At 45.4% G+C, this 144179-nt stretch overlaps 1 protein-coding gene, 2 non-coding genes and 1 pseudogene across 5 annotated transcripts; 2 read left to right on the top strand and 2 right to left on the bottom strand.

Annotated features, from left to right (window-relative positions):
* The first annotated feature begins 2021 nt into the window (after window positions 1–2021).
* Window positions 2022–6315, top strand: LOC109024657 (nucleophosmin-like; annotated as a pseudogene).
* Window positions 6316–26142: 19827 nt separating this feature from the next.
* Window positions 26143–77601, bottom strand: ZNF157 (zinc finger protein 157). 3 transcript variants are annotated; one of them, XM_055375651.1, is made up of 5 exons: window positions 77095–77601; window positions 73098–73284; window positions 33522–33648; window positions 33149–33244; window positions 26143–31543 (listed from the first exon to the last, which is right to left on the bottom strand). In XM_055375651.1, the coding sequence occupies exons 2-5, from the start codon at window positions 73167–73169 to the stop codon at window positions 30321–30323; spliced, it is 1518 nt and encodes a 505-aa protein (XP_055231626.1). In that variant the 5' UTR covers window positions 73170–73284; window positions 77095–77601; the 3' UTR covers window positions 26143–30320. The 3 variants fall into 3 exon arrangements, with proteins under 3 accessions (XP_055231626.1, XP_004064118.3, XP_055231628.1); XM_004064070.4 differs by having other exon boundaries at window positions 77272–77601; XM_055375653.1 differs by lacking the exons at window positions 73098–73284; window positions 77095–77601 and having other exon boundaries at window positions 33149–33330; window positions 33522–33602.
* LOC115932555 (small nucleolar RNA SNORA11) lies at window positions 55165–55293 on the bottom strand. The gene has a single exon (XR_004068820.2). It is a non-coding gene; the product is annotated as a small nucleolar RNA SNORA11 (small nucleolar RNA).
* Window positions 77602–91890: 14289 nt separating the features above from the next.
* LOC115932466 (U6 spliceosomal RNA) lies at window positions 91891–91996 on the top strand. Its single transcript, XR_004068746.1, has one exon. It is a non-coding gene; the product is annotated as a U6 spliceosomal RNA (small nuclear RNA).
* The last annotated feature ends 52183 nt before the right edge of the window (window positions 91997–144179 follow it).

Raw genomic sequence — 144179 nt, 5'->3', positions numbered from 1 at the left:
CTCAAACTCACACATTTATCCCCTTAGTGGAAGCCATACTGGTTTGAGGTGTATAATCACAACTTCTAAGCAATCATTGGATAAAAATAAGCTATGCAGACCCACAGGTGACCCCAAGGAAGCCAGGCATAAAAACGGAAAGAATTATTTAAAAACTAAACAGCCAGGTGTGGCGGCTCACACCTGTAATCCCAGCACTTTGGGAGGCTGAGGCAGGAGGATCACCTGAGGTCAGGAGTTCAAGACCAGCCTGGCCAACATGGTAAAACCCCATTTCTACTAAAAATATAAAATTAGCCAGGTGTGGTAGCGCATGCCTGTAATTCTAGCTACTTGGGAGGCTGAGGCAGGAGAATCGCTTGAACCTGGGAGGTGGAGGTTGCAGTGAGCTGAAATCGCACCACTGCACTCCAGCCTGGGCAACAAGAGTGAAACTCCGTCTCAAAAAAAAAAAAAACTAAGCAGAGACATCAGTAACTGCACACTGAGGGATGAAAAACTCTACAGAATTAGTCCCCACGAGTCCCTAAACAAACAAACAACAGCAACAATAATAACTGTGGAGGGTGGGGTCATAATCCAGAATTACTAAAATATATATTATCTACAGTGTCAACTTTTTAACAATTATGAGACATGCAAAACAAACAAACTGCACACACAGAGAATTCTGGTCCATACACAGGGGAAAAAAAAATACCAGTCCACTAGAAACCGTCTCTGAGGATGTCCACATGTTGCATTTAACAGTTAAAGACTTGGTGTCTTTATATATTAAATAGCCACGTGTGGTGGTACATGCCTGTGGTCCCAGCTAATCAGGAGGCTGAAGCAAAAGGATCGCTTGAGCCCAGGAATTGGAGACTGCAGTAAGCCATGATAGTGTCACTGCACTCTAGCCTGTGCTACAGAGCAAGACACTGTCTCAAAAATAAAAAATAAAAAAATAAAATATCTAGTTCACCAAAAAAAAAAAGAGAGAGAGAAAGAACAAAAAAGATATGAGAGCTAAGGAAAACAAATCTCAAAATGGCAGATGTAAATCTATCCATATCAATAATTATATTCGAAATAAATGGACTAAATTCCCCAATCAAAAGGCAGAGACTGTCATATTAGGATGAAGACAGGATCCAACCATATGCTACCTGTAAAAGCCACACTTTAGATTCAAAGTTACAAATACGCTGAAAGTAAAATGATGGAAAAATATCTAACATGCAAAGAGTAACATAAATGAGCTGGAGTGGCTATACTGATTTCTGGCAAAATAGAAATTTAGTTGGAAAATGTTACTAAACACAAAAGGGTCATTTTATAATGATACTATGGTCAATTCATCAGAAAAATATTTTTTTAATTTTATATAAATTTATAAAATTGTATATCAATGTATATTTTATTAAAAATATATATTTAATAATATATATTTATAAAACTATATATATATATCTAACAAAGGAGCCTCGAAACACACAGAGCAAAAAACTGACAGAAACAAAGGGAAAAATAGACAATTCAGAAATAGCAGTTGGAGAATTCAATAACCCATTCTCAGGAATTAATAGAACAACTAGAAATAAAATCATCGAGGATATGGAAGACTTGAACAACACTCTAAACCTGATGTGACCTAATTGACACCAATAGAACACTGCACTCAACGACAGCAGAATACACATTATTTTCAAATACATATGGAACACACTCCAGGATAGATCTATGCTAGACCATAAAACATGTTTCAAAACATTTTAAAGGGCTTAAATTCTACAAAATATGTTTTCTGACTATAACAACTAGAAATCCACAAGAGAAGGAAATTGGACAAACCCACAAATATTTAGAAATTAACACATTTTGTTTTGTTTTGTTTTGTTTTTTGTTTTTGAGACAGAGTGTCGCTCCATCGGCCAGGCTGGAGTGCAGTGGCATGATCCCAGCTCACTGCAACCTCCGCCACCTGGGCTCAAGCAATTCTCCTGCCCAGCCTCCTGAGTAACCGGGATTACAGGCGCCTGCCACCACACCTGGCTTATTTTTGTATTTTTATTAGAGACGAGGTTTCACCATGTTGGCCAGGCTGGTCTCGAACTCCAGATCTCAGGTGATCCACCCACCTCGGCCTCCCAAGTAGCTGGGATTACAGGCAGCCACCGGGCCCGGCCAGAAATTAACACATTTCTAAATAAGCCATGAATGGGAAATTAGAAAGTAATGCATGAAAATGAAAACACAACATACCACAATTTATGGGATGCGACTAAAGCAGTGCTTAAAGGGAAATGTATAGCTTTAAATGCCTATATTAGAAAAGGAGAGGGTGGCACGGTAGCTCGTGCCTGTAATCCCAGGACTTTGGGAGGTCAAGGCGGGCAGATTGCTCAGGAGTTCGAGATGAGCCTGGCAAGAATGGCAAAACCCCGTCTCTATAAAAATTAGCCAGGTGTGGTGGCACGTGCCTCTAGTCCCAGCTACTTGGGATGCTGAAGCGGGAGGATCGCTAGAGCCCGGGAGGCAGAAGTTGCAGTGAGCTGAGATTGTGCCACTGCACTCCAGCCTGGGTGACAGAGCGAGACTCCATCTCAAAAAGAAAGAAAAGAAAAACGGAGAAAGATTTCAAACCAATAATCTAAGCTCCCACCTTAAAAATGTAGAAATGTAGCAATCTACACTTAAAGCAAGCAGAGGTAAGGAAATGATAAAGATTTGGATGGAAATCATTGCAATGGATAAATTTAAAAAACAATAAAGAAAATTCGTGAAACCAAAAGTTGATTCTTTGAAAAGATCAACACAATTGACAAATATTTAGATGGACCAAGAAGAGAGAAGACACATCACCAAAATTAGGAGGCAAGACCACTGACCCTACAGAAAGGAAAAGGATGACAAGATACTTCTATAAAAACTTTATGCTAATAAATTAGACAACTTGGACAAAATGGACAAATTTGTAAAAGTGCACCAATTATCAAAACTGACTCAAGAAGTCATAGAAAATATGAATAGAGCCAGGCACGGTGGCTCATGCCTGTAATCCCAGCACTTTGGGAGGCTGAGGTGGGCAGATCACAAGGTCAGGAGATTGAAACCATCCTGGCCAACATGGTGAAACCCCGTCTCTACTAAAAATTAGCTGGGCGTGGTGGCGGGCGCCTATAATCCCCACTACTCGGGAGGCTGAGGCAGGAGAATCGCTTGAACCTGGGAGGCAGAGGTTGCAGTGAGCCGATATGTCGCCACTGCACACCAGCCTAGCAACAGAGCGAGACTCCATCTCAGAAAATAAAAAAAAAAGACAGAAAGAAAGAAAATATGAAAAGAGTTGTAATAAGTAAGTTAAAATCTGTTCACACAAGAAAAACCCAAAGCCAGATAGTTTAACTGATTAATTTTATTAAACATTTACAGGAGAAATAATACCAACATTCTACAAAATCTTTCAGAAGATAGAGGAGGCGTGAACACTCTCCAACCCTATGAAGCCAGTATTGAGACCTGAGACCTCTGAGATGTAAGCCAAACAAACACATCACGAGAAAACTATATAGCAAATTAAATTTAGCAACCTATCGAGAATTATACATCATGACCAAGTGGGGTTTACTCCAGTGATTCAAGGCTGTTTGAATTTTTTTTTTTTTTTTGAGACAGGATCTCCTTCTGTCGCTCAGGCTGGAGTGCAGTGGGGTGATCACTAGGCTTACTGCAGCCTCAACCTCCTGGGTTCAAGTAATCCACCTCAGCCTCCCAAGTAGCTGGGACCACAGGCGCATGCAACCACACTCAGCTGATTTTCGTATTTTTTGTAGAGACAGGGTTTCACCATGTTGTCCAGGCTGGTCTGAATTCCTGAGCTCAAGCAATCCACCTGCTTCAGCCTCCCAAAGTGCTGGAATTACAGGTGTGTGCACCCGGCCAACCTTCAAAATTGAATCAAAGTAGCTTGCACCAATGTGATTCTGTGTGACTGTTCTCTGGAACAGTAGTCGTTTAGCTCCATCCACCTTCCCTCCTATCTAAGTGCATGCCACCACCCCATGGAAGATTCAGTGGACATGGATATGAGCCCCCTGAGCTCCCAGAAGTATCTTTTTGGTTGCAAACTAAAGGCAGACAAAGATTGATCACTTTAAAGTGGATAATGATGAAAATGAGCACCAGTTATCTTTCAGAAAGGACAGTTTAGGGGCGGGTGCAAAGGGTGAATTGCATGTTGCTGAAGCAGAGGCAATGGATATGAAAGCAGTCCAATTAAAAGTAACACTGGTTGGCCAGGCACAATGGCTCACGCCTGTAATCCCAGCACTTTGGAAGGCCGAGGCAGATGGATCCCCTGAGGTGAGGCGTTCAAGACCAGCCTGGCCAACATGGTGAAACCCATCTCTACTAATAATACAAAAATTAGCCAGGCGTAGTGGCGGGTGACTGTAATCCCAGCTACTCAGGAGGCTGAGGCGGGAGAATTGCTTGAACCTGGGAGTCAGAGGTTGTAGTGAGCCAAGGTCACGCCACTGCAGTGAGCCAAGGTCGCACCACTGCACTCCAGTCTGGGCGGCAGAGCAAGACTGTCTCTAAAAAAAAATAAAAAATAAAAATTTAAAAAAAAGTAACACTGGCAACTTTGCAAATGTTTGTACAGCCAAAAGCTTCTCTTGTGGGCTTGGAAATAACACTGGCTATTGTCTTACAATTGAAGTGTGGTTTAGGGCCTATGCATATTAGTAGCACTTAGAAGCTGTGGAGGAGTCAGATGAAGAGGAGGATGCCAAATCCCTAAGTCTATCTGGAAAGCAATCTGCCCCTGGAAGCAGCAGCAAGTATCCACATAAACTAAAACTTGCTACTGATGAAGATGAATATGATGAGGAAGATGAAGATGAATATGATGAGGAAGATGATGAAGATGGTGAACGTAATGAGGAAACTGAAGAAAAAGCCCCAATGGAGAAATCTATATGAGGCACTCCAGCCAAAAATACACAAAAATCAAACGAGATGAAAATGACTCACTACCATCAACACCAAGATCAGAAGTCAAGAATCCTTTCAAAAACAGGAAAAAACCTCCTAAAACATTGAAAGGACCTAGTTCTATAGAAGACATTAAAGCAAAATGTGGCCAGGTGTGGTGGCTCACACCTGTAATCCCAGCACTCGGGGAAGCCAAGATGGGAGGATCGCTTGAGCCCAGGAGTTCAAGGCTGCATTGAGCTATGATCACACCACTGCACTCCAGCCTGGGTGACAGAGTGAGACCTTGTCTCAAAAAAAAAAAAAATGCAGACTGGGAGAAAACACTGGCAAATCATGTATCTGATAAAGGACTTGTATCCAGAATCTATAAAGAACACAACTCAGGCTGGGCACCGGGGCTCACGCTGTAATCCCAGCACTTTGGGAGGCCAAGGCAGGAGAATCACTTGAACCCAGGAGATGGAGACCAGCCTGGGCAACATTAGGGAGACCTCATCTCTAATTAAAAGAATTCAAAAAGAAGAAAAACAACCCAGTTTAAAAATGGGCAAAAGAGGTTGGGTGTAGGTGTCAGTGTCCCCATGCTGAAGCCAAAGGGATTGCATAGGGTAGGGAAGTGCCAGGTTGCCCCCGCACCCCTCACGGCCACTCTGTCCCAGGCAGATGCTCCTGCTGGCCCCTGCCTGCCTCACCACCCGCTCAGCTCCAAGCAGGCATGTCTCCGGCCGGGTCAGTTTCCTGCCTGCTAGGGTTCTGCTGAGCGACCCTGGTCTGTCCTACTCCTCTCTGAGCTGAGACTCCTCCTTGGTCACTAGAAGATGAGAATGGTGTGGCATACCTTATACCAGAAGAATAAGAAAATAAAGTGTTTAGTGTGTAGTAGAGAAGAACCAGAAACATCCTGAATGCATAACTTGGGTATTGGTTGAGAAACTGGGGCACATCCATACGGCAGGGGCGCACGGTGACACTAATGAAGAAACATTGCCGGGAGGAAAAACCAAATTGCAGAATAGTATGCGCAGCAAGACCTCATTTATGTAAAAACACACAGCAAACACAGTTTTTGATGTTTGTTTCTATAAATGCACAGTGAAAGGTCTGGAAGGTCATGTCAGACTGTTAATGGGAAGAGTATGCAAGTGCACTGAGGAAGGAAGTGCTTCTCTTTATATGGTTTTATACTGTTTTATTTATTTATTTATTTATTTATTTATTTATTTATTTATTTATTTTGAGACAGAGTCTCGCTCTGTCACCCAGGTTGGAGTGCAGTGGTGTGATCTCGGCTTACTGCAACCTCCGCCTCCTGGGTTCAAATGATTCTCCTGCCTCAGCCTCCCAAGTAGCTGGGATTACAGGCATGCACGATAAGGCCCAGCTAATTTTGGTATTTTTAGTAGAGACGGGGTTTCACCATGTTGGCCAGGCTGGTCTCGAACTCCTGACCTCAGATGATCCATCTGCCTCAGCCTCCCAAAGTGCCAGAATTACAGACGTGAGCCACCGCACTTGGCCAATTTCTATACTATTTAAATCCCCCTTTTTGTTACAATGGTTTGTATTTTATTGTTGAAACAAAAAAAAAAGAAAATTCCAAAATGTTTTTAAATGGACAAAAATATTGAAAAGACATTTCACCAAAGACAATATACAAATAAACACATGATACTTTGGGAGGCTGACGCAGGAGGATTGCTCAAGCCCAGGAGTTCGAGACCAGCCTGGGCAACAAAGTGAGACCCTGGCTCTACACAAACTAATTTAAAAATTAGCTGGGCTCGATGGCACAAGCCTGTAGTCCCAGCTACTTGGGAGGCTGAGGCAAAAGGATCCCTTGAGCCCAGGAGATCGAGGCTGCAGTGAGCTGTGATGGAGCCACTGCACTCCAGCCTGGGTGACAGAGTGAGACCTCATTTCAAAACAACAACAACAACCTATAACACATGAAGAGATGCATAGCATCATAAGTCATTAGGGAAATGCCAATTAAAACCACAATGAGATACCACTTGATATACACTAAAGTAGCTTTAATTAAAAAGTCAGTTATAAGAAATGTTGGCAAGGATGTGGAGAATAAGAAACCTTCATACATTTCTGCTGTGAATGTAAAATGTAATAGCCACTTTGGAAAAGTTTGGCAGCTTCTTAGAAAATTGATCAAAAATTTGACCAGGCCCAGTGGCTCACACCTGTAATCCCAGCACTTTGGGAGGCCAAGGTGGGTGGATCACCTGAGGTCAGGAGTTCAACACCAGCCTGACCAACATGCTGAAACCCCATCTCTACTAAAAAATACAAAAATTAGCTGAGTGTGGTGGCAGGTGCCTGTAATCCCAGCTACTTGGGAGGCTGAGGCATGAGAATTGCTTGAGCCCAGGAGGCAGAGGTTGCAGTGAGCCAAGATCATGCCACTGCACTCCAGCCTGGGTGACAGAGCGAGACTCTGTCTCAAAAGGCAAAGAAAGTTGATCAAAAATTTACCATATATACTACCCAGCAGTGCTACTTCAAGGTATCTATCCAAAAGAAATGTGACAAATGTTCACACAAACACTTGCACTTGAATCTTCGGAACAGCATTATTCAAACTAGCTAAAAGGAGACAATCCAAAAGCCTGTCAACTGGCAAATGGATAAACAAAACATGGTACATTTACCAAGAAAAAGGAATAAAATGTTGAGAAATACAACAGGGATGAACCTCAAAAACATACTAAGCAACTAAAAATACAAAAATTAGCCAGGCATGGTAGCATGTGCCTGTAATCCCAGCGACTCAGGAGGCTGAGGCAGGAGAATTGCTTCAACCTGGGAGGTGGAGGTTGCAGTGAGCCGAGATCGTGCCACTGCACTCCAGCCTGGGTGACAGAGCAAGACTGTCTAAGAAAAAAAAATCTATAGAGATCTGTAGACTACTGGTTGTCTGAAGGTGGGAATTACAATTAATGGATATTAACTGTAAATTAGCACAAGGTGCCAGGCACAGTAGTTAACGCCCAAAATCTCAGCGTTTTGGGAGGCTGAGGTGGGAGGATTACTGGAGCCCAGGTCTTCAAGACCAGACTGGGCAACAAAGCAAGACCCTGTCTCTATAAAAAAAAAATGTTTTTTAATTAGCTGGGCATGGTGATACATACATGGCTGCTGTCCTGGCTACTCGGGAGGCTGAGGTGGGAGGACTGCTGGAGCCCAGGAGGTTGAGGCTGCGGTGAATCGTGATTGTGCCACTGCACTCCAGCCTGGGTGAGAGACCGAGACCCTGTCTCAAAAACACACACACACACACACATACACACACACACACAAGGGATCTTACTATATAAATGTTTTAGAACTTGAATGTAGTGACAGTTGCACAAGTAGGTAAATTTAATAAAGTCAGAGCTGTGTTGGTTGTTGTAGGTCCTTTACATTTCCATATGAATTGTAAAATAAGTTTATCCAATTCTGCAAAGAAAAAAAAAAAGGCTGTTGTGATTTTTATTGGGATTGGTTTGAATCCATAGATCAATTGGAGAGATTTGAAATCTTTTTTTGTTTTTGAGACAGGGTCTCGCTCTGTCGCCCAGGCTGGAGTGCAGTGACTTGATCTCAGCTCACTGCAGCTTCAACCTCCCCGGGCTCAGAGGATCTTCCCACCACAGCCTCCTGAGTAGCTGGGATTGTAGGCGCGAACCACCATGCCCTACTTTCGTATTTTTTGTAGAGATGGGGTTTCGCCATGTTGCCCAGGTTGGTCTCAAACTCCTGGGTTCAAGTGATTCACCCACCTCAGCCTTCCAAAACGCTAGGATTACAGGCCACCGCACCTGACCAGAATTGAAATCTTAACAATATTGAGTTTTCTTTTTTATTTTTTTATTTTTTTGAGATGGAGTTTCACTCTTGTTGCCCAGCCTGGAGTGCAATGGTGCAATCTCAGCTCACTGCAACCTCCGCCTCCTGGGATGGAGCAATTCTCATGCCTCGGCCTCCCGAGTAGCTGGGATTACAGGCGCACATGACCACATCCAGCTAATTTTTTTTTTATTTTTAGTAGAGATGGGGTTTCACTATGTTGGCCAGGCTGGTTTCGAACTCCTGACCTCAGGTGATCCACCTGCCTCGGCCTCCCAAAGTGCTGGGATTACAGGCGTGAGCCACTGCACCTGGCCAATATTGAGTTTTCTGACTCATAAATCAGGATACCTCTCCATGTCTTTCTTTTCTGTTTCTGGTTTTTTTTTTGTGTGTGTGTTTGTTTGTTTGTTTGTTTGTTTGTTTGTTTTTGAGACAGTTTCACTCTGTCATTCAGGCTGGAGTACAGTGGCATGATCATAGCTCACTGCAGCCTCCCACTCCTGGGCTCAAGCAATTCTCCTGCCTCAGCCTTGAGAGTAGCTGGGACTACAGGCATGTGCCACTACACCTGGCTAATTTTTTAAAAATTATTTTTTGTGGAGATGGGCATCTCACTATATTGCCCAGGCTGGTCTCAAAATCCTGGCCTCAAGCAATCCTCCCACCTCAGCCTTCCAAAGCACTGGGCTTACAGGTGAGAGCCACTATGCCCAGCCGCCTCTCCATTTCTTTAATTTCTCTCAGTAATATTTTGTATTTTTCAGTGTACACATCTTTCACATATTTTGACAAATTATCCCCTAAATATTTCATATTTTTTATGCTGTTTTACTTGATATTGTTCTATTTCCACTTTATTGTGTGGTATTCATTTTTAAGTTCAATTTCTTATTGTTAATTGCTAGTCTATGGACAATAAATGGATGTTTGTAGTTTATCTTGTGCAAAAGTTAGAGGGAATAATCACCATACAAGACTGTATCCACCTCTGACACCAATTGCAAACTCAAAGGTCTCCAAGACCTTCAGATTCAACAATTCACTAGAGGCTAGGCTGGTGGCTCATGCCTGTAATCCCAGCACTTTGGGAGGCCGAGGCTGGTGAATCACCTGAGGTCAGGAGTTCGAGACCAGCCTGGCCAACATGGTGAAACTCCATGTCTACTAAAAATACAAAAATTAGCTGGCGTGGTGGCAGGTGCCTCTAATCCCAGCTACTCGGGAGGTTGGGGCATGAGAATTGCTTGAGCCCGGGAGGCAGAGGTGCGATGAGCTGAGATTGTGCCACTGCACTCCCGCCTGAGCGACAGAGGGGAGACTCTCTCTCTAAAAAAAAAAAAAAAAAACGATTCACTAGAAGGACTCACAGAACTCACTGAAAGCCATTATACCCATGGTTTCACTTTATTACAGTGAAAAGATACAGATTGAAATCAGCCAAGGGGTGAAATACACAGGGCAGAGTCCAGGAAGGTAATAAATGCAGAGCCTCCGGTTGTCCTCTTCCGTGGAATCAGAACAGCAATACTGTCCCAGCATTGTTGTGTGACAATAGCATAGAGTGTTACCAATCAGGGAAACTCACTCAAGCCTTGGTGTCCAGGGCTCCATCATGTAGGAAAAATTGACTGTCCACGTGGTTGATTTCAGTTTCCAGCCCTCGGGAGGTCAAGCCCCTACCCTAAATCACATAGCTATTATCTGGCTGGGCTAAATCCCCTACCCTAAATCACATTGCTTCAATCCGACTGGCCCAAGACCCCCAAGCAAACAAAGAGACAGACTCCTATCAAACACAACAGTCCAAGGGCTTAGAGATTACCAACTGGAATCTGATGGCAAAGGCCAGACCTCTCTTCAGATAAAGTTAAATTCCTTAATACATAGGTGACCCCTGGCCTTTGGCCAAGACTCATTCACAGCAAAATGATCGTATTTGTCTGGGCATCTACTTTTGGTATAGCATTTATGTGACATATAATAATAGTAAAAAACTAATTCATCCTATCAAACCGTTATATACATCTTCATATTTTTGTACTAATTTTATTTTTTGTTTGTTTTTTGGGTTTTTTTTTAAATTTCTTTCTTTCTTTTTTTTTTTTTTTGAGACAGTGTCTCTGTCACCCAGGCTGGTGTGCAGTGGTGTAGCCACGGCTCACTGCAACCTCCGTCTCCCGGGCTCAAGTGATCCTCCCATTTCAGCCTCCAGAGTAGCTGGGACTATAGGTGCATGCTACCACACCCAGCTAATTCTTTGTATTTTTAGTAGAGACAGGGTTGTGCCATGTTGCCCAGGCTGGCCTCAAATTCTTGGATTCAAGCAATCTGCCCGCCTCAGCCTTCCAAAGTACTGGGATTACAGGCGTGAGCCACCAAGCCCGGCTTTTTGAACTAATTTGATTATTCTTCCTCTTTGATCTCCCTCTATTTGTATCTTATGTAAACTTGTACAAAACTATTTAGCAGGCTGGGCGTGGTGGCTCACGCCTGTAATCTCAGCACCTTGGGAGGCCGAGGCGGGCAGATTACCCGAGATCAGGAGTTTGAGACCAGTCTGGTCAACATGGTGAAGTTCTACTAAAACACAAAATTAGCCGGGCATGATGGCATGTGCCTGTAATCCCAGCTACTTGGGAGCCTGAGGTTTGAGAATCGCTTGAACCCAGGAGGTGGAGGTTGCAGTGAGCCAAGATCATGCCGTTGCACTCCAGGCTGAGCGACAGAGCGAGACTCCGTCTTAAAAAACAAACAAACAAACAAACAAACAAAAAACTGTTTAGCATAGAAATTAACTGATGGTTAGCCAAAACCAGTTTTTCCACAAGGCAGTCATTTTCTATTAGTATTATATCTTGAAAAGGCTTTAACTCAATTTACCAATATGTTTGACCATCAATATAGATATTATAATCTTAGCAACAATGCCAGTGTTACATTATATCATGCTATGGTAGTAAATGTAACCTGCAGAGTAAGAGTCAAAAGATACTGGCACATTACTGGAGTTCCCTTAACAATTGGTCCAGTTCATCTCCCAGAGCAATGCCATTGAGGTTTACAGGCATCCACCTTGTTAGGTTCTAAATGTTGAGGTTAGTTTTCGCAACATACGGTTTCATTGTGGTTTCATTCTTTTTTCTTTCTTTCTTTTCTTTTCTTTTCTTTTCTTTTCTTTTCTTTTTTTTTTTTTTTTTTTTTTTGAGACGGAGTCTCGCTCTGTCACCCAGGCTGGAGTGCAGTGGCTCAATCTCAGCTCACTGCAAGCTCCGCCCCCCGGATTCCCACCATTCTCCTGCCTCAGCCTCCCAAGTAGCTGGGACTACAGGCGCCTGCCACCACGCCCGGCTATTTTTTGTATTTTTAGTAGAGACAGGGTTTCACCGTGTTAGTCAGGATGGTCTTGATCTCCTGACCTCGTGATCCACCCACCTCAGCCTCCCAAAGTGCTGGGATTACAGGCGTGAGCCACTGCGCCCGTCCTTTTTTTTTTGAGATGGAGTTTTGCTCTGTTGCCCAGGCTGGAGTGCAGTGGACTCAATCTCAGCTCACTGCAGCCTCGACCTCCTGGGCTCAAGCAATCCTCCCACCTCAGCCTCCTGAGTAACTGGGACTACAGGCATGCACCACCATGCTTGGCTAATTTTCGTAATTTTTGTAAGCGATGGGGTTTTGACAGGTTTCCCAGACTGGTCTTGAACTCCTGACCTCAAGCGATCCTCCTGCCTCAGCCTCCCAAAGTGCTGGGAGTACAGGCTTGAGCCACTGCGCCTGGCCACTTCATTCTTTCAGATATCCGGTATAATTGAGCCAATAAATAAAGTCACCTCTTGTTCTCAGCCTCTTTCAGGGCATCAGTGTGATGACTTTTCCTTATTGCACAACACATTTCTTCATTCTTTTACTCTCAGGTACCATTCCTCTTTCTCCCCATTTATGGTTGAATTTGACCCAACGTTTCCACCTTTGGAAGGGACATTAGGTTCAGCCTCTGTGCTAGTCTAGATTATCAGCAGCAATACCAGTCTAGCAAATGCTTCTGCCTCGGTCTACCCCCATCCATGTAGGGTATAGTTACATAGGTGTGGAACCAGCAGGCTACCTCAATCACTAGGTAACACAGCTGCATGCATTCACTGTTGACCCTAATTTGCCAGATGAGGTGAAGGCGCAGTCTATCATGCTAGGCCCTGTGTTAGGCTGTTCTTGCATTGCTATAAAGAAATACATGAGACTGGGTAATTTATAAAGAAGGGAGGTTTAATTGGCTCACAATTCTGCGGGCTTTTGTTTTGTTTTGACACAAGGTCTCACTCTGTCACCCAGGCTGGAGGGCAGTGGTGAAATCTCGGCTCACTGCAATCTCCAATCCCCGGGTTCAAGCGATCCTCCCACCTCAGCTTCTCAAATACCTGGGACCCAGACGCACACCACCACACCTGGCTATTTTTTTGTATTTTTAATACAGATGGGATCTCACCATGTTGTCCAGGTTGGTTGCGAACTCCTGAGTTCAGGGAATCTGCCCAACCTTGGCTTCCCAAAGTACTGGGATTACAGATGTGAGCCACCGCGCCCGGTCTAGTTCCACAGGCTTTACAGGAAGCATGGTGCTGATGTCTGCTCAGCTTCTGGGGAGGCCTCAGGAAGCTTCCAATCATGGCAGAAGGCAAAGCGGGAGCAGGCGTCTCATCTGGTGGGAGCAGGAGAGCAAGAGACAGCATGGCAGGGGGAGGTGCCACACACTTACCAACCAGATCTCAGGGGAACTCACTCACTATGGTGAGGACAGCACCAAGCCACAAGGAATCCATCTCCATGGTCCAAACACCCCCCACTAGGCCCCACCTCCAATACTGGCAATTACATTTCAACATGAGATTTGAGGCCTGGTGTGGTGGCTCATGCCTGTAACCCCAGCACTTTGGGAGGCCGAGGCAGGTGGATCACTTAAGCCCAAGAGTTCCAGACCAGCCTGGCCAACATAGCGAAACCCCATCTCTACTGAAAAAACAAAACAAAACAAAACAAAAAACAGATTTGGGCAGGGACAAATATTCAAACTATATCAAGCCCTTAGGAATTCTGACATAAACATGTAAAAGTACAGTTAAAGTTTCTTGCTTAGGGCTCATCCCTGCTTCTGGAAGCTACAGTTGCAGTTCTGGTCCTGAGACTACTGCGTCAGGTAGGGAAAAACAGAAAGATGAGGTGGTGTGGGAGGAAACTGTGTATTGTACCAGCATCCACTCTGACTTCCTCTTCCCCAGATCCTTCTATAAAGTGAGTGAATCCATCTGGTGGAGACCCTCCCTTGGCCCTCCTCATTTTGATGGTGAGCACCCAATTGTGAAGGCGTGTACATTAGCCCTTCATGCCTTTATTGCCCCCAGTTTTTTTGTTTGTTTGTGTTTTTCTTTTTTGTTGTTATTGTTGTGTTGTTTTGTTTTGTTTTGTTTTTGAGACGGAGTTTGGCTCTGTCACCCAGGCTGGAGTGCAACAGCGTGCTATTGGCTTACCGCAAACTCTGCCTCCCGGGTTCAAGCGATTCTCCTTTCTCAGCCTCCCAAGTAGCTGGGGGTAAAGGCATGTGCCACCATGATCGGCTAATTTTTGTATTTTTAGTAGAGACGGGGTTTCACCCTGTTCGCCAGGCTGGTCTTCAGCTCCTGACCTCAAGCAATCCACCTGCCTTGGCCTCCCAAAGTGCTGGGATTACAGGCGTGAGCCATCACACCCAGCCGAGGGTTGTTGATACAGACTGAATTGTGCCCTCCCAAATTAATATGTTGAAGCCCTAACCCTCAATGTGACTGAAAGAGATAGGGTCTTTAAGGAGATAATTAGGGTTAAATTAGGTTAAAAGGGTGGAGCCCTAATCCAATGGGACTGATGTCCTTATAAGACGAAGATTGTGGCAAGCATTCAGTTAATTAAACATATATGTACACACGTATATATACACACATATATACATATATACATATATACACACATGTATACATATATACATATATACATATACATATATACATATATACATATACATATATACATATATATACACATATATATTATTTTTTTAAAAGATAGAAGAGGAAGGGCAGGCGCAGTGTCTCACACCTGTAATCCCAACACTTTGGGAGACCAAGGTGGGTGGATCACTTGAGGTCAGGAGTTCGAGACCAGCCTGACAAACATGGTGAAACCCCGTCTCTACTAAAAATACAAAATTAGCACCAGGCACAGTGGCTCACGCCTGTAATCCCAGCACTTTGGGAGGCCAAGGCGGGTGGATCACGAGGTCAGGAGTTCAAGACCGGCCTGGCCAAGATGGTGAAACCCTGTCTAACAAAAATTAGCTGGGCATGGTGGCAGGTGCCTGTAATCCCAGCTACTCGGGAGGCTGAGGCAGAGAATTGCTTGAACCCGGGAGGCAGAGGTTGCAGTGAGCTGAGGTCATGCCGCTGCACTCCAGCCTGGGCAACAGAGCAAGACTCCATCTCAAAAATAATAATAATAATAATAATACAGAATTAGCTGGATGTGGTGGCACATACCTGTAATCTCAGCTACTTGGGAGACTGAGGCAGGAGAATCGCTTGAACCCGGGGGGTGGAGGTTCCAGTGAGCCGAGATTGTGCCGTTGCACTCCAGCCTGGGCAACAAGAGCGAAACTCCATCTCAAAAAAAAAAGAAGAGGAAGAGACCACCCCCAAGAGTCTGTGTGTTAGGCCTTTCTTGCTTTGCTATAAGGAAACACCTGAGACTGGGTAATTTATAAAGAAAAGAAGTTTAAGCTGGGCATGGTGGCTCATGCCTGTAATCCCAGCACTTTGGAAGGCCAAGGCTGGCAGATTGCTTGAGCTCAGGAGTTCGAGACCAGCCTGGGCAACATGGCAAAACCCTGTCTCTACAAAAAAACACAAACATTAGCCAGGTCATGCTGGTGCATGCCTGTAATCCCAGCTACTTGAGAGGCTGAGGCAGGAGGATTCCTTGAGCCCAAGAGATTGAGGCTGGAGTAAGCTGTGTCCATACCACAGCACTCCAGCCTGGGTTACAGAGCAAGACCCCATGTAAAAAAAAAAAAAGGAAAGAAGTTTAATTGGCTCACAGTTCTGCAAGCTGTAGAGGAAGCATGGTGCTGGCATCTGCTCAGCTTCTGGGGAGGCCTCAGGAAACTTACAATCATGCCAGAAGGTGAAGGGGGAGCAGGTGCAACACAGAGCCAGAGCAGGAGCCAGGTAGGGGGGAAATGCCACACTTTTATTTTTATTTTACTTTATTCTTTTTGAGATGGAGTCTCGCTCCATTGCCCAAGCTGGAGTGCAGTGGTATGATCTTGGCTCACTGCAACCTCCACCTCCCGGGTTCAAGCGATTCTCCCTGTCTCAGCCTCCTAAGTATCTGGGATTACAGGCACCTGCCACCACGCCTGGCTAATTTTTGTATATTTAGTAGAGATGGGGTTTTGCCATGTTGGCCAGGCTGGTCTCCAACTCCTGACCCCAGGTGATCCACCTGCCTCAGCCTCCCAAAGTGCAGGGATTACAGGCGTGAGCCACTGCGCTCAGCCTAGAATCTTCTTATGTTTGTTTTAGAAACATCAATCCAGGATTTTTAGTTATACTTAGTGGGAGGAATGGGGAAAAACGCATCTACCTCATTTTCCCAGAAGTAGAAGTCTTATAAAGTTGATTTGGGTCTTTTACAAACATTTCCCATGTCTCTACTAACTTTGTGAGCATATGCAATAGGTACAATAACTTTTAATATCCTTGTCTGCTAATTTTAACATTTGTGTCAGCTCTGGGTCAGTTTATTGATTGATAGATTATTCTCAATTGTGTCCTGTTTTCTACTAGGAGGCTGAGGCGGGAGGATCACTTGAGTTCGGGAGGTCAAGGCTGCAGTGAGCTGTGATTACGCCACTGCACTCCAGCCTAGGTAGCAGACTGAGACTGCATCTCAAAGGAAGGGAAGGGGGAAGGGGGACGGGGGAAGGGGGAAGGCGGACGGGGGAAGGGGGAAGGCGGAAGGGGGAAGAGGGAAGGGGGAAGGGAGAAAGAACGAAAGAAAGAAAGAAACAAACAAACAAAGAAAGAAACAAAGAAATTACAAATAAGAAATATGCCAGTGGGCGTTTATTAACAAGAGTTTTCAGTGGAAGTCATCTATGGGCGATATGTCAATGTGTTTATTTCTAAATGGGGAGATTTGTTAGGAGGGGTCATGAATGGGACATTTTGATAGATGTTTTTGAATGGGGTGATTTTTTTTTCCACAACAGGTTCATGAATGAAAGATTTGCCAATGGGTAGATATCTCTGAAAGGGGAGATTTGCCAGTCAGGGGGTCATCAATGGGGATATGTCGGTGGGATATTCATGAAAAGGAAAGGCTCAGAAGCGGCCACAGTAGGCAGAATTCTAAGAATGTGCCCCCATATCCTTCACCCCTGTATAAACTCCTTGATTGTAGGTAGAATCTGTGAATATGATGAGATCTCACTTGTAGTTATATTACATTATATAAAAAAGGGATCTTGCAGATATAACTAAGGTTGCTCATCAGTTGACCTTAAAATAGGGAGATTATTCAGATGAGCCTAATCTAAGCACATTAGCCCATCATAAAAGCAGAATTTTCTCCTGCTGGTGGCAGAAGAGGAAATCAGAGAGATTGGAAACATGAGAAGCATTTGACACGTCCTAGCTGGCTTCGAAGATGAAGAGGCCCACACGGTGAGAAATTCAGTCACCCTCTAGGAGCAGAAAACAGCCACTGGCTGACAGCCAGCGAGGAACTGGGGGCATCAGTCCTACATACTGCAAGGAGCTGAAGTCTGCCAATAACCTGAACAAGGTTAAAAGTGGGTCCTTTCTGAGAACCTCCAGATAAGAGTCCAGCGTAGCAAATACTTTGACCTTGGCCTTGTGAGACCATTAGGGAGAGAACCCAATACAACCTGCCAGGACTTCTGACCTACAGAACTGTGAGATAATAAATGGGTATTGTTTTAAGCTGCTAAGTTTGTGGTAATTTGTTATACATCAATAGAAAACTAATACAGCTGGTCAGGCAAGGTGGCTTATGCCTGTAACCCTAGCACTTTGGGAGGCCAAGGAGGGCGGATCACTTGAGGCCAGGAGTTTGAGACCAGCCTGGTCAACATGGCAAAACCCCATATCTACTAAAAATACAAAAATTAGCCAGGTGTGGTGGCGCACCTGTAATCCCAGCTACTGGGGAGGCTGAGACATGAGAATCGCTTGAACCTGGGAGGCAGAGGTGGCAGTGAGCTGAGATTGTGCCACCGCACTCCAGCCTGGGTGACAGAATGAGACTCTATCTCAAAAAAAAAAAAAAAAAAGAAGGAAGGAAAGAAAGAGAAAGAAGAAAGAAAGAGAGAAAGAAACAAAGGAAGAAAAGAAAAGAAAGAAAAAGAAAGGATAAGGAAAACTAATACAGTTAGTATTTGCCAGTTGGGTATTTGTAAAAGAGGACATATGTCACACTGAGGAGAGGGGGCTCTTTAAGAGAATTGTTTACCAAGGGCTTAGGGATTTGCAAGTTATCGTCTTGGCAATAGTTGGCAATAGTACAGATCTTTATTTATTTACTTTTTGTAGAGATGGGTATCTCCCTATTGCCCAGGCTGGTTTCCAACTCCTCACCTCAAGCAATCTTCCCACCTTGGCCTCCCAAAGTGGTGCCATTAGACTGTGCCCAGCCCAGTAGAGATTTTTAAACCTGGAGATTTATCAAGTGAGGACTGCATACTGAGGAACTGTTATGGGTTGAATTGTGTCTCCCCAAAAGATGCATTGAAGTCCTAACCCCCAATACTTTAGAATGTGAAAACAGGCACATTATCATCGGGAGAAACTGTGCTCAGAAGTCTTTGAAATGTCGCTACTTGTCAGTGGGGAGATGTTCATACTAAAAATTAGCGTACAAGCATCATAATAAGAATGAAAACATTACAGGCCGGGCCTGGTGGCTCACGCCTGTACTCCCAGAATTTTGGGAGGCCAAAGCGGGCAGATCACTTGAGGCCAGGAGTCCGACACCAACCTGGACAACATGGCAAAACCCCATCTCCACTAAAAATACAAAAATTAGGCCAGGCGTGGTGGCTCATGCCTGTAATCCCAACACTTTGGGAGGCTGAAGTGGGCGGATCACCTGAGGTCAGGAGTTCGAGACCAGCCTGACCAACATGGAGAAACCCCGTCTCTACTAAAAATACAAAATCAGCCAGGCGTGGTGGTGCATGCCTGTAATCCCAGCTACTTGGGAGGCTGAGGCAGGAGAATCACTTGAACCCAGGAGGCTGAGGTTGCAGTGAGCCGAGATTGCACCATTGCACTCCAGCCTAGGCAACAACAGCGAAACTCTGTCTCAAAAAATTAAAAAAAAAAAAAATACAATAATTAGCCCGGCATGGTGGCATATGCCTGTAATCCCAGCTACTCAGGAGGTGAAGGTTGCAGTGAGCCAAGATCGCGCTACTGCACTCCAGCCTGGACGACAGAGCCAGACTCTGTCTCAAAAAAAAAAAAAAAAAAGAAAACATTACAAATGAACATATTATATTTGTGACATCTTTGGGAGAGATTCTCAAAATCATTGAGTTAAAATTGTCAGTGTGAATAAAATTATTGCTACAAATATCATAAGTTGCCATTACTAAAATTTATCACTACTAAGTTATAAATTAAATTATATTTGCCATTACTACTACTAATATAACTAATACTTACAGAGAGCTGGATATGTGCCTAGCATTATTCTAAGCACTGTACATTTATGACTTCATTGTCCCTCAGATTTAGGCATTATTTTTATCCCCATTTTACAGATGCAGAAACTGAGGCATAGAGAGGTAAATATGATTTCCCCAGGGACACATAGCTAAGACAAGGCAGAAACAGAAATGTTTTTCCCTAAAGTTTTATGCAGGCACTAATTAAATTTTTTCTTTTCTTTTTTTTTTTTTGAGACGGAGTCTCGCTCTGTCGCCAGGCTGGAGTACAGTGGCGCGATCTCGGCTCACTGCAACCTCCGCCTCCCGGGTTCAAGCGATTCTCCTGCCTCAGCCTCTTGAGTACCTGGGATTACAGGCATATGCCACCATGCCTGGCTAATTATTGTATTTTTTTTATTTTTTTGAGATGGAGTTTCAGCCGGCTAATTATGTACTTTTAGTAGAGACGGGGTTGCACCATGTTACCCAGGATGGTCTCGATCTCTTGACCTCGTGATCCGCCCACCTTGGCCTCCCAAAGTGCTGGGATTACAGGCATGAGCCACCACGCCCTAAATTTTTTTCTTAATGAGGTGGGGTGTGGTGGCTCACACCTGTAATCCCAGCACTTTGGGAGGCCGAGGCAGATGGATCAACTGAGGTCAGGAGTTGGAGACCAGCCTAGTCAACATGGCGAAACCCCGTCTCTACTAAAAAAATACAAAAATTAGCAAGGAGTGGTGGCGTGTGCCTGTAATCCCAGCTACTAGGGAGGCTGAGACAGAATCACTTGAACCCAGGAGGCAGAGGTTGCAGTGGGCCGAGATCGTGCCACTGCACTCCAGCCTGAGCGACAGAGCAAGACTTCATCCCAAAAATTAAAAATAAAAGTAAACAAATAAATAAATAAATTTTCTTAGAGATAATATTACAAAGACTCAACTTTAAAAAATACTGACCTAGTTCAAATCTTTATTTTTATAATTTCCTATTTTTTAAACTTTATTGAGATGTAATTCACACACATACAATACAATTCATCCATTTAACATCACAATTAAATTAGCTTTAGTACATTCAGAGTTGTGCAACCATCACAATAGAATTTTAGAATATTTTCATCACCCCCCAAGAGAAACCCAGTACCTGTGAGCAGTCACTCCATTTCTACCACCTACCCCCACCCGAGTCCTAGACAACCACTAATCTACTTTTTGTTTCCCCAGTTTTGCCTATTCTGGACATTTCATATAAATGGAATTATACAATATGTGGTCTTTCCCAACAGGCTTCTTCATTTAACATGTTTTCAAAATTCATCCACATTGGCAGAATGTATCAGCACCTCGTTTCTTTTTATTACTGATTAATATTTCATTTTATGAACATACCACATTTTGTGTATCATTTCATCAGCTGATGGACATTTGGGTTGTTTCCACTTTTTGGCAAGTAGGAATAGCACTGCTGTGAACATCTGTGTTCAGGTTTTTGTGTGGACATATGTTGGCATTTCTCCCACATAGATACCTAAGGATGGAATTGCTGGATCACATGGTACATTTATTTTTAACATTTTCAGAAATTGTCAAGCTGTTTTACAAAACAGCTGCACTATTTTACATCCTACCAGCAATGTAGAATGTTCCAATTTGTCCACATCCTCTCCAACACTTGTTGTTATCTGTCTTTTGGATTCTAGCCACCCTATGGGTGTGTAGTGTTATTGTGGTTTTGATTTCCATTTACCTGATGGCTAATTACGTTGAGCAGTTTTTTGTGGGCTTATTGGGCATTTGTATATCATCCGTGGAGAAATGTCTATTCGAGTCCTTTGTCCATTTTTATTTATAGTTATTTATTTATTTATTTGAGATGGAGTCTCACTCTGTCAGCCAGGCTGGAGTGCAGTGGCACGATCTCAGCTCACTGCAATCTCTGTCTCCTGGGTTCAATCGATTCTCCTGCCTCAGTCTCCCGAGTAGCTGGGATTACAGGTCCATGCCACCACGCCTGTCTAATTTTTGTATTTTTAATAGAGACGGGGTTTCACCATGTTGGCCAGTCTGGTCTCGAACTCCTGACCTCAAGTGATCCACCCACCTTGGCCTCCCAAAGTGCTGGGATTACAGGCATGAGCCACTCCGCCCAGCCTTTGCCCATTTTTTAGTTGGGTTATTTATGGTTTTTTTTTTTTTTTTTAAGCAAAGTTTAAGTGTTCTTTATGTGTGCTTTTTGTCCCATACCTAAGAAACCATTAAGGCACAGGATTTGAATGCATATCTGGCTCCAGCATTCATGTTCTTAGCCATTACACTACACTGCCTGTCTAGAAACTAAAGGCTGTTAGTAATATTGCACATTAAGTTATTATAAGGGTTTCATGTTGTGAACTAAAAAACACCCATGGGGCAGACACCCTATATTCATCCTCCAACATCAGCATGGACTTCTGAAGGATTCTGGGCTGGAACTGTGATGCCATGTATTAGGGAGAAGGAATGAGGCTCGGGCAAGAGCAGGACTGGTCCCCATGCTGCACACCACACACCACTGTGATCTCCATGTGCTTCCTCTCGGCCATCACGGTCTCTCCCAAACAGAGATTCACACACAGACACCCCTAATGCTGGGAGGTGTTCACTTTAATGAATTTTCTAGCAGGGTGATGGAAGCAAATCTAGTGACTCTTGGGCTATAGATATCCTGCCAAGAGGCCACACCAGGGCTCTGAAGCAGGCAGCATCTCTGCAGGGACTGTTTCCCCAGGGCAGCCACAGCTAAATAGGTCTACCTGGAAGGAAGGTGCTCCCCCTGCAGCCTGCCATTCCCATTTGCTGTTTAATGCCCCCCAGCTGCATCCAGGGTATGCAACAGTCCTTGGGATGGAGAAACAGTAGGAGACCAGAAAAGAGGCAAGAGGAAGCCTGAACATACCCAGGATTGAGGTAGCAAGAGGGAGGGTAAGGTAGCCTATTCCAGGCATTGGGGAGTCACTAGAAGCAGCTCGAACAGTCTAGTTCCAGACAATAGCCAAGGGCTGAGCGAACATGCCAGGACACTAGAAAACAGCCACGGGGACTGAGAAAGAGTCTTGCAGTGACATGAACAGCCAGAGTACAGTCCTTGTAGTTGGGACAGGCAAAGACTCTACAATAGTCAAACAGAAGAGGAAATTGTCACCACATGTCATGCAACAGTGAGAACTACCTTGGAAACAGCCAGAGAAATAAACAAACAGCCAGAGGCTTAAAGGAAAAGTGTCTGGCCTTGAGGAACAGCAGGATTGTTGAACATCTGGAGACCACAAACAGTCCTTGCATTTGGAAGACAGAGGAAAAGGGGATAAGACTCCACAGCCAAAAAGACCAAGGGACAATCCCTGATGCTCAATAAAGTCAGAAAAATAAGAAAACAGCCTGAAGGCCTGGGGAACTGCCAGAGTTGAAGGAAACATTGCTGAGATTGAAGGAAACATTGCTGAGATTGAAAGAACAGTCAACAAACCAGTGTACGGAGATCAGGGAACAATAACTGCATCTCATAGAGGGTCATCAGAAACTGTACAGTGTCATCACAGAGATCAAAGCCACTATATTGATGACCAATGAGGATTCAACAGACACAGTGTTGGGTGCTATGATAGCATCAGCAGACATGGCTGTGGGAACTCATGAAGGTTAAAGACACTGTACCGGTAGCTAATATAGGATCATCTGAAACCATGTTGTACTTTCATGAAGGGTAGGCTCTAATGAACCCCAGGCATTATGCCAGGGCTCATGAGGTCAGGACACTGTACTAAGGGACAATGACACATCAGTGTGGCAGGGATGGGGCTAATACCGCAATGGAGACAAAACCACTTCAGTGGTGGCTAATCAGCAGAGTGACTAAGGGCTAATGTGGGGAGAGCAGACAGGCTGATTTTTTATGGAGATTGAAGACACTGTACTTGTGACCAAGATTAGCAGACACATAGCTGGGCATGATGGCGGGTGCCTGTAATCCCAGCTACTGGGGAGGCTGAGGCAGGAAAACTGCTTGAATCCAGGAGGTGGAGATTGGAGTGAGCCGAGATTGCACCATTGCCCTCTAGCCTGGGCAACAAGACTGAAATTCCATCTGAAAAAAAAGATTAGCAGACACAGTGGTGACACTAATATAGGGTTGGCAGATACTGTGATTGAGAAACATGAGGCAGACTCCATAGTGGTGTCTAGTAGTCGGCAGACACAGTGTTGAGGCTCATATAATCAGATTAGCAGACATAGTGATGGGCTCCAATGCAGGACAGCGTGTGCTGTGATGGGGCATCATTGCATTCAAAGACATTCTATGTATGGTTGATGGAGGATCACCAGGCAGTGATGGCAGTCAATACAGGGTCAGCAAACACTGTGATTGGGTCTTATGAGAGCCAAAACCACTGTATTCATGGCCAGTGGGTGACCAGAAAGCCAAAGCTAATGTGGAATCGGCAGACACTGTACTGGGAGTTCATGGAGGTTAAAGTCTCTGTTCTTATGACTAAGTGGGGATCAGTAGAGTGATAGTTGCTAAAGTTGGGTCAGCAAAGACATTGCTGGGGCCTCATGGGTGCTGAGGAAACTGTACCGTTGGCTAATGGAGGAGCAACAAACAGTGATAAGGGCTAATCTGGGGTCAGCAGACTCCACCAAGGCCTCAATGGGCCAATGACACCATACTAGTGGCTAATGGGGGGATTCAGCAGACACAATGATTGAACTATGGTAAGGACAAAAATATGGTGATGGGTCCAAAAGCAGGGCATCTGTGCTGGTGGCAAGTAAATCAGAAGACATTCTCTGTGCTGGTGGAAAGTAAATCAGAAGACATTCATGTATGGTCAGCAGATATACTCATGGGCTGTAATACATGGGCAGTTGACACACCATTAGGGGCTATTTTTGGGGAAGCAGACACCACTGGGTCCTCAAGCTTAAAAATCTTGCAACCTGGTAAGGGGGGATCAAAAGACAGTGACATGGTCATGTGAGTTCTGGAGACATTGTGCTGAGGCCCAAGAGGACCAAAGTCATCATATTGGTAGCTAATTGGGGAACAGCCATTGGGTGCCATTGTGCTGTGCTGAGCCCACTGTGCTGTGCGCTCATGTGGCAAAGACACTGTACCCACAGCTAATAAAAAATCAGCAGACAGGCCCAGCACGGTGGTTCACACTTGTAATCCCAACACTTTGAGTGGCTGAGGCAGGAGGATCTCAAGTCCAGGAATTTGAGACCAGCCTGGGCAACATAGCAAGATCCTGTCTCTACAAAGAAATTTAAAAATTAGCCAGGCCTGGTGGCGCATGCCTGTAGTCCCAGCTACTTGGGAGGCTGTAGCCAATGGGGAATTAGCAAACAAAATGGTGAAGCTAACATGGAGTCAACAGACACTACATTAGGTCAACAGGAAGACAAAACACAGGGCTGTGAGCTAATGGGAGTCAGCTGTCACCATGCTAAGTCTAAAGGAGGGAAGTAAGACATGATACTGACTTAATGGAAGATCATCAGACACTAAGCTGGAGTTGAAGGTGGGTGATAAGATATGATGTGAGCTAATGGGTGATCACACATCGTGCTCTGGCTTAAAGGGGTGGTAAGAACTGCTGTGAATTAATGGAGGGGTTAGTAGACACTGGACTGCTGACCGATGGGGGTAAAAACTACTATGATGGTGGCTACTGGAGGATTGGCAGAGACTATCCTTAGGCTCTTGGGAGTCAAATCTACAGTACAGTGTTGGCAAGTGAGGGAGCACCACGGATGGTGACGTTAGCTAATGAAAGTCAGTATACCCCAGACTGGCGCCTCAGAACATGTCATTTTCATGGAGCAAGACAATTTCTAAAGCCTTAGGAGGACCAAGTTGCCCACTGCCAAGAGTCTTTTATTTGCTCTAGCGATCAGTATTCCTGTTTTCCTCCCAGGCAGCCCAGACATGACTCCTGAAATGGGAACAGGGGATGTTTTACTGCTTTGTTTTCACATTTCAATTGAGATATAATTTATATACAATAAAACAAATAAACCTTAAGTTTACCCACTTGATGACTATTGTATTCACACTCCAGTGAAGACTTGGAGTATTTCCATCGCCCCAGTAAGTTCCCTCCTACCCCTTACAAGTCAATTTTCACCCCAGAGGCAACAACTATTCTGTGTCACTATAAATTATCTTATTTATGTTTGGCATATTCCATAATAAAAATTTAAAAACATCAGCTGGGCGCGGTGGCTCACACCTGTGATCCTGGCACTTTGGGAGGCCGACGCGGGTGGATCATCTGAGGTCAGGAGTTCGAGACCAGCCTGACCAACATGGTGAAACTCTGTCTCTACTTAAAAGACAAAACATTAGCTGGGTGTGGCGGCACATGCCTGTAATCCCAGCTACTCAGGAGGCTGAGACAGGAGAATCACCTGAACCTGAGAGGCAGAGGTTGCAGTGAGCAGAGATCATGCCATTGCACTCCAACCAGGGCAACAAGAGCAAAACTCCATCTCAAAAAGAAAAAAAAAGGGGGGGGGGTGGTGAGCTACAGATCGGAAGTATTGATGAAATGGCATCTTGATATACTTAATACTTAGTAGAGTGAGGGCATACTGCACAGAAAACACAAAGTGTATTTCATATATATTCAAATATATGCTGTATTGTGGGGTATCTGATGAGTAATTCAAATACCTTGGATCACAATAATCATTAAAGGACACTCAGGAAAAAAGTAAAAAAGTACTTAATTTTTAAATTTTTTTTTGAGATGGAGTCTTGCTGTGTCGCCCAGGTTGGAGTGCAGTGGCACCATCCCAGCTCACTGCAACCTCCGCCTCCCGGGTTCGAGTGATCCTCCTGCCTCAGCCTCCCGAGTAGCTGGGATTACAGGCATGCACCACCAAACCCAGCTAATTTTTACTAGAGACGGGGTTTTACCATGGTGGCCAGGCTGGTCTCAAACTCCTGATCTCAAGTGATCCACCCGCCTTGGCCTCCCAAAGTGCTGGGATTACAGGTGTGAGCCACTGTGCCCAGTCAAGTACTTAATTTTTTATCAGTTTACTGTGACATAGTGCTACCAAATATTTAAGGTAAACGATTCACTTTTACTTGTAAAAAAAAGGTGTGGAGTCCCGATGAGATAAATAAGCAAGAAGGTGGGGAAGAACCATTGTTCTGAGAGACAACTAATCACAAACAACCTGCTGGCACAACAACCTGTTCCCAAATACCTTGTTCTGTGCAAAGCCCCAGCAGCACAAACTCATTCCTCACACAGTCCCTCCAGCACAACCCTATACAACTTCCCTCCAGCTCTTGCCTCTTTGCAGACAGCCCCTTTCTCTGCTGTGCTGCCCATTGCCTCCTTGCAACTTACTTTCCCTCTAATAGACTTGGTTTCTTTAATTCATGACTGTCTTGGTAAATTCTTTTACCACCCGCGATGCCGGCCCCAGCCAGTGACAAAAGGTACAATGAAAAACATTTTTAGACAAAACTGAGAGGCTCACCAGCAACAGACTCTTACTAAAGGATACTCTATGGAGTATTTTTCAGGCAAAGAAGAAAATGATCCTGGATGAAACGCAGAAAGTAATGAAGTGCAATCAAGGTGGTAAATATTTGGGTAAAATGAAATTAAAACTGCCCACATCAAACAAAAATGTTGTGTGGGGAGATGTGTCTGTGTATGAGAGAGAGACACAAATATTATATGTAAGTATATATATAAACCCCACATCATTATATTTTGAAATATATATATGTATACCTGTATAAATGCAGAAGTGCTATTAAAAAATTAACTTTCATAGACAATTTCTTGGAGAAAACCACAAAATACTATTGAAGGATAGGAAAGATGAGTTAAAAAATAAAGACAGGCCAGGTGCAGTGGCTCACTCCTGCAATCCCAACACTTTGGGAAGCCGAGGCAGGCGGATCACTTGAGGTCAGGAGTTCGAGACCAGCCTGGCCAACATAGGAAAACCCTGTCTCTATTAAAAATACAAAAATTAGGTGGTCGTGGTTGTGTGCACCTATAGTCCCAGCTACTCGGAAGGCTGAGGTACGAGAATCACTTGAACCAGGAGGGAGAGGTTGCAGTGAGCCAAGATTGCACAACTGCACTCCAGCATGGGTGATGGAGTGAGACTCTGTCTCAAATAAATAAATAGGCCAGGCGCAGTAGCTCACGCCTGTAATCCCAGCACTTTGGGAGGCTGAGGTGGGCAGATCACCTGAGGTCAGGAGTTTGAGACCAGCCTGGCCAACATGGTGAAACCCCGTCTCTACTAAAAGTACAAAAATTAGCTGGGTGTGGTCATGCGTGTCTGTAATCCCAGCTACTCGGGAGGCTGAGGCATGAGAATTGCTCCATCCCGGGAGGCGGAGGTTGCAGTGAGCCGAGATCATGCCATTGCACTCCAGCCTGGGCAACAAGAGTGAAACTCCATCTCAAAAAATAAAAATAAAAAAGAAAAGAAAAGAGAGAGAGAGAGAAAGAAAAAGAGAGAAAGAAAAGAAAAGAAAAGTACAAAAGAAAGAAAGACAAACCACATTCATGGAAGCCAAGGCTCAAAGCCATTTCAGACCTTACAGATTGGCAATAATTTAAAGGACTGATAATAAGTGCTGCTGAATGGCAAAATGAAAACTTTCTCAAACTGCTCATGGGAGTATAAATTAATACAATTTGGAAGGGAAATGTCAATACTTAATAAAGTTAAAAAACCTTCTGTATCAATCAGAGCCCAACTAGGAGACAAAAACCACACTAGTTATTTTAACAGAGAGAACTTATAAATAATTTTAACTAGTTATGAGGTTGTAAACCAAATAACTGAAGAGACAGAGAACATTCAAGTTATCAGGGAGGTAGCAACTGAAGAAAACAGCTGGGCTGGCATAACAAAGGGAAGAAGTTGACAATTTTTTGGGAGACAGGGTCTTGCTCTGTTGCCCAGGCTGGAGTGCAGTGGCACAATCATGGCTTACTGCAGCTTCAACCTCCAGTCTCAGACTCCCAAGTACCTGGGACCACAGGTGTGGTCCCATGCCTAGCTGATTTTTGAATTTTTTTTGTAGAGGTAGAGTTTCACCATATTTCCCAGGCTGGTCTTGACTCCTGGGCTCCAGGAATCCACCCACCTTGGCCTCCCAAAGTGTTGGGATTACAGGCATGATCCACTGCACCCAACCATAAATTGAAATTACTGAAACTTAGAAGGGGGAGGAGGGGTCCCATGTGACTAGAATTCACATCTCTAAGGAGGTGACACCAGCCAGCTGATGCTTGTGTCTCAGAGGGGATGGGCTACCATCTGTGAGTGCTGGAAAGCTGCAAACTAGATTAAACTGCTGCTATGACAAGGAACTGCTGGTGTCTGAGTGAAGAAGCAATGCTGAGCAGACACTCCAATGACCAGGAAGCTAATAGGAATAGAAAAAAAAGGAGCAAGTCCCTTCTTCCCTCTCCAGCCCCAAAGTTTATATCTAGTATCTCTTATTGGCAAGGCCCAACAGGGAGCAGTTGACAAAGCCAAAATGTGGTTTGTAAAGTCACAAAGCACAGTCAAGAAGGGTGGGTTTGGAGCTCGGACACAATAGCTTAATAACCAGCACATTGCCTAAATCCTATGACCCATCAGTTCCACTTCTAGATTTAGACACTAAACTCGAAAAAGATACAAATGTCTTTTACTAGGGGAATGGAGAGATAAATGACTAGCCAGACCTATACTTATCAACAAGGACAGATCTTGGAAAGGTAACATTACATGAAAAAAGCAAGCTGCAGAACTTTAAATACAGTGTGAGCCCATTTATGTAAAATTATATAAAGACAATATAGTAGTATGTATTGCACACTTCATGCTATAACAAAAAAATCTCACAGGAGATTGAAATTCTAAATGTTGAAAGGAAAACCTTTAGAGGAAAGTATAGGTGAATATTATCACCTTGAAACTGATAATATTAAAATACAAAACTTTAGCCGGGCACGGTGGCTCACACCTGTAATCCCAACACTTTTGGAGGCCGAGGCGGGTGGATCACCTGAGGTCAGGAGTTAGAGACCAGCCTGGCCAACATGGTGAAACCCCGTCTTTACTAAAAATACAAAAATTAGCCAGGCATGGTGGTGCACACCTGTAATCCCAGCTGCTTGGGAGACTGAGGCAGGAGAATCGCTTGAACCCGGGAGGCAAAGGTTGAAATGAGCTGAGGTCATGCCATTGCACTCCAGCCCGGGCCACAGAGTGAGACTCCATCTCAAAAAAATAAAAAATAAATAAATAAAATATAAAACTTCAGCAGAAGAAAACAGATGACAAAATTTAAAAAACCAACGACAGTCTGGGAGAAGATATTTGCAACACATATGACTGAAAAAAAAAGGATTTTTATATTCTCATATGTTAAAAAACAACAACATTTAAACCAAAAAGCAAGAGATGAACAGCCCATTTGAAAACAATGAGCAGAGGACATGAACAGTCAATGCACAGAAGAAAAAACCCAAATAGCCAATCAACAGATAAGATGTTCACACACCACTAATTAGGGAAATCCGAATAAAAACAATGAGCTATCCCCTAAGGGGATCAGGACATATTTTGATACAAATGTAGGTGCCAAATTTTCACAGGCACACTGTGTGCCCTGGTGATCATATGCCCCAAGGAGCTTGATCCAATGGTGAGGGAAGTCTTCAGGGAGAGGCTTTCTTCATTGTACAATGCCAGGACCAGCCTACGTGAGTTCTCTGATGTTCTGTGAGGTGTGCTTTCCGGCAGAAAGCTTTCCCACATTCTTGACACTCAAAGGGTCTCTCTCCTGTGTGAATTCGCTGATGTTCAATGAGGCGTACTTTCACATAGAAGGCATTTCCACATTCACTACATTCATAAGGTTTCTCTCCTGTGTGAGTTCTCCGGTGTTGACAAAGGGATTTCTTCATACTGAAGATTTTCCCACATTCACTACATTCGTAGGGTTTCTCTCCTGAATGCATCCTCTGATGTTCAATTAGGCGTGCTTTCACATAGAAAGCATTACCACACTCATTACATTCGTAAGGTTTCTCTCCTGTGTGAATTCTCTGATGGATCCCAAGAGATGAGTGCACCCTGAAAGATTTCCCACATTCATTACACTGATAGGGCTTTTCACCTGTGTGAGTTCTTTGATGATTATTGAGAGTCATCTTCATTCGGAAGAATTTCCCACATTCACCACACTCATAGGGTTTCTCACCTGTGTGAATTCTTTGATGCTGATTTAGGGATTTCTTTGCACGGAAGTTTTTCCCACACTCCCCACATTCATAAGGTTTCTCCCCTGTGTGAGTTCTGTGGTGTTGGGTAAGGGATATCTTTACACGAAATGTTTTCCCACATTCACTACATTCATAGGGTTTCTCCCCTGTGTGAGTTCTCTGATGAATCGTGAGGGTTGCCTTCTCAGAAAAGGTTTTCCCACATTCAGTACATTCATAGGGTCTCTCTCCAGTGTGTGTTCTTGTATGTAGGATGAGTTGTGACTTCCTGCCAAAAGATTTCCCACATTCATTACATTCAAAGGGCCTCTCCCCTGTGTGAGTTTTCTGATGAGCAATGAGGTATGATCTTGCACTGAAGGTTTTTGCACATTCACTGCATTCATAGGGTCTCTCTCCTGTGTGTATTCTCAGATGTTCAACAAGGTTTGATTTCCTACAGTAAGCTTTCCCACATTCATGACATTCAAAGTTTTTATCTCCTCTGGGTGTTCTTTTACGTCTAACAAAGCCTGTTTTCTCATGGAAGGCTTTCCTGCATCCATTATATTCAACATTTTGATCCAATGTTTGAATCTTCTGATGGTGAAGGTCATTATCATGCCTGAGGGCATTATCTCCAACAGAACCATTGCCACACAGCAGTGAGAGAGATCCTTTAAAAATAAATCACAGCATGTCACTCTTTTATGTAAAATCCCAAACTGGCTTCTCTTGTCACAGTATAAAATTAAACTCCTTAACACAACCTTTAAAACTCTATTCCAGCCAGGCACAGTGGCTCACGATTGTAATCCCAGCACTTTGGGAGGCCAAGGTGGGCGGATCACTTGAGGTCAGGAGTTTGAGATCAGCCTGCCCAACATGGCAAAACTCCATCTCTACTAAAAATACAAAAATTAGCTGGCCATAATGGTGCCCGCCTGTAATCCCAGCTACTCAGGAGGCTGAGGCAAGAGAATCACTTGAACCCAGGAGGTGGAGGTTACAGTGAGCTGAGATCGCACCACTGCACTCCAGTCTGGGCGACAGAGTGAGACTCCATCAAAAAACAAACAAACAAACAAAAAACCCTCTATTTCCTAAAAATCAGTACCTATCCTTCTTACCTTGCACTGATTTTCTTTTCACCATCAAACATATGATGTATTTGTTTGTTTCTGGTCACTTTCCCCCACTATATTGTAAGCTCCAAGAGAACAGAGATATTATTTTATTCACTACCAGTTTCCCACACCTAGAACATACCCAGCATATAACTGATACTCATTTAAAGTTTCATGGATGACTAAATGAATATATGAATGAATGCCTGATAACAGAAAGCATCCAAGGCAATGGAGGGAAGAAAGAATAAATGTTGCCAGGTGTGGTGGCTCATACCTCTGACCCTAGCACTTCAGGAGGCCATGGCAGGTGGATCACTTGAGCCCAGGAGTTCAAGACCAGCCTGGGCAACATAGTGAGATTCTGTCTCTACAAAAAAAAAAAATAATAATAATACAAAAATCAGCCAGGTATGGTGGTGCGCGCCTGTAGTCCCAGCTATTAGGGAGGTTGCCCTGGAAAGGTCGCTTAAAACCGGGCAGGTGAGGTTTTAAGTTGAGGTTGAGCCATGATTGCACCACTGCACTCGAGCCTGAGCAACAGAGAGACACTCTGTCTCAAAAAAATAAAAGAATAAATGTTTAAGATGAGGCAGAGATAAATAAGAGTGGTAAATAACTTAAAAATCAAGATAAAGGCTAGGTGTGGTGGCTCACACCTGTAATCCCAGCATTTTGAGAGGCCAAGGCAGGCGGATCACTTGAGGTCAGGAGTTTGTGACCAACCTGGCCAACATGGTGAAACCCTGTCTCTACTAAAAGTACAAAAATTAGCCAGGCGTGGTGGCACGCACCTGTAATCCCAGCTGCTCAGGATGCTGAGGCAGGAGAATCGCTTGAGCCCGGGAGGTGGAGGTTGTGGTGAGCTGAGATCGCACCACTGCACTCCAGCCTGGATGACAGAGTGAGACTCCATCAAAAAAAAAAAAAAAAAAAACAAGATAAAACAGGAGAAAGCACTGAAGTTTGAGTGTAATATTAAGATGTGTGACTTTGGTATCTGAAGCATGTAGACCTTCCGTCCTTATTTTCAAAGAGCTAGGAACTCTAAAAAGAGATTCCTAGAAAGTGTTGCACAAGCATACCCTTTGACCTGAATTCCTGGGCTCTTATTTCCCCTATTTTCCATATGTCCAGTTCTTGCCCAGTACTTACCTGAGTAACCATGGCCTGAGGATTCCTCTTCTAATATCCACAGCTCTTCTCCTCGCTCCAACTTGAAGATCATCTCTGGTTTGGCCACGCAGAGGCCTGTTAATGGGAAATGGCACAGGACGTGGGCCAAGTTGTCTGAGCTCTAGGGCCTCTGATGGAGGAGGAAGGTGCATCTTCATGAGCTGCACAAGGAAGGGGGCCCATTTAAACCTTTCATTGGGGAAGTAAGAACGCACACATTTTTTCTGGTGCCCTAAACTGATTACTCATCTGTGACTCTTAATATCATTAAACCCTCACAACGCTGCACATGTTACAGCAACCAAGAAAGGAAACACACGCTCTCAGGAGTTACACGGACAATCATCCTCACCCACAGATGCCAGGTTGCTGTAGGTCTCCAGCATCACATCCTTGTGCATGGTCCTCTGAGCAGGGTCCAGTCTGTGCCACTCCTGTCGGGTGAAATCCACAGCCACATCCTCGAATGACACGGACCCCTGTAATAACAATCTCCAATGATCAGAATGGGATGCATGAAAAAGATGTGCAGGAACTAATCTTCTCAATGGAGCCCTGTTGAAAGTTGACTAAATAGAGCTACACTGGATACCTGATTTTGTGTCTTGCTTGATATACTTTTGGGGTGGGGGGTACCCGGAACAGCTCTATTATTGTGTTAATTTATTAATGCATGAAGAAAAGATCACTGCACTCCTGAGTTAACACTATGTGCCTCAGTAAGCATATTTCTGGAAAACCAATGAAAAAACAAACACTATGTGCCTGGACGTGTGCAAGTTGCTGGGTTAAAAAATGAAGAAGGAGGCTGGGCGCGGTGGCTCACGCCTGTAATCCCAGCACTTTGGGAGGCCAAGCTGGGTGGATTGCCTGAGGTCAGAAGTTCAAGACCAGACTGGCCAACAGAGATGGGGTGAAACCCCATCTCTACTAAAAATACAAAAATTAGCTGGGTGTGGTGGTGCACATCTGTAGTCCCAGCTACTCAGGAGGCGGAGGCAGGAGAATCACTTGAACCCAGGAGGCGGAGGTTGCAGTGAGCCAAGATCACACCACTGCACTCCAGCTCGGGCAACAGAGCAAGACTCCGTCTCAAAAAAAAAAAAAAAGAAGCTGGCTGGGCATGGTGGCTCATGCCTATGATCGTAGCACTTTGGGAGGCCGAGGCAGGCGGATCACTTGAGGTCAGGAGTTCGAGACCAGCCTGGCCAACATGGTGAAACCCTATCTCTACTAAAAATACAAAAAAAAAAAAAAAATTAGCCGGGCATGGTGGCAGGTGCCTGCAATCCCAGCTACTTGGGAGCCTGAGGCAGGAGAATCACTTGAACCCGGGAGGTGGAGGTTGCAGTGAGCTGAGATTGCATCACTGCACTCCAGCCTGGGCGACAGAGAGACCCTGTCTCAAAACAAAGAAACAAAATATATTTATACTTATAAATGATACAGAAGTGCTGTTCTGTGGGAGAAAGGGAGACAGTATTGCTCCCAGGATAACTGCATGAACAGCTGGGATGAGGCAGGAGCCATGTATAGACATTAGCAAAACAGGAGAGACAATGAGTTCATGGAAGAAAAACTGAGATAGACTTTGGAGTGTTTATGGAACATACTGACGGAGATGTCCAGCTGGAGCTCAAGAGAGAAGGCTAGCAGAGGCCAAGGTTTGGGGGGTAAGATCATTCCAGTACTAGCTGAAACCACCAGAATAAATTGGATAGCTAAGAAGGAGCACAGTTTGAGAGAAGCACCAAGTACAGAGTTTGAGGGAACACCAATATGCTATGAAGGTTGCAGAGTAAATTCCTGATGTGGTTTGGATCTGTGTCTCCACCCAAATCTCATGTAGAACTGTAATCCCCAGTGTTGGAGGTGGGGCCTGGTGGGAGGGGATTGGATCATGGGGGTGGTTTCTCATGGTTTAACACCATCCTCCCTTCGTGCTGTCATCGCCATAGTGAGTTCTCATGAGATCTGGTTGTTTAAGAGTGTGTGGCACCTGTGCCCCAATTCCTCCTGCTCTGGCCATGTAAGATGTGCCTGCTGTCCGGGCGCGGTGGCTCATGCCTGTAATCCCAGCACTTTGGGAAGCTGAAGCAGGTGGACAGCTTGAGCCCAGGAATTTGAGCAGACTGGGCAACATGGTGAAATCCTGTCTCTACAAACAAACAAACAAAAATTAGCTGGGCATGGTGGTGCATGCCTATAATCCCAGCTACTTGAGGGGCTGAGGCAGGAGGATCACTTGAGCCCAGGAGGTCGAGACTGCAGTGAGCCAAGATCACACCACTGCACTCCAGCCTGTGTGACAGAGCGAGATCCTATCTTACACACACACACACACAAAGATATGCCTCCGGGCACGGTGGCTCACGCCTGTAATCCCAGCACTTTGGGAGACTGAGGTGGGTGGATCACCTGAGGTCAGGAGTTTGAGACCAGCCTGGCCAACATGGTGAAACCCCATTTCTACTAAAATACAAAAATTAGTGGGGCATGGTGGTGCACACCTGTAATCCCAGCTACTCAGGAGGCTGACGCAGGAGAATCAGGAATCACTTGAACCCAGGAGGCGGAGGTTGCAATGAGCCGAGATCGTGCCCTTGCACTCTAGCCTGGGTGACAAGAGTGAAACTCCGTCTAAAAAAAAAAAAAATTTCTTCCTTCTTCCTCTTTGCCTTCTGCCACGGATTGGAAGTTTCCTGAGGCCTCCCCAGAAGCCGTTATGCTTTTTGTACAGCCTGCAGAACCATGAGCCAATTAAATCTCTTTTCTTTATAAATTACCCAGTCTCAGGTATTTCTTTATAGCAATGCAAGAACAGACTAATACAATTATTAGATGGTAGAAATAGAACCAGGAAAGTGTGGGGTGTTGGAAGGTAGGAGGGGAGACAGTTTCAAGTAACAGTGCCATTTCCAGTTTAAAGCGATAGGTAAGAAATGAGCTGGGTATGGTGGTGCAGGCCTGTAATCCCAGCTACTTGGGAGGCTGAGGCAGGAGAATTGCTTGAACCCGGGAGGTGGAGGTTGCAGTGAGCCAAGCTCCATCTCAAAAAAAAAGAAAAAAAGAAAAGAAAACAAAGAGATATTACTATATACCTCCAACGACATTAAAATGAGAGTAAGAGAATGCCATGAACATTTTTATTCACATAAATTCACCAACTTAGATGAAATGGACCAATTCCATGAAATATACAAAACACCAAAACTTACCCAAAGAGAAACAGACAACTGAATGGAATATCAATTTAAAAAACTGAACTTGTGGTTTAAAACCTTCCAAAAAAGAAATTCCCAGGCCTTGATAGTTTCACTAGTAAATTCTACCAAATATTTAAGGAATACATCAATTCTATACAGTCTTTCCTCTTCCATTTTCTAGACAAGGACACTTCTCATTTTATGAGGCCATCATTATCCTGATTACAAAATCAGACAAAGACATGACAAGAAAAGAAAATTGCAGTCCAATATCCCTTATAAACATAGAAGTAAAAAGCCTCAACAAATATTAGCAAATCAAATCAAGCAACATATGTAAACACATAGCATGATCAGTTGGTGTTTATCCAGAGAACGTGAGGCTGGCTGAACATTTTTAAATCAATCAATATAATCCACCATATTAAGAAACTAAAACAGAAAAACCACACAATCATCAATTGATACAGAAAAGTCATTTGACAAAATTCAACATTCATTCCTGACAAAACCTCTCATCAAAGTAGGAATAGAAGGAAACTTCTTTAACCTGATAAAGATCATCTACCAAAAACCTACAGCTAACATCATATGTAATGAAAAAGACTGAATGCTTTCCCTAGAAGATCAGGAAAAAGGCAAGAGATGCCCACTTTTACGAATCCTATTCGAAATCAAAATCCTATTCAAAGTCCTACTTTAGTGAAATCAGGCAAGAAAAAGGAAATAAAAGGCATATAACTGGTTGGAAAGAATAAATAAAACTGTCTCTGTTCTCACACAATATGATTGTCTATGTAGAAAATCCTAAGGAATCTACAAAGAAGCTCTTAGCAAGACTGCAGGACACAAAGTCAACTCATCGAAGTCAATCATGTTTCGGCCAGGCATAGTGGCTCACGCCTGTAATCCCAGCACTTTGGGAGGCCCAGGCAGGCATATCAGCTGAGGTCAGGAGTTCAAGACCAGCCTAGCCAACATGGCGAAACCCTGTCTCTACTAAAACTTTTTAAAATTAGCCAGGTGTAGTGGTGCGTGCCTGTAATCCCAGCTACTCAGGAGGCTGAGGCAGGAGAATCGCTTCAACTGGGGAGGCCAAAGTTGCATTGAGCCAAGATCGTGCCACTGCACTCCAGTCTGGGTGACAGAGTGAGACTCTGTCTCAAAAAAAGAAAAAGAGAGAGAGAGAGAAAGAAATACAGTAAATATAATTTATACCACAGTGATTATAACATAAAATAAAATGAGAGAATTGAGACCAAGCTTAACAGTAATGCGAATAAATACGAATGGGCTTAATTCGCTTATTAAAGGAAAAAGGGAGCCAAATGTGGTGGCTCACACCTATAATCCTAGCACTTTGGGAGGCTGATGTGGGAGGATTGCTTGAGGCCAGGAGTTCAAGACCATCCTGGCCAACATAGGAAGATACCAACTCTATCTATTTAAAATAATAATAATAATTTTTTAATAAAACATTAAAGCAAAGCTATGAGGACACAAAGGCATAAGAATGATACAATGGACTTTGGGGACTGAGAAGAAAGGGTAGCGGGGTAGGGATAAAAGACTACACATTGGGTATACTGCTTGTGTGATGGGTGCACCAAAATCTTTGAAGTCACCACTACAGAACTTCTTCATGTAACCAGACACCAACCATTCCCCAAAACCTATTGAAATAAAAAAGAAACTGAAAAATAAAAATGAAAAAAACCTAAAAATATGTAAAAGCTATGTTTTCCATGTAAAAGCAAAGTACAAAAGACAAATGCATTTGATTACTATTACGTACGTCTGGCTGGGCTGTTCTATTGATGGGTCAGCAATATTTAGGTGAGTAATAAAATAAAAACATATACAATCGAAAAAATAAATAAAATAAAAAGGGTTTAATATTGCCTCATAAAGCAAAGCCCAGCACTATGCTGCATACAAGAGACATGATTAAAACACAGTCATGCAAAAGGCTAAAATTAAAGGGTTGGACAAAAATTTACCAAATGCCTAATAAACTTGCACATGTTCCTGATGTGGTTTGGCTCTGTGATCCCATGCAAATCTCATGTTGAATTATGATCTTCCGCGTTGGAGGAGGGGTCTGCTGGGAAGTGATTGGAACATGGGGGTGGATTTCCCCCTTGTTCATTTTCTTTTCAAGACAGAGTTTTGCTCTTGTTGCTGAGGCTGGAGTGCAATGGCGCAATCTTGGCTCACTGCAACCTCCACCTCTGAGGTTCAAGCGATTCTCCTGCCTCAGCCTCCTGAGTAGCTGGGATTACAGGCGCATGCCACCATGCCCAGCTAATTTTTTGTATTTTTAGTAGAAATGGGGTTTCACCATGTTGGCCAGGCTGGTCTTGAACTCCTGACCTCAGGTGATCTACCCGCCTCAGCTTCCCAAAGTGCTGGGATTACAGATGTGAGCCACCACGTCCGGCCTCCCCCTTCTTCTTGTGATAGTGATTGAGTTCTCACAAGATCTGGTTGTTTAGTGTGTGGCACTTCCCCCTTTGCTCTCTCTCTCCTGCTGCCATGTGAGACATGCCTTGCTTCCCCTTCACTTTCCACCATAATTGTAAGTTTCCTGAGTCCTCCCCAAAAGCAGAAGCCTGTCCAGCCTGTGGAACCATAAGTCAATTAAACCTCTATTCTTTATAAACTACCCAGGTCGTTCTTTATAGGAGTGTGAGAACAGACTAATACAGTACCCCAAACCTAAAATAAAAGTTAAAAAAAATTTAAAAAAATAAATAATAAATAAACAAAGTCAAGACAATAGAGAATAAGAATAATATCCAGGGCACTTGGTTAGGAATTAGAGAAAGCCATACCTGAAACCCAAGTCTAGATATCTAGACTGGCGTTATGGTTCACAACATCATATTCAGTCACTCATTTATATATAGGTAATGCAGGCTTTTTTCTATGCTTAAGTTCATTGATTCCTTTTTCATCTGCATTCTGCTGTCGAGTCCATTTCTGAGTTTCCATTTTGATTATTGTATTTTTAATTTCTAAAATTTCCATTTGGTTATTTTATGGCTGTTTGTTTGTTTCAGACAGATTCTCCCTCTGTCTGCCAGGTGCGGTGGCTCAAGCCTGTAATCCCAGCACTTTGGGAGGCCGAGGCAGGCAGATCACCTGAGGTCAGGGGTCTGAGACCAGCCTGGCCAACATGGTGAAATCCCATCTTTACTAAAAATACAAAAATTAGCAGGGCATGGTGGTGCGCGCCTGTAATCCCAGCTACAGGGAGGCCGAGGGGGCAGAATCGATTGAACCTGAGAGATGGAGGTTGCAGTGAGCCGATATCAAGCCACTGCACTCCAGCCTGGGCAACAGAGTGAGACTCTATCTCAAAACAAACAAACAAACAAACAGTCTGGCTCTGCCGCACAGGCTGCAGTGCAGTGGCTCCATCTCAGCTCACTGCAACCTCCACCTCCCAGGTTCAAGCAATTCTCATGCCTCAGCCTCCCAAGTAGCTGGGATTACAGGTGCTTACCACCACACCCAGCTAATTTTTGTATTTTTAGTACAGACAGGGCTTCACCATGTTGGCCATGCTGGTCTCCAACTCCTGACCTCAAGTGATCTGCCCGCCTCAGCCTCCCAAACTGCTGGGATTACAGGCGTGAGCCTCTGTGCCCGGCGACTTTTTATGTCTTTTATTTCTTTGCTGGGGATTTCTATTTTTTTATGAAAACTTTCTAAAAAAGTTTGTTTTGAGTGTGTTCATAATTGTTGAAGTATTTTTATGATGGCTGCTTTAAAATTCTTGTCAAGCAATTCTAAACTCTGTATCATCTCAGTGCTGGCACCCATTGATTTTTTTCTCATTCAAATTGAAATGTTCCTGGTTCTTGATATAACTTTTGGATTTTTGTATAATGAGTAAACAATATCTTGGTCAGGCGAGGTAGCTCATGCCTGTATCCCAGCACTTTGGGAGGCTGAGGCAGGCAGATCAATTGAGCCCAGGAGTTCAAGACAAGCCTAAGCAACAGGGCAAAACCCAGTCTCTACTAAAAATACAATAAATTAGCCAGGTGTGGTGGTGCATACTTGTAGTCTCAGCTACTTATGAGGCTGACGTGGGAGAATCACCTGAGCCCAGGCAGTCGAGGTTCCAGTGAGCCGAGATCCTGCCACTGCACTCTAACCTGGGTGACAAGAGTGAGACCCCATCTCAAAAAATAATAATAACTAGATACTGGGGTATTATAGTACAAGACTCTGGAGCTTATTTTTTTGTTTGTTTTTCAAGACAGAGTTTCACTCTTGTTGCCCAGGCTGGAGTGCAGTAGAGTGATCTCGGCTCACTGCAACCTCTGTTTCCTGGGTTCAAGCGATTCTCCTGCCTCAGCCTCTCTAGTAGCTGGGATTACAGGTGTCTGCCACCACACCCAGCTAATTTGTGTGTGTGTGTGTGTTTTCAGTAGAGACAGGGTTTCACCATGTTGGCCAGGCTGGTCTCGAACTCCTGATTTCAGGTGATCCACCTGCCTCGGCCTCCCAAAGTGCTAGGATTACAGGCATGAGCCACTGTGCCCAGTCTGGAGCTTATTTAATCATCCGATTTAATGTACCCTATTCAGGTGATGGTGACACTAAAAGCCCAGACTTCACCACTCTGCAATATACGCATGTAACAAAGCTGTACTTGTATCCTCTAAATCCATACAAAATCTTTAGGCCGGGCACGGTGGCTCACGCCTGTAATCCCAGCACTTTGGGAGGCTGAGACAGGCAGATCACAAGGTCAGGAGATGGAGACCATCCTGGGTAACACGGTGAAACCCCATGTCTACTAAAACTACAAACAAAAATTAGCCGGGCGTGGTGGCGGGCGCCTGTAGACCCAGCTACTCGGGAGGCTGAGGCAAGAGAATGGCGTGAACCCGGGAGGCGGAGCTTGCAGTGAGCTGAGATCACACCACTGCACTCCAGCCTGGGTGACAGAGTGAGACTCCGACTCCAAAAAAAAAAAAAATTAAAAAATTTATCAAATGCAAACAATAAAGTAACAGCAACAGCCTATATAAGCCGAAAACTACAAGAATGAAAGAAGAAATAGAAATATTCTCTAATGGGAGACTTTTAACATACCATTCACAGAATGAGACAGATTAAATAGACAAAATATAAGTAATAATATAAAAGACCTAAACCACATAATCAGTAAGGTTGATCTTTTGGATGTATATATATTGAACACCACACCCTGATCATATAGAATATACTTTTTCTCATGTGCACATAAAATATTCACAAAACTTGGTCAAATACTAGGGCACAAAGAAAACAACTTTGGTAGGTTCCTTAAGATACATATGTTACAAACAACATTGATCACAATCAATAAAACAAAATTAATAATTAGAAATTGACAAGCTGCTTCTAAAATTCATATGGAAATTAAAAGGGCCTCGAACAGCCAAAGCAATTTTGAAAAGGAAGAAAAAAGCTAGAGGATTTATATACCTAATTTCAACACTTACTATAAAGCTACCGTTCTTGGTCAGGCATGGTGGCTCTTGCCTGTAATCCCAGCACTTTGAGAGGCCGAAGCGGGAGGCCTGCTTGAGCCCAGGAGTTCAAGACCAGCCTGGGCAACATAGTGAGACCCTGTCTCTCTAAATATAAAAAATTAGTGGGTGTGATGGCACACACCTGTGGTCCTAGCTACCTGGGAGGCTGAGGTGGGAGGTTTGCTTGGGGCAGGGAGGTGGAGGCCGCAGTGAACTGTGATTGTGCCACTGCACTCTGGCCTGGGCAACATAGTGAGACCTTGTCTCAAAAAACAAAAAACTGAAGAGCAAGCTAGGACTGACTTAAATACAATAGTGACACACATGACCAACAGAGGTGGTTGATAAATGCGACAAAAATCCAAAGGCCCACTCAAATGGTGAAATTCTTAGGAATAACCTGGGCAGGATCCACCCCTAACATTCCCCAAGCAAGAAAAAAATGAACTGCTGTCACTGCCTACTACCCCTGGTACTACGTGAGAAACACAGTACCTAATCAGGTTACTTGTCATTTGCAGGATGCATGTTCCACATCTGAAAATATTGCTAGCTTCCCTCCATTAAACAGCACAAAAGAAGGCCATATTTACGCAGGCTATGTCTGAATTGCAAAGAGCAGACGCTCTCTTGATGCTTTTGAGCCCTTATATAAGATCCACAGGCAGACATGATTTTGAAAATGTCTGCAACTTGTATTTATAGAGACTGGAGATTGTGGCAAAAGCCTGTGAGTGCTACCCAACAGCAATGGCTGAGGTTTTGGATCAGAGAATTTCCAGATGTGGTGGTATGGCGATTTTTTTGTGAATGAAAGATAAAATAATCTTGAAACCTGAAATACCCATAATGTCCTAGGTAATGCCAGAGAAACATTCTAATAAAGAAGGCAATGCCCAGAAGAGTTCCATAATATAATGCAAACAGTTTATACGAGGACATGCTACTGGAGGATTGCAAGGCAGTACTCATCGTATTCAGCATTTCCTCTAAGACCAACTTTGAAACCACCAGAGGAACTGACAGCTCCTACTGCCACATGGATGGCACCCTATGAACAGCTCTCATGACTGAGCACAGGGTCTCATGCCTATAGTCCCAGTACTTTGGGAGGCCGAGATGGGAGGACTGCTTTAGGCCAGGAGTTCAAGACCAGCCTGGAGAACACAGGGAGAACCCATCTCTACAAAAAATATAAAAAATTAGCCAGGCATGGTGGCACATGCCTGTAGTTCCAGCTACTCAGGTGGCTGAGGCGGGAGGATCGCCTGAGCCCAGGAGGTCGAGGCTGCAGTGAGCCCTGATAGCACCACTTCTCTCCACCTTGGTTACAGAGCAAGGTTCTCTCTTGAAAAAGAAAGAAAAGAAGAGAAAAGAAAAGAAACAGAAGATACTACACCAATTTAGACTGCCATGTTACATCTCTTCAGATCAAGGAACACACCTTACAGCGCATAGTATCCAACAATGGGCAAAAAGATAAAACACCAAATGGACATATTATGTTGCATATCATCCTCAGAGTTGTAGTTTTGCACAGAATTGGAATGGACAATTAAAACATCTGTCAAACGCTGGGCGCAGTAGCTCATGCCTATAATCCCAGCACTTTGGGAGGCCGACTTGGGAGGATCCCTTGAGCCCAAGAGTTTGAGACGAGCCTTGGCAACATAGCTAGACCCTGTCTCTAAAATAATAATAATAATAAGAGAGATAGAGAGAGACAGGAAAGGCTGGGCACGGTGGCTCACGCCTGTAATCCCAGCATTTTGGGAGGCCAAGGCAGGCAGGCAGATCACCTGAGGTCAGGAGTTCAAGACCAGCCTGACCAACATGATGAAACACCGTCTCTACTAAAAATATAAAAATTAGCTGGGTGTGGTGGTGCGCGCCTGTAGTCCCAGCTACTTGGGAGGCTGAGGCACGAGAATCACTGAAATCCGGGAGGCAGAGGTTGTGGTGAGCCGAAATTGCACCACTGCACTCCAGCCTGGGTGACAGAGCAAGACTCTGTCTCAAAAAAAAAAAAAAAAAGAGAGAGAGAACAGAAACTGGGCAATGTGGCTCATGCCTGTAATACCAACACTTTGGGAGGCTGAGGCAGGAGGATCACTTGAGCTCAAGAATCTGAGGCCAGCCTGGGCAACATAGGGAGACCATATCTCTACCAAAAAATACAAAAATTAACTAGGCATGATGGTGTATGCCTGTAGTCCTAGCTACTCAGGAGGCTGAAGTGGGAGGATTGCTTCAGCCCTGGAGGCTGAGGTTGCAGTGAGCCAAGGTTACACCACTGCACTGCAGCCTGGGCAACAGACCCAAACCCTGTCTCAAAAAAGAGACAGAGAGAGAGAGAAAGAGAGAGGAGACATGGGCTTAAAGAGCTGGCTTACACACCTTCCCAAGTTTGTGCTCACAGTCAACATGAGCAGAATCAATGGAACATTCTTGCTAGATAGATTCCGAGATTCCTCCACTTTTCTGAGAGATGAGGTGTAAAGGTGATGGGGGAGGATGCTAATATGACTATACAGTTCTCCCCTATATTACCTAAACTTTCTTTCTTACTGCTTGTTGCAATGGTTCCAGGACCAGGGCTACAACTGTGGGTGCTGGAAGCAGAGATGATCCTTAGCAAGAATCTGTAACTATACTTTAAAAATATATATATGCCAAAATTCCTATGGGCCTAATGAGATAGATTGTGCCTTCACCCCATCTGACAAAATTGGGGTTGACAGTGAATCCAGATGCACTGTCTAGTGGTTGAGATACCCCATGAGTTCGGTACCAATATAACCATATGCTATATGAATGGGAAAAGACCAACGGGGAGGCATTTGCTAGACCAATATTGCTGCCAGCAACCTGGACCACAACAGTGTGTGGGTAGAAATCAGTGACAAATAGAGAGAAATAGAAAGAATAGGTTGGACATGGTGGCTCACACCTGTAATCCCAGCACTTTGGGAGGCCAAGGCGGGCGGATTACCTGAGCTCATGAGTTCGAGACCAGCCTGGCCAACATGGCAAAACCCCGTCTCTACTAAAAAATACAGGCCGGGTGCAATGGCTCACTCCTGTAATCCCAGCACTTTGAGAGGCTGAGGCAGGCGGATCGCCTGAGGTCAGGAGTTCGAGACCAGCCTGGCCAACATGGTGAAACCCTGTCTCTACTAAAAATGCTGGGCATGGTGGCAGGCGGCTGTAATCCCAGCTACTCGGGAGGCTGAGGCAGAAGAATCGCTTGGGCCTGGGAGGCAGGGGTTGCAGTGAACCAAGATCGCACCATTGCATTCCAGCCTGAGTGACAAGAGTGAGACTTCATCTAAAAAAAAACACACACACACAAAAATTAGCTGGGTGTGGTGGCATGAGCCTGTAATCCCAGCTACTCGGGAGGCAAAGGCAGGAGAATCGCTTGAACCCAGGAGGTGGAGGTTGCATTGAGATGAGATTGTGACACTATACTCCAGCCTCCAGCCTGAGAGACAAAGCAAGACTCTCTCTCAAAAAAAAAGAAAAAGAAAAAGAAATAAAAAAAGAAATAATAGCTGAAAGTAAAGGAATGAATACATGGGTTATGCAACAAAGGAAATCCACCATCATGGTATTCCACAAAGCATTGCTTCTGACCAAGGAACTTATTTCACAGCAAAAGGAGTGGGGCAATGGGACCATGCTCATGGAATTCACAAGTCTCACCATGTTCCTCACCATGCTTTTTGAAGACTCAGTTACAGTGCCAGCTAGGTGGCAATACCTTGCTGGGCTGGGGCAATGTCCTGCAGGAGTCTGAATATTCTCTGAATCCGCATTTAATATATGGTGTGATTTCTCCCATAGCCAGGATTCACAGGTCCAGGAATCAAGGAGGTAAAAATGCAAATGGCTCCCAGCTACTCAGGAGGCTGAGGCAGGAGAGTCACTTGAACCCAGGTGGCGGAGGTTGCAGTGAGCTGAGATCATGCCAGTGCACTCCAGCCTGGGCAACAGAGCAAGACTCCGTCTCAAAAAAAACCACAAAAACAAACAGAAATGCAAATGGCACTACTCACTATTACCCCTAGTAACCTACTAGCAAAATTTTTATTTCCTACCTTCATGATATTATGCTCCACTGGTGTAGGGGTCTCTGTTCCAAAAGGAGGAAAGCTTCCACCAAGAGATACAACAGTGATTTCATTGAACTGGAAGCTAAGACTGCCACACGGCCACTTAAGGCTTCTCATGCCTCTGAAGCAACAGGAAAAGAAGGGAGTTGCTGTATCGGCTGGAGCATCTGATCCTAACTACCAAGATGAAATTGGCTTGCAGCAGGGCACGGTGGCTCACGCCTGTAATCCCAGCACTTTGGGAGGCCAAGGAGGGCAGATCATTTGAGGTCAGGAGTTCTAGGCTACCCTGGCCAACATGGTGAAACTCTGTCTCTACTAAAAATACAAAAATTAGCTGCGCATGGTGGCAGGCACCTGTAGTCCCAGCTACTTGGAAGGCTGAGGCAGGAGAATCGCTTGAACCCAGGAGGCGGAGGTTGCAGTGAGCCGAGATTGTGCCGCTGCACTCCCAGCCTGGGTGACAGCAAGACTCCATCTCAAAAAAAAAAAATACAAAAATTAGGCAGGCATGGTGTTGCATGCCTGTAATCCCAGCTACTTGGGAGGCTGAGGCAGGAGAATCACTTGAACCTGGGAGATGGAGGTTGTGGTTAGCTAAGATCACATCACTGCACTCCAGCCTGGGCAACAGAGTGAGACTCCATCTCAAAAAAAAAAAGAAAGAAAGAAAAAAAGAAACTGGGTTGCTATTAAACAATGAAGATAAAGAAGAGTAGGCCTGGAACACAGAAGACCCCTTAAAGCACACTACAATGCCCTGTGATTAAAGTCAATTGAAAACTACAACAACCCAATTCAGGCAGGACTAACAGTAGCCGGCTGATAGGGTTTGGCTGTGTCCCCACCCAAATCTCATCTTGAATTGTTGCTCCCACAATTCCCATGTGTTGTGGGAGGGACCCAGTGGGAGGTAATTGAATCATGGAGGCAGGTCTTTCCTGTGCTGTTCTTATGATAGTGAATACATCTCACAAGAATGGATGATTTTATAAAGGGGAGTTCCCCTGCACATGCTCTGTTGCCTGCCACCAAGTAAGATGTGACTTTGCTCCTCTTTCACCTTCCGCCATGATTGTGAGGCCTCCTCAGCCATGTGGAACCATGAGCCAACTAAACCTCTTTCCTTTACAAATTACCAAGTCTTGGGTATGTCTTTATTAGCAGCATGAGAACAGACTAATACACCCAGACTCTGCAATAATAAAGGTTTGGGTCACCCCATTGGGTAAAGAAGCAGCTCAGGTGTCTGCTGAGGGCAAAGGGATCTGGAATGGGTAGAAGAAGGCAGTTATAAATACCAGCTATGACCATGTGATCAGCTGCATAAATTAGCACTGTATATAAATATATAACTTTTTTTTTTGAGACGGAGTTTCGCTCTCGTTGCCCAGGTTGGAGTGCAATGGCGCGATCTCGGCTCACTGCAACCTCCGCCTCCTGGGTTCAAGTGATTCTCCTGTCTCAGCCTCCTGAGTAGCTGGGATTACAGGGATGCACCACCACGTGCAGCTAATTTTTTCTTTTCAGTAGAGACAGGGTTTCACCATGTTGGTCAGATTGGTCTGGAACTCCTGACCTCAGATGATCTGCCCACCTTGGCCTCCCAAAATGCTGGGATTACAGGCATGAGCTACTGCACCCGGCCAATATACCATTTTTTTTAGAGGTAAGGTCTTGCTACGTTACCCAGGCTGGACTGGATCCTCTTCCCTCAGTCGCCCAAGTAGCTGGGACTACAGGCGTGCACCACTGCCCCTGGCTACAGGACTGTAATTTTTATGAGTATTTCTTCCTTATTTTGTTAGGCATATGTGTGTGGATATATAAATATATATGCGTATACATCACAAGTATTTGTTTTGTTCCCTCTTTTATCCTCTTATCATCTAACATGAAAACTATTAATACTTAACTTTATAGTACAATATTCACTTTTTGAGACAAGGTCTCGCTCTCTCACCAAGGCTGGAGTACAGTGGCTCAATCACAGCTCACTGCAGCCTCGACCTCCAAAGGCTCAGGCAGTCCTCCCACCTCAGCCTCCTGAGTAGCTGGGACCACAGGCACACGCCACCACACCTGGCTAATTTTTGCATTTTTTGTAGAGATGGGTTTTCACCATGTTGCCCAGGCTAGTCTCAAACTCCTGACCTCAAGTGACCCTCCCACCTTGGCCTCCCAAAGTGCTGGGATTACAGGCGTGAGCCACCACTCCTGGACCACAATATTTATTTATTTAAGTTACAGGACATCAGGGGAAAGTGTGAGCATCACCCACAGACTTTGTCTCCTCTTCTGAGGAAAAGAAGGTGTTTTTAGTTGTATACTTGATAATTGCATCATGTTAGGCAGAAGTATGAGCTTGTTATCTTTATTTAGAGATTAAGTATGATTTAAAGAGATATGTATAGGTGCCAAGATAATGAGGGGTGGATTGCAATAATCAATTTGATGTGTCAGTTGGACTGGATATATGCCCCAGTTATTCAATCAAACACTAATCTAGGTGTTGCTGTGAAGGTATTTTGTAGATGTGATTAACATCTACAATTAAGCCAGGCATGGTGACACACACCTGTAGCCCCAGCTATTCAGGACGCTGAGGCAGGAGGATAGCTTGAGCTCAGGAGTTCAAAACCAGCCTGGGCAACATAGCAAGACGCCCATCTCTTGAATAAAAAAATCTAGCCAGGAGCAGTGGCTCGTGCCTATATTCCCAACACTTTGAGAGGCTGAGGCAGGAGGATCTCTTGAGCCAAGGAGTGTGAGCAATGCCTGGGCAACATGGTGATGCCTCCACACCTGTAACCCCAGCACTTTGGGAGGCCAAGGTGGACGGATAGGTTGAACCCAGGAGTTCAAGACCAGCCTGGGCAACACGGTGAGACCCCGTCTCTACCAACAAAAATACAAAAAATTAGCTGGACATGGTGGTGTGCTCCTGTAGTCCCAGCTACGTGGGAGGCTGAGATGGGAGGATCACTTGAGCCTGGGAAGTCAAGGCTGCAGTGAGCTGAGATCATACCACTGTACTCCATCCAGCCTGAGCAATAGAATGAGATCCTGCCAAAAAAAAAGAACAAAACAAAACAAAAAAAAAAAACACTGCTGAGGAGGGCTCAGAAGGAAGGAAGTAACACAACTAAGAAAGCTTCTATCATCTTACAGAATACAAACATCATCCTGCACAAAATGTTGGAAATATGAATGTTAAAGGTGCTTCTAGTTTTGACTCAGAAGGAAATGAGGAACATGATATTGGAAACTAGATGAAAAACCATCCTTGTTATATAATGGCAGAAAACTTAACAGAATTTTATTCTGGAAATACCCAGAGGTACTTTCCACACAAATACTTCGGTATTTATTTAGCTGAGAGATTTTCAAGCAACGTGTTTGAAGGGGTGGCCTGGTTTTTTCTTACAGCTTTCAGGAAAATGTGAGACATAAGAGATACATTGAGTAAGAAACTGTTAAGCCAAAAGGAACCAGTACTTGATGATTTGGGAGATTCTCAGCCTATCCAGATTGTAAAAGATGCTAAAATTAGAAAATTCACTGTTGGCCAGGTGCAGTGGCTCATGCCTATAATCCCAGCACTGTAGGAGGCCAAGGTGGGAGGATCACTTGAGCTCAAGAGTTCGAGGGGCCAGGCGCGGTGGATCACGCCTGTAATCCCAGCACTTTGGGAGGCCGAGGTGGGCGGATCATGAGGTCATGAGATCGAGACCATCCTGGCTAACACGGTGAAACCCTGTCTCTACTAAAAATACAAAAAAATTAGCCGGGCGTGGTGGTGGGTGCCTGTAGTCCCAGCTACTCAGGAGGCTGAGGCAGGAGAATGGCGTGAACCTGGGAGGTAGAGCTTGCAGTGAGCTGAGATCGCGCTACTGCCCTTCAGCCTGGGCAACAGTGCAAGACCCCATCTCAAAAAAAAAAAAAGAGTTCGAGACCAGCCTGGGCAACAAAGTGAGACCCCGTCTCTACAAAAAATAAACAGAATTAGTTAAGTGCCTGATTGGGGTTGGAACTTTGAGCCCCATACTCAACCTCCTGGGAGGGGAGAGTGGCTGAAGGTTGACTTGATCACCAGTGGTCAGTGGTTTAATGGTTTAATCACTTCAGCCTGGGCGACAGAGCAAGACTTTGTCTAAAAAAAAAAAGGGGGGGGGGTGGCGGGGATGGTAGCTTAATCCGGTAGTCCCAGCTATTCGGGAGGCTGAGACAGGAGGACAGCTGGGTTGGAGCCCAGGAGGTTAAGGCTGCAGTGAATGGTGATCATGCCACTGCACTGCAGCCTGGATGACAGAGTGAGACCTTGTCTCAAAAAGAAAAAAAAGAAAGAAAATTCACTGTTGGGAAAGCATGCTCTTTGTGATACTCAAGGATCCGATGACCCATTTCAGCAGAATCAGGAATAGAGATGGGATTATCCAAGAAAGCTCTGTGGACGGCCTTCTTCTCTAATAGGAACACACACAGGAGAGTGACAAGGCTTTTGGGAATGTTATACCAGTACAAACACTGCCAGCTTAAACAGAAAGAAACAGAGAAAAGACAAAATGACAGAAGGCTGTCAGACTTCCAAAACTTTATAGGCAGGAAATGGGCTGATCGAACTATCTGGTTATAAGCATGTGCTACCTGCAACACAAAGGAAGAATGACTCCAAGGGCAGAGCTGCAGGTGCAGAGGCATGGGCGAGGCACAGGCCAAGAGAGCAGAGCAACAGGAGATTTTTTTTTTTTTTTGAGACAGTCTCACTCTATCCCCCAGGCTGCAGTGCAGTGGCAGGATCTCGGCTCACTGCAACCTCCGCCTCCCAGGTTCAAGAGATTCTCCTGCCTCAGCCTCCTGAGAAGCTGGGATTACAGGCGTGTGCCACCATGCCTGGCTAATTTTTGTATTTTTAATAGAGACGGGGTTTCACCATGTTGGCCAGGCTGGTCTCGAACTCCTGACCTCAGGGATCCACCTGCCTCGGCCTCCCAAAGTGCTAGAATTACAGGCATGAGCCACCATGCCCGGCCTCAACAGGGGATACTTTTCAGGCCTTAATCTAACGATATTTTCCCTACTGGGTTTCAAACTTGATTGGGACCAGTGAACCCTTTATGACTTCCAATTTCTGCCTTTTGGAATGGGAATATCTATCCTATGCCTGTCCCACCATTGTAGTTTTGGAAACAGATAACTTGTTTTCCAGTTTCACAGATCCACAGGCAGAAACTGATGCCGTAATGCATTAAGACTTTTGGGTATGTTGGGATGGGATGAATGTATTTTGCAAGTGGGATGGACATAAATTTGGAGGCTAGAGAACAAACTATAGTGGGTTGAATGGTGCACTCCCCCAAAAGATATATCCACATCCTAAAACCCAGGCACAGTGAATGTTACCTGGGTGTTATTTGGAAAAAGGATCTCTGCAGATGTAGTTAAGGATCTGAGTTGAGATCATTCTGGATTAACTGGGTAGCCCCTAAATTCAATGACAAGTGTCTTTTTCCAGAAGAGGAGAGGGGAATGATGCTATACTTCCAGGAAACCATTCAGGTCGTCATCACAGTGGCCAAGAGTAGCATCACAGTTGTCATAGTGTCATGGCAGCTGATGATAAACAGCCTACACAGATAGCTGCAGGTTAGGAAGATGACAAAGTGACAGAAGCATCCTCAAACAGTTCTGTTGCTATTAACAGCAATGCAGGTTCAGGGCCGGGCACGGTGGCTCACGCCTGTAATCCCAGCACTTTGGGAGGCCCAGGCAGGTGATCACGAGCTCAGGAGATCGAGACCATCCCGGCTAACACGGTGAAACCCCGTCTCTACTAAAAATACAAAAAATTAGCCGGGCATGGTGGCGGGTGCCTGTAGTCCCAGCTACTTAGGAGGCTGAGGCAGGAGAATGGTGTGAACCTGGGAAGTGGAGCTTGCGGTGAGCTGAGATTGCACCACTGCATTCCAGCCTGGGCGACAGAGCGAGACTCCCTCTCAAAAAAAAAAAAAAAAAAAATCAATACAGGTTCAGTATCCACAGTCCAAAAATCCAAAATCTTGGCCAGGCGCAGTGGCTCAGGCCTGTAATCCCAGCACTTTGGGAGGCCGAGGCGAGTGGATCACCTGAGGTCAGGAGTTCAAGACCAGCCTGGCCAACATGGTGAAACCCAGTCTCTACTAAAAATACAAAATTAGCCGGGTGTGGTGGCACATGCCTGTAGTGCCAGCTACTCAGGAGACTGAGACAGGAGAATTGCTTGAACCCAGGAGGCAGAGGTTGCAGTGAGCCGAGATCGTGCCACTGCACTCCAGCCTGGGCAAGACAGAACAAGACTCTGTCTTTTTCCAGAAGAGGAGAGGGGAAAAAAAATCCAAAATCTGAAATGCTCCAAAATACAAAACCTTTCGAGCACCAACATCATGCTCAAAGGAAATGCTCATTAAAGCATTTTGGATTCAGATTTTCAGATTAGGGATCCCGAATCAGTGAATATAACTCAAACGTTCCAAAATAAGAAAAAAAATCCAAAACACTTCTGGTCCCAAGTATTTCAGATAAGAGAGTAAACCAAAAGATGCACTAACTAAAAACTGAAACATGAGTTGCAAATGGGAGCCAGTCAGAAAGTTTAGTCACTGTTTCATCCCTCATTTGAACCCAGTAACACTTGTAACACTTTGGAAAACTTTCAGTGCAGAAATGTTGAGTTTTGTGATACACCACCTACCTCTCCTGACACAAAGTCATATATATTAAACAAGAGGAAACAGATCAGGGCATGTCATTGCCTCAAAGGGAGCTTAGAGGAAGGTCAAATCAAAGACCTACCAAGAACCTCACTGTCAGAGTGAACAGACTAAGACTAACCAAAATACTTGAAAAGGTAAGTGGAAGAACAAAGAGATCAAGAGGGAAATTGAGAAGGAGAACTGAAAGAGAAATGCTGTATATCAAAAGAAACAAGAACAATTGACAAAAAGAATGTAAGAACAAAGAAACAGGAAAGGCAGAATATAGGGCAGCTGAAAGACATATGAAACAGACAACTGCATGGAATCACGCAGAGTGCTGCTCATTTCACAAAGACCAGATGAGAGAGAGAGAGAGAGACAGAGACAGAGAGACAGAGAGAGAAGCTGCCAAAGCTGCTGCTCTGCTAAAAACAGGCAGAAATGGAATTCAAGAGGAAAACTTTTTTTCTTTTGAGACGGAGTTTTGCTCTTGTTGTCCAGGCTGGTGTGCAATGGTGCAATCTGGGCTCACTGCAACCTCCACCTCCCAGATTCAAGTGATTCTCCTGCCTCAGCCTCCCGAGTAGCTGGGATTACAGGCATGCACCACCACACCCAGCTAATTTTGTATTTTTAGTAGAGACGGGGTTTCTCCATGTTGGTCAGGCTGGTCTCAAACTCCTGACCTCAGGTGATCCGCCCGCCTCGGCCTCCCAAAGTGCTGGGCATTTTGTGCAGGCATGAGCCACTGTGCCCAGCCCAAGAGGAAATCTTATACAAGACAAAGAAGCACTACTGCAGTCATTCAATTCTGTCTTTTTGATGGTTCTCCCTTCACAAATCAGCTTCCCTTTGGAAGCTCCTTAAGAAGCAGCACAGCAGTTTGAGGCACAGATAGGAAGACTGACTATATCCAAGGTATGCTCATCCCGTGGGGACACTGGATCCCTGTTGGGAACAATACTTTATCCATTCCTAGTCATCTGGATATTGACTAGCACTTCCTTATTTAGTAATGCTCCTCCCACACAGGCTTCTTTGAGAATAAAATCATCAGAAAACTCAAATTGTGCATCATCTACCAACTCAGAAAAAAATAGAACCAGCCAGAAAAAGAGTGCTGGAAAAGCATGAAGACATCAAACAGGAAGGGAAGATAGACTGAAGATTCAAGAGGATGGTAAAGATGAAAATACGTGGAATGCAAATTCTACTCAGTGGTAGCGAGACAAGTACAGTACAATATGCAATAACCACTGCTTCCTTTTATTTTTCTTTGAGACAGGGTCTCGCTCTGTTGCCCAGGCTGGAGTGCAGTGGCATGATCTTGGGTCACTGCAGCCCCAACCTTCTGGACTCAAGCAATACTCTCACCTCAACCTCCCAAGTAGCTGGTACTACAGGCATGTGCCACTACACCCAGATAATTTTTGTATTTTTAGTACAGACGGGGTTTTGCCAAGTTGGCCGGGCTGGTCTCAAACTCCTGACCTCAGGTGATCCACCCACCTCGGCCTCCCAAAGTGCTGGGATTACAGGCATGAGCCACTGTGCCCGCCCTTCATCCTGTAGTTTTTAAAATCTTACTTAAAAACTGAATGAGACCAAGGAGGGAGACTGGGGAACATAGGGAGACCTCCTATCTACAAGAAATTAAAAAATTAGCCAGGCATGGCGACGTGCGCCTGTAGTCTCAGCTAGTCGAGAGGCTGAGGTGGGAAGATCTGCTTGAGCTTGGGAGATTGAGGCTGCAGTGAGCTGTGATCAGGCCACTGCACTTGAGCCTGACCAGCAGAGCAAGACTCTGTCTTGGAAAAAAAAAAAATTAATGGCTCCCAGCTACTTGGAAGGCTGAGGCAGGAGAATCGCTAGAACCCAGGAGTCAGAGGTCGCGGTGAACTGAGATCTGCCATTGCACTCCAGCCTGGGCGACAGAGCAAGACTCTGTCTCAAAAAAAAGAAAAAAGAAAAAAAATTAATGAAAAAATCTTTTCAAAAAGACAAACAGCCACAGAAGACCTGTAATATCACTTATGACAAGGTTGTAATTGAAAATATTGTTTCCGGCCGGGTGTGGTGGTTCACACCTGTACTCCCAGCACTTTGGGAGGCCAAGGGCGGATGGATCACTTGAGGTCAGGAGTTCGAGACCAGCCCAGCCAACGTGGTAAAACCCTGTCTCTACTAAAAATACAAAAATTAGCCAGGCGTGGTGGTGCTACTCGAGAGGCTGAGGCAAGAGAATTGCTTGAACCTGGGAGGTAGAGGTTGCAGTGAGCTGAGATCGCACCACTGCACTCCAGGCTGGACAAAAGAGCGAGACTCCATCTCAAAAAAAAAAGAAAAGAAAAGAAAATATTGTTTCCATCATCCATATGAAGATTTAACAAAAGATTTCTTTTTTTCACATGTGGGGCATTTGTTCATAGAGAGGTCACAAGTTTTGTGCCCCCCGCCACAATGACCCCAGATTCCTATTGGGTGTGTTGTAAACAGAAGAAGCATTCTTCAGGCCCCCTGCTCTGAGCACACCCCAGAGGATTTCTTGACACTCAAGTATTAGGAACTGCTGCATGCAGTGGCTCACACCTGTAATCCCACCAACTCAGGAGGCTGAGGCAGGAGGAGTGCTTGAGGCCAGGAGTTCGAGACTAGCCTGGACAACATAATGAGACTCTGTCTCTACAAAAATAAAAATTAAAAAATTAGCCAGGCATGTTGGTGTGCGCCTGTGGTCCCAGCTATTCGGGAGACTCAGGTGGAAGACTCTGACTCAAAAAAAAAAAAAAAACACACATAGCCAGGCACAGTGGCTCAGGCCTGGAATCCCAGCACTTTGGGAGGCTGAGGCGGGAGGATGACTTGAGCTCAGGAGTTCAGGACCAGCCAGGGCAACATAGACCTCATCTCTACTAAAAATCAAAAAAATTAGCTGGGCGTGATGACAAGCACCTGTAGTCACTGCTACTCAGGAGGCTTAGGTGGGAGGATCACTTGAGTGCAGTAGTTCAAGGCTGCAATGAGCTATGATTGTGCCACTGCACTCCAGCCTGGGAGATGAAGCAAGACCCTGTCTCTAAGAAAATAATAATAATAAAGTAATAAAAAAATGTAAGTATCAGGAACTCTCCACTATAAAGGAATTACTGATTTCTCTGTAGAAGCATTGTAATTCTCTAAGAAAATAATAATAAAGTAATAAAAAAATTTAAATATCAGGAACTCTCCACTATAAATGAATTATTGAATTCTCCGTAGAAGCATTGTAATTCTTTTTTTTTTTTTTTTTTTTTGAGACAGAGTCTTGCTCTGTCACCCAGGCTGGAGTGCAGTGGCACAATCTCAGCCTCCTGTGTTCAGGTGATTCTCCTGCCTCAGCCTTCCAAGTAGCTGGGATTACAGGCATGTGCCACCTTGCCTAGCTAATTTTTGTATTTTTAGTAGAGATGGGGGTTTCACTACATTGGCCAGGCTGGTCTCGAACTCCTGAGAACACCTCAGCCTCCCAAAGTGCTGGGATTACAAGTGTGAGCCACCGCGCCCGACTGAGGCATTGTAATTCTTGATTGCAGCTCCTGCTCTGCTGTGTCTTCCTAGAATATACAGATTAAGCAAGACTTCAGGACCAGGCATGGTGGCTCATGCCTGTAATCCCAGCACTTTGGGAGGCTGGGATGGGCGGATCACTTGAGCTCAGGAGTTCAAGACCACCCTGACCAACATGGTGAAACCCCGTCTACTAAAAATACAAAAATCAGGCTGGGCATGGTGGCTCATGCCTGTAATCCCAGCACTTTGGAAGGCCAAGGTGGGCAGATCACCTGAGGTCGGGAGTTCGAGACTAGCCTGACCAACATGGAGAAACCCCGTCTCTACTAAAAATACAAAACTAGCCGGGCATGGTGGTGCATGCCTGTAATCCCAGGCTACTCGGGAGGCTGAGGCAGGAGAATCACTTGAATCTGGGAGGCGGAGGTTGCAGTGAGCTGAGATCACGCCACTGCACTCCAGCCTGGGCAACAAGAGCGAAACTCTGACTCAAAAAAAAAAAAAAAATTAGCAGGGCATGGTGGTGCACGCCTGTAGTCCCAGCTACTTGGGACGCTGAGGGACGAAATCGCTTGAAGAGAGGTTTCAGTGAGCCAAGATCACACCACTGCACTCCAGCCTGGGCAACAGAGTGAGACTCCATCTCAAAAAAAACAAAAACAAAAAAAAGACTGCAAAGTTTTCTTGTTCAGTAGGCTCAGTAGGATTGTTGACAGGCATGCCTACTTTCTAAAACTTGTATTGATATTTTCTTCTTTTTTTTCTTCCTTTTATTCTAATACGTATTTATTTATACTTAGAAGCATCCTAAAATACACAGGAAACAAAGGCAACAAGCAAATAAATAACAAATAAATAAAGGGCAAATTGGGAGCCGGGTGGCGTGGCTCATGCCTATAATCCCAGCACTTTGGGAGGCCGAAATGGGCAGATCACTTGAGGTCCAGAGTTCAAGACCAGCCCAGCCAACATGGTGAAACTCCATCTCTACTAAAAATACAAAAATTAGCCGGGTGTGATGGTGCACGCCTCTGGTCCCAGCTACTTGGGAGGCTGAGGCAGGAGAATTGCTTGAACCTGGAAGGCAAAGGTTGCAGCAAGCCGAGATCGCACCACTGCACTCCAACCTGACGACAGAGCAAGACTCCATCTCAAAAAAAAAAAAAAAAAGTCACATACTGTATACTTTCATTTATATAACACTCGTGAAATGACAACATTCTAGAGATAGAGAACAGATTAGTGTCAGGGTTAGGAACCTCGAAGGGATAGATGGCAGGAACAAGGGTAGCAGGTGTGGTTGTGAAAGGGCAGCAGGAGACATCCTGGGGTTGTGTCAATGGCCACATCCTGGTTGTGATATTGTGCTATTGTTCTGGAAGGTGTTACCATTGGAGGAAACTGGATAAAGCGCACATAGGATCTCTCTGTATTATTCCTATAATTGCATGGGAATCGATACTGATCTCAAAATCAAAGTTTAATTTTTAAAAATGCATAGCTCACCTAGGATGGTTGTATAACTGCTTTAGACTGTGGCTATGCAGAAGTAACCAGAGAGTGTCGAGAACAAGGTCAGGTAGGAAGGAATCTCCTGGACACAGAAGAGAACAAGCAAGAACATGGTGGTGGGAGCCACGCTGCCTGGGTTCAAATCTTGGCTCTGACTCACACTCGTGCTATTACTCTGGCTAAGTTACTACCTTCCTCTGAGCCTCAGTCTTGTCATCTGTGAAATTTGGGTGAATTCATACGTGGAATCATGGCCGGGTGCAGTGGCTCACACCTGTAATCCCAGCACTTTGGGAGGCCGAGGCAGGTGGATCACCTGAGGTCAGGAGTTTGAGACCAGCCTGGCCAACATGGTGAAATCCTGTCTCTACCAAAAATACAAAAATTAGCTGGGCGTGGTGGCACGCACCTGTAATCCCAGCTACTCAGGAGGCTGAAGCAGGAGAACGGCTTGAACCCGGGAGGCAGAGGTTGCAGTGAGCCAAGATCGTGCCACTGCAGTCCAGCCTAGGCAACATGAGCAAGACTCTGTCTCAAACACACACACACACACACACACACACACACACACACACACACACACACGGAATTGCTTAGGGCAGCACCTGATACAGAGCTAGCACTCAAGGGTTTGTTATTCTTTCTATCATTTCACCTAGGAAGGGTGTGCTCAACTGGAAATGCTAGGTGGACTTAGAGTAACACCGTAAAATCCATCATGTGAATATTTAGCTCATGAGAATTTCACTCTTCATGCTCTGGGGTAACTAATATATATTCTATATACTCACTTGTATGACTATTCAGATCTGCTTCAGTAATCATTATTCCAATTTATATGATGAGAAGAATATAAATTTGTAAATACTTAAATACTATTATTTAATTAAATCGTCAAAGACTTATGAGAGGCAAAGAAGGAACCTTCTCAACTGAATAACACTAAAGTGATGACACGTAAATGCTAAACATAATCCTAAATTGGATCCTTTTGCTATAATGGAAGCCATTGGGACATCCAAACACGATGCAGTCCATTCGCCTTGGAACTGCCATCCACAAACCAAGCATCTTTTTGTTGGTCAGTTGAGAGCTGGAGCATTGTCCAATCGATGACAGAACCGACCAGCTCCTCCTCCATCAGTCCCGGCGGAAAAGAGTCTACCTGGTTGTGAAAACCGCTAATTCCGCACTCCCCTGGCAGCATATTCTTGTACGAACCATTTCCATGTAATTATGGAACTACTCTGGGCACTGCACTCCCTATTGGAGCGTTACACCATCACCCAAGACATCATGGATATTTTAGGTTTCAAAATTATTTTATGTCCTTCAATCATAAGGGCACTTTCAATTAATGTCTAATCCAAGCTCAACTGGAAATTCTCTAGTCCAAAGTCCCAGGTTACCACTAGGAGGCGCTCTTAGGCTTTTGCCATAAGCGCCGGTCGCTGCTCCACAAAGGGCTATTGTACAGATAATCTGTCTGTGCGGCACCCCAGGTTCTATTCTATACTTCGTGGGCTTGGGCAATCTTACTGGTTCCCGTTTAGCATGTTCAAGTAATACTGGTTGAAGGGTGAATTTACAATACTAGAGAGGGGAAACATTCCACAGTCAGATACAATTTCAATCTCCATAATACATTGAGGTAAAAGAGATGCAACCATTTCAAATAAAGCCTGTTCAAATCTACAAATTTTCCAAACTTTCACCTTAATCCCATCAACCCTTACATTCCTCCATTGGGATTTCATCAACAGGTTTGAGTGTCACAATACTAGTTAGGGGAAGTGTTCCCTGTCAGTCATAATATCCATTCCCATAAAACATTCAGCTAAAACCTGTTTATTTTTATTTTTTTAAAAAAACTTATTTATTTATTTGAGACTTTGTCTCGCTCTGTCACCTAGACTGGAGTGCAGTGGCGCGATCTCGGCTCACTGCAGCCTCCCCGTCCCAGGCTCAAGCGATTCTCCTGCCTCAGCCTCCTGAGAAGCTGGGAGTACAGGCACGTGTCACCACACCCAGCTAATTTTTTTTTTTTTTTTTAATTTTCAGTAGAGACAGGGTTTCACCATGTTAGCCAGGCTGGTCTCGAACTCCTGACCTCAAGTGATCCACCCGCCTTGGCTTCCCAAAGTGGTGGGATTACAGGGGTGAGCAACCGCACCCAGCCACAAAGCCTGTTTAAACACATTCCAATTTTCACCCAAATGTACACCTTAATCCTATCAACTGTTACATTTCTATATTCTCCCAGTCTAGTTGTAGCCCATGTTACAGCTTCACTAATGGATTTTGGTACCTCCGTGTATGAGGCTTCCATATAAAGGAGTCCCAGAAAGTTCTCTTTTCCTCCCATTTTACCCAGAAACTTCTCTTCACCACCCATTTCATGTGCACAAAGCTTTGGGTCCCCATCCCGGGGTGGAGCCAAAGAACCTTTGCCCTTGGTCTTTTTTTTTTTTTTTTTCTGAGACAGAGTGCAGTGGTGCGATCATGGCTTACTGCAGGCTTGACCTCCCCAGCTCAAGTGATCCTCCCATCTCAGCTTCACAAGCAGCTGGAATTACAGGCGTGCACCAGCATGCTCAGCTAATTTTTTTAAATTTATTTATTTATTTTTGTAGAGATGGGATTTCGCTATGTTGCCCAGGCTGGTTTTGAATTCCTGGGCTCAAACGATCCACCTGTCTCAGCCTCCCAAAGTGCTGGAATTACAGGTGTGAGCCACCAAACAAAGCCCAGCCATCCCATTTCTTTTTTTTTTTTTTTTTTTTTTTTTTGAGACTGAGTCCCTCTCTGCCACCCAGGCTGGAGTGCAGTGGTGCGATCTCAGCTCACTGCAACCTCTGCCTCCCGGGTTCAAGCAATTCTCCTGCCTCAGCCTCCCAAGCAGCTGGGACTACAGGTGCCCGCCACCACGCCTGGCTAATTTTTTTGTATTTTTTAGTAGAGATGGGGTTTCACCATATTGGCCAGGCTGGTCTCGAACTCCTGACCTTGTGATCCGCCCACCTCGGCCTCCCAAAGTGCTGGGATTACAGGCATAAGCCACTGCGCCCGGCCATCCCATTTCTTAATAGCCACTGAGAGATTTCCACTTTGCTGGTAGACTTGACCCTTCCCTAGGCTTCTCCCCATTTTCACGTTAACTTAATGTTTTCATTAGCAGCTGTGGGATCCCTGAAGGGAAGCTGAGGCAGCAAATTCAATGAGGCTTTTGGGTCTATTGCTGTATTTTGCAGCTGTAAGTTTACATGGGGTGCCTATGCAAAAAGACCCCTTAACCATAGCTGAATATGGCCTGGGTAATGGGCATATTCAGCGGGTGAATATCATAGGCACCATAAAGCCAGTCCCACATGGCCTGCATATGAAGCCTATCAGCTGCTTCATCAGGGGTGCTCCTCTTGGCATATGTTACACAGTCCTGTACTTAGGGTTGTGAATGAAAATAAATCTCAGGACTCCAAAATCATTAAGCCAAAGGGTGTTAGGCAAACCTGCTTCACATTTTATTCCCAAATAAGATAGCTACAAAGATTAAAAAAAAAAAAAAAAAGGCTACATGCCTCCCTCACAATTTGCCCACAAGAAAAGACCTTGTGGGCCTCAAGACCTTTACCTTAAGATGTTCTGGGCCGGGTGCGGTGGCTCATGCCTGTAATCCCAGCACTTTGGGAGGCCGAGGTGGGCGGATCACGAGGTCAGGAGTCCGCGACAAGCCTGTAATCCCAGCTACTCGGAGGCTGAGGCAGGAGAATCGCTTGAACCCGGGAGGCAGAGGTTGCAGTGAGCCGAGATCATGCCACTGCACTCCAGCCTGGGCAACAGAGCAAGACTGCGTCTCAAAAAAAAAAAAAAAGTTCTGTTGAATTTCACCCTGGCAACGTAAATTGATAGCTTATCTTCACAGGTGCAGGATGACAAAGGACAGACAGAACTCAATGTCCTCCCTCTGCTCACCTGAGACAAATGGATATCTGATTGCTTCCTCTGCCCTGTTGTTTCATTAGGCAGACTATTCTATCCCCTCTCACATGTAAATTATGTATTCAGTGAAAAGCTGATCAAAGACCCAAGAGAATGCAACCTTTTGTCTCTTATCTACCTGTTACCTGGAAGCCCCCACTTCAAGTCGTCCCGCCTTTCCGAACCGAATCAGTGGACATCTAACACATACCTTGGGCACCTGTTCTCAGTATCTCCTGAGTGCTGGTTTGGAATAAGTCTCTTCAAATATTTTACAGAATTTGACTCTTTCCGCTGACAGGGTAAACACACTTTACAGTGGCTTTGAGCAAGTCTGGCATGCTAGGTCTTCCCTCATGAATAACTTCTTGTGTTTTTGTGTGTCTGGCTCAAGTACAGCCATCTGTGATTGGTCACTATGAGCTGTGGGTCCTGCATCAACCCAGACATGCTCTTCCACTCTACAGCATTCAAAATCAAACATACTACCCCTATCATTTAGCTACTCTCACAATCCATTTCAGTAAAGGATTTTCTGGCACTATTAAGTGATTATAGTAAAGTCACAGGATACAGGCTTAATAAAAGTCAATTGTTTTCCTATATACCCGAAATGAACAATTGATATTTAAAATTAAAAACATAATACCATTTACGTTAGCACCAAAAAGATAAAATATACATAAACCTAACAAAATATGTAGAAGACATACATGAGGAAAATCAAACAAAATTTGACATGAAATATATCAGAATATATAAGTAAACAGAGAGATATTGTATGTTTATTGACAGAAATGTTAGAGTAATTAGGTAGTTAGGTAGTTAGACATGAGCAGAGCAGGAGAGCACCCCCCCTCAAACCCCACCAGGAGGTGATGGTCAGGCAGTTGTTAAAACTGTCTCTCTAAAATAATAATTGCTCCCTGCTCCTCCTCCTCCTGCTGCTCCTCCTCCTGCTGCTCCTCCTCCTGCTGCTTCTCCTCCTCCTGCTCTTTCTCCTTCTGCTCTTCCTCCTTCTCTTTCTCCTCCTCCTCCTGCTCGTCCTCCTTCTCTTTCTCCTCCTCCTGCTCCTCTTCCTCCTCCTCCTCCTTCTCTTTCTCCTCCTCCTGCTCCTCCTTTTCTTTCTCCTGCTCCTCCTGTTCCTCCTCCTTCTCTTTCTCCTCCTCCTGCTCCTCCTTCTCTTTCTCCTCCTCCTGCTCCTCTTCCTCCTCTTTCTCCTCCTCCTTTCTCTCCTGCTCATCCTCCTCCTCCTGCTTCTCCTGTTCCTCCTAAAAAAAAAGAAAAATAATAATAATAAATAAAAATAATAATTGGTTGCAGCTGGCGCCAGGGAAAGGCAGTCTCTCAACAGATACCAAAAAACCTGAAACTGGTGATCAGCAGCTTCCCAATAAGATCTCAGGAGTTGGGCCAGTGGGCTCAAGACATGTGCACTACGATGCAAAATGGCCGAGTTTAACTGGTATATAACCATCCTTTAGGAACACTCCGCTGGTAAGGGAAAAACTCCTCAAGTGAGCATGCGTAGAACTTCAGTAACCACAATGCGCATGCGGCCCCTTCTCAAGCGCTGACAAGCCACAGCACATGCGGACAGCCCACCCCAAGGTAAGAATCAAAGGAGGGGTAATATAGACCCAGGAAGCATAAAACCCCAAGTCAAAGTCAAACCGCACATTTGATCTCTGAAGTCGCCTGCTTGGCCCTCTTCCAAGTGTAGTTTGCTTCCTTTCATCCTTGCTCTAAAGCTTTTTAATAAACTTTCACTACTGCTCTAAAACTTGCCCTGGTCTCTCACTCTGTCTTATGCCCCTCAAATTCTTTCTTCTGAGGAGGCAAGAATTGAGGTTGCTGCAGACCCGTATGGATTCTCTGCTGCTAAAGGGAAGACTCAATACTGTTAACATGTCAATTGTCCCCACCTTGATCAGGAGATTCAACATAATCCCAATCAAATTCCCACCAAATTATTTTGTGGCTATCAACAAACTGATTCTAAAGTGTATATGGAAAGGCAAAAATCTAAAATAGTCAACATAGTACTAAACAAGAACAAAGTCAGAGGACTGAGACTACCCAACTTCATGACTTACTATAAAACTAGACTAATCAAGACAGAGGTATTGGTGAAAGAATAGGCAAATAGATCAATGGAATAGAATAGAGAACCTAGAAATATATATACACACAAAAACAGCCAACTGATCATTGACAAAGGAGCAAAAGAAATTCGGTGAAGAAATAAGTCTTTTCAACAAATGGTGCTGGAACAACTGGACATCCATATGCAAAAAAAAAAAAAAAAGCATCTAGACACAGTCCTTATATGTTTCACAAAAATTAACTCAAAACTGGGAGGCCAAGGCAGTGCATCACTTGAGGTCAAGAGTTCGATACCAGCCTGGCCAACATGGTGAAACCCCATCTCTACTAAAAATACAAAAATTAGTCGGTTGTGGTGGTGTGCACCTGTAGTCCCATCTGCTCCAGGGGCTGAGGCAGAATTGCTTGAACCCAGGAGGCAGAGGTTGCAGTGAGCCGAGATCGCACCACCGCATTCCAGCCTGGGTGACAAAGGCTGGAGTGCAGACCCTGTCTCAAAAAAAAAAAAAAATTAACTCAAAATGGATTATAGATCTCTATGTAAAATGAAAAACTATAAAATTTCTATAAGATAACAAAGAAGAAAATCCAAGTAACCTTGGGTTTGGTGATGAGTTTTTAAATACAACACCAGCCAAGTGCAGTGGCTCATGCCTGTAATCACAGCACTTTGGGAGGCTGAGGTGGGTGGATCGCTTGAGCCCAGGCGTTCAAGACCAGCCTGGGCAACCTAGTGAGACCCCATCTCTATAAAAATATATATGTATATGAATACAACACCAAAAGTATGACCTGTGAAAGAAAAAAAAAACAGTACGTTGTGTATTATTAAAATTAGAAACTTCTCTTCTGTGAAAGACGCTGATGACAGAATAGACAAGCCACAGACTGGGAGAAAATATTTGCAAAACACTTATCTCATAAAGGACTTGTATTGAAACCACCGTTGTAAAATTATAATGAGAAAATTATTACAGTGAAAGAGATCCAACCTAAACCAACTCCATCTTGCTTCTAACCTCCAAACTACCCTTGTTCATTCCTGGGCACAGACCAAACTAACTTTGAGAGGAACTTAGTTTTTTTTTTGAGACAGAGTCTGGCACTGTCGCCCAGGCTGGAGTGCAGTGGCACGATCTCGGCTCACTGCTACCTCCACTTCCTGGGTTCAAGCGATTCTCCTGCCTCAGCCTCCCGAGTAGCTGGGATTACAGGTGCAGGCCACCACGCCCAGCTAATTTTTATAATTTTGTAGAGACGAGGTTTCACCATGTTGGCCAGGCTGGTCTCAAACTTCTGACCTCAGGTGATCTGCCTGCGTCGGCCTCAGTGCTGGGATTACAGGCATGAGCCACCGCGCCCAGCGTGAGAGGAACTTGGCTTATAGTTTAACGTTGAAACAAAGAGGATAACAGCCCTTTCCCAAAACAAACCCCCTTCCTGCCTGGGGATTAGACTGCCTTTGTAGGACTAAGAAATTAGCCACAAGATTAGAAGTAATGATTTAGGAGTCATGCAACTAGAGGCTACAAGATTCTGACTCTAGCCAAATTGTTCCTGGGAATAACATCACAATTGTAAAACCTAAGATTAGTGCTTGAGATATTTTGCAGACTGTGCACTTAATTGATCAGTTGGGACCACCCAGATCCATAAACTGGCTCGATCTGGTCTTGTGGCCCCCACCCAGGCACTGACTCAGCACAAGAGGACAGCTTCAACTCCTATGATTTGATCCATGACCTGACCAATCAGCACTTCTAACTCACTGGCCCCTACCCACCAAATTATCGTTAAAAACTCCGATCCCCAACTTTTCAGGGAGACTGATTTGAGTAATAATAAAAATTCCAGTCTCCCGTACAGCTGGCTCTGCGTGAATTATTCTTTCTCTAGTGCAGTTCCCCTGTCTTAATATCAGCTCTGTCTAGGCAGCGGGCAAGGGGAACCCATTGGGAGGTTACAGTATCCAAAACATACAAAGAACTATTAAACTCAACAATAAGAAAACAAACTACTCAATTAAAAAGTAGGCAAAAGATCTGAAAAGATGACCTCATCAAAGACATTCAGATGGTAAATAAGCATATAAAAAGGTCCTCAACATCATGTCACTAGAGAATTGTAAATTAAAACAAGGAGATAGGATCACATACCTATTAGAATGTTTTTTTTTAAAAAAAAAAAAAAAGGCTGGGCATGGTGGCTCACACCTGTAATCCCAGCACTTTGGGAGGCTGAGGCGGGAGGATCATTTGAGGCCAGGAGTTCAAGACCAGCCTGAGCAACATGGTGAAACCCCATCTCTACTAAAAATACAAAAATTAGCCAGGCATGGTGGCACATGCTTGTAGTCCCAGCTACTCTTGGGAGGCTGAGGTGGGAGGATCACCTGAACCCGGGGAGGTTGAGGCTACAGAGAGCTGTGATCATACCACTGTACTGTCTCAAAATAATTAATTAATTAATTAGAAAGCTGACAATACCAAATGCTGGTGTAACTGCCCAATGGCTTCACCTTGCCTGTTACCCAGACAGAGCAGATTTATTAAGACAGAGAAACTGCAATAGAGAAAGAGTAATTCACACAGAGTAATTCACAAAGACCCAGAGTTGTATTAATACTCAAATCAGTCTCCCCGAGCATTTGGGGATCAGAGTTTTTAAAGGATAATTTGGTGGGGCGGGGGGCAGGGGTAGGGGAGAGCCAGTGTAAGCCGGGAGTGCTGATTGGTCAGGTCAAAGATGAATCCGTAGGGAATGGAAGCTGTCTTCCTGTGCTGAGTCAGTTCCTGGGTGGGGGCCACAAGATCAGATGAGCCAGTTTATCGATCTGGGTGTTGCCAGCTGATCCATTAGGTCCAGGGTCTGCAAAATATCTCAAGCACTGATCTTAGGAGCAGTTTAGAGAGGGTCAGAATCTTGTAGTCTCCGGCTGCATGACTCCTAAACCATAATTTCTATCTGGTGGCTAATTTGTTATTCCTACAAAGGCAATCTAGTCCCCAGGCAAGCAGGGGATTTGCCTTGGGAAAAGCCTGTTACCATCTTTGTTTTAAACTATAAACTAAGTTCCTCCCTAAATTAGTTCAGCCTATGCTCGGGAATGAACAAGGACAGCTCGGAGGTTTGAAGAAAGATGGGGTTGATCAGATTAGATCTCTTTCACTGTCTCAGTTACAATTTTGCAATGGTGGTTTCATTGGTGAAGATGAGGAATAACAGTAATATTCATTGCTGGTGGGAATGCAAAATGGTGAAAAACTTGGGAAGACAGTTGGGAAGTTTCTCTTTTTTTTTTTTTTTTTTTTTTTTTGAGACAGAGTTTCACTCTTGTTGCCCAAGCTGGAGTACAATGACGCGATCGTGGCTCACTGCAACCTCTGCCTCTCAGGTTCAAGCCATTCTCCTGCCTCAGCCTCTCAAGTAGCTGGGATTACAGATACCTGCCACCACACCCAGCTAATTTTTTGTATTTATAGTAGAGACGGGGTTTCACCATGTTGGCCAGGCTGGTCTCGAACTCCTGACTTCAGGTGATCCACCTGCCTCAGCCTCCCAAAGTGCTGGGATTATAGGTGTGAGCCATCACGCCCTGCCTGGGCAGTTTCTTATAAAGTTTATAAAGCTTATATGACATAGCAATTATGCTCCTAGTTATTTAGCCAATTGAGTTCAAAACATGTTCACACAAAAATCCGCACATGAATGTTCATAGTAGCTTTTTTCATCATTGCTAAAACCTACAAACAATGAAAGTGCCCTTCGGTAGGTGAAGGAATAAGCAAACTGTGGTACTTCCAATTCATGGAACTATCAAACCACAAAAAAACATGGAGGAACCTTAAATACAAATTGATAAGGGAAAGAAGCCAGTTTGAAAAGACTACATACTGCATGATTCCAACTACATGACATTTTAGAAAAGGCAAAACTAGACCTGGCATAATAGCTCACATCTGTAAATCCCAGCACTTTGGGAGGCTGAGGTGGGCAAATTGCTTGAGCCCAAGAGTTCAAGACCACACTGGGCAACATGGTAAAACCGTGTCTCTGTAAAAAATACTGAAAATTAGCCAGACATGGTGGCATGTGCCTGTGGTCCTAACTACCCAGGAGGCTGAGATGGGAGGATCACCTGAGCCTAGGAGGTAGAGGCTGCAGTGAGCAGTGATCACACCACGGCACTCCTGCCTGGGCAACAGAGTGAGGCACAGTGTCAAAAAAAAAAAAAAAAGGCAAAACTACAAAGACAGTAAAAAATGAGTGGTTGATAGAGGTTCGGGCAGAGGGAAAGGCAGGATGAATCGCTGAAGCACAGGTGAAACGGAATGAAACTGTATGAAGCTGCACTGGTGGATATATGTCATGATCTATTTGCCAAAACCCCTATGTACAACACAAAGCAGTGAGCCTTACTATAAACTGTAGGCTATAATTAATAGTAATATATCACTATCGGTTCATTAATTTTTACAAATGTACCACACTAATGCAAGATGTGAATAATAGGGAAAACTGCACCAGTTGTGGGGGGGGGGGGGTTGAGGAGGTGACAGCATATGGAATTATAGGTACTATCTTAACTTTTCTGTACCTCTAAAACTGTATCAAAAATGACTGTCGGCCAGGCACGGTGGCTCATGCCTATAATCCCAGCACTTTGGGAGGCCGAGGTGGGTGGATCACGAGGTCAGGAGTTCAAGGCCAGCCTGGCCAACATGGTGAAACCCTGTCTCTACTAAAAATACAAAAATTAGCCAGGCATGGTGGCGCACACCTGTAATCCCAGCTACTCGGGAGGCTGAGGCAGGAGAATTACTTGAACCCGGGAGGCAGAGGTTGCAGTGAGCCAAGATCGTGCCACTGCACTCCAGCCTGGGTGACAGAGCAAGACTCTGTCTAAAAAAAAAAAAAAGATTGTCAGCCGGGCTCAGGGCTCACGCCTGTAATCCCAGAACTTTGGGAGGCTGAGGTCAGGAGCTTGAGACCAACCTGGCCAACATGGTGAAACCCCATGTCTACTAAAAATACAAAAAAATTAGCCGGGCATGGTGGCGGGTGCCTGTAATCCCAGCTACTTGGGAGGCTGAGGCAGGAGAATAGCTTGAACCTGGGAGGCAGAGGTGGCAGTGAGCCGAGATTGCACCACTGCACTCCAGCCTGGGTGACAGATCAAGACTCCATCTCACAAAAAAAAAAAAAAAAAAAAAAGATTGCTGGGCGTGGTGGCTCACACCTGTAATCCCAGCATTTTGGGAGGCTAAGGCGGGTGGATCACCTGAGGTCAGGAGTTGGAGACCAGTCTGGCCAACATGGTGAAACCCTGTCTGTACTAAAAATACAAAAAATTAGCAGGGTATGGTGGTGTTGGGTGCCTGTAATCCCAGCTACTCAGGAGGCTAAGGCATGAGAATCACTTGGGCCGGGGAGGCAGAGGTTGCAGTGAGCCAAGATCACATCACTGCACTCCAGCCTGGGCGATAGAGTGAGACTCTGTCTCAAAAAAAAAAAAAAAAAAAAGATTGTCTATTAATTCTGTTCTATATGCACTTGGCATACAATCCCACAATTGTTTTCGCATGCATTTACCCCACTGTGTACGAGTAGAAATACAAACACAGTTTCTCCTACTAGACTCTCATAACATGCTGTGACAACAGATGAGTGAGGGATTTTCCTCACACATCAAGCAAGAGGTCAATTCTGCAGTAGACAACAGCTGGGTGTCCTCCAATTCAATTCCATTCTGACACTATCTGCCAGGATATAGCATCAGGTCCCACAGGTTGAGGGCTCAGTTCTGAAGACTACCCCCACTTCAGACTCCAGAGCTTCGTACTGACCAGCTACAAGTCAAGCTTCCCACAATCCCCTCCTAGGGTTCAATTAATTTGCTAGAGTGGCTCATAGAACTCAAGGAAAGGCTGGGAGTAGTGGCTCATGCCTGTAATGCCAGCACTTTGGGAGGCTAAGGAGAAAGGATTGATTGAGGCCAGGAGTTCAAGACCAGCCTGGGAAACAAAGTGACACCTCATCTGTAAAAAAAAAAAAAAAAAAAAAAAAAATTTTTTTAATTAGCCGGGCGTGGTGGCACACACCTGTGGTCCTAGCTACTTGGAAGGATCACTTGAACCCAGGAGGCTGAGGCTGCAGTAAGCAAGCTGTCACTGCACTCCAGCCTGGGCGACAGAGAGACCCTGCATTTAAAAAAAAAAAAAAACTCAGGGAAATGTGGAGTCCTAATTAGGGAAAAGGAGTTGCTCCAGGACATATAAACAAAAAGAAGATGCAGATAAGTTTAAGTTATAGGTCTGTCTTTCTTTATGGCCCAGGACATATAGTCCTCTTGAGCAAATAATGTACATAACTCACAAACTTCCTGCTTATCATCAAACACTCCAATTCATCATCAAACACCTTGGCTGACAGAAGAATGCAAGTTAGCTCCCTGCTACCTTGGCATTATCAAACAGCCCAAGAACCATCCTATAAAATCTCCAGCAAGCCTTCATTTCCTCGAAGTCAGTTCCTCTTTTGCTGATTCTACCTGTTGCTCTCTTGCAATGTATTTTCCAACTTTCTCTAATAAATCTGCCTTTCTTTACCTACAACTGTCATGGTAAATTCTTTTACCTGTGAGCCACCGGCCCAGACAGTGGCCACTCACCCTCAACATGAAACACAAAACTGACTATGTTTACTGGTTTATTATAAAGGATTTTTTTTTTTAAGACAGAGTCTCGCTCTTTTGCCCAGGCTAGAGTGCAGTGGTGCGACCTCGGCTCACTGCAACCTCCGCCTCACAGGTTCAAGTGATTCTCCTACCTCAGCCTCCCGAGTAGCTGGGATTACAGGTGCCCGCCACCACACCCAGCTAAATTTTGTATTTTTAGTAGAGATGAGGTTTTATCATATTGGTCAGGCTAGTCTCAAACTCCTGACCTCAAGCGATCCTCCCACCTCGGCCTCCCAAAGTGCTGGGATTACAGGCATGAGCCACCGTGCCCCACCTGAGCTTTATTTTTTGTAGTAATGAGGTCTCACTTTGTTGCCCAGGCTGGTCCTGAATTCCTGAACTCAAGCAATTCTCCGGCCTCTCCCACCAATAAAGGATATTTTAAAGAATACAAATTCAGGCCGGGCATGGTGGCTCACACGAGTAATCCCAGCACTTTTGGAGGCCAAGGCGGGTGGATCACCTGAGGTCGGGAGTTTGAGACCAGCCTGACCAACATGGAGAAACCTCATCTCCACTAAAAATACAAAATTAGCTGGGCGTGGTGGCATATGCCTGTGATCCCAGCTACTCGGGAGGCTGAGGCAGGAGAATCACTTGAATCCAGGAGGTGGAGGTTGCAGTGAGCCAAGATCACGCCATTGCACTCCAGCCTGTGCAACAAGAGTGAAACTACATCTCAAAAAAAAAAAAAAAAAAAGAATACAAATAAATCACAGCCAAATAAAGAGATGCATAGGGCAAGGCATGTGGGAAGGGGCCTGGAGTCTTCATGCCCTCTCTGGGTGCACCACCCTCCAGGAACCCCCATGTGTTCGGCTACCCAGAAGCTCTCCAGACTTTATCCTTTTGGGGTTTTAGGGGGGCTTCATTATGTAGGCATGATTGATTAAATCATTTGCCCTTGTGGATCGACTTGACTCTCAGCACCCTCTCCCCTCCCAGGTGGTTGGAGGGTCCCAACCCTCTAAACCTACCTTGGTCTTTCTGGTGACCAGCCCCATTCGGAAGCTGCCTAGGGACTGCCAGGCATCAGTCAACTCATTAGCATACAAAAAGACACTTTAGTACTTTAGAGATTCCGAGGATATTAGGAGTTGTTTGCCAGGAAAGACCAATTATATATTTCACAGTATCACACCCCTACAAAAACCTTACACAAACTATTATAGGATCTTTATTCATAATATCCAACAACTAGAAACAACCAAGATGTCTTTCAACCAGTGAATGGTTATACTGTTTGGTACATCCATGCCATGGAAAAGTATCAGCAATAAAAGGAATGGGCAGGGCACAGTGGCTCACGCCTGTAATCCCAGCACTTTGCGAGGCTGAGGCAGGTGGATCACGAGGTTAGGAGTTCAAGACCAGCCTGGCCAACATGGTGAAACCCCATCTCTACTAAAGATACAAAAAATTAGCCAGGTGTGGTGGCACGCACTTGTAATACCAGCTACTCAGGAGGCTGAGGCAGGAGAATAGCTTGAACCCGGGAAGCAGAGGTTGCAGTGAGCCAAGATCACGCCATTGCAATCCAGCCTGGGTGACAGGGCGAGACTCTGTCTCAAAAAAAAGGAATGAACTATTGATATACTGTTAGCTATTGATATCTCCACAGAATTTTGCTGAATGACGAAAGCCAGTCCCAAAAGGTACATACTGTACAATCCGATTAATATAACAGTCTCTCTTTTTTGTCTTTTTTTTTTCCTTTTTGTGGAGAACAGGGTCTCACTATATTGCCCAGGCAGGTCTCAAACTCCTAGGCTCAAACTATCCTCCTGCTTCTGCCTCCCTAAGAGCTGGGATTACAGGCATGAGCTGCCATGCCCGGCAAATAAAACATTTTTTTTTTTTGAGACAGGGTCTCACTCTGTCACCCAGGCAGAGTGCAGTGGCGTGATCTTGGCTCACTGCAACCTCCGCCTCCAGGTTCAAGCGATTTTCCGGCTTCAACCTCCCGAGTAGCTGGGAGTACAGGTGTGTGCCACAACACCTGGTTAATTTTTGTATTTTTAGTACAAACAGGGTTTCACTATGTTGGCCAGTCTGGTCTCAAACTCCTGGCCGCAAGTGATCCACCCGCCTCAGCCTCCCAAAGTGCTGGGATTACAGGTGACAGGCGTGAGCCACCACGTCCAGCCACAACATTCTTGAAATGAAAAAATTATAGTATTGCAGAACAGACTGGCGGTGCCCCAGGGTTAAGAGGGGAGTGATGGAGGAAGTGAAGTGGTTGTGTCTATTTAATGACAACATGGGGGATCCTTGTGGGGATGGAAATGCTCTGCATGTCAATATCCTGGGTATTACAAGATGTTACTACTGGGGACAAAAACTAGGTAAATGGTACATTGCATTTGAATCTACAATTATCTCAAAATATAAATTTAACTAAAAATAAATAAAAAAATAAAGAACATATAGAAAAAAATAGGATCCTCCTCCTTACCTCAAAAGATCTGCCAGGTTCTCCCGGAATCAGGGCAGGGAATCTCTGGGGTGATGTCCCATTAGCTGGCATGTTCACCCTGGGCCTCAGCCCACCTTCTGTGCTGGACAGCTGTCTGTGTGTAGAGGGTCCTGCAGCCTCCAGTAAGGGGTAAGGCTCAATGGCTCCACAGAGACACCAAGAAATCCTAAAAGGACAGTATCCATATCATCAGTGTCATCCCACATTCATGCCACAATGTTCAGCATCCCCAGAGCATGAGTCAAGGTGGATTACAAAATGATCAAATTTGGGGCCAAATTAATGAGCTTGGGGTCCCTTCTTGAGTGGCTCTACCAGGTGCTTCACTCGCTACTCAGCCAGCCTACACCTCAGTTCAAGTTCAAGGCAGATCTGGGTTTAGGAGAAGTAGAACTGGGGCAGTGCTTAAGGGTGCTTAAGGCCCATGGGGTGGGCAGGTTCAAGGGGACCTGGTGGGTGACTGTGAGGGCAGGAAACCTGGAAAGCTGATAACCTAAATGAAAGGAAATCGGCCGGTCCTTTCTTCTGCCGTCTTTTGTTTTTTTCCACTCTTAGATGAAATATCCCTCTTAAATTCTTTTACTGGGAAGCTTTTAGCCTCTTCTTTCCAGAAAAAAAATGGTTCAATCTTAATAATGTTATGTATTTTTTCTTTCTTTTTTTTTTTTTTTGAGATGGAGTTTCACTGTTGTCGCCCAGGCTGCAGTGGAATGGTGCAATCTCGGCTCACAGCAACCTCCGCCTCCCAGGTTCAAGGGATTCTCCTGCCTCAGCCTCCCTAGTGGCTGGGATTACAGGCGCCCGCCACCACACCCAGCTAATGTTTGTATTTTTAGTAGAGACGGGTTTTCACTATGTTGGTCAGGCTGGTCTGGAACTCCTGACCTCAAGTGATCCTCCCGCCTCGGCCTCCCAAAGTGCTGGGATTACAGGTGTGAGCCACTGCACCCGGCCTAATGTTATGTATTACATCAACAAATTACAGAGGGAAACACTCTGCTGTTAACTTACACCAAAAAAGCATCCAACGCAATTCAGCAGCCATTACTAATATAAGCTCAAACTAAAATCAGGGAAAAAGTAAATCACTTAAGTGCCACAAAAATCAATTATGAAACATAACTCTGAAACACCATGCTAAAAAGTAAAATGATGAAGCTATTGCCGCAAAATTAGTACTGTCTGCTATAATCCAAAATTGTTTTGTGGGCTCTAGCTCACACAAGAGATGAAATAGAGTGGGCTGGGCACAGTGGCTCATGCCTGTAATCTCAGAACTTTGGGAGGCCAAGACAGGAGGGTTGCTTGAGTCCAGGAGTTCGAAACCAGCCTTGGCAAAAAGTGAGACGCTGTCTTTACAAGAAATAAAATAATCCAAGTGTGGTAGTCCACACCTGTAGTGCCAGCTACTAAGGAAGCTGAAGCAGAAGGATAGCTTAAGCCTGAGAGGTGGAGGCTGCAGTGACCTCTGATGGCGCCACTGCACTCCAGCCTGGGTGACAGAGCAAGACTTTGTCTCTAAAAGAGAAAGAAAAAGAAAGAAAGAAAGAAAGAGAGGAAGGAAGGATGGAAGGAAGGAAGGAAGGAAGGAAGAAAGGAAGGAGAAAAGAAGAGAAAAGAAATAAATAATCAGGCTAGGTGCAGTGGCTCACAGCTTTAATCCCAACACTTTGGGAGGCCAAGGCAAGAGGATCCCTTGAGCCCAGGTGTTCAAAACTAACCTGGACAACATGGCAAAACCCAGTATCCTTAAAAAACAAACAAACAAACAAAAACACACACACAGAGTTGCAGTGCGTTGAGATCACTCCACTATACTCCAGCCTGGATGACAGAGTGACACTTTGTTTCTATTAAAGAAAAAAAAAGAGGTCGGAGGAGGTGGCTCACGCCTGTAATCCCAGCACTTTGGTAGGCCAAGGCAGGCTGAGCATCTGAGGTCAGCAGGTCAGGAGTTCAAGACCATGGTGAAACCCCGTGTCTACTAAAAACACAAAAATTAGCTGGACATGGTGGCACACACCTGTAATCCCAGCTACTCAGGAGGCTGAGGCAGGAAAATTGCTTGAACTCGGGAGGCAGAGACTGCAGTGAGCCGAGATCACGCCACTGCACTTCAGCCTGGGTGACAGAGCAAGACTCCACCCCAAAAACAAAACAAAAAAAAAAAAAAAGAAAAAGAAAAAGAAAAAAAGGCAGAAAGAAAAAAGAAAATAATAATTAGGGTGAACATGAACATTGGGAAGAAATGAAAATGAAAATGTAGCTTTCTATCCAATAAGATGATTTTATACACGGAAAACCTACCAGACTGCTAAAAGACTACTAAAATTAATAGGGTATAATATAATGTAAGGGGCTGGATACAAGGTAAAATTACAAAAGCAGATAGTTTCTTTTCTTTTTTTTTTTTTTTTTTTTTTTTTTTTTGAGATGGAGTCTCACTCTGCCGCCCAAGCTGGAGTGCAGTGGCATGATCTCGGCTCACTGCAATCTCTGCCTGGGCTCAAGGCTTCTGCGATTCTGCTGCCTCAGCCTCCTGAGTAGCTGGAATTACAGGTGTGCACCACCACACCCAGCTAATATTTGTATTTTTAGTAGAGATGGGGTTTCACCATGTTGGTCAGGCTGATCTCAGACTCCAGACCCCGTGATCCTCCGACCTCGGCGCCCCAAAGCGCAGGGATTACAGGCATGAGCCGCCACGCCTGGCCAAAAGCAGATAGTTTCTCTCTATAATAACAATGAGGCAATGGAAACAAAATTGCATAAATAATGATAGCAAAAGCTATATAAAATACGTAAGTGTAAGTATAACTTTTTTTTTTTTTTGAGACAAGGTCTCCCTCTGTCACCCAGGCTGGAGTGCAGTGGTGCAATCACGGCTTTCGGAATCAGGCAATCCTCCCACGTCAGCTTCCGGAGTAGCTGGAACTACAGGAACGCTCCACCACGCCCAGCTAATTTTTCTTACTTTCTTTATTTCTTTTTTTTTTTTTTTTTTTTTTTGGTACAGACGGGGTTCTCCCTGCGTTGCCCAGGCTGGTCTCGACTCCTGGACTCAACCGATCACCGTCCTCGGCCTTCCAAAGTGCTGGGATTACAGGGGTAAGCCACCGTGCCCAGCCAGAATAAACATTTTAAGGAGGTGGGCCTATATGATTACAAAAAGAAAAAAATTTTGACTAATATAAAATAGTCGGCCTGGGGCAGTGGTTCACGCCTGTAATCCCAGCACTTTGGGAGGCTGAGGCGAGTGGATCGTTTGAATCCAGGAGTTCGAGACCAGCCTGGGCAACATGGCAAGACCGCCATCTCCACTAAAAATATAAAAATTAGCTGGGCGTGGTGGCGTGCGCCAGTAATCCCAGCGACTCGGGAGGCCGAGGCACGAGAATCGCTGGAAACGGAGGCGGAGGTTGTAGTGAGCGGAGATCGCGCTACTGCCCTCCAGCCTGGGCGACAGAGCGAGACTCCGTCAAAAAAAGAAAGAAAGAAAGAAAGAAAAGATGGTGTATACAAAATATTCTTGATTGCAGCTAAAGAGATTCTTAAGGAAAAACGCATGCTCTTAACAATTTTTTTAACAAAGAAAGGCTGAGCATTAATGAATTAACATCCAATTTAAGAAGTTAGAGAAAACAGTACAGATAAGAGCAGAAATTAAAGAAACAGGAAACGAAGGTACATCAGAAGAGATCTGTGATCAGAGGAGCAACAAGGTCAAAAGTTGTTTTTTTGGAAAGGCTAATAAAATCAGCAAACCTCTGGGAATACTGATAAAGGAAAAACCTAAAGCGCACACTATTAAGGCTGGACATCAAGACACAGCAGGGAATCTAAAACCTGACTACTCCAGAGGCCTTCATCCCTGACACTCATAGATTCCCATTCATTAGGTTCTTTATTTCCCCACCAATTGACACCACAACTGCCAATGCATCATCCCCCGAAGCCAACAAAACCTCAAAATCACCTGAGCGACTATCACGCCATAAAACCTCGTGCACTGCATTTAGCGTCGCGCGCCAAGAAGACTTAAACGGCCTCTAAGGGGGATTTCCGTTTCCTGTCCTCACCCCTGACACTGCACCTTCTAGGGCTGTTGATTTTGCACACGATCATTAGGACTGAGAGATTGTAGTCTACTCACTGAACACAGCGCTGTTACGGATCGGCGGAGACTTGGTCCATGAGTGGCGTTGTCAGGCGAGGAATATGGCTGCGCTATGTCGTGTCTCATGGGAGCCGCCATCTTAGCACCCATTCCGTACAGTGGGCTGTTCCACAGAAGGCGGAGGCGAGAGGGCGTTCACGGGTAGAATCCCTCTAAGGGCAAGATTCTGGGAGAAGCTGGTCTTTGGAACTCGGTTCTATAAGTTTGGGCAAAGTTTAAAGAAGCAGAGGTGCGCCTCCTACCCAGGGAGGACGGGGGCGTGTTCTGATGCTCAAGGGAGACACCACTGGGCAAGAGGGGGAAGAAGTCAGGGTGGTACAATCCCCCCCTTGGCGATACCACTGGGAAGAGGGGGAGAAATCAGGTTAACACAGGTGCCCGTCGTGGGCGATACCACTGGAGAAGAGGGGAAAGGAGTCAGGGTGTACAATCTCGATGTGCTGCAGTTACCATGGAGAAGACTTGAATTTCCCCCATCTCCATTACCCTCCTTGCCCCACTACAATGATAGTAGTTAGGAATAATAATAATAGCCTTTGATATGGACAACCAATGGTTTGTTTGTTTGTTTTTCTTTTCTTTTTTGAGTTTCACTCTTGTTGCCCAGGCTGGAATGCAATGGCACGATCTCGGCTCTCCACAACCTCCACCTCCCGGGTTCAAGCGATTCTCCTGCCTCAGCCTCCCGAGTAGCTGGGATTATAGGCATGCTCCGCCACGCCCGGCTAATTTTGTATTTTTAGTAGAGACGGGGTTTCTCCATGTTGGTCAGGCTGGTCTTGAACTCCCGACCTCAGGTGATCCGCCTGCCTCAGCCTCCCAAAGTGCTGAGGTTATAGGCGTGAGCCACCGTGCCCGGCCATGGACAACTAATGTTTTTTTAGCAAATTATCAATAGAAAAATGCTTAGAGGCCTGGCGCGGTGGTTCATACCTCTAATCCCAGCACTTTGGGAGGCTGAGGTGGGCGGATCACTTGAGATCCAGAGTTCGAGACTAGCCTGGGCAACATGATGAAATTCGTCTCTACTAAAAATAAAAAAATTAGCCGGGTGTGGTGGCACACGCCTGTAGTCCTAGCTACTCAAGAGGCTGAGGTGGGAGGATCGCTTCAGCCCAGGAGTTAGAGGCTGCAGTGAGTTATGATTGCACCACTGCACTCCAGCCTGGGTGACAGAGTGAGACCCCATTTCAATTTATTTTAAAAAAAGAAAAATGCTTAGAAAACAGCCAGGCGCGGCCAGGCGCGGCAGCTCATGCCTGTAATCCCAACACTTTGGGAAGGGGGTGCAGGAGGATCGCTTGAGGTCAGGAGTTCAGGACCAGCCTCGGCAAAATGGCAAAACCCTTCTCTACCAAAAATACAAAACTTAACGGGTGTGGTGGTGTGCATCTGTAGTCTCAGCTACTCAGGACGCTGAGGTGGGAAGATGGCTTGAACCCAGGAGGCAGTGGTTGCAAGTGAGCAGAGATCGCACCACAGCACTCCATCCTGGTCAACAGAGTGATACCCTGTCTAAAAAAGAAAGGAAAGGAGAGGAGAGGAGAGGGGAGGGGAGGGGAGGAGGCCTGGCGCCATGGCTCACACCTGTAATCCCAATACTTTGGGAGGCCAAAGTGGGTGGATCACCTGAGGTCAGGAGTTCGAGACCAACCTGGCTAACATGGTGAAACTCCATCTCTTGTATTAGTAAAATACAAAAATTAGTCGGGCATAGTGGTGCGTGCCTGTAGTCCCAGTGACTCAGGAGTCTGAGACAGGAGAATAGCTTGAACCTGGGAGGTGGAGGTTGCAGTTAGCCGAGATCACATTACTGCACTCCAGCCTGGGTGAAAGAGCGAGACTCCATCTCAAACAAACAAAAAATGTTATTGATCTTGGCTGGGCGCGATAGTCCACGCCTGTAATCCCAGAATTTGGGGGAAGGCCGAGGTGGGCAGATCACTTGAGATCAGCCTGGGCAACATAGTGAGACCTTGTCTCTGCAAAAAATAAACAAAATTAGTTGCGCATGGTGACGCGCACCTGTAGTCCCAGCTACTCAGGAGGTGAGGAGGTGGGAGGATCTCTTGAGCCTGGGAGGTCCAGACTGCAGTGAGCCATGATCGCACCACTGCACTGCAGCCTGAGGGACAGAGCGAAACACTGTCTCAATCAGTCAAATGGTATTGATCTTGATTACTGAGTTTTTTTAGTACCCCCTTACATTTTACACTTAAGGCGAATGCCTCCCTCACCTTACCCTAGTCCTAGCCCTGCAGAGAAACCTTGTTCTCTAAAATCATAGACTATCGGAAAATTTCCTGTTTGAAATAATATCAATAAGAATAAAACCTCCTACTCTTCCCTGGAGGATCTAAGTTACTTTGACACAGAGAAACAGCCTTGATTTCTGACCCAGGTGCAGAGCTTCAGATAATGGGTATCTGAAGCCAAAACTTCACATCTATGTTTAGTGTTTTTTTTTCTTTTCTTTTTCTCTTTTCTTTTTTTTCTGAGATAGGGTCTCACTCTGTCACCCAGGCTGAAGTGCAGTGGCATGATCACAGCTCACTGCAGCCTCAACCTCCTAGGCTCAAGTGATCCTCCCACCTTAGCCTCCCAAGTAGCTGACAGACTACAGGCACACGCCACAACGCCCGGCTACCTTTGTTCATTTTTTGTAAAGACAAGATATTACTGTGTTGCCCAGGCTGGTCTTAAACTCTTGGGCTCAAGGGATTCACCCACCTCAAGTGCTAGGATTACAGGCCTGAGCCACTGCACGCAGCCTATCTTTTGTGTTTTTTTTTGAGACAGAGTCTCGCTCTGTTGCCCAGGCTGGAGTGCAGTGTGTGATCTCCACTCACTGTGACCTCCGCCTCCCGGGTTCATGCGATTCTCCTGCCTCAGCCTCCCGAGTAGCTAGGATTACAGGCATGTGCCACCACACTCAGCTAATTTTTGTATTTTTAGTAGAGACAGGGTTTCATCATGTTGGCCAGGCTGGTCTCGAACTGCTAACCTCAGGAGATCCAACTGCCTCAGCCTCCCAAAGTGCTGGGATTACAGGCGTGAGCCACTGCGCCCAGCTTCTTTTGTGTTTCTAAAGAAAAAGGACCCTAGGTCTGCTTCACAGTCTGAACCTAATGTTAATCCTTTTCCATACCAACCTCCTTGGCTTTGGGCTTGTCAAAACACTGCTTCATTTAAACTTTACCTAAACTCCACTCCTATATCCTATACTAATCCCATTTCTTCCTTTGTTCATTGACACTAAGGTGATCAACCAACTCTGTTTGCCCAGGAATAGGGTTTACTGGGACAAGGGCATTCAGTACTAAAAGCAGGAAAGTCCTGGGCAAACTGGAACAAGTTAAGTTACCTTAGGTGAGACAACCCCACAGTTCCTGTGGGGCGTGGTCTTCCTTGCGGCAGCAGGTTAATAAACCCATCTCTTTCGCGACTATGGATGTGACCTTGGTAGTCTTTATCAAGGTAATTAATGTTGGAAGAGTTCACAGAGGTGAAGTTTGAGATCAGTCCTAGTATGCATTGACGGTAGAAAAATGAATAGGCCTGATTCAGGCTCCAGGTCAGCGGGGCATTGCTGGGGGAATAGTTAAAGGCTGAATGCTAAGCTATACCAGAAAGGCATTGATGGTGGAAGAGTTATCAGAGCACTAGATTGAGGTCAGACTAAATACTGCTGGGAAGCCGGGCGTGGTGGCTCACGCCTGTAATCCCAGCACTTTGGGAGGCCGAGGCGGGCAGCCTGGCCAACATGGTGAAACCTTGTCTCTACCAAAAAAACAAAAATTAGATGGGTGTGGTGGCTCACGCCTGTAATCCCAGCACTTTGGGAGGCCGAGGCGGGCAGCCTGGCCAACATGGTGAAACCTTGTCTCTACCAAAAAAACAAAAATTAGCTGGGTGTGGTGGCTCACGCCTGTAATCTCAGCTACTCGGGAAGCTGAGACAGGAGAATCGCTTGAACCCGGGAGGCAGAGGTTGCAGTGAGCCGAGATCGCGCCACTGCACACCAGCCTGGGCGATAGAGCGAGACTGTCTCACAAAAAAAAAAAAAAAAAAAAAAAAAAAAGATGGGGTTTAAAGTTGGTCCAGAAGTGGTGAAAATGTTAACAGGGGCCCAGATTTTAGATTTTGACAAGGGAGTTATTGACGGTGGATTAGATAACAAATGACCAAGTTCGAGGTCCAGCCAGATGAGCAGTGGTGGCAGCAGAGTTCATAGAAACCAGCAGTTTGAGATTTCTTGTCTAGACCAAATCTGGGGAGTTGTAGACAGATGGTGCAGCTGACCAGTGGCTGCATCGGGGAGGTGGGATCTGGTTCCTGGTGGCCAATGGGATGAAGTAGCAGCCTGTTCTAGGGAGAAGCCCCTGTTGCTATGTGCGGGTGAAACGGACCTGAGTTGCTATAAATAGTTAGCCAATGAATGCACGAGAAGATGGGCTTTAGTCTCTTCAGCCTATGGCAGTCATGGTAAACTGTTACTAGGTAGTAACTAACCCCGTTGCCATGTGAAGCGAGGCAGCCAAAGCCTAGCTTGAGAAGCTGTGGACAGAAGGCGCAGTTAGCTAATGGCTGAATATAAGAAACAGGCTCTGGTCTCCCAGGTCAATATGAGGCTGCCTGATCTGTAAATCAGCAGAAGTCCCCATTGTCCAGTGCAAGGAAGGGGCAGGACGGACATAGCCTGACGGGGAGGGTGCAGGTAAATAGCACAGCTGGAGGTAGTTGAAGTGGGTGGGGGCACAGCCCCAGGTTGCTTTGGAGAGATGGTGCAGCTAGCCAATGGCTCTGTGTGGGAGGCAAGCTTTAGTCTCCATGGCCAATGAAATGCGAACATCCTTGTCACTAGGCGAAATAATTTTGCGGTTCAAATTACATCATTAAGAATGAAGCATCTTAATGCCTGAGAGACTAAATCACTTTGACACAGAACAGCAGCCTGAATTTCCAACCCAAGTGGAAGACGGGGAGGAGATGTAACATGAGAGGTTGCAGACAGATGACACAAAAAGGAAAAGAAATAAGTTAAATTAACTTTAATAACATACTTTGTTTGAACTACATTAACCAAACATTCTTATTTCAACAGGTAATAAATTTTTAAAATTACCTAGATATTTGGCATTCTTTTTGTGGTAATAACACTGTGAAATCAGATGTGTATTTTACACTGACAGCACATCTCAATTTTGAAAGCTAAATTTTCATCAGAAATACTTGATTTGTACTTAGATTTCACAAAATTTAGTTGAAAACATAGGTTAACATTCCTGGCGTGGTGGCACACGCCTGGAATCCCAGCACTTTGGAAGGCCGAGGCGGGTGGATCACCTGAGGTCAGGAGTTTGAGACCAGCCTGGCCAACATGGAGAAACCCCGTGTCTACTAAAAATACAAAAAATTAGCCGGGTGTGGTGGCGTGTGCCTGGGAGGTTAAGGCAGGACAGTCACTTAAACCCGGGAGGTGGAGGTTGCGGTGAGCCAAGATCATGCCATTGTACTCTGGCCTGGCAACAAGAGCGAAACTCTCTCAAAAAACAAAAACAAAAATATTCACAAGTGGCCAGGCACAGTGGCTTATGCCTGTAATCCCAGTACTTTGGGAGGCCAAGGAGGGAGGATTGCTTAAGGCCAGGAGTTCCAGACTAGCCTGGGCAACACAGTGAGACCCTGTCTCTACAAAAACTAAACAAAATTAGCTAGTCATCGTGGTGCTCCCCTGTGGTCCCAGCTACTCAGGAGGCTGAGGAGGGGAGATGGCTTATGGCCAGAGGTTCCAGGCTGCAGTGAGCTATGATTGTGCCACCATACTCCAGCCTGGGCAACAAAGAAAGATCCTGTCTCTAGAAATAAATAAACAAACAACAACAAATTCACAAGTCATTCCAAATATACTTTAAAAGTTTTCCAATAATTTAATTATCTATTTTATTGTGTGTGTGTTAATTTTTTTTATTTTTTACTTTTGTGGGTACATAGTGGGTGTGTGAGTATCTAATTTAAATGTTAAATTAACTAAAATGAATAAATTTAAAAATTCAGTTCCTCAATCTGATTAGCCTCATAGTTTTTTGTTTTGTTTTGTTTTGTTTGAAACAAGGTGTTGCTCTGTCGCCCAGGCTGGAGGGCAGTGGTACAATCATAGCTCACTGCAGCCTCGATCTCCTGGGTTCAAACAATCCTTCTGCTTCAGCCTCCCAAAATGCTGAGATTACAGGCATGACCACTGCACCTGGCCTCATTAGCCTCAAGTGCTCAATAACCATGTGGCTATTTCGGCCTTATCTGATGGCACAATTCTAGACAACATGACTTTTTTTTGAGACAGGGTTTCATTCTGTCGCCCTGGCTGGAGTGCAGTGGCATGACCACAGCTCACTGCAGCCTTGACCTCCCAGGCTCAGGTGATCCTCCCATCTCAGCCTCCTGAGTAGCTGCTACTATAGGTGCAAGTCACCACACCCCAGCTAATTTTTGTAGAGACAGAGTTTTGCCACGTTGCCCAGGCTTGTCTCAAACTCCTGGGCTCAAGTGATCCTCCCATATTGGCCTCCCAAAGTGCCAGGATTACAGGGGTGAGGCACCGCACCCAGCCTCAATAACATGCCATTGGTGGTGATGGAGCTGAGTGATATTGTGGAATATATATTTGGTTTTGTCCCAGTTTCCAGACAAATGGCTCCAAAAACCCTTGGAATATCCAGAATGATAAGAGTGTCTTTTGCTTGTTAATGAGACGACTGGTGGCTGGGGGCCTCTAGATAGCTTCAGGTTGGGGGCTGAGCAACTAAATAGGGAGTTGGGACTTTGAGCCCCACCCCCAACCTCCTGGGAGGGGAGAGTGGCTGAAGATTGACTTGATCACCAATGGCCAATGGTTTAACCAATCATGTCTAGGTAATGAAGCCTCCATAAAAAACCAAAAGCATCGGCGGTGGCTCATGCCTGTAATCCAAACACTTTGTGAGGTCGAGGTGGGAGGATTGCTTGAGCCCAGGAATTCAAGACTAGCCTGGGGCCGGGCGTGGTGGCTCACACCTATAATCCCAGCACTTTGGGAGGCTGAGGTAGATGGATCACTTAAGGTCAGGAGTCAAGACCAGCCAGGCCAACAGGGTGAAACTCCATCTCTACTAAAAATACAAAAATTAGCCAGGTGAGGTGGCTCATGCCTGTAGTTCCAGCTACTCAGGAGGCTGAGGCAGGAGGATCACTTGAACCTGGGAGGTGGAGGCTGCAGTGAGCTGAGATAGCACCACTGCACTCCAGTCTGGGAAACAGAGAGAGACTCCATCAAAAAAAAAAAGAAGAAGAAGAAGCATAGGTCACAACCTGTGCTTGCCATTGGCATCTGAAGTTGGGGGAGGTTTTGTGGTACTGAGCCCATGATACTGAGACCATCACCTGATGGTCACCTGACATTGCTGGTCCTAGGTGTGGGAGGAAAGCCTTCTCCTGCCCTGCTCATGCCTAACTAGCTGCCTACTATAACTCTAGGGGATCTGACTTCCAGGTAGGTAATGTAGGAATGGAATTGAATTAGAGGACACCGAACTGGTGTTTGCTGGAGAATGTGCCAGAAATTTGCTGGGGGGCGGGGGGCACTGGGGAACCTCCACACATCTGGTATCAGAAGTGCTGAGTGAGAGTGGAGTGTAGGAAAAGGAGACCAGTCACAGTGGCTGACTCCTGTAATCCCAGCACTTTGGGAAGCTGAAACAGGAGGATCACTTGAGGCCAGGAGTTTGAGACCAGCCTGGGCAACATAGTGAGACCCCCATCTGATATGGTTTGGATATGTGTCCTCTCCCAAATCTCATGTTGAATTGTAATCCCCAAAGTAGGAGGTGGAGCCTGGTGGGAGTTGATTGGATCATAGGGGTGTTCCTTCATGAGTGGTTTAACATCATCCTCTTGGTGCTGTTCTCTCGATAGTGAGTGAGTGAGTTATCAAAAGATCTGGCTATTTAAAAGTATGTAGCACCTCCCCCTCTCTCTTCCTGTTGCAGCCATGTAAGTCGTGCCTGCTTCCTCTTCACCTTCTGTCATGATCGTAATTTTCCTGAGCCGTCCTCAGAGGCTGAGCAGATGCCAGCACCATGCTTCTTGTATAGCCTGTGGAACCATGAGCCAATTAAACCTCTTTTATTTGCCCAGTCTCAGGTATTTCTTTATTTTTACTGTTACTTTTTATTTTTAGACGGAGTCTCCTGCTCTGTTGCCCAGGCTGGAGTGCAGTGGCACGATCTCGGCTCACTGCAAGCTCCGCCTCCCTGGTTCACACCATTCTCCTGCCTCAGCCTCCCGAGTAGCTGGGAGTACAGGCGCCTGCCACCACGCCCGGCTAATTTCTTTGTATTTTTTTTAGTAGAGATGGGGTTTCACTGTGTTAGCCAGGATGGCCTCGATCTCCTGACCTCGTGATCCGCCCGCCTCAGCCTCCCAAAGTGCTGGGATTACAGCGTGAGCCACCGTGCCCAGCTTTTTTTTTTTTTTTTTTGAGATGGAATCTCGCCCTGTCGCCAGGCTGGGGTGCAGTGGTGCAATCTCAGCTCACTGCAACCTTCGCCTCCCAGGTTCAAGTGATTCTCCTGCCTCAGCCTCCCGAGTAGCTGGGACTACAGGTGCGCTCCACCATGCCTGGCTAATTTTTGTATTTTTAGTAGAGACGGGGTTTCACCATGTTGATCAGGATGGTCTCCATCTATTGACCTCGTGATCTGCCCGCCTTGGCCTCCCAAAGTGCTGGGATTACAGGCGTGAGCCACTGCACATGGCCCCAGGTATTTCTTTAGAGCTGTGCAAGAACAGCCTAATGTACCATTTCTTTTTTTTTTTTTTTTTTTTTGAGACAGAGTCTTGCTCTGTCACCCAGGCTGGAGTGCAGTGGCGCAATCTCGGCTCACTGCAAACTCCGCCTCCCAGGTTCACACCATTCTCCTGCCTCAGCCTCCCCAGCAGGTGGGACTGCAGGTGCCCGCCACCACGCCCGGCTAATTTTTTTTGTATTTTTAGTAGAGACAGGGTTTCACCGTGTTAGCCAGGATGGTCTCGATCTCCTGAACTCGTGATCCGCCTGCCTCGGCCTCCCAAAGTGCTGGGATTACAGGCGTGAGCCACCGTGCCCGGCCATAATGTACCATTTCTTAAAAAAAAAATTAGCAGCTGGGCGTGGTGGCTCACGCCTGTAAGCCTAGCACTTTGGGAGGCCAGGGCAGGTGGATCACCTGAGGTCAAGAGTTCAGGACCAGCCTGGCCAATATGGTGAAACCCCGTCTCTACTAAAAATACAAAAATTAGCCAGGCGCGGTGGCACGTGCCTGTAATCCCAGCTACTTGGGAGGCTGAGGCAGGAGAATCGCTTGAACTTGGGGGGCGGAGGTTGCAGTGAGCCGAGATCATGCCATTTCACTGCAGCCTGGGTGAAAAAGCGAAATACTGTCTCAAAAAAAAAAAAAATTAGCTGGGCATGGTGGCATGTGCCTGTAATCCCAGCTACCGGGAGGCTGAGGCAAGAGAATCCCTTGAACCAGGGAGTTGGAGGTTGCAGTGAGCCGAGATTGCGCCACTGCAGTCCAGCCTGGGACAGAGCGAGACTCCGTCAAAAAAAAAAAAAAAAAAAATTAGCTGAGCGCCTGTAGTCCCAGCTACTCAGGAAGCTGAGGTAGGAGGATCACTTGAGCTGGCAGCTGGGATGTTGAGGCTGCAATGAGCCATGATGGCACCACTGCACTCCAGCCTGGGTGACAGAGAGAACCTGTTACAAAAAAAAAAAAAAAAGGAGTAGGAAAAGTACTTTTGGTTTTTCCTAAATCACATCAAGCTGAGAGAGACATGATTTTGTATTGTAGACCAGAGGACCATGAATGATAAGAGTTAATAGAGGCCAGAGTTAAAGATGTATGAAAAATGGGTGAATTGCTGACAGAAGCCCATATTCAAGGACAGACAACAGTAGCATTGTAGGCTGGGTATGGTGGCTCACACCCGTAATCCCAGCACTTTCAGAGGCCAAGGCAGGAGGATTGCTTGAGGCCAGGAGTTTCAGATTACCCTGGCCAACATAGCAAGACCTTGTCTCTAAAAAAAAAAAAAAAAAAGAGGCAGGGAGCGGTGGCTCACGCCTGTAATCCCAGCACTTTGGGAGGCCGAGGCGGGCGGATCACGAGGTCAGGAGATGGAGACCATCGTGGCTAACATGGTGAAACCCCGTCTCTACTAAAAATACAAAAAAAAATTAGCCAGGCGTGGTGGCGGGCGCCTGTAGTCCCAGCTACTCGGGAGGCTGAGGCAGGAGAATGGCGTGAACCCGGGAGGCGGAGCTTGCAGTGAGCTGAGATCATGCCACTGCACTCCAGCCTGGGCGACAGAGCGAGACTCCGACTCCAAAAAAAAAAAAAAAAAAGAGAGAGGCTGGGTGCGGTGGCTCAAGCCTGTAATCCTAGCACTTGGAGAGGCTGAGGCAGGTGGATCACTTGAGGTCAGGAGTTTGAGATCAGCCTGGGCAACATGGTAAAACTGCATCTCTACTAAAAATACAAAAATTAGCTCGGCATGGTAACGCATGCCTGTAATCTCAGCTACTCAGGAGGCTGAGGCAGGAGAATGGCTTGAACCTGAGAGGCAGAGGTTACAGTGAGCTGAGATCATGCCACTGCACTCCAGCCTGGGGGACAAGAGCAAAACTCCATCTTAAAAAAAAAAAAAAAAAAAGGCCAGGTGCGGTGGCTCATGCCTGTAATCCCAGCACTTTGGGAGGCCAAGGCGGGCAGATCACAAGGTCAGGAGATCAAGACCATCCTGGCTAACACAGTGAAACCCCTTCTCTACTAAAAATACAAAAATAAAATAAAATAAAATAAAACTAGCCGGGCGTGGTGGTGAGCCCCTGTAGTCCTAGCTACTGCGGACGCTGAGGCAGGAGAATGGCGTGAATCCAGAAGGCGGAGCTTGCAGTGAGCCGAGATCGCGCCAGTGCACTCCAGCCTGGGCAAGAGTGAGACTCAGTCTTAAAAAAAAAAAAAAAAAAAAAGAATAGGCATTGTTGATGGAATAATTAGCAGAGGGTTTAAGGTCAGACCTGAGAGGCATTGGTGGTTAAAAAATAGAGATTTCCAGTCTGGACAAGATAACATAGACCTATTTCTCCCTGCTCCTTCCTGCTGAGCACAACTATCAACCCTGGAAATAGTACAAGAGACAACCAAAGGGAAACTATGCATGGCGGCAAGAAGAAACTGAACTCCTTGGCCAGGTGCAGTGGCTCACCCCTGTAATCCCAGCACTTTGGGAGGCTGAGGCAGGCAGATCACCTAAGGTCGGGAATTTGAGATCAGCCTGACCAACATGGAGAAACCCCATCTCTACTAAAAATACAAAATTAGCCAGAAATAGTGGCGCATGACTGTAATCCCAGCTACTCGGGAGGCTGAGGCAGGAGAATCGCTTGAACCTGGGAGGTGGAGGTTGCAGTAAGCCAAGGTCGCGCCACTGCACTCCAGCCTGGGCAACAAGAGTGAAACTCCATCTCAAAAAAAAAAAAAAAAGAAAAAGAAAGTGAACTCATTTAGGATTCCAAGACTGGAGAAACAGCACTACTACAGGGCATCTTATGTCCCCCCCACCCACCAGAAGAAGGCAACTCAAGCCCAGCATTTCCTGACCCTGATCCAAGCCATGGAAGGCAGCCCCAATAGGCTAGTTCCTCCCCTGGATGAAAGGGAAGTCCCTCTGATAACGTGAGGTAAACCCAACACCAACAGTGAGGGGGTGGATCAGGAACCCACTAACAATAAGTGGTCGTGAAAAGTGCTGTCCTTCTCCACAGGGCCAGGGATAAGCCTCCCCAACAAGGGACCTCCCCCCGACCCCACCCTGCCCAGGCGGATAGAGACAACCTGTATTGCATCAAAAAGACACAGCCATAGCAAGAGGCCAGGCCTGGACAATCCCTTACCTTAGGTGCCTTGAAGACCCGAGACTCCCTTCTCCCAACAGGAAGCTTGGGACTAGTAGGTGAAACTGGCAGAAATGATATAACCACAGCAGGTGACCAGACTCAGAAAATCCCTCTCCTGCTCAGAGGCACCGGGGCAAACAGGCATCACCAGCAAGGGGACCCAGCTACAACAAGCATCCTGGCCCAGGAAGCCCCACTGGCTTTGCAGGCCTGGGATTCTGCTTCCCTGCAGAGACACCTGGGCAGCCAGAAGGCACTGGTAGGGGGACCTCATCACATCGCCCCACCATCAAGAAACACCCGGAGGCCGGGCGCAGTGGCTCCCTCCTGTAATCCTACCACTTTGGGAGGCTGAGGCGGGAGTATTGCTTGAGCCCAGGAGTTCGAGACCAGCCTGGGCAACATGAGGAGACCTTGCCTCTACCAAAAATTAAAAATTAGCCAGGCGTGACATCACATGCCTGTGATCCCAGCTACTCAAGAGGCTGAGGCAGGAGGATCACTTGAGCCCAGGAGGTCGAGCCTGCAGTGAGCCATTATCACGCCACTCTCCTTCATCCCAGGTGACAGAGTGAGACTCTGAGAAACAAAGAAAAGAAAAGAAAGAAAGAAAAGAAAGAGAAAGACGTGGAGATCTGGCCTGAAAGAAAGAAAGAAAGAAAGAAAGAAAGAAAGAAAGAAAGAAAGAAAGAAAGAAAGAAAGAAAAGAAAGAGAAAGACGTGGAGATCTGGCCTGAAAGAAAGAAAGAAAGAAAAGAAAGAGAAAGACGTGGAGATCTGGCCTGAAAGAAAGAAAGAAAGAAAGACGTGGAGACCTGGCCTGTAGAAATTTCCCCTGCTTCCTCAGGCAGCACCAGCAGAGACAAGTGGGAGCCTCAGAGGTACCAGATAGACCAAACAGACAAAAATAACACCACAAAGGCTCTGAAGACTAAACCGCCATTAGAAACACAGCAGAAAAACTAGGCCAAAACCTACATGATAAACCTAAATAGAGTGACTGCCTGCTAAAATAAGACTTAAATAGGACTCCGAGTCTCCTAACATAATAGACCAGGATGCACCTCAAAAAATTAAAAATAGGCCAGGCACAGTAGCTCACACCTGTAATCCCAGGACTTTGGGAGGCCAAGGAGGGAGTATCACTTGAGCCCAGGAGGTAGAGACCAGCCTGGGCAACATAGCAAGACCCTGTCTCTACAAAAAATACAAATATTAGCTAGGTGTGGTGGCACACGCCTGTAATCCCAGTTACTTGGGAGGCTGAGGCAAGAGGATCACTTGACCCCAAGAGGTGGAGGCTATAGTGAGCTGCGATTGATTGTGCCACTGCACTCCCGCCTGGGCGAGAGGGCAATATCCTATCTCACACACACACACAAAAATTAAGTAGAATTACCATATGATCCAGCAATCTCCCTACTAGATACATAACCAAAGGAAATTATATAATGAACCTGGAGGACAGTATGATAAGGAAATAAGCCAGGCACAGAAAGACAAATATCACATGGTCTCACTTATGTGTGGAATCTAAAAAAGTTGAACTCATAGAAGCAGAGAGTAGAATGGTGGTTACTAGGGGCTGGGGGTGAAGGGGGTTGGGGAGATGTTGGTGAAGGATACAATATTTCAATTAGGAATAAGTGAGATCTATTGTACAACACAGTGACTATAGTTAAGAGTAATGTATTGTATTCTTTTTTTTTTTTTAAATAGATACAGGGTCTCCCTGTGTCTTTGGAGTGTAGTGGCGTAATCACGGCTCACTACAGCCTCGGTCTCCTGGGCTCAAGTGATCCTCCTGCCTCAGCTTCCTGAGTAGCTGGGAACACAAGTGTGCACCACCACGCCCAGCTAATTTTTTATTTGTAGAGACGAGTTCTTGCTATGTTGCCCAGCCTGGTCTCAAGCTCCTGGGCTCAAGTGATCTTTCTGCTTTGGCCTCCCAATGTGCTGGGATTACAGCCATGAGCCACCGTGTGCCTGGTGGTGGTGTATTCTTGAAAATTGCTGGTCGGGTGTGGTGGCTCACGCCTGTAATCCTAGCACTTTGGGAGGCCGAGGCGGGAGGATCACTTGAGCCCAGGACTTCAAGACCAGCCTGGACAACATGGAGAAACCCTGTCTCCACAAAAAATACAAAAATTAGCCAGGCATGGTGGCAGGTGCCTGTAGTCCCAGCTACTCAGGAGGATGAAGTGGGAGGATCACCTGAGCCCTGGAGGTCAAGGCTGAGATGAACCCAGATTGCACCACTGCACACCAGCTTGTGCAACAAAGTGAGACTCTGTCTCAAAATTAATTAATTAATTAATTAAATAAAATAAATTGCTAAGGGAATAGATTTCAAGTATTCTCACAAAAACATGATAAATATGTGAGGTAATGCATGTTAATTAGCTCAATTTAGCCATTCCACAGTGTATATATATTTCAAAACATTATGTTGCACTATATATATATATATATACATACAATTTTGGGCCATTTTAAAATTTTAATTAAAAACAAATCACCAGAATACAATAGAAAATTACACATTATACTAAGAACCAAGAAAATCACAACTTGAATACGAAAAGATAACCAACTCACGCCAACATTAAGATGACTCAGATGTGCTCACTTTGGCAGCACATACACTAAAACTGGAATGATACAGAGAAGATTAGCATGGCCCCTGTGCAAGATGACATGCAAATTAAAAAAAAATTTTTTTGTTTAAAGATGACTCAGATGATGGAATTATCTGACAAGGGTTTTAAAGCAGCCATCATAAAAATTTTCAGCAATCAACTACAAATTCTACAAATTCTCTTGGAACAAATAAGGAAACAGAAAAATCCCAGCAAATAAATAGAAATTATTAATACAAAAAAATGGAAATATAGAACTGAAAAGTGCAATAACAGAAATAAAAACCACGGCCGGGGGCAGTAGCTCACACCTGTAATCCCAGCATTGGGAGGCCAAGGTGGGGAGCCCAGGTGTTAGAGACTAGCCTGAGGAAAATGGTGAGACCCCATTTCTATTAACAACAACAAAATAAAAAAAAATTTTTTTTAAATCTCACTGGGGCCTGGTGTGGTGGCTCACACCTGTAATCCCAGCACTTTGGCAGGCCGAAGTGGGCAGATTACTTGAGGTCAGGAGTTCCAGACCAGCCTGGCCAACATGGTGAAACCCTGTCTCTACTAGAAATACAAAAACTAGCCAGGTGTGGCGGAACATGCCTGTAATTCCAGCTACTTGGGAGGCTGAGGCAGGAGAATCACTTGAACCTGGGAGGCAGAGGTTGCAGTGAGCCAAGACTGCACCATTACACTCCAGCTTGGGCAACAAGAATGAAACTCTGTCTCAAAAAAAAAAAAAAAAATCTCACTGGATGGGCTCAATAGTAGAATGGAGAAGACAGAAGATAGAATCAGTTAACTTTTGAAGACAGATCAGTAAAATTCACCCAATATGAATAAAGGAGTGAAAACTGACAGAAAATATTGAACAGAGCTTCGAAAACCTATGAGACAACAACAAAAGACCCAGTGCATTCATTCGTTTTCTTTTTCTTTTCTTTCTTTTCTTTTTTTTTTTTTTTTTTTTTTTGAGATGGTGTTTTGTTCTTGTTGCCTAGACTGGAGTGCAATGGCGTGATCTTGGCTCACTGCAACCTCTGCCTCCCAGGTTCAAGTGATTCTCCTGCCTCAGCCTCCCAAGTAGCTGGGATTACAGGCATGCGCCATGATGCCTGGCTAATTTTGTATTTTTATTTTTTATTTATTTACTTATATATTTATTTATTTATTTTTTGACTCTTGCTCTTTCACCCAGGCTGGAGTGCAGTGGCGTGATCTCAGCTCACTGCAAGCTCTGCCTCCCAGGCTCATGCCATTCTCCTGCCTCAGCCTCCTGAGTAGCTGGGACTACAGGCACCCACCACCATGCCCGGCTAATTTTTTTGTATTTTTAATTTTGTATTTTTAGTAGAGACATGGTTTCTCCATGTTGGTCAGGCTGGTGTCAAACTCCTGACCTCAGGTGATCCACCCGCCTTGGCCTCCCAAAGTGCTGGGATTAAAGGCATGAGTCACCATGCCCAGCCTTATTTGTTCATTTTCACACTGCTATAAAGAACAACCTGAGACTAGGTAATTTATAAAGAAAAGAGGTGTAATTGACTCACAGTTCCAAATGACTTGGGAAGCCTCAGGAAACTTACAATTCAATCATGGTGGAAGGGGAAGGAAAAGCAAGGCACGTCTTACATGGTGGCAGGAGAGAGAGAGAGAGCACGCAAAGAGGGGAAGTGCTACACTTTTTAACCATCAGATCTTGTGAGAACTCACTCGTTATCAAGAGAACAGCATGGGGAAAATCTGCCCACATGATCCAATCACCTCCCACTAGGTCCTTCCCCTGAAATGTGAGGATTACAATTCTACATGAAAATTGGATGAGGACACAGAGCCAAACCATATCACCCAGTATTCATATCACGGAAGTCCCACAACAAAAGAAAGGCAATGAGGCCAAAAGAGAATTTGAAGAAATAATGAATGAAATGTCCCAAATTTGGCAAAGGACACAAACCTACAAATCCAAGAAGCAGAGGGAATCTCAAAGAGGATAAACTCAAAGAAGTCCATGTCTAGATATATTATAATAAAACTTTTGCCGGGCGTAGTGGCTCATGCCTGTAATCCCAGCACTTTGGGAGGCTGAGGTGGGCGGATCACCTGAGGTCGGGAGTTTAAGACCAGCCTGACCAACGTGGTGAAACCCTGTCTATACAAAAAATGCAAAATTAGCCAGGTGTGGTGGTGCATGCCTGTAATCCCAGCTACTCGGGAGGCTGAGGCAGGAGAATCGCTTGAACCTGGGAGGCGGAGGTTGCGGTGAGCCAAGATGACGCCACTGCACTCCAGCCTAGGCAACGAGAGCGAAAACGCCATCTCAAAAAACAAAAACAAACAAACAAAAAAAACTTTTGAAAGCTAAAGAAAATGAAAATCACATGAAAGCAGCCAGAGAGAAACAAGCATTACTCATAGCAGAACATCAATTTAAATGTCAGCATTCTTCCTTTCCTGAGCAGGAAAAAAAAGGAAAAAAAAAAGACAGGAGATTTCTCATCTGGAGGTCAGGAGGAAGTAGCATAACATTTTTCAAAGTGCTGGGAAGAAAAGAGCTGTAAACTACAAATTCTATATCTGGTGAAACTGTCAGGTAAAAAGGGAAATAAAGACATAGACAGGAAAACTTAATAATCTGTTGCTAGCAGGCCTACCCTTAACAACTGACTAAGGAAGTTCTTCAAAAAAAAAAAAAAAAAAAAGAAAAGAAAAAGAAAACGAGAAAAGAAAGATTCAGCTAGGTGCAGTGGCTCACACCTGTAATCCCAGCACTTTGGGAGGCTGAGGCTGAAGGATTGCTTGAGGATAGGAGTTTGAGACTAGCCTGAGCAACATAGCAAGACCCCCATCTCTACAAAAAAATTCAAAATTAGCTAGGCATGGTGGTGCACTCCTGTAGTCTCAGTAACTCCAGAGGCTGAGGCAGGAGGACCACCTGGGCCCAGGAGTTCAAGGTTACAGAGAATTATAATGGCACCACTGCACTCCAGCCTGGACAACAGAGTGAGACCCTGTCTCAAAAAGGAAAAAGAAAAAGAAACAAACAACGGAAAAGAAGAAAAATTCTTGGAGCATCAGGAAGGAAAAACGCTCAATGAAAAGAGCAGAAATATGAGTGCATAAAATAGACTCTCCTTTGCCTCATGAGTTTTATATACCATATTTGATGATTGAAACAAAAATTATAATACCATTTGATACTAAAGCAATGATATTTAAAAGTGGGTTAGGTAAAGAACCTAAATGAAAGTGAGGTTTCCACATTTCACAGAAAGTGAAAAATTATTAGTACCTATTGGTTTAAAATATGAGGCCAGGTGTGGTGGCTCACGCCTGTAATCCCAGCACTTTGGGAGGCTGAGGTGGGTGGAACACTTGAGCTCAGGAGTTCAAGACCACCTTGACCAACATGATGAAACCCCATCTCTACTAAAAATACAAAAATTAGCTGGGCGTGGTGGTGCATGCCTGTAATCCCAGCTACTTGGGAGGCTGAGGCAGGAGAATTGCTTGAACCCAGGAGGCGGAGGTTGCAGTGAGCCAAGATTGCACCACTGCACTCCAGCCTGGGAGACAGAGTGAGATTCTGTCTCAAAAAACAAAAAAAGAAACAAACAAATATATATATATATATTCTGAATTCATACAAAACTCATACAGTAAATCTTAATCTCCAGAGCAATAGTATTAAGAGGTGGGCCTGTAGGAGGTGAATAGATTATAAAGGCTCTGCGCTCATAAGTAGGATTTAGTGATGTGACCTTATAAAAGAGGCCTGAAGGAGCTTGTTGTCCCCTTCTGCCATGTGAGAAGACATAGAAGGCACCATCCATGAGGAATGAGTCCTCATTAGACACTGAATCTGCCGCCACCTTGATCTTGGATTTCCCAGCCTCCAGAATTGTAAGCAGTACATTTCTGTTGTTTACAAATTACCCAGTCTATGATATTTTGAGAGAGCAGCCTAAACAAAGGAAGACAATAGGTGTTTCTTATTCAGGTACCATAAGGCCAACAGGTCAGTAGATAACTGCCATTGAAAAGATAGTTTGGCTGGTCACGGTGGCTCACACCTGTAATCACAGCACTTTGGGATGCCAAGGTGGGCAAATTGCTTGAGCCCAGGAGTTCAAGACCAGCCTGAGCAACATGGTGAAACCCCCACATCTACCAAAAAAAAAAAAAATACAAAAATTAGCCAGGCATGGTGGCATGCACCTATAGTCTCAGCTACTCAGGAAGCTGAGGTGGGAGGATTGCTTGAGCCCAGTAGGTGGAGGATGCAGTGAGCGGGAATTGTGCCACTGCACTCCAGCCTGGGAGACAGAGCCAGACTCTTAGAAAGAAGGAAGGAAGGAAGGAAGGATGGAAGGAAGGAAGGAAGGAAAGAAGGGAGGGAGGAAGGGAGGGAGGGAAAAAAGAAAGAGAGAGAGAGAAGGAAGGAAGGAAAGGAAGGAAGGAAGGAAAGAAAGAAAGAAAGAGAAAAAGAAAGAAGAAAGAAAGGGAAAGAAAGGAAGGAAAAAGAGAAAGAAGGAAAGAAAAAAGAAGGAAGGTGGGGAGGGAAGGAAGGAAGGGAGGGAAGGGAGGGAAGGGAGGGAAGGAATCCTGGCTAACACGGTGAAACCCCGTCTCTACTAAAAATAAAAAAATTAGCTGGGCATGGTGGTAGGCGCCTGTAATCCCAGATGCTCAGGAGTCTGAGGCAGGATAATCGCTTGAACCCCAGAGGCAGAGGTGGCAGTGAGCCAAGATCACGCCATTGCGCTCCAGCCTGGGCACAAGGACGAAACTCCATCTCCACAAAAAAAAAAAAAAGAGAGAGAGAGACACCAGGCCAGGCACGGTGGCTCACGCCTGTGATCCCAGCACTTTGGGAGGCCAAGGCAGGTGGATCACTTGAGGTCAGAAGTTCAAGACCAGCCTGGCCAACATGGTGAAACCCTATCTCTACTAAAAAGTACAAAAAATTAGCTGTGTGTGGTGGCACACGCCTGTAATCCCAACTACTAGAGAGGCTGAGGCGGGAGAACTGCTTGAACCTGGGAGGCACAAGTTGTAGTAAGCTGAGATCATGTCACTGCACTCCAGCCGGGACAACAGAGTGAGACCCTGCCTCAAAAAAAAAAAAAAGAAAGAAAAAAGGCCAGGCATGGTGGCTCACGCCTGTAATCCCAGCACTTTGGGAGGCTGAGGCGGGTGGATCGCAAGGTCAGGAGTTCAAGAATAACCTGGCAAACATGGTGAAACCTCATCTCTACTAAAAATACAAAAAATTAGCCAGACATAGTGGCACATGCCTGTAATCCTAGCTACTCAGGAGGCTGAGGCAGGAGAATTGCTTGAACCCGGGAGGTGGAGGTTGCAGCGAGCCGAGATCGCACCACTGCACTCCAGCTGGGGCGACAGTGCGAGACTGTTTCAAAAAAAAAAAAAGACACCATAACATGCATCTCCATCTCTCTGTCTCTGGCAATGCAGGGTAAGAAGGTTTAGGATTAGCTTGTTTGAATAATTTCAGCATATGGGGCATAGAGACAGTTTCTAGTTGCCCGCCCCTGGCATGGTTAGGACAGGGGGCTAGTGGCCAAGAATGTGACAGCCCCATAGAAGACATGGTTGGGGTTACGGACTCTGGATTGGCTGGTTTGCATTTGAAAGGTACACCCAGGGACAAGTTGCCTACTATCTCTAGGAATTGGTGAAGCCTGGAAGGGACAGCCCCTCCATAGTCAGCAAGGCTCCAGATGGTAAAGGATCAGAAAACAGAAAGTAAAAGACACGGTTAATAGCAGGAAGATTACCACTATTTAAAAAAAAAAAAAAAGACACCGTTATTGACACAGTAGACTGAGCCGGGAGTGGTGGCTCAAGCCTGTAAACCTTGCATTTTGGGAGGCTGAGACGGGTGGATTGCCTGAGGTCAGGATTTCGAGACCAGCCTGGCCAACATAATGAAACCCTGTCTCTACTAAAAATACAAAAAATTAGCTGGGCGTGGTGGCGGGTGCCTGTAATCCCAGCTACTAGGGAGGCTGAGGCAGGAGAATCGCTTGAACCAGGGGAGGCGGAGGTTGCATGAGCTGAGATCGCTCCATTGCACTCCAGCCTGGGCAACAAGAGCAAAACTCCTTCTAAAAAAAAAAAAAAAAAAACACACAGTAGACTGTGACAAGAGACTAAGAGACACGTGCGTATTTTAATACCCAGAACAATCACTATGAAAACTATACAAGGAAGAAGATACACTCGAAAACATTAAATAAATCAAAATAGAATTCTAAAAAGTATTCAAGTAACCCACAGTAAGACAAGAAAAACAAAGGACCAAGAACCAAAGAAAACAAACAGAAAACAAATAATAAAATGAAAAACACAAGTGTTAACATAGCAATAACTGCCTCAAACATAAATGGTCTAAATACGCCAATTCAAAGACAGACATTTAGCCGGGCTGGGTGGCTCATACCTGTAATCTCAGCACTTTGGGAGGCTGAGGCAAGAGGATTGCTTGTGCCCAGGAGTTCAAGACCAGATGAGTTCAGACCATAGCCAGACCTCATCTCTACAAAAAAATTAAAAAATTAGCCGGGTGTGGTGGTGCATACCTGTGGTCCCAGCTACTCAGGTGGCTGAGGTGGGAGTATCATTTGAGCCCAGGAGGTCGAGGCAGCAGTGAGCCATAATCACATCACGGCACTCCAGCCTGGGCAACAGAGCAAGACCTTGCCTCAAAAAAAAAAAAAAAAAAAAAAAAAAAAAAAGCTATACCATGCAAATATTAATGAAAAATAATGAAGTGGCTTTATTAAAACCTGATAAGGTAGACTTCAGAGAAAAGAAAATTACTAGAGAAAAAGAGAAATATTGCATAATGATAGAAGTACCAATCAATCCACCAGCAAATCATAAATATCCCAATTATTTATGCACTAAACAACAGAGCCTCAAAATACATTAAGCAAAAAATGATAGAGCTAAAAGGAGAAATTCTTAAATCCACAGTTATAGTTGGAAACATCAATACCCACTGCTCCCCATCTTATACAACTACTAGACATAAATCAGCAAGGTTATAGAAGATGTTCAAAACACAATCAGGTTGAGCTCATGCCTGTAATCCCAGCACTTTTGGAGGCCAAGGTGGGAGGATCACTTGAGGTCAGGAGTTTGACCATCCTGGTCAACATAGTAAGACCCTGCCTCTACAGAAAAATTAAAAAATTAGCTGGGTGTGGTGGTGCACACCTGTAGTCCCAGCTACTCAGGAGGCTGAGGTGGGAGGATCACTTGAGTCTGGGAGGTCGAGGCTGCAGCAAGCCAGATTTCGCCACTGCACTCCAGCCTGGGCAACAAAGTGAGACCCTGACTCAAATAAAAAAAAAAAGCATAAATAAACTGGTAATTCAAAAAGTTCACTCACGCCTGTAATCCCAGCACTTTGGGAGGCCAACATGAGCAGATCACCTGAGGTCAGGAGTTCAAGACCAGCCTGACCAACATGGTGAAACCCCGTCTCTACTAAAAATACAAAAATTAGCTGGGCATGGTGGCGGGCACCTGTAATCTCAGCTGCTTGGGAGGCTGAGGCAGAAGAATCATTTGAACCTGGGCGGCGGAGGTTGCAGTGAGCCGACATTGCGCCACTGCACTCCAGCCTGGGCGACTGAGTAAGACTCTGTCTCAAAAAAAAAAAAAAAAAGTTCAGTAAAATGTATAATCCTCTAGGAAGACTGACAAATATTAAAAGACACAAATCACAAATATCAGAAATAAAATAGGACTTATCATTGCAGATTCTGAAGCCATTACAAAGATAATAAGGGAATAATACTACAAAACACGTTCTGCTCATAAACTTGATAACTTAGACAAAACGGACCAATTCCTCAGATATCCCAAACCACCAAAACTTAACTAAGATGAAGTAAATAATCTGAATGACCATTACATAAATTTAAATGAATTTATAATTTAAAAGCTCAAGGAAATGAAATCTCCAAATCTAGATGGTTTCACTGGAGGTTTCTACCAAACATTTGAAGAAGAATTAACAGCACTTTTACGTAATCGCTTATAGAAAACAGAAGAGAACATTTCTCAACTCCTTTTATGACATTAGAATTACCCCGAGACAAAAACAGGCAATGCCAACTTTTTTTTTTTTTTTTTTTTTTTTTTGAGACGGAGTTGCGCTCTGTCGCCCAGGCTGGAGTGCAATGGCAAGATCTTGGCTCATTGCAACCTCCGCCTCCCCAGTTCAAGCAATTCTCCTGCCTCAGCCTTCCGAGTAGCTGGGACTACAGGTACCTGCCACCACACCTGGCTAATTTTTGTATTTTTAGCAGAGACGGGGTTTCACCATGTTGGTCAGGCTGGTCTCAAGCTCCTGACCTTGTGATCCACCTGCCTCGGCCTCCCAAAATGCTGGGATTACAGGCATGAGCCACTGCACTCAGCCAATGCCAACATTAAACAATAAATCTGGCCAGGAGCAGTGACTCACACCTGTAATCCCGGTAGTTTGGGAGGCTGAGGTGGGCAGATCACCTGAGGTCGGGAGTTCGAGACCAACCTGACCAACATGGTGAAACCCTGTCTCTACTAAAAATACAAAAATTAGTTGGGCGTGGTGGTGCACACCTGTAATCCCAGCTACTCGGGAGGCTGAGGCAGGAGAATCACTTCATACCCGGGAGGTGGACATTGCAGTGAGCCGAGATCGCACCACTGCACTCCAGCCTGGGTGATAGAGCGAGACTTCATCTCAAAAAAGAAAAAAAGAAAGAAAGAGAGAGAGAGAGACAGACAGACAGACAGAAAGAAAGAAAGAAAGAAAGAAAGAAAGAAAGAAAGAAAGAAATCTGCAAACCAATATCCTTTATGAACCTAGACACAAAAATCCTCAACAAAATATTAGCAAACCAAATACAACAATGTATTAAAAGAGCTATAAACCATGACCAAGTGAGATTAATTCAAGATATGCAATATTGGTTTAATATTGCATATTGGTTCAATATTGACAATCAATCAATATCATCCACCATATTAACAACCTAAGAAGAAAAATTATACAATCACATTAGTAGATGTAGAGAAGACATCTGAAAAAATCCAACACAAATTCTTGTTTTTTAAAAAATAGTCTCAGCAGCTGGGCGCAGTGGCTCATGCCTGTAATCCCAGCACTTTGTAAGGCCAAAGTGGGTGGATCACCTGAGGTCAGGAGTTCGAGACCAGCCTGACCAATGTGGTGAAACCCCGTCTCTACTAAAAATACAAAAATTAACCAGGTGTGGTGGTGGGCACCTGTAGTCCCAGCTACTCAGGAGGCTGAGACAGGAGAATTGCTCAAACCCAGGAGGCGGAGGTTGCAGTGAGCTGAGACTGAGCCACTGCACTCCAGTCTGGGTGACAGAGCAAGACTCCATCTCAAAAAAAAAAAAAAAAAGTCTCAGCAAGTTAGAAATAGAGGAGAATGCCCTCAACTTGATAAAGAGCATCTACAAAAAACCTACAGCTAACATCACATTATTGGTGAAAGACTGAATTATTCCCCCTAAGATAGGGAGCAAGAATATCTTCTCTCACCATTCTTTTTCTTTTCTTCTTTTTTTTATTTTTTATTTTTATTATTTATTTATTATTATTTTTTTTTTTTGACAGGGTCTCACTCTGTCACCTAGGCTGGAATGCAGTGGCGAGATTATGGTTCACTGCAGTCTTGACCTCTCAAGCTCAAGCGATCCTCCCACCTCAGCCTTCCCAAGTAGCTGGGGCCACAGGTGTGTACCACCATGCCCAGTTGATTTTTGTGTTTTTTGTAGAGACAGGGTTTCACCATATTGCCCAGGCTGGTCTCCAACTCCTGGACTCAAGTGATCCTCCTCCTTGGCCTCCGAAAGTGCTGGGATTACAGGCATGAGCCATCACACCCGGCCTTCTCTCACCATTCTTATTCAACATAGTACTAAAAGTTCTAGTCACCATAACACAAGGAAGGGAATACAAGCATACCAATTGTAAAGGGAAAAATAAAACTGTCCCTATTTGTAAATGATATGATTATCTATGTAAAATATCCCAAGAAATCTACAGAAAAAAAAAAGCCAACTAGAATTCATCAGGGAGCTCAGTGAGATTGCTGAATACAAGATCAACAAGCAAAAACAAGAAAGAGCTGGGTGTGGTGGCTTGCACCTGTAATCCTGGCTATTCCAGAGGCTAAGGCAGGAGGCTTGCTAGAGGCCAGGAGTTTGAGACCAGCCTGGGCAACATAGCAAGACCCCATCTTTACCGAAACAGAGTTGGCCAAGGATGGTGGCATGCATCTGTCGTCCCAGCTACTTGGGAGGGTCCCTTGAGCCCAGGAGTTCAAAGTTGCAGTAAGCTATGACTGTGTCACTGTACTCCAGCCTGGGTAACAGAGGGAGACCCCATCTCTAAAAAAAAAAAAGATCAACAAGCAAAACAATCACACTGTATACTAACAATAAACATATAGAAACTGACATTTAAAATACAATACAACTTACAATTAGTCCTAAGGAAAGGAAATATGTGGGTGTACACCTAACAAAACTTACACAGGATCTGTATGATGAAATTACGAAATCCTGATAAAATAAAAAAAGACTAAATAAATGGAGAGGCATGCTGTGTTCGTGGATTGGAAAGCTCAACACAGTAAATATGCCCATTTTCAGGCTGGGCATGGTGGCTCACGCCTGTAATCCCAGCACTTTGGGAGGCCAAGGTGGCTGGAACTCCTGAGCTCAGGAGTTCAAGACCAGCCTGGAAAACATGGCAAAACCCCATCTCTACCAAAAAAAAAAAAAAATTAGCTGGGCATGGTGGCACATGCCTGTACTCCCAGCTACTCAGAGGCTGAGGTGGGATGATTACTTGAGCCTGGGAGGTGGAGGCAGTGAATCGAGATTGCCCCACTACACTCCAACCCAGGTGACAGAGTGAGACCCCATCTCAAAAAAAAAATGCCCATTTCCCCCAAAATTGGTACCTAAGTTTAATGCAATTCCTATCAAAATCCCAACAAAGATTTTTCACAGACATAGACAATAATTGTTTCAAATTAATATGGAATGACAAAGGAACTAGAATAGCTAAGGCAATTTTGAGATAGAAGAACAAAGTAGAAGGAATCATTCTATTCAGTATTAAAGCTTACGATATAGCCACATTAATCATGACAGTGCGGTATTGGTGGAGGAATTGGCACATAAATCAATGAAACAGAATAGAAAACCCAGAAGAAGCCCCACACAAGTATGGTTACAAAAGCAATATAATGGAGAAGGATAGACTTTTCAACAACTGGTGCTGCAGCAAGTGGAGATCCATAGGGAAAAACTGAGCCTCAAACTCAGTCACATCTTACACGAAAGTTAGTGCAAAATGTAAAACTATAAAACTTGTAGGAAAAAGGCATAGGAAAAAATTTTTTGGAATTTTGAGATGGGCAGAGTTCTTGATTTTTGTTTTGAGATGGAGTTTTGCTATTGTCACCCAGGCTGGAGTGCAGTGGTGCGATCTTGGCTCACTGCAACCTCCGCCTCCCAGGTTCAAGCGATTCTCCTGCCTCAGCCTCCGAGTAGCTGGGACTACAGGCGTACAACACCCCGCCCAGCTAATTTTTGTATTTTTAATAGAGACGAGGTTTCACCATGTTGGCCCAGGTGGTCTCGAACTCCTGATCTCAAGTGATCCGCCCGCCTCGGCCTCCCAAAGTGCTGGGATTACAGGCGTGAGCCACCGCACCCAGCGGAGATGGGCAGAGTTCTTTTTTTTTTTCTTTTTTGAGACGGAGTCTTGCTCTGTCGCCAGGCTGGAGTGCAGTGGCATGATCTCGGCTCGCTGCAACCTCCGCCTCCTGGGTTCAAGTGATTCTCCTGCCTCAGCCTCCCGAGTAGCTGGGACTACAGACACGCGCCACCACGCCCAGCTAATTTTTTCTATTTTTAGTAGAGACGGTGTTTCACCATGTTGGCCAGGATGGTCTTGATCTCTTGACCTCATGATCCACCCGCCTCAGCTTCCCAAAGTGCTGGGATTACAGGCATGAGCCACTGTGCCCGGCCCAGAGTTCTTAAACTTGACACCAAAAGCATGATCTATTAAAGGAAAACTTGATCAACTGTCCCTCATCAAAAATGTAAAACTTTTATTCTATAAAATCTCATGTGAAGATGGAAGGTGAAAAGACAAGTTACAGACCGGGAGAAAATATTGGCAAACTATACATCTTACAAAGCCATTACAAAGATAATAAGGAAATAATGCTATAAAACACATTAGGCTCATAAACGTGTTTTGAGATATATACTTTGTGAGATATATTGCATAGATCTAATCACAGATATAGACATACAAATTTTAAAATGCCTATCATTTACCTGAACAAACTGTATTGGCAAACTATATATCTCACAAAGGACCACTTTCCAGAATATTTAAGGAACTCTCAAAACTCAGTCGGATAAAAACAAATAATCCAATTGGAAAATGGCCAAAAGACATGAAGAGATATTTCACTAAAGAGGGTATACAGGTGGCAAATAAGTACATGAAAAGATCTTCAACATCACTGGCCATTAGTGAAATACAAATTTTGACTACAATGAGATATCAGTATACATATACCGGAGCACCTGAAAGAAAATATAGTGACACCAAATGGTGGCTAGGATATGGAGAAACTTGATCATTCTTAGATTGCTAGTGCTAATGCAGAAAGGTACAACCGCCCTGGAAAATGGTTTGGTAAGTTTCTTATAAAATTAAACATACAATGTAGCAGTTGCATTCTTGGGCATTTATCCTAGAGAAATGAAAATTGGCCAGGCGAGGTGGGTCATGCCTGTAATCCCAGCACTTTGGGAGGTTGAAGAAGGCAGATCACTTGAGCCCAGGAGTTCAAGACCAGCCTGGGCAGCACGTGAAACCCCGCCTCTACAAAAAAACTAAAAAATTAGCCAGGCATCGTGGCACGTGCGTGTGGTCCCAGCTACTCAGGAGGCTGAGGTGGGAGGATTGCTTGAGCCCAGGAGGTCAAGGATGCAGTAAGCCATGATGGAGCCACTCCTGTCACTCACTGCCCCAACGCTGCATACCTAACCCCACAGAGTCCATCACTCAGCCTACAGGATGCCAGAACCCCCAGCACTCAGGCCACAGACTTCCCCATCATTGTATTCATAGACTATATCATTACTTACCAAACAGACCCCACCACTCACCCCACAAACCCCCTTCAGGTCTCTCAGAGTCATAAGGACTTTCCTTATTTCTGGTACTTCAGTGTTAACGTGGGGTAGACAACATGGCTTTGTCGGTGGGTGGCTTCTAGGTGATGGGTGCCATCTCAGGTGGTTTCCATTTGGTACAACAGAAGCACTCCCTCTGCCAACATGGTCAGGGGTAATCTGTTATACAGCAATACATGAGTAGGATACACACACACACCACATACATACACACACACACACACACTACACATACATATATATAAGGAAATGCAATCACAGATGCAGAAGGATATAAGGTCAATACTACATGTAACCAGGCGGTGGTTCATACTTGTAATCCCACCACTTTGGGAGGCTGAGGTGGGCAGGTTGCTTGAGCCCAGGAGTTCCAGACCAGCCTGGACAACATAGGGAGAACCCTGTCTCTACAAAAAAATACAAAAACTAGTTGAGCTGGTACTCAGGAGGCTGAGGTGGGAGGATTGCTTGAGCTGGGGAGGTGAAGGCTGTAATGAGCTGAAATTGTGCCACTACACTCCAGCCTGGGTGACACAATGGGACCCTATCTCAAAAATAAATAAGAACGGCCAGGCGCAGTGGCTCACGCCTGTAATCTTAGCACTTTGGGAGGCTGAGGCAGGTGGATCACCTGAGGGCCAGGAGTTCGAGACCAGCCTGACCAACATGATGAAACCCCGTCTCTACTAAAAATACAAAAATAGGGCCAGGCGCAGTGGCTCAAGCCTGTAATCCCAGCACTCTGGGAGGTCGAGACAGGCGAATCACGAGGTCAGGAATTTGAGACCAGCCTGGCCAACATGGTGAAACCCCGTCTCTACTAAAAATACAAAAAATTAGCCAGACGCGGTGGCAGGAGCCTGTAATCCCAGCTACTTGGGAGGCTAAAGCGGGAGAATCGCTTGAACCCGGGAGGCAGAGGTTGCAGTGAGCCGAGATCACGCCACTGCACTCCAGCCCGGGTGACAGAGTGAGGCTCTGTCTAAAAAAATAAAATAAAATAAAATAAAATTAGCCAGGCATGGTGGTGCATGCCTGTAATCCCAGCTACTTGGGAGGCTGAGGCAGGAGAATTGCTTGAACCCAGGAGGCAGAGATTGCAGTAAGCTGAGATCACACCATTGCACTTCAGCCTTTTAAAAAGTTCTTATTATGGAAACTTAAAGCACATGAACCAAAGGTAATAAAAAGTATAACGAACTGGCTTGTAACTGTTACAAGTTTCAATAATTTTTATGAAAATGATCTTAAAATCCAACACATATCACGTATGTGTATAGACTTTTTATATCTCCATAATTGACTTTATGTGTTTTTAGAGTTTTATGTCTTTGAGTTCTCCAAACGTCACATTGTGAGACGCAGTTCCAACACTCCAACCTCTGTCTACCCAACTCCATGCCCAACTCCACTCCCAACCCCACCCCACCCCACCCCTGGCTGCCACCTGCACTGCCCCCACACCTGAGCCCCACTTGCTGGAGAAGCTGCGCCTTGGGAGGCGTCACTGCGGACAGACGGACAGCCCCCAAGCACCCGAAGGAGCAAGACCCCCAAGGCCACCAAGGCCATATTGGCTGTGGACAAACTGAGACTTCACAGCTGCTAAGGAGGATGCGAAAGGCAGCAATTATATAAGCCAGGAGTGAGAGACGGGGCCAGATGTAAGGCAGAAGGGGTCTTTGGACAGCGAATCACCTAGACACTGGCTTGTGTCAGGAATGACGACTTCGCTCAGGGATAGGGGCAGGGGAAAGCCAAGTTGTGCCTATCTATGGGGTCACTAATAGAGAGTCTGCGGGGTGAGGAATGATGGGCAACTGGGGTGAGTGAGTGGGTGTGTCAGTTCCGTGTTTTGAAAAGCTTATTTCCTGAATTATTTTCCTGCGTTATATTACAAATGATATGTTGAGATATGGCTTTCTTTTCTTTTCCTTTATTTATTTAGGTGAGACAGGGTCTCGCTCTGTCGCCCAGGCTGCAATGCAATGATGTAATCTCAGCTCACTGCAACTTCTGCCTCCCGGGTTCAAGCAATTCTCCTGCCTCAGGAGAACCATTTTTAAAATTTTTTAATTTTTATTTTTTTTGAGACGAAGTATTACTCTTGTTGCCCAGGCTGAAGTGCAGTGGCACGATCTCGGCTCACTGCAACCTCTGCCTCCCGGGTTCAAGCAGTTCTCCTGCCTCAGCCTCCTGAGTAGCTGGGATTACAGGCACCTGCCACCACACACACTCAGCTAATTTTTTGTATTTTTAGTAGAGATGGGGTTTCATCATGTTGGCCAGGTTGGTCTCGAACTCCTGATCTCAGGTGATCCACCCTCCTCGGCCTCCCAAAGTACGGGGATTACAGGTGTGAGCCACAGCACCTGGCCTTTTTTTTTTTTTTTTTTTTTAGACGTAGTCTCACTTTGTCGCCCAGGCTGGAGTGCAGTGGCACAATCTCAGCTCACTGCAACCTCCCCCTCCTGGGTTCAAGCGATTCCATGTTTCAGCCTCCCATGTAGCTGGAACCACAGGCACACCACCATGGCCAGCTAATTTTTTTTTCATTTTTTGTACTTTTAGTAGAGACAGGTTTTGCCATGTTGGCAGGGCTGGTCTTGAACTCCTGGCCTCAAGTGATCCACCCACCTTGGCCTCTCAAAGTGCTGAGATTACAGGCATGAGCCACTGCACCCAGCCTCTTCGAAAAAATTTTAAAAATTAGCTGGGCCTTGGTGTCAAGCACCTGTAGTCCCAGCTGCTCACCAGGCTGAGGTGGGAGGATTGCTTGAACCCAGGAGGTTGAGGCCACAGTGAACCATCATTGCACCACTGCTCTCCAGCCTGGAGACAGAGCTAGACCCTGTCTCAAAAAAACATTAAAAAATAAAATTTGGCCGGGAGCGGTGGCTCACGCCTGTAATCCCAGCACTTTGGGAGGCTGAGGGGGGGGTGGATCACCAAGTCAGTAGTTCGAGACCAGTCTGGCCAACATAGTGAAACCCTGCCTCTACTAAAAATACAAAAAATTAGCTGGGTGTGGTGGTGTGCACCTGTAATCCCAACTACTCGGGAGGCTGAGGCAGGAGAATTGCTTGAACCCAGGAGGCGGAGGTTGCAGTGAACCGAGATTGCACCATTGCATTCCAGCCCGGGTGACAGTGGGAGACTCTGTCTCAAAAACAAACAAACAAAAAGCAATAATAATAATAATAAGTACAATTCAACTACTATTCCTACTGTATTAATACCTTTTTTTTTCTCCTGACCTCAGGTGATCCGCCCGCCTTGGCCTCCCAAGGTACAGGCGTGAGCCACGGCATCTGGCCCTTCTCTTGTACTCCTTACTATCTGTATTTGTTCAAATTAATTCACTAACGACTTATCCATATTTATTGTCCAAAGGAAAATTATTTGAAATTATATATTTGGGCTATTGCTTTTTCAATTTTATAATTTAATCTCTTCTTTTATCTATTTATTCCTTCTGCTTCTTTTTTTTTTTTTCAACAAGGAGTCTCACTTTGTCGCCTAGGCTGGAGTGCAGTGGCTCGATCTCGGCTCACTACAAACTCCACCTCCTGGGTTTGAAGTGATTCCCCTGCCTCAGATTCCCAAGTAGCTGGGATTACAGGCATGCACCACCACGCCCGGCTAACTTTTGTATTTTTAGTAGAGACGGGGTTTCACCAAGTTGGCCAGGCTCGTCTTGAACTCCTGACCTCAGGTGATCTGCCCGCCTCGGCCTGCCAAAGTGCTGGGATTACAGGCGTGAGCCATCGCGCCCCGTCCCCTCTTCCTTCTTGAATTGGATAGTCAATTCATTCATCATCACTTTTTTCTTGTTAAGGTAAGTTTTTGAGGCAATGATTTTTCTTGTTTCAATTTAGCTGTATCTTACAGATTCCACTAGGTAGTTTTTGTTTGTTTTTGTTTTTAAATTAGAGACAGAGTCTCACTCAGTTGCCTAGGCTGAAGTGCAGTGGCTGGATTATAGCTCACTGCAGCCTCTACCTCCCAGTCTCAGGCCTTCCTCCCACCTCACCCTCCTCAGTAGCTAGGACTACAGGCATGCACCACCACGCCCAGCTAATTTTTAAATTTTTTGTAGAGACAGGGTCTTGCTATCAATATAGCAAGCCTATGAAGTGGCATAGCTGGTCTCAAACTGTTGGCCTCAAGCAATCCTCCCACCTCAGCCTCTCAAAGTACTGGGATTACAGGCTTGAGTCATCAAGCCTACCCTTTCTTTTTTAGTTTAAAAAAATAAAAAGTGCCAGGTGTGGTGGTTCATGCTTGTAATCCCAGCACTTTGAGAGACTAAGGTGGGAGGATCACTTAAGGTGAAGAGTTCAAGACCAGCCTAGGCAACATGGTGAAACCCAGTCTCTACCAAAAATACAAAACTTAGGCAGGCGAGGTGGCACACGCCTGTAGTACCAGCTGCTGGGGAGGCTGAGACATGAGAATCACTTGAACCCAGGAGGCAGAAGCTGCAGTGAGCTGAGATAGCGCTACTGCACTCCAGCCTGGGCAACAGAGCGAGATCCTGTCTCAAAAACAAAGCAAAACAAAAAGCAAAAACAAAAAAACAGGCCTGGCGCAGTGGCTCATTCCTGTAATCCCAGCACTTTGGGAGGCCAAGGTAGGTGGATCACCTGAGGTCAGGAGTTCAAGACCAGCCTGGCCAACACGGCAAAACCCCATCTCTACTAAAAATACAAAAATCAGTCCGGTGTGGTGGTACGTGCCTGTAATCCCAGCTACTCGGGAGGCTGAGGCAGGAAAATCGCTTGAACCCGGGAGGCAGAGGTTGCAGTGAGCCAAGATCGTGCCATTGCCCTCCAGCCCAGGCAACGGTGCAAGACTCCATCTCAAAAAAAAAAAAAAAAAAAATTAAGTTGCTAACCTGATGCCTCATCAGCCCTGAATGCTTTAATGTATATTTCCTACAAATGAGAACGTGCTCTTATCTAACCAAAATACAGCCATCAAAATCAGGAAATGATGTAATACGTTGCTACCATCTAATCCTCAAACTCCATTCAAGTTTTACCACTTGTCTCAATAATGTCCTTTCTAGTCGGGCACAGTGGCTCATGCCTGTCATTCTAGCACTTTAGGTGGCTGAGGTGGGCACACTGCTTGAGCCCAGGAGTTCTAGACCAGCTTGGGCAACATAGGGAGTCCCTGGCTCTACAAAATATATAAAAACTAGCTGAGCCTGTTGGTGTGAGCCTGCAGTCCCCGCTACTCAGGAGGCTGAGGTGGGAGGACCACTTGAACCCAAGAGGTCAAGGCTGCAGTGAGCTGTGATTGTGCGACTGCACTCCAGCCTGGGCAACCGACGGAGAACCTGCCTTGGAAAAAAAAAAACAGTGAAGGCCAGGCCTGGTGGCTCACGCCTGTAATCCCAGCACTTTGAAAGGCTGAGGTGGGTGGATCCCCTGAGGTCAGGGGTTTGAGACCAGCCTGGGCAACATGGGGAAACCCTGTCTCTACTAAAAATACAAAACTTAGCCGGTTGTGGTGGTACACCCCTGTAATCCCAGCTACTTGGGAGGCTGAGGCACACAAATCACTTGAACCCAGGAAGGGGAGGTTGCAGTGAGCCCAGATCATGCCACTGTACTCCTGCCTGGGCGACAGAGCGAGACCTCTTTTCAAAATAATAATAATAATAATATTATTATTATTATTATTATAAATTCACATGCAGTGGTAACAAAAATTATATAGGGAGGACCCATGCACTCTTCACTCAATTCCCCAAATGGTAATATCCGGCATAACTATAGTACCATGTCAAAACCAGTATATTAACATTGGTGCAATCCAGAGCGTATTCAGATTTCACCAGTTTTGTGTGCACTTATGTGTGTGAGTTTAATTCCATTCAGTTATTTCACATGTAACCACTACCACATTCAAGACAGAGAAGGCTTCCATCCCCGCAAAGCTCTCTTGTGCTACCCCTTTATAAACGGAACAGACACCTACCTTCTCCACCACCCTAATCCCTCGCAGCACCTAATCTCTATTTTCTTATTTCAGGGTTATTGTATAAAAGAAATCATACAATACTCAATTTTTTCAGATTGGCTTTTTCACCAGCATAATCCCGTGGAAATCCATCCAAATCGTTGCATGTGTCAAGGGTTTGCTCCTTTGTATTGCTGAGCACTGTTCCATAGTATGGACATATCACAGAGATAAACATTCATCCCTAATGTTGAAAAGGCATTTGGGCTGTTTCGCTTTGTGGCTATTACAAATAAAGCTGCTATGAACATTCATGTACAGGGTTGTATTTTTTGTGATCCTCCCACCTCAGCCTCCAGAGTAGCTGGGACCACAGGCGCACAACACCATGCCTGGCTAATTTTCTTTCTTTTTTTTTTTTTTAATAGAGACAGCATCTCGCCATATTGCCTACGCTGGCCTCCAACTCCTAGGATCAAGTGATACTCCCACCTTGGCCTCCCAAAGTGCTGGGATTATAAGGGTGAGCCAGCACACACAGCCCTTAAAATATATTTTCATGTGAATATTTTTCATCTGTATATCCTTTTGGGAATTGTCTGTTCATCTCTTGTAGAGATTTTTTCATTGGATTTTTTGTTTACTATTGAATTTTGAAAGTTATTTATATATTCAAAATCCTAGTCGTTCATAGGGTATGTAGTTTGCAGATGTTTTTCATCCTCTTAATGGGGTCCTCAGCAGAGCAAAAGTTTTTTAGTTTTTGTTTGTTTCTTTGTTTTGTAGAAACGGGGTCTCACTATGTTGCTCAGGCTGCTCTCAAACTCCTGGTCTCAAGCAGTTCTTCCTGGGCCTCCCCAGTGTGCTACAATTACAGACATGAGCCACACCACACCTGGCCAAAAGTTTCAAATTTTGATGATGTCCAGTTAATCCAATTTTTTTATGGATCATGCTTTTGGTGTCAAGTCTAAGAAGTCTGCCTAGCTTGTGACCCCAAAGATTTTCTGCTACATTTTTTTTCTAAAAGTTTGCAGGTTGACATTTTGCATTTAACTCTGATTCACTTTGAGGTAGTTTTTCTATAAAGTGTGTCCAAGGTTTTTTTTTTTTTCTTTGCCCGTGGATGTCCAATAGCTCCAGCTCCGTTTGTTGAAAAGACTGTATTTCCTCCATTGAATTGCTTTTACACCTTTGGTCAAAAATCTGGTGGCTAGGCTGGGTGTGGTGGCTCATGTCTGTAATCCCAGCATTTTGGGAGGCTGAGGCCAGCGGATCTCTGAGGTCAGGAGTTCGAGACCAGCCTGGCCAACATGGTGAAACCCCATCTCTACTAAAAGTACAAAAATTAGCTGGGTGTGGTGGCACAAGCTTGTGTAATCCCAGCTACTTGGGAGACTCAGGTGGGAGGATTGCTTGAACCCAAGAGGAGGCAGTTGCAGTGAGCCGAGATTGCACCACTGCACTCCAGCCTGGGAGACAGAGTAAGACTCCATCGCACACACAAAAAATAATAAATAAAATAAAATTTGTGTGTGTATCTATTTTCTGGGCTCTCTATTCCATTCCACCGATCTAGATGTTTATTCCTTCACGAATACCACACCACCCAAATTACTATAGCTATACAGTAAGCCCTAACATCAAGCGGAGTGAGCCCACTCATTTTATTCTTCTTTTCCAAATTGTGTTAGCCATTCTAGTTCTTTTGCTTTCCATATTAATTCTACAGTAAGCTTGCTTGTGCCTACAAAAAAAACCTTGCTGAGATTTTGGTAGGAATTGCATTAAGCCTATAGATCCTCTTAGGAGGACTGACATCTTTATTGTATTGACTTTACTAACTCCTGGACATGGTATATCTCTACATTGATTTTGTCCTTTGATTTCTTGCATTGGCATTTTGTGATTATTATCATAAAAATTCTGTACAAACAAAAAATAATAATAAATAATACATTTTTTAAAAATTCTATACATGGGCTGGGCACAGTGGCTCATGCCAGTAATCTCAGCACTTTGGGAGGCCAAGGTGGGAGCATCGATTGAGTTCAAGACCATCCTGGGCAACATAGCAAGACCCCATCTCTACCAAAAAGTAAAAAAAAAAAAAGTTAGCCACACCTGTAATCCCAGCATTTTGAGAGGCCAAGGATGGACAGATCACTTGAGCCCAGGAGTTCGAGAACAACCTGGGCATCATGGCAAAACCCAGTTTCTACTAAAAACAAAACAAAACAAAAATTAGCAGAGTGCGATGATCCACGCCTGTAGTTTCAGATACTTGGGAGGCTGAGGTAGGGAGAATTACTTAAGGCTGGGAAGTCAAGGCTGCAATGAGCCATGATTTTGCCATTCAACAGCCTGGGTGACAGAGTGATACCCTGTCTCAAAAAAAAAAAATACACATTTTGTTAAAAATCTGTACATATTTTGTGCATACCAAAATATATATTTTTTCTTTTGTTTTTCTTTGAGACAGAGTCTTGCTCTGTCACTCAGGCTGGAGTGTACCCAGGCAGGAGTAAGTGCAGTGGCACAATGTACAGATTATTATTATTATTATTTTGAGACAGGGTGTCCCTCTGTCACCCAGCCTGGATGCAGTGGCATGATCATGGCCCATTGCAGCCTCAACACCCCAGCCTCAAGTAAGTCTCCACACTTCATGGCTCACTGCAGCCCAGGCTAATTATTATTATTATTATTATTATTATTATTATTATTTAATTTATTGTAGAGATGGGGTCTTGCTATGTTGCCCAGGCTGGTCTTGAACAGGGGATCCTTACACCTTGACCTCCCAAAGTGCTAGGATTACAGGCATGAGCCACTGTACCCTGCCACCTTCTGTATTTAAGTAAGTCTGGGGGAAATTTTTTGGTGAGACACTGGGTTGTCTTATGCTTGTTGGAGACAACTCTTTAAGGGCCTCAATTGCTAATGTCTCATCATGGGAATTTAAGAACTGCTAAGAAACATCTTCATCAGCCCCATGAAACCAGATGGCCACACAGACTCTAACATGGCAAATCTGAGGCTTCCTGGGGTCATAACTGGGATAGTGAGTTACAGATTCAGACCATGACTGGGTGTTGTGGCTTACAACTGTAATCCTAATGATTTGGGAGGCCTAGATGGGAGAATCCCTTGAGGCCGGGAGTTCAAGACCAGCCTGGGTAACATAGTGAGACCCTGTCTCTACAAAAAATTAAAAAATTAGCCAGCCATGGTGACATGTGCCTGTAGTCCCAGCTACTCTGGAGGCTGAGGTGGGAGAATTATTGCCTGAGCCCAGGAGGTCGAGGCTGCAGTGAGCCAAGGTCACACCACTGTGCCCCAGCCTGGGCAACATAGCCAGACCATGTCTCTTAAAAAAAAAAAAAGGCCGGCGCGGTGCCTCAGCCTGTAATCCCAGCACTTTGGGAGGCTGAGGCGGGCGGATCAGGAGGTCAAGAGATTGAGACCCTCCTGACTAACCAACATGGTGAAACCCTGTCTCTACTAAAAATACAAAAATTAGCTGGGTGTAGTGGCACATGCCTGTAGTTCCAGCTACTCGGGTGGCTGAGGCAAGAGAATTGCTTGAACCTGGGAGGCAGAGGTTGTGGTGAGCCAAGATCAAGCCACTGCACTCCAGCCACTGCACTCCAGAGCGAGACTCAGTCTCAAAAAAAAAAAAAAAAAAATAGATTCAGGCCACTACATCTGCAAGACATCAGCATTTGAGAAATCGCTTGTCTCCATGGCCTGGCACTGGTTTTCATCCTGGTATTAGAAATGCATCAGTGCTCCCTGGGGAAGGGGCCAGTTTCACCAGCACCTGCCCCATGAGCTGTGAAAATGTGCATTCTAAGAAGGAGCCAGACAGGGCCCGAGACCCTCCGTGACCCATGGCCCATGATAAAGGTGTTGGAACAATCGTGCCAATATGGCCACAGGAAGCATGATTGTTCTCTCCTTGCGCATTGCAGGGGCTGGAGGTTGAAGGCGCCACCTGTGCTGTTGTCCCAGGAGCCGGGGCTTTCTCAGAAGCCCTTTTCTTGTGATGCCCAAACAACCACGCAGAAAATGCTAATTGGTTACCCTCCAAAACAACAGTGAAAAATGATGCTTTAGGCTTCAATAGCCCCATCACAGCTTTCATCTCACCAAGAAACCCTAGGCCAAGCTTGTGCAACCCTCGGCCTGCAGGTCGTATGTGACCCAGAACGGCTTTGAATGTGGCCCAACACTTTCTTAAAATAAAACATTATGAGATGTTTTGTGTTGTTTTTTTTTTGTTTTTTTTTTGTTTTGTTTTTTAGCTCATCAGCTATCATTAGTATTAGTGCATTTTACGTGTGGCCCAAAACAATTCTTCTTCCAATGTGGCCCAGAGAAGCCCAAGGATTAGACACCCTGCCTGGGCTTTTCCGATTTAGCCTTCCTACATTTCCCAGAGCAGGACAGTCCCTCACACCAGTCTCAAAGGCCAGCAGGGCTTTTCCCACAGACTGAGAGCTATGGTCGCTAAAGTGTTCAGAAGTGATGATAACATAATCAAGACTCTTCCTTAGGGCTTGAGGGTTCCAGCAAACATCTCTGCCATCTGTCTGCCTGCTTTTTCTGTCACTTCTGAAATTCTGGTATCATGCCCGTGGTCAAAGCAACTAACTTCTGCGGCTACTAGAACTTTCTTCCTGCTTTTCTCACTCTGCACTTCCTGCTGCTGTCAATGAAACTCAGCTTCTTATTCCCAGGCACTCACAGAGTGAGGATCCATAGGAGGCTTTGGTTCTCAGGACAGATAACCCCATCTTTCCTCTGGTTCTGACCTATTTTTCTGTGTCCTTGTTACTGTGGTCATACCCAGAGAAGTAACATTTTGTCTTGAATTTGTAAAAATCTCTACCTTTCCCCACAAAGGGATTTCAGCACAGTGGCTATTTTAACAGATACCGTGCAGCACGTACCACACGTTCCCTTCCTGAGTCCTTGAAAGTAATTTTCAGCTTTTGATCGACTATATTGTTCTTCCCAGCTACATTTTGGGAAGTCCAGCAGAATAACTTGCTACTGTTTTAAAGTTCCTAATGATAAAACGAAACAAAACACCCCCTTTTTATCATCACCCACAAAGCCCTAATGCGTGCAACAAAGATTGTGAAACGTCCAGGGAACAGCTTGTGAGACAGAAAGGATGGCTTTGTTGATTAGCAAAAAGCTGGAACGTGGACACCGGCAACACAACAGGATTGGGACCCGCTTTCTTCAAGTGAAACAAAGTTGGAATTATTTTCAATTTTAATGTTAAATGGTTTTTTTGTTTGTTTGTTTCCAAATTATTTGAAAAGTTACTAATCCAAGCGTGGTATGAGTGGTATCATTTTGGTAATTAGATGAATGCACTACCAGATCCTAGAATTTCCCACTTTACCAAATAAAAGAATGTTCTGTGGAATTCTCCTAGACCAAGACAGGCTTTTCCCCTGAGCAATAGTGATAAAGTTGTCTAAATACATGAACTGGTGGCATTTTTTAAAAAGTAATAATGTTATAACTGAGAGGTGGTGTTGCTATGTTGCCCAGGCTGGTCTTGAACTCCTGGTCTCAAGTGATCTGCCAGCCTTGGCCTCCCAAAGTGCTGGGATTACAGGCATGAGCCACCGTGCCTGATGGTGGCATTTTATCTTCTTCAGGGAAAAAGTTAAAAGATGAGTTGGATGACATTGTGAACAACACAGTGAGACCCCATATCTTAAAAAAAAAAAAAAAAACAAACCAAAAATTAGCCACGTGTGGTGGTGTACCCCTGTAGTCCCAGCTACTCAGGAGGCTGAGATGGGAGGATCATCTGAGTCTGGGAAGCCAAGGCTACAGAGAGCTGAGATTGCATTGCTGCACTCAAGCCTGGGTGACAGAGTGAAACCTTGTCTCAAAAACAAAACAAAACAAAACACTGCCACCATGCCTGCCTAATATTTTTATTTTTATTTTTATTTTTGTAGAGATTGAGGAGGGGTCTCACTATGCTGTCCAGGCCGATCTCAAACTCCTGAACTCAAGTGATTCTTCTGCCTTAGCCTCCTAAAATGCTGGGATTACAGGCGTCTTTAAGTGCTGGGGGTCGGCATATTTAAAATGAACACACTGCCTATAATCCCAGCACTTTGGGAGGCCAAGGCAGGTGGATCACCTGAGGTCAGGAGTTCGAGACCAACCTGGCCAACATGGCGAAACCCCCTCTCTACTAAAAATACAAAAATTAGCCGGGCATGGTGGTGGGTGCCTATAGTCCCAGCTATTTGGGAGGCTGAGGCAAGAGAATCACTTGAGCCCAGGAGGCAGAGGTTGCATTGAGCCATATCGTGCCACTGCACTCCAACCTGGGTGACAAAAGGGAGGCTCCGTCTGAAAAAACAAATAAATTAATTAATTAATAAAAATAAAATGAACACACTGTTTTAGTTTAACAGACTAAAGAGGTGCAACCCTATGGAATAAATGAGACTGGACTTAGTCTTGTGTTTTAAAAAAGTTATAAAAGATGTATGGGGGCCGGGGGCAGTGGCTCATGCCTTTAATCCCAGCACTTTGGGAGACCGAGGGGGGCGGATCACAAGGTCAGGAGTTCAAGACCAGCCTGGTCAACATAGTGAAACCCTGTCTCTACTAAAAATACAAAAATTTGCCAGGCATGGTGGCACGTGTCTGTAGTCCCAGCTACTCGGGAGGCTGAGGCAGGAGAACCGCTTGAACCCGAGAGGTGAAGGTTGCAGTCAGCCGAGATCTCGCCACTGCACTCCAGCTTGGGCAACAAAGTGAGACTTCGTCTCAAAAAAAAAAAAAAAAAAAAAAAAAAGATGTATAGGACAACTGGGGAAAATTAAATATGGACTGGATATTAAGCAATATTAGGGAAGTATTTAGAATATTAGGGAATTATTTAGAATTATTTAGAATTGAAGGGTATTACTGTGTGCAGCTAACTTTCAAATGGTTTGGGGCTGGGCGCGGTGTCTCACGCTTGTGATTCCAGCACTTTAGAAGGCCAAGGCAGGCAGATCACCTGACGTCAGGACTCTGAGACCAGCCTGGCCATCATGGCATAACACCATCCCTATTAAAAATACAAAAAATTAGCTGGGCATGGTGGCGGACGCCTGTAATCCTGACTACTTGGGAGGCTAAGGCAGGAGAATCATTTGAACCCTGGAGACAGAGGTTACAGTGAGCCGAAATCGCACTATTGCACTCCAGCCTGGGTGACAGAGCGAGACTCTATCTCAAAAAAAAAAAAAAAAAAAAAAGAAAGAAAGAAAAATAAAAAGAAAAAGGCCAAGTGCAGTGGTTCACGCCTGTAATTCCAGCACTTTGGGAGGCTAAGTCAGGTGGATCACTGGAGGTCAGGAGTTCGAGACCAGCCTGACCAACATGGTGAATCTCCATCTCTACTAAAAACACAAAATTAGCCGGGTGTGGTGGCATGCGCCCATAATCCCAGCTACTTGGGAGGCTAAGGCAGGAGAATCACTTGAACCTGGGAGGCAGAAGTTGCAGTGAGCTGAGATTATGCCACTGCATTCCGGCCTGGGTGACAGAGCAAGACTCCATATCAAAAAAAAAAAAAAAAGAAAGAAAGAAAAAGAAAAAGAAAAAAAGAAAAAATTATTAATGACTTGAATTCCTACCACTGTACAGTTAGCACTACACACACACACACACGTAATTCTACCAAAGTGGATCATAATATTTATGCTATTATAATGATTTTTCACAGCTATCTATTTTAATGTTATTTTGTTTTCTTTCCTCCTTCCACCTGGTAACCAGCTTCTGCATCCTGGTTTATGTTGTGAAAGGAAAATATCTTCGGCCCCTTCAAGCTGGTAACTGCTCAGGGCAAATCTGCCTCATTCTATTCGAAGTCATCCCTCTGCTCACTGAAATTAATGCATATTCTGATTGCCTCCTTTGGAAAGGCTTATCAGAAACCAAAAGAATGCAACCATTTCTCTCTCACTTGCCTGTGACCTGGAAGCCCCCTCCCAGCTTCAAGAGTTGTCCCTGTCTTTCTGCATGAAACTAGTGTACTTCTTACATATATTGACTGATGTCTCATGTCTCCCTAAAATGTATAAAACCAAGCTGTGTCCCAATCACCCTGGGCACATGTCATTAGGACTTCCTGAGGCTGTGTCATGGGCGCACTTCCTTAGCTTTGGCAAATAAACCTAAAATGATTGAGACTTGTCTTATCATTTTTCTCGATTGGCAATGTCCTTCCATGCCTTTTTCTGATAAGTTGCTGACATGTATTGAACATTTACTACAAAGCAAGAACCAGGACTTTACATACACACTATATTTTACAAAAACCCCATACTGTTATTATCTCCATGGTGTTGACAAACAGAGAAGCTAAGGAAATTTCTCAAGGGCACACAACCAACACATATGTGAACTGTTTTGGGTTGGGTTGTATTTTATATATATATATATTTTTTTTTTTTAATATACTTTAACTTCTAGGGTACATGTGCACAATGTGCAGGTTTGTTACATATGTATACATGTGCCATGTTGGTGTGCTGCACCCATTAACTTGTCATTTACATTAGGTATATCTCCTAATGCTCTCCCTCTCCCCTCCCCCAGTTGGGTTGTATTTATTTATTTATTTATTTATTTTGAGATGGAGTTTCGTTCTTGTTGCCCAGACTGGAGTGCAATGGCGCGATCTCAGCTCACCACAACCTCCACCTCCCGGGTTCAAGCGATTCTCCTGCCTCAGCCTCCTGAGTAGCTGGGATTACAGGCATGTGCCACCATGCCTGGCTAATTTTGTATTTTTAGTAGAGACGGGGTTTCTCCATGTTGGTCAGGCTGGGTCTCGAACTCCCGACCTCAGGTGATCTGCCTGCCTCAGCCTCCCAAAGTGCTGGGATTACAAGCGTGAGCCACCGCGCCCGGCTTTTTTTTTTTTTGTACAAAGATGAGATCACATTGTAAAACCCTAGTTGCTTTCTCACTCACATCTTGAAATTTTCTTCAACTCATCTGGTATACAGGAAGTCCTCACTTAACATTCTCCATAGGTTCTTGGAAACTTTGAATTTCAGAGAAACAACATATAACAAAAACCAATCTTTCCATAGGCTAATTGACATAACAAGGGTTAAGCTCCTATGGCATATTTCTGATCACCAAAATATCACCAAACTTCTAAATAAAGACCCCCAAACACTTCTCATATCAAATACTGAAATAAATGTGAGCTGGCCAGGTGTGGTGGCTCACGCCTGTAATCCCAACACTTTGGGAGGCTGAGGCGGGTGGATCACCTGAGGTCTCACTCTGTTGCCCAGGCTGGAGAGCAGTGGGGTGATCTCGGCTCACTGCAACCTCCGCCTCCCCTGCCTCCCGGGTTCAAGCGATTCTCCCGCCTCAGCCTCCTGAATAGCTGGGACTACAGGTGCCCACCACCACACCCGGCTAGTTTTTGTACTTTTTGTAGAAAAGGGATTCCACCATGTTGCCCAGGCTGGTCTTGAACTCCTGGCCTCAACTGATCCCCCTGCCTCAGCTTCCCAAAGTGCTGGGATTACAGGCATGAGCCACCGCGTTTCGAATGAGTCATTACCCTAGAGGTAACTTCTTGCTGCTGATGACAATCTCCAAGTCCTCCCCCATCGTGCCCCCAGAGGGCATTAACAGTCTCATGGATGACAAATATCAGTGGGCAGGTCTCAGGGACTCTACGATCATGATCATCACCTCCCAAGACGCCAGTTCCTGCCTCAAGACGTCTCTGAAGGTCCTGGGTGGCGGTGGTGAATGTTGGCCATTCAGGCAGAGGCTTACCCATTCTTTCCTGGATGGGCATGAGAAGTGTGTGTTCCTGTATAAGAGCTACAGCTATTGTTTCCCGGCCGGCCTGTGAACTGCAGCCAGAACAGGTTGGCACTTGTGCGTGGGCCTGAAGGGTTAATGATGTCAGGGACCTGCTTGTCCCCAGGAGCAGGGAGGGATGCCTGGGAGGCAGTGTGGGAGGGAGGAGGAGGGAAGGACAGTGTCCTAAGGTGAAGGGGACAGCCTGAGGAGAGTGTAGGGATGTTTGTGTCCTGACCCTCATTGTCCCTTGTATTGTTTTCCCTTTCTCCTCAGCGGCCCCCAGCTGCTCTCCCAGCAGGTACCATGTCTCTCCTCAGTGTGCGTGATCCGCCCAAGCCGACTGCAGAAGCCGACCACTGCTCGCGGCTCACTATGCGAGGACAGAGGAAGCCTCGAGACAAAGCTACTGAACGGTGTGCGAGGGGCCAACGCAAGGAGCTCAGAATAAACTCTTGTGCGTCTCACCACCTGCTCTCCACCTCTAAATGGGACCAGGTGGCCACACGGAGGCTCAGACAGGGTCAAGAGTGCCATGCTGGCGGGGGTGGGGTGATGATGGGAGTGCTGAGAGTGGACTCAGATGAGACATTCCCCTTGGTGGGTGGGCGTCTAATCGGTTGAGGGGCGCAAGCTTGGGCTTGGTGATCAGTCTAGGGACTAACATTAACACTAAGCTTAGGCCTGGGATTTAGGGTCTTGTCCTGCAATCAAGCAGCTTAAGTTCCTAAACTGGAATTTAGCTACAAGGAAACTCCTAGCAACAAGCCAGCCCCTTAGTTACAGTGGGGGCACTAGCAATGCAGGCCTCAGATCTCCCATGGGAACGTTTGGCAGGTCACGCTGAGGCCTGGAGGTCACGATCAGAGACAGAATGCTCGGCAGAGTACATATGTGCTGGAGACTGGATCGTACCCAGGCCTGGCCAGGTGTGGTGAGGAGAATGGGATTCAGGCCTAGTGCATCCGGGGGAGGGGGAATCACGCAAGCCCAGGGGTGGGCGTGGCTAACAAGGAACTGACTCTCGGGGGAGGGAGAGGCTAAACGTCATCCAACATGGCGGCGCCCGAGGAAGGCTACAGGGTGGGCGCAGCCATTTTGTTTGAGGTTAAGGCAAAGGATGCTGAAGGATGAATAGCACCGCTGTCGGGAGGGCTATGGTCGTTGAAATCGCCCCCTACTCCCCTCGTCTACAACCGCAAATCCCCAGTGAGCTTGCCCGAAGGAGATTGTCAGCTTTCTAGATGGAGCCTATGGGGATTGTGCCAAGTTTAAGAACATGGTTAACTTAATAAAATCTCAATGGCAGACCATACTTTTAAAGAGAAGGCTGGGCGCAGTGGCTCACGCCTGTAATCCCAGCACTTTGGGAGTCCGAGGCGGGTGGGTCACCTGAGGTGGGCAGTTCGAGACGAGCCTGACCAACATGGAGAAATCCCATCTCTACAAAAAACACAAAATTAGCCGGGTGTGGTGGCGCATGCCTGTAATCCCAGCTACTCGGGAGGCTAAGGCAGGAGAATCGCTTGAACCAGGGAGGCGGAGGTTGCAGTGAGCTGAGATTGCGCCATTGCACTCCAGCCTGGGCAACAAGAGCGAAACTCCGTCTCAAATAAATAAATAAATAAAATAAAGAAAAGAGCTTTTATATCAACAGGGAAACCAAGAAAGTATAAATTTAGAGATATACATATATAATTATATAAAAAGTAATCATTTTACATTTTTATATAATGTAAAGTGAACAATTACATTAAGAATCCCCTTGAGGCCGGGTGCCGTGGCTCATGCCTGTAATCCCAGCACTTTGGGAGGCTGAGGCGGGCGGATTACTTGAGTTCAGGAGTTTGAGACCAGCCTGGGCAACATGGCAAAACCCCGTCTCTTCTAAAAATACACAAATTAGCTGGGCGTGGTGGCGCATGCCTGTAATCCCACCTACTCAGGAGGCTGAAGTGGGAGGATCGCTTGAGCCCAAAAGATGGAGGCTGCAGTGAGCTGAAATCATGCCACTGCACTCCACACAGGTCAGGCCAAAAGCAAGTTAAGGAGGGCACTATATCTATCAATAAGTCAATCAATAGATCCATCAGTATAGATATACCAATGAAAAGCTATCATTTTCAAATTCTGGATGATGGCTTTCTGACTTGGGGCAAGAAGGTCAAGGCAGGCCTCCATGCAGAGGTGCTATTGGAGCAAAGACAGGAGGGAGCAGCAAGCCACCGAGGCACCTGGGAAAGAGCAAACACAAAGGCTTGAAGTGAGAAGTTCCTGGGTGTAATAGGGGCATGGGGCTTGAGGGAAGTTGGAGGGGGGCGACCAGAAAGAGAGCAGAAAGACAGGATGTCGGAGATGACAGGGAATCAGATCTCAGGGTGAAGGGGCATACAGGCTCACAACATACCTTCTCTTCAGCATCGTAAGCAGAGGCCCGTGTGCAGCTTGGGTCTCCTTGTAAAGCTTGAAGCTAGGTGGGGTTAAGGTGGTCGATCCTCTCTAGCAGTGTTCTGGGTGAACCTGGCTTGAGATGTGTAACTTTTGGTTAAATATTAGATTCAGAGTTAGAATAAGGACTGTATACAAAACGTTGAGTCTTAAAATTATTTGTGTGTTTTTTTTTTTTTTTTTGAAACACGGTCTCATTCTATGGCCCAGGCTGGAGTGCAGTGGCGCAATCACAGCTTACTGCAGCCTCCACCTCCCCAGGCTCAGGTGATCCTCCCACCTCAGCCTCCCGAATAGCTGGGACTACAGGCACACACCACAACACCCAGCTAATTTTTGTATTTTTTAGAGAGACAGGGTCTTGCTATGTTGCCCAGGCTGGTCTTGAAGTCCTGGGCTCAAGTAATCCTCTTGCCTCAGCCTCCTAAAGTGCTAGAATTATAGGCATCAGTCACTGTGCCCAGCCACAGCTTTATTTGTATTTATTTCTTTATTTTATTTTTATTTTATTTTATTTTATTTTATTTTTTGAGTCTTGCTCCATCACCCAGGCTGGAGTGCAGTGGCGTGATCTCAGCTCACTGCAAGCTCTGCCTCCCGGGTTCATCCCATTCTCCTGCCTCAGCCTCCTGAGTAGCTGGGACTACAGGCGCCTGCCACCACGCCCAGCTAATTTTTTGTATTTTTAGTAGAGACGGGGTTTCACCGTATTGGCCAGGATGGTCTCGATCTCCTGGCCTCGTGATCCGCCCGCCTCGGCTTCCCAAAGTGCTGGGATTACAGGCGTGAGCCACTGTGCCCGGCCTATTTCTTTATTTTTTTAAGACGGAGTCTTGCTCTTGTTGCCCAGGCTGGAGTCCAATGGCATGATCTCAGCTCACTGCAACCTCCACCTCCTGGGTTCAAGCGATTCTCCTGCCTCAGTCTCCCGAGTAGCTGGGATTACAGACGCGCACCACCATGCCCAGCTAAATTTTGTATTTTTAGTAGAGACAGGGTTTCACCATGTTGGCCAAGCTGGTCTCAAACTCCTGACCTAATGTGATCCACCCACCTCGGCCTCCCAAAGTGCTGGGATTACAGGCGTGAGCCACTGCACCTGGCCTGTTTGCTTCTTTTTGCTGAGCACTGGGTCCATGATGATTCCCAATTTACAGATGAGGAAAATTAGGCCTGTAGTGCTGAAATACTCTGCATGAGGTCACATAGCTAGCAAGATGTAAAGCAGGGATTTGAACCCAGGTCTGACTCTACTAATCTATAAAGATGATAAAGAAATTCTAGGCAGAGTGAGTGGAGGATGGGATTAGATTTGCTACCTTCTGTGATCTGTACACAGGGCAGGGGAAGAGAAGGTGGGCATGAGAGGCTTCAGAGCTGATGGAATTCAAGCTTTTCATTGAAGCCAATGGGAGGTTTGTTTCTTTTCTTTTCTTTTTAAAATAATAATAATAATAATAATTATTATTATTATTATTATTATTATTTTGAGACAGAGTCTCACTCTGTTGCCCAGGCTGGAGTGCAGTGGCATGATCTCGGCTCACTACAACCTCTGCCTCCCAGGTTCAAGCAATTCTACTGCCTCAGCCTCCCGAGTAGTTGGGATTACAGGCGCCTGCCACCACACCCTGCTAATTTTTTTTATTTTTAGTAGAGACAGGGTTTCACCATGTTGGCCAGGTTGGTCTCAAACTCCTGATTTCGTGATCCACCCACGTCGGCCTCCCAAAGTGCTGGGATTACAGGTGTGAGCCACCACATCCGACATCTGACCTTCCGACCTTGTTTCTTTTCTTTTCTTTCTTTCTTCTTTTTTTTTTTTTTTTTTTTTTTTTTTGAGACAGAGTCTTGCTGTGTCTCCCAGGCTGGAATGCAGTGGCACGATCTCGGCTTACTATATCCCCCTCCTCCTCCTGGGTTCAAGTGATTCTCCTCCCTCAGCCTCCTGAGTAGCTGGGATTACAGGCATGCACCACCACACCTGGCTAATTTTTGTGTTTTTTGTAGAGATGGGGTTTTGCCATGTTGGCTAGGCTGGTGTCCAACTCCTAAGCTCGAGTGAGCCGCCCGTCTCAACCTCTCTGTGTTGGGATTACAGGTATGAGCCACAGTGCCTGGCCCAATGGGAAGTTTTAACTAGTGGGAATAACATAATCACGGTGTATTTCCAGCAGTCGCGTTGCAGTGCGAAGTGTACATTTAAGGAGGGGGAGAGAAGTGGGGATCAGATAGATATTTAGGATACTACTGCTGAAGTCCAGGTGCAAAATGTAATCAAGGCCTGAAGTAAAAATAGGGAACACTCTTAGCCAGGTTCCCTGTACCATGAGGCCTGCTGCATGCACACCTCCTGGCCCATACACCCTGACCCCAGGGAAACCTTTTCTTGACAACTGGAACCAAGATCTTGGTGTTCTTTTGCAAAGTCAGAGCTTGTTAAATTGGAGTATAGGTTGGGCGTGGTGGCTCACACCCGTAATCCCAGCACTCTGGCAGGCTGAGTGGGGGTGGATAACTTGAGCCCAGGAGTTCAAGACCAGCCTGGGCAACGTGGTGAAATCCTGTCTCTAGTAAAAATACAAAAATTAGCTGGGCATGGTAGTGCCCGGTTGTAATCCCAGCACTTTGGGAGGCTGAAGCAGGAGGATTGCTTGAAGCCAGGAGTTCAAGACCAGCCTAGGCAACATAGTGAGACTCCTGTCTCTACAAAAATAAAAATCAATAAATTAATTTTTTTAAAAAGCAGTAAGCAGCCGGGCACGGTGGCTCACGCCTGTAATCCCAGCACTTTGGGAGGCCAAGGCAGCAGATCACCTGAGGTTGGGGTTCGAGACCAGCCTGGCCAGCATGGTGAAACCCCATCTCTACTAAAAATACAAAAATTAGCTGGGCATGGTGGCAGGCGCCTGTAATCCCAGCTACTTGGGAAGCTGAGGCAAGAGAGTTGCTTGAACCCGGGAGGTGGAGGTTGTGGTGAGCCAAGATGGTGCCATTGCACTCCAGTCTGGGCAGTAGGGGGAGACCCCATTGAAAAAAAAAAAAAAGCAGTAAGCATGAGATGTGTCAGGGGGTTGAGAGACATTTGAAGAAAGTAAATCCTAGGGTTGGAGGACTGATAAGATGTAGGAACTGAAGATTACAGGGACAGTATCAAATCTGTTTTGAACAAGATGAGTTTGATGTATCTTTGTGACATCCAGATAGAGCTGTCCATCAAATAGTTATATAAAAGGGCTAAGGGCAGCATTTCCCAAAATGGTTGCCACAAAAGATAGTCCCCCAGGGCACCAGCAAATGTTAAAGGGAAAGCGGTGGGAGGGCTCTCCAGGGTCAAAAAAGTTAGGGAAAATTTTGGTTAAACAGGTGCAGAGCCTTTAAGATGCTAATATCTACTGGGAAATTCCAAGAGTAAGGGCATTCATTACTTATTTTTAGAGATTGTGTGTGTAGTGGGGGCGGGGTGTCTCACTTTGTTGCGCAGGCTGGTCTTGAACTGCTAGCCTCAAGCGATCCTCCCACCTCGACTTCCCAAAGTGTTGGGATTACAGGCATGAGCCACCATATCTGCCCCCTGAAAACTGTTTTGACCATGAACCGGTTTCTCTTTCCATAGAGTATCTAGGGGGACTCATGTTCCAAAGAACCGTTTCTGCAATGCTTGTTTTGAGCCTAGGAGAGAAAAGTGCATAACAGCATGGGGCAGCCCCTGCGTTACCATGGGAACGGAAGGCATGGCAGCAAGGAGATCAATAAAGAGCCCCTGGAGTGAAAAGAAAGGAGGGCTGCAGACAAAGGCAGAAGCCGAGAGAAAGCCTGAGGAAGGCTGCCTAGATGGCTGGCCACCACGCTTGGACGGGAGTCAGGAAACAAGAGCGTCTGGGAAGCTTATCTGTATGAAATCATTTTTTCCCAGGCCATTTTCCTCTTCATAGTTTATTCTTTCTGTTGATTTGTAAAACCTTTCACTGAAGCTTTTATCAGAAAAATGTACAAAGCAGCAGGACGGTAGCCATGGAAGCCAAAATCCACTAAGGAGTGGAGTGTGTAACCACTCACCTGCCAGGAAAAAAATATATACACAACCCATGGGTCCAACTGACCGAATTATTCCAAAGTGAATACACATTCCCCACAGTGACAATGCTTAGGTCAAGGAACAGAACATCACCAGCACCCCCGGAACCTCCCTTTGTGTCCTTCCCAAGCATTTGCCTCCTACCCTCACTTGTTGCACCGTAGATTCATTTTGTCTGTTCTTTTTTTTTTTTTTTTTTTTGAAACGGGGTCTCCCAGGCTACAGTGCAGTGCAGTGGCCTGAGCTGAGATCACTGCAACCTCTGCCTCCCAGGTTCAAGCGATTCTCCTGCCTCAACCTCCTGAGTATCTGGGATTACAGGTCCATGCCACCACTCCCCATTAATTTTTTTTGTATTTTTAGTAGAGACGAGGTTTCACCATGTTGGCCAGGCTGGTCTCGAACTCCTGGCCTCAAGAGATCTGCCCACCTTAGCTTCCCAAATTGCTGGGATTACAGGCATGAGCCACCAAGCCCAGCACTCCCTGTGCTTTTTAATGTATCCTTATAAGAAAATTTAGTTTTATGACAATATTACCAGCAATACAAAGTATGTTTTTAATCCAGACTCCTGAGGACAAGAATCTGAATTTATCCTGCATAGAAGATTAGAGAAGAAATAAACAAGTAACCATGTGTTAAAAGACATTTAGACATTTGGATAGTAACGTTGATTTAAATATAATTCTCTGGCAATGGAAAGTTGTTTTGTTTACAGCCCTTGAGGGTTTGCAAAAAGTCACTATGGTCGGGAGCGGTGGCTCACGCCTATAATCCCAGCACTTTGGGAGGCCGAGGCGGGAGGATCACCTGAGGTCGGGAGCTCGAAACCAGCCTGACCAATATGGCGAAAGCCTGTCTCTACTAAAAATACAAAATTTAGCTGGGCATGGTGGTGCGCGTCTGTAATCCCAGCTACTCGGGAGGCTGAGGCAGGAGAATCGCTTGAACCCGGGAGGCAGAGGTTGCAGTGAGCTAAGATTGCACCATTGCACTCCAGCCTGGGCAACAAGAGTGGAACTCGGTCTCAAAAAAAGAAAAAAAAAAAAAAAGATTTGCCCATTTAATTGTTATTTAACCTATTTGCTCCTACAGTTTTATTAGGGGAATTCCACAGTTGTAATAATGTCACATGAATAATAAAACATTTATTTTTCTGTTCTAATGTTTTTAACAATATATTTTTTATTAGAACCACATTAAGCAGGTTTCAATAAGACAATCTTACAGCTAATGGTACCACTTAAGATTCTCTATTCACTAACCCTTGACGTCTAGACTAATATTTCCTAGAAAATACTGATAAGGGGCCGGGCACGGTGGCTCACGCCTGAAATCCCAGCACTTTGGGAGGCCGAGGCAGGCGGATCACCTGAGGTCAGGAGTTCGAGACCAGCCTGGCCAACACGGTGAAACCCTGTCTCTCGGGCATGGTGGTGGGCGCCTGTAATCCCAGCTACTCAGGAGACTGAGGCAGAAGAATCGTTTGAACCTGGGAGGTGGAGGCTGCAGTGAGCTGAGATCGTGCCACTGCACTCCAGCCTGGGCAACAGGGCGAGACTCTGTCTCAAAATAAATAAATAAATAAATAAATAAATAAATAAATAAATACTGATAAGATTCTAAGCTATAAGGCCTGTCTCATTGTATAAATTGTATGTGGAGGGCTCTAGCCAGGTGCCCTGGCAGCCTGGCATTTCTCCTCATAGGCTACAGAGTCAAAGCTTGAGAGCAGTCACCTGAATCCTGGTGGCATGCCCTGGCATCTTCGCCTGGAACACAGCAGTCCTATGAAGAGCTATCACAAAGCCGTTTCTCATCTGCCTCCCTGGTTCTTTTTTTTGAGACAGGGTCTTGTTCTGTCACCTAGGCTGGAGTGCATGATCACGGCTCACTGCAGCCTTGACTTCCTGGGCTAAAGCAATCCTCCCACCTTGGCCTCCTGAGTAGCTCGGACTATCGGTGCATGCCACTACGCCTAGTTAATTTTTGTATTTTTTTGTAGACACAGGGTTTCACCATGTTACCCAAACCGATCTCAAACTCCTGGGCTCAGCTGGGTGCAGTGGCTCACGCCTGTAATCCCAGCACTTTGGGAGGCCGAGGTGGGTGGATCACCAGAGGTCAGAAGTTTGAGACCAGCCTGGCCAACATGGTGAAACCTTGTCTGTACTAAAAACACAAAAATTAGCCAGGTGTGGTGGTGGGTGCCTATAATCCCAGCTACTCGGGGGGTTGAGGCAGGAGGACTGCTTGAAACTGGGAGGTGGAGGTTGCAGTGAGCCAAGATCACACCACTGCACTCCAGGCTGGGTGACAGATAAAGATTCCGTCTCAAAAAAAAAAAAAAAAAACTCCTGGGCTCAAGCGATCTACCTGCCTCAGCCTCCCAAAGTGTTGGGATTACAGGTGTGAGCCACTGCACCCAGCCTGTCTCTCTGGTTCTGATGACACAGGGGACTTTCTGCCTCAGCAGGCCTGCCCCTTAGGGTACAGTGGAAGATTTCACTGTAATTCTCAATTCTATTTTTTTTTTTTTTTGAAACAAAAGTCTTGCTCTGTCACCCAGGCTGGAGTGCAGCGGCACAATCTCAGTTCACTGCAACCTCCACCTCCCGGGTTCAAGCAATTCTAGTGTCTCAGCCTCCCAAGCAGCTGGGACTACAGGCATGAACAACCACACCTGGCTAATTTTTTGCATTTTTAGTAGAGACGGGGTTTCACCATGTTGGCCAGGCTGGTCTTGAACTCCTGGCCTCAAGTAATCCACCCACCTCGGCCCCCCAAAGTGCTGGGATTACAGGCGTGAGCCACCACACCCAGCTGACTTCATTGTAATTTTTAAGACGGCTTGGCTGTAGTTTAGAGGAGGGTCATCCATAACAAAGTGAGCCACCATGCATGTTTTGTGTCATCTAGTTGAGTGTCATCCTCTGGGATGACACAATGACCTTGCTTTTACTGTGTGTACATAATAAATCCTTATGCGGCTGGGCAAGGTGGCTCACACTTGTAATCCTTAACACTTTGGGAGGCTGAGGCAGGAGGAATGTTTAAGTCCAGGAATTCAAGACCAGCTGAAGAAGCATAGCAAGACCCCATCTCTACAAAAAATAAAAATAGAATTGTCAGGCGTGGTGGCACATACCTGTAGTCCCAGCTACTCGGGAGGCTGAGGTGGGAGGGTCACTTGAGCCTGGGAGGTCGAGGCTGCAGTGAGCCGTGATTGTGCTACTGAACTCATGCCTGGGTGACAGAGCGAGATTGTGTCTGAAAAAAAAATAAATAAAAATAAAAATGAGTTTGTTGTCTCCTTACCAGCTGAATCTAAAGAAATGTGACAAGCCAACTTTACTGTGCTGCTGCTTAACAACTGCTTGGCCGCTTGACAAATTGGCATCCAACGTGAAGCCAAGTAAGGTCACAATGTCTTTTTGGAGAGAAGACAGAAGAGCTCTGCAAGCCAAGTTAAGGGCAATGGGGAGACACCCCCCCACCCTGCCCCCCTCCACCGCCCAGGTCTGATCACACATGCTTTCTTTCTCTTTTTAGGGCACTGCCACATGTAAAAAGCACTCATAGGGAAAACTCTACTACCATTTGTCACCAGTGGGTGAGTTCTCAGTGCAAGTGCCTCTACCCTCTGATGTCCGGAGGTTTCACTACATAGCTGATGTTCCGTTGGGTGGCAATTCAAAAGCATTAGTCTCGGCTGGGTGTAGCGGCTCACACCTGTAATCCTAGCACTTTGGGAGGATGAGGCGGGTGGATCACTTGAGTTCAGGAGCTCAAGAACAACCTGGTCAACATGACGAAACCCCATTTCTACTAAATGTACCAAAAAATTAGCCAGGCATGATGATGGGTGCCTGTAATCACAGCTACTCGGGAGGCTGAGACAGGAGAATCACTTGAACCCGAGAGGTGGAGGTTGCAGTGAGCTGAGATCACACCACTGCACTCCAACCTTGGTGACAGAGTGAGACTCCATCTCAAAAAAAAAAAAAGCCTTAGTCTCAACAGACCGAACTAAGGTGTTGTCGCGCCTCCACCAGCAGGGGTAGCTGGTCAACCCCAACAAAATCCAGAGTCCTGCTTGCCAAGTAAAGTTTCTTATAGCGAATCTGCAGGGGTGGATTCAAAATACTCAGCTCTCTGGAAGCCAAAAGGGGGAAAAGATGCTGTTTGTTACAAAGTAGAGAACTCTACATTACTGATTCGGATGCCAGACCATTAGTCCATTAGTCTTTTGGTTACAGAGTCCCCATTACACTAGGCATTGGCCCCCACCTGCTCCTAATAGATTGACCACATCGAACCTGTGACACCCTCTCAGGTTCTCAGGGGTGCCTCACCATGGTTGATACTGTTACAGTAGGTAGTCAGGCAGACACGAGCAGGGCAGGAGAGCCCCCCATCCCCACCCCCAGGAATGTCAGGCGACCATCAGGTGACAGTCAGGCGGTTGTTAAACTGTTTTTTTAAAATGGTAATTGGTTGAGGTTGGCACCAGGGAAAGGTGGTCTCCCAATAAATAGAAAACACCTGAAGCTGGTGAACAGCAGCTTTCTGATAAGATCCCAGGAGTTGGGCGAATGGGCTCAATCATGTGCACTAAGAGGCGGAGTTTAACTGGTATCTGACCTTTCGGCTGGTAAGGGAAGAATGCCTCAAGTGAGCTTGCGTACAACTCCAGTGAACACAGTGTGCATGTGGCCCCTTCTAGGTGCTGGCAGGCCACTGTGCATGGGGACAGCCCACCCCAAGGGAAGAATCATGGGAGAAGGGACGCAAGACCCTGGAAGCATGCTGAAGTATAAAACCCCAAGTCAAAGGTCAAACCATGCACTTGACTCTTTAGTCGCCCACTTTGCCCTCTTCCAAGTGTACTTTACTTCGTTTTGTTCCTGCTCTAGAGCTTTTTAATAAACTTTTGCTCCTGCTCTAAAACTTGCCTCAGTCTCTCCTTCTGCTTTATGCCCCTCAGTTGAATTCTTTCTTCTTATGAGGCAAGGATTGAGGTTGCCGCAGACCCACACGGATTCGCCACTGTGAAGGATACTTGTTCAAACTGTGTTATGTTTTACCTGATGGACACACACTCAAGTGGTTTGAACTGATGCTGCTGAAAGTACCGTAATAGTCTGGGCGCAGTGGCTCAAGCCTGTAATCCCAGCACTTTGGGAGGCCGAGGCAGGCAGATCACCTGAGGTCAGGAGTTCAAGACCAGCCTGGCCAACATGGTGAAACCCCATCTCTACTAAAAATAAAAAAAAATTTAGCCAGGCATGGTGGTGCACACCTGTAATCCCAGCTACTTGGGAGGCTGAGGCAGGAGAATCACTTGAACTCGGGAGGCGGAGGTAGCCGTGAGCCAAGATCACTCCACTGCATTCTAGCCTGGGCAATAGAGCAAGACTCAGTCTCCAAAAAAAATAAATAAATAATAAAAGTACTGTAATAATAGATGTGTAATACTGCTCCTGGTTTTCTTGTTTTTTTTGAGACAGGGTCTCACTCTGTTGCCCAGGAGAGTGCAGTGCACAATCATGGCTCACTACAGCCTCGACTTCCCAGGCTCAAGCGATCCTCCTGCCCAGCCTCCTGAGTAGCTGGGACTACAGGTGTGCACCATCATGCCCAGTTAATTTTTGTATTTGCTGTACAAACATAGTCTCACTATGTTGCCCAGGCTGGTGTCAAACTCTTGGATTCAAGCAATTCTCCCACCCCAGCTTCCCAAAGTGTTGGCATTACAGGCATGAGCCACTATGCCCCGCCTTCTCCTGATTATATGAGATGTTCTCAATGGAGGAATGCTACAATTAAAACAGCAGCTGTGGGATAGAACACAAGCAGGAGTCCACCTGGCTTCCTCCACCCAGCCATGAGGTATCAGTAAAATAACACAAGATGGAGGAGGGGTGTGCAGAAGATCACTGTATTAAACAGAAACCTAATGGAGATGGCAGTGCTCTGAATAAAAAAATCCAACAGGCTATACAGAGTGCCATCACACTTGGGCCGATCAGGCCTAATGGGCCTTTCGAATGCCAGGGACTGACAATTATGCAGACTGGAAGCTATGGCAAAAAGAAGTTGCCACTATGCCATGCTGCCCCCTGGGATTTTGCATATGGCACTTGCCTTGATACATGGAGATTCCTGAGGCTAACAGGATCTGATTCACAGACAGATCAACTAAGTGAAAGTCTGATGAGGTGCCCTGGGCCATTTGCAGCAGTGCAACCACAGACACAAAAAAAACCTCTGTTTAAAACTTTGCAGCCTGGGCAAAATTGTGAGACCCCATCTCTACAAAAAATAAAAATTTAGCCGGGCACAGTAGTGCGTGCCTGTAGTCCCAGCTACTCGGAGGCTGAGGCAGGAGGATTGCTTGACCCCAGGAGGTTGAGGCTGCAGTGAGCTGTGATTGTGCCACTCCACTCAGCTTGGGTAACAGAGTGAGACCCCGTCTCAAAACAAAAACAAAAATGAAAACAAAAAACTTTGCATCATGCAGACCCAGGGGAAGGGGAGAAGACCTTCTACTCCTAAGTCCAGCACCAAGGCAAATGGAGCAGAAGGCCTACCAACACCCGAAGCTGAAAAAGGTCCTCCCACCTCCCAACTCCACATCTTCCATCCCCTACCCAGCAGCACCAGATGGAACCAGGGAAGCAACATCTGCCCCTGGCACCAATAAAGACTGAGATAACGCCCTAATGAAACCAGGCAAATGAAACAGACCAGAAGGACACTGCAAGGTCTCTGTAAACAAAATTGTCATCGGAGGCTGGGTGTGGTGGCTCACACCTGTAATCCCAGCACTTTGGGAGAGTGAGGTGGGAGGATCACTTGAGCCCAGGAGTTTCAGACCAGCTCAGGCAACATAGCAAGACCTCGTCTCTACTAAAAATTAAAATATTAACCAGGCATGGTGGCACGTGCCTATAGTCCCAGCTACTCAAGAGGCTGAAGAAGGAGGGTCCCTTGAACACAGGAAGTCAAGGCTGCAACAAGCTATGATCATACCACTGCACTCCAGCCTGGGCAACAGAGCAAGATCTTGTCTCTACGAATTTTTTTTAATTGTCATTGGAACCTGAATGCTAAACCTAAACAGAATGACTGCCTACTAAAATAGAAGATTTAAATAGGACCCTGAATGTCCTAGCATATAGACGAAATGTCCAGGATACAATAAAAAATCAGATGTCATAACAAAACCCAGAAAAATCACAATGTAAATGAAAGGAGACCATCAATAGAAGCCAATAGTGGCTGGGCAGGGTGGCTCACACCTATAATCCCAGCATTTTGGGAGGCCAAGGCAGGCGGATCACTTGAGCCCAGAAGTTCAAGACCAGCCTGGACAACATGGTGAAACCTCACCTCTACAAAAAAAAAAACAAACAAACAGAAAAATTAGCCAGGCGTGGTGGCACATGCCTGTAGTCCCAGCTACTCAGGAGGCTGAGCTGGGAGGATCACCTGAGCCCAGGTTAAGTTGAGGCTGCAGTGAGCCACGATTGTGCCACTGCACTCCAGCCTAGGCAACAGAGTAAGACTCTGTCTCAAAAAAACAAAAACAAAAACAAAACAAACAAACAAACAGGCCAGGCGCAGTGGCTCACACCTGTAATCCTAGCACTTTGGGAGACCGAGGCGGGTGGATCGCTTGAGGTCAGGAGTTCAAGACCAGCCTGACCAACATGGTGAAACCCCCGTCTCTACTAAAAATATAAAAATGAGCCAGGTGTGGTGGCAGGCACCTGTAATCTCAACTACTCGGGAGGCTGAGGCAGGAGAATCGCTTGAACCTGGGAGGCAGAGGTTGCAGTGAGCCAAGATCATGCCACTGTACTCTAGCCTGGGTGATAGAGCAAGACTCAGTCTCAAAAAAAAAAAAAAAAAAAGCCAAAAAACAAAACAGAGAAACAGAAGCCAATAACAACATGAATCAGATGCTGGAATTATCTGACAAGGATTTTAGAGTAGTCATCATAAAAATGATTCAATAAGGAATTACAAATAAACTGGAAACAAAAGAAGAAATAGAAATCCTTGTGCCAGGCGTGGTGGCTCACGCCTGTAATCCCAGCACTTTGGGAGGCCAAGGCGGTTGAATCATTTGAGCCCAGGAATTTGAGACCAGCCCGGGCAACAGGGTGAAGCCCCACCTCTACAAAAAATACAAAAAGTAGCCAGGTATGATGGTGTGCACCTGTGGTCCCAGCTACTTGAGAGGCTAAGCTAGGAGAATCAATTGAGCCCAGTAGGTTGAAGCTGCAGTGAGCTGTGACTGCACCACTGCACTCCAGCCTGGTCAATAGAGTGAGACCCTGTTAAACAAAAAAACAAAACAAAAAAAACAAGAAGGAAAATCTCACCATATAGATGATATAGAAAAAGAACCAAATAGAAATGATAGAAATAAAAATTATAAATGAAAGTTAAAACTGATCAGGTGCAGTGGCTCATGCTTGTAATCCCAGCACTTTGGGAGGCCTAGGCGGGCAGATCACATGGTCAGGAGTTTGAGACCAGCCTGACCAAGGTGGTGAAACCCCTTCTCTACTAAAAATACAAAAATTAGCCGGGTGTGGTGGCACACATCTGTAATCCCAGCTACTCAGGAGGCTGAGTCAGAAGAATTGCTCAAACCCAGGAGGCAGGGGTTGCAGTGAGCCAAGATCACGCCATTGCACTCCAGCCTGGGCAACAGAGGGAGATACTGTCAAAAAAAAAAAAAAAAAAAAGTAGGCCCTGTGGCTCACGCCTGTAATCCCAACATTTTGGGAGGCTGAGGTGGGTGGATCACCTGAGGTCGGGAGTTCGAGACCAGCCTGACCAAAATGAAGAAACCCTGTCTCTACGAAAAATACAAAATTAGCCAGGCATGGTGGCGCATGCCTGCAATCCCAGCTACCCAGGAGGCTGAGGCAGGAGAATCACTTGAACCGGGGAGGCAGAGGTTGTGGTAAGCCGACATCGCACCATTGCACTCCAGCCTGGGCAAAAAAAAAAAAAAAAGTTAAAACTAATGCAAAGGGTTCAATGGCAGGATGAACGTGACAGAGAAGTGATCTGGCAGACAGAACAGTAGAAATTGTCCAATCTTATCAACAGAGGTAAAATACACTGAAAAAAAGATGGACAGTCTCAGAGACCAACAGAGCAATAAAAAAGATCTAAGATTTATATCACTAGACTGGACTTCTACAAGTAGACAAGAAACAGAGTAGTGATGAAAAAATATTGGAAGAAATAATGGCTGAAAGTTTCATATATATATATTTTTTTTTTTTAATTTTTTTTTTCTCGAGACAGAGTCTCCCTTTGTTGTCCAGGCTAGAGTGCAGTGGTGCTATCTCAGCTCACTGCAACCTCTGCCTCGTGGGCTCAAACAATTCTCCTGCCTCAGCCTCCTGAGTAGCTGGGACTACAGGCGTGTGCCACCACGCCCAGCTAATTTTTTTTTTTTTTTTTTTTCAGTAGAGACGTGGTTTCACCATGTTGACCAGGCTGGTCTCAAACTCTTGACCTCAGGTGATCCACTCGCCTCGGCCTCCCAAAGGGCTGGGGTTACAGGCATGAGCCACTGCACCCGGCCCAAGCTTCCCAAATTGGGCAAAAGACATAAACCTACGGATTGAAGAAGCTGAGCAAACCCCAGTAGGGTAAACCAAACGAAACCCATGCCCATATGTCATCATTTAACCTCTAAACACTAAAAACAAAGGAAAACCCTTGAAAGCAGCTAGAGAGAAATGACACGAGGCATAGGGGACACTGATTAGAATGACAGTGGTGTTTTCATCTGAAACTAGGGAAACTAAAAGGAAGTGGCATGATATTCTTCAAGTACTGAAAGAACTGTCAACTGAGAGTCCTACATTGGGGAAAGTCTCTTTCAGGAACGAGAGGGAAATAAAGACATTCTCAGGCGAAGGAAAACTAAAACAAGTCTGTGTTAATCAGTTCAGGCTACCATGACGAAATACCATAGACTGGGTGGCTTGAACAACATGAATTCATTTCTCACAGTTCGGGAGGCTGGGAAGTCCTCAGTCAAGATGCTGGCTGATCTGGTTTCCGGAAAGGGCTCTCTTCGCAGCTTGCAGAGGGCTGCCTCCTGGCTGTGTCCTTTCCATGGTGGGAGGAGAGAGAAGGGTAGGGGAAACAAGCTCTCTGGTGTCTCTTATAAGGGCACTCATCCCATTACAAGGGCCCGTGATAACCTCATCTAAACCCAATTACTTCCCCAAAGTCCCACATCCAAATACTGTCACATGGGGGGTGAAGTCTTCAACACATGAATTTTGGGGGAGACAAAATTCAGTCCATAGCAAATTTGTTTCTAGGACATCTGCTATTAAAGAAAGGTGACAGGAAGTTCTTCAAACAGAAGGGAAATAACAGATGAAGGCTTGGAACTTTAGAAAGGAAAAGAGAACAACAGAATGGGTTAAAACAGGAGTAAATACTCTCCTCATGAGCTTTTTTTCTCTCTTGAGGTTTTTAAAACCATATTTGATGGTTGAAGCAAAACATTGTAACAACATTTGATATGGTTCTCAATGTATATAGAGGAAATACCTAAGACAATTACATTTTGAAAATAGGATGGGTAAAGGGATCTAAAGGGAAGTAAATTCCTCCATGTCAATTACAGTGGTAAAACACTGACATCGGTGGACTGTGATAAGTTACACGTGCAGGTTGTAATACCTAGAGCAATCACTAAGAAGACCATACAAAGTGATTGTCGTAGTACATTCTGTGCTGCTGTAACAGAATACCTGAGACTGGATAATTTATAAAACACAAAACTTTATTTCTCACAGTTCTGGAGGCTGAGAAGTCCAAGATCCAGTCACTAGCAGGTTTGGCATCTGGGAAGGGCTGCTCTCTGCTTCTAAGATGGTTCCTTGAATGCTGCATCCTCTGGAGTGGGGGAACACTGTGTCCTCACACGTCAAAAAAAGGGGAAAGGGCAAAAAGGGAGGTATTCCCTCCATGAAGCCCTTTTCTAACAGCATTAATCTGTTCATAAAGGCAGAGTCCTCTTGACCTAAACACATCCCAAAAGACCCCACCTCCCAACACTGCTGCACTGGGGATCAAGTTTAGACATGAATTTTTGGAAGGGACACAAACATTCAAATCATAGCAGTGATATGCTCAAAAATTATATAAATAAGTCAAAATGGAATTCTAAAAACAATGGTCATGTACCCACCCCAAGGAAGGCAAAGGGAGAGAAACAAAGAAATGAGAATCAGAGGGAACAAACAGAAAAAAATAATAAAATATACAAATTTAAACCACAATGAGATATCTCCTCACACCTGTCAGAATGGCTATTATCCAAAAGACGAAGGTGGGCACAGCAGTGGATGCCTTTAGTATCAGCTACTAGGGAAGCTGAGATGGGAGGATTGCTTGAGCCCAAGAGTTCTAGGCCAGCCTGGGCAACATAGTGAGACCCCTACAATTTCTTTTTTTTTTCTTTTTTTTTTTTTTTTTGAGACAGAGTCTTGCTCTGTTGCCCCAGCTGGAGTGCAGTGGTGGGATCTCAGCTCACCACAACCTCTGCCTCCTGGGTTCAAGCGATTCTCCTGCCTCAGCCTCCCGAGTAGCTGGGATCACAGGCACGCACCACCATGCCCGGCTAATTTTTGTATTTTTAGTAGAGACAGGGTTTCACCATGTTGGTCAGGCTGGTCTCAAACTCCTGACCTGGTGATCCGCCCACCTCGGCCTCCCAAAGTGCTGGGATTACAGGTGTGAGCCACCGCACCCAGACCATAAAATACAATTTTAAAAAAGATGAAAGATAACAAATGTTGGTGAGAATGTGGAGAACAGGGAACCCTTACACACTGTTGTGGAGAATGTAAACTTGTACAACCATTATGGAAAATTGTATGGAGGTTCCTTAAAAATTAAAAATCCCACTTCTGGGTATACATCCAAAGGATTTGAAATCAATATGTTAAAATGATATCTGCACTGTTATGTTCATGATATCATTATTCATAATAGCCAAGATAGGGAATCAACCTGTGTCCATCAACACGTGAATGGATAAAGAAAATGTGGTAAATACACACAATGGAACACTATTCAGCCTTTAAAAGGAAGGAAATTCTGTCATTTGCACTAACATGGATGAACCTGCAGGACATTATGCTAAGTAAAATAAGCCAGACACAGAAAGACAAATACCACACGTTCTCATTTATGTATGAAATCTAAAACAATCAAATTCATAGAAGCAGAGAATAGAATCGTAGTTACCAGCGGCTGAGGGTAAGGGGAATAGGGAGATGTCGATCAAAGGATACAAAGTTTCAGTTAGACAGGATAAAGTTTTTTGACAGCTTTTGCATAGTATGATTACTATAATTAATGATAGCATATTATATATTTTAAAATTGCTAACAGTAAATTTCAAATTTCTCATCACAAAAAATGACAAGTATTTGAAGTGATGAATATATTAATTAGATTGATTTAATCATTCCACATTGTATACATATATCCTAACATCACTTTGAACCCCATAGACACATACAATTATAATTTGCCAATTTACAATAAAAATAAAATTAAATGGCAGATACAAGCCTAAACATATTACTAATTACTTAACATGCACTTTTTTTGTTTGTTTGTTGTTTTGAGATGCAATCTCGTTCTGTCACCCAGGCTGCAGTGCAGTGGCGCAATGTCGGCTCACTGCAACCTCCGCCTCAGCCTTCAGAGTCGCTGGGATTACATGTGTGCGCCACCTCACCTGGCTAATTTTGTATTTTTAGTAGAGAAGGGGTTTCACCATGTTGGCCAGGCTGGTCTTGAGCTCCTGACCTTAGGTGATCTGCCCGCCTCGGCCTCCCAAAGTGCTGAGATTACAGGCATGAACCATCATGCCTGGCCAACCTTGGCAAAGTAAACTTCAAAATTGATTGAGACCTCTCTGGGATACTTTTGGCCAGGCGCAGTGGCTCATGCCTGTAATCCCAGCACTGTGGGAGGCTGAGGAGAGTGGATCACCTGAGGTCAGGAGTTCAAGACCAGCCTGGCCAACGTGGGGAAACCCTGTCTCTACTAAAAATACAAAAATTAGCCGAGTGTGGTGAGCATGCCTGTAGTCCCAGCTACTCGGGAGGCTGAGGCAGGAGAATCACTTGAACCCAGGAGGCAGAGGTTGCAGTGAGATGAGGTTGCTCCACTGCACTCCAGCCTGGACAACAGAGCAAGACTCTGTCTCAATAAAAAAATTAAAAACACATATTACTAGTTACTTTAAATGTACATGTTTTTTTTTTCCAACCTTGGCAAAGTAAGCTTCGAAATTGATTGAGACCTGTCTGAGATACTTTTTGGTTTACACTCTCTTACGAGGCTGCCCCTTCCTTACCTGGTCCTTTGGCTAAGGGAAAGAGGTTTCCCTGGGTCTCTGGGTCTTTGTTTGTTTAGAGATGGGGGTCTCACTATGTTGCCCATGTAGGATTTGAACTCCTAGGCTCAATCGAACCTCACGCCTCAGCCTCCTGGATAGCTGGGACTACAAGTGCGCACCACCGTGCCTGCCAGGCTTTCCTGGGTCTTTTTTGTCTGCACCACTTGGTGTTCTGGGTTGCTGGTTTCTCCAGCACCTGTCTTGGATACATAAGAAAACCCACAGGGCTCAGCACCATGTCATTTCTCGAGTCTTACTCCCTAGCCATCTGCTGGCATGAGAATAGCTTGAACCTGGGAGGGGGAGGTTGCAGTGACCCGAGATCGTGCCACTGCACTCTGGCCTGGGCGACAGAGCAAGAATCCATCTCAAAAAAAAAAAAAAAAGTGTACTTGCCAAGGTTAAGGACAATGCCCACGAGACACATCTGTGCCTTTCTCCAAAGATGATTTTGAAGGCTTCAATATTTAAAGGGGAAAAGGGGGCTGGAGGGGAAAGAGGGAGGAGGGTATGGGTCATCCACATGTTGCAAGAGGAAAGGAGCAGGTAGAGGAAGAGTCAATTATGTATTCATCTTGCACTCAGTAAATCACTTTACATAAGATAAGGGAGCACAGAGTAGCTACCCCTACAGATATTTAACCTTTTATCTATAGCTATTGGCTTAGGAACAAAAGGAAAGACAGCTAGTTGCATGACTCAGCTTTCAGCTTAATTTTTTCCTTTTGGCAGAGTGAATTGGGGTCCTGCGTTTTTAGTTTCCTTTCACAAGGGGAAGAAAGGTAAATGTCAGAATTGATACATATGGGCTGGGCGCGGTGGCTCAGGCTTGTAATCCCAGCACTTTGGGAGGCTGAGGTGGGCGGATCACCTGAGGTCAGGACTTAGAGACCAGCCTAGCCAGCATGGTGAAACCCCGTATCTATTAAAAATACAAAATTAGCTGGGTGTGGTGGCACATGCCTGTAATCCCAGCTACTCGGGAGGCTGAGGTAGGAGAATCACTTGAACCTAGGAGGCAGAGGTTACAGTGAGCCGAGATCACGCCACTGCACTCCAGCCTGGACACCAGAGTGAAACTCTGTCTCAAAAAAAAAAAAAAAAAGATTTGATACACAACATATGAAGATACAAAAGGGCTTGACAACAAATTTGCTATGTATATAACAAAGGCCAACAGGTTGCTTATGAAAGAAATGAAAATATTTTACCCCAGAATACATTTCTTTGACATATTTTGAAATGGCTGCCGCTTGGCCATCCTGACAGCAGCAGCCTTGCAGAGCTGTCTGAAGTGGGGAAAATGTGCATCTGTAGAGAATCTTCATGAATGTATCCATGCCCCCTCCCTTTCTCTGCCTTTCCCTGGATCCAGGAGAGATTGAGAATCTGGCACCTTTAAAAATCTTCACCATCAGGCTGAGTGCGGTGGCTCACGCCTGTAATCCCAGCACTTTGGAAGACCAAGAAGGCCAGATCACCTGAGGTCAGGAGTTCGAGACCAGCCTGGCCAACGTGGCGAAACCATGTCTCTACTAAAGATACAAAAATTAGCCTGGCATGGTGGCAAGTACCTGTAATCTCAGCTACTTGGGAGGCTGAGGCAGGAGAATTGCTTGAACCCGGGAGGCAGAGGTTGCAATGAGACGAGATCGCACCACTGCACTCCAGCCTGGGCAACAGACTGTTTCAAAAAGAAAAAAAAAAAACCAACCAAACAAACAAACAAAAAAACACCTTCACCATCAATTCTCTCTGAGGGAGGAGGCTTCGTCTGCATAACAAGGCCACCTTTGCCAGCCAAGCCTCTTCTCCCCCTCCCATAATCTGGGTGACCAGAATCTAAAACCCCATTATTTCTGTAATCTCGAAGTGGTATTTAAGGAGGCTCCTGTGTACACATGTTAAATACATCTGGATGCCTTTTCTCCTGTTAATCCATTCACCTCGTGTCAGTGATTTTCAGCGAACCTTTAGAGAGCCAGCAGCCTATGGCCCCCCCACTTGAATTTCTGGCCATGTGTGATCTTCCATCTAAAGGTTTTATCCAGGGGAAAAAGCATCAAAGAGATTATTTTCATTTGATGAGGAGATATATAAAAGGGATTTAGAATTGATATGGTTTAGTCATGGAGATACGTGCTAGCTATGTGACTTTGGCCTAAAATTAACCATATTGTTTCTTCCTCTTCCCCTTCCCCTTTTTCCTCCTCCTCCTCCTCCTCCTCTCCTTCTCCTCTTTCTTCTTCTTCTTCTCCTTCTTCTTCTTCGAAGGAGTTCCCCTCTTGTCACGCAGGCTGGAGTGCAGTGGCGAGATCTCGGCTCCCGGGTTCAAGTGATTCTCCTGCCTCAACCTCCTGAGTAGCTGGAATTACAGGCACCTGCCACCACACCTGGCTAATTTTTTTTGTATTTTTAGTAGAGACAGGGTTTCATCATGTTGGCCAGGCTGGTCTTGAACTCCTGACTGCAGGTGATCTACCTGCCTCAGCCTCCCAAAGTGCAGGGATTACAGGCATGAGCCACTGTGCCCAGCTTTTTTATTTTTTATTTTGTAGACGGAGTCTTGCTCTGTCACCAGGCTGGAGTGCAGTGGCACAATCTCGGCTCACTGCAACCTCTGCCTCCCAGGTTCAAGGGATTCTCCTGCCTTAGCCTCCCAAGTAGCTGGGACTACAGGTGCATGCCACCACGCCCAGCTAATTTTTGTATTTTTTAGTAGAGATGGGGTTTCACCATGTTGGCCAGGATGGTCTTGATTTCTTGACCTCATGATCCACCCGCCTCAGCCTCCCAAAGTGCTGGGATTACAGGCGTGAGCCGCCACGCCCGGCCCACAGTTTTTTGTTTTTTTTTTTTTTTTTTAGAGACAGTCTGATTCTGTCACCCAGGTTGGAGTACAGTAGGTCGCAGCTCACTGCAGCCTTGAACTCCTGGGCTCAAGCAATCCTCCCCGCTCAGCCTCCCAAGTAGCTGGTACTACAGGTGTGTGCCATGATGACTGGCTATTTTTTCTTTCATTTTTTATTTTTGTAGAGACAGGGTCTCGCTATGTTGCCAAGTCTGGTTTCAAACTCTTGGCCAGGCTGGTCTTGAACTCTTGACCTCAAGTGATCCTCCCACCTGGGCCTCCCAAAGTGCTGGGATTGCAGGT

The sequence above is a fragment of the Gorilla gorilla genome, chromosome X (assembly GCF_029281585.2).
Source record: "Gorilla gorilla gorilla isolate KB3781 chromosome X, NHGRI_mGorGor1-v2.1_pri, whole genome shotgun sequence".
Lineage (NCBI taxonomy): Eukaryota > Metazoa > Chordata > Mammalia > Primates > Hominidae > Gorilla > Gorilla gorilla.
The sequence above is the reverse complement of the archived record's forward strand: the minus strand, read 5'-3'. Positions and strand labels throughout refer to the sequence as shown.

Coding starts and splice junctions, on each gene's coding strand:
- ZNF157 (XM_055375651.1), bottom strand. CDS start 73,169: ATGCCAGCTAATGGGACATCACCCCAGAGATTCCCTGCCCTGATTCCG. Junction 33,245..33,521: donor CAGCAACCTGGCATCTGTGG/GTGAGGATGATT, acceptor TCCCATTAACAG/GCCTCTGCGTGGCCAAACCA. Junction 31,544..33,148: donor CTCAGGCCATGGTTACTCAG/GTAAGTACTGGG, acceptor TTATTTTTAAAG/GATCTCTCTCACTGCTGTGT.